Source organism: Pseudochaenichthys georgianus, chromosome 4 (genome assembly GCF_902827115.2).
Source record: "Pseudochaenichthys georgianus chromosome 4, fPseGeo1.2, whole genome shotgun sequence".
NCBI classification, from domain to species: domain Eukaryota; kingdom Metazoa; phylum Chordata; class Actinopteri; order Perciformes; family Channichthyidae; genus Pseudochaenichthys; species Pseudochaenichthys georgianus.
Window position 1 is genome coordinate 8,395,827 of NC_047506.1, and position 115,297 is coordinate 8,511,123.

Consider the following 115,297-nt stretch of genomic DNA (forward strand, 5'->3'; position numbering starts at 1 on the left):
CCACTAACTCAAGATTCAATTTCTTCCTATTGTTTTGCCTGTTGATGTGTTAGACTTCAGTGATATGACAATTCATGTTTGGCTCCAATACAAATAATAATTAAGCATCACTACCCATGCACTGAATAGATTGACAAACAAGCAAAAACAACTCTTAATTTAATTGTATAATGTAGAGAATATTAAATGAAATCAGCCCATTACACATTTTCAATCTTATTTTTATTGGAAAATTATTGAAAACAATGTAAGCATTAAAAACATATGCATTGGATAGAATATGGCTAGTAATCAAGCTAAACTGTGTTCTTACAGAGTACCTCAAATACCAAGCATCCAGATTTCTACATAGGATAGCTAAAAATACATATCACACTTTACTAAATTGACTTTATAAAATGTCACTGTACAATAAAGGTTCAACGAGTGGCAAATCTATACAAACATACTGTAAAGAAACCATTTAGTAGAACTATCAAGACAAATTAAAATATAACAAAATAAAATAAATTTGCTTTTTTGAATATCTGAAGAATACCGCAAGCTCCAAAAGGCTAAACCTGATTTGTAAAAATGAATACAACAGGGAAATCGTATAATATGGAAGTTCAAAAAAAAATCTGGTAAATGTGTTGCTTTAAAGGGTTTGTGGCAACCCCAAGCCACCAAATGATATAAAACTAGAAATATTTAAACATTGGAGGCATATTCTGGTCCAAAAAGGAACTGCACACAGTGAATTGTGCACCATCCTAATACAATGTACACTGCCAATTTATATCGTGATACCTTTCAATTGAGTATTGTGTGAAAATATATTACAAGAGGTCACTATTCTTCCTACTATGGATTTTGTGCAACAAAAAAAAATCAACCAAAACAAAATGTATTGTTAGCAACCCAGGTCAAAAACTATTGTACAGGGAGTCCAAATCAGTTACTTCCATGCATGAAAAAAAACAAAAAGGATCCATACAAAAAAGGCAAGGTGTAAAATATTTACCAACAGGTACAAAAATATCAACATGAATAAATTAATTTCTTCTACATTTCTTTACTGCCCTCTATCTACCCTCTTCTCTTTCCAACAAATGGAAAAAGAAACCTGGCAAACGTAGCGAAGGCTTCTCTTTATCTGAGGCGAAGAAGCTCTTCCTCCATCGCTGTGTGTCCTCCACCACTCTGATCAAGAGCCCACACCTGCCCTGCATCCATGCCGTCAAGAAGTGTGAAATACATGTACAACAGAAGTTGTAACTGCTTTACAACAAATAAAGAAGGGATAGCAGACAATCAGGAAGCAATCGTGAGAAGCTAATAAAGTATAGGCCTGAACTCTGTGACCTGCTATAACCTGTCCTCTCAGATCTCAGCTGCAGTGGTCTGATGGCAGGTTGTTAGGCATCAATCTGCTGCTCGTGATAATGTACCAGCTACAGACACATGTGAGACAGAAGGTTTCTCATAGCAGGCTTGCAAGGCTGGTGGTCGGTCCGTTCTGAGCTTGGATCTGGACAGGAGGAGGGCCATCAGTCCACTGAAACACACAGAAAAATACTTTTAATATCAGCACTACAAATCCTAATGAATCATATGGCATGTTATCTTTAGGAGGCTCGTGAATCTGTTTCACATACACTGATGAGGTTGTGCTCGGGGAGGCTGCAGGCAGCGATGTGGTCCTGCAGCAGCTGCTGGGAGAAGTTCTGGTGCATCTGCGCTGCTTCATGGGCATCCATGTTGTTCCCGAGGGCCTTGTTCAAGTCTGCAAGCACAACACATGGTGAATTTCTCCCTTCAAACACAGCTTGTTACAAGAGACCTTCAAATGTGAAATATTCTCACAGTAAAAACCTGCAAAAATCTTTTTTAACAGATACCAATCCTACGAAGGTAAAGGGATTAGGGAAAGGACTGCATGTACCTTTCAACAGCGCTGAGGACCAGAGCTGAACAGACATGTCAGGGATCTTGCTGGCCAGCTGCATGGCAGGCACAACCATGTTGTTGCTTTCCTAAAGACAAAAGAGAAACCTTTTAGAAAACATAATGGGTGGGAATCACAAAAATCCTCACTTTTTCATACTCTGAGCTTACACCATAAAACATTAGTTTGTCCTCCGCAATTAATCATTTGCTCCGAAAATGATAAATAATCTGCACAAAAGTAACTCTGAACCATGAAATAAGCTTTTGTAGAAACAGCAATTACTTAAGTCAACGGCTCATTCAGCCTAAACTCGAATAATAAGTTGATTACTGGGCATGTCTGTATTTACCAACAGACGCCTCATTAACCATTGTTTAAGGTTAATTTAGTGAGCTCACAAGGGGGGATATAAGGCATGGATTCAGAAGGATTCATTAGTCCTTTGTTATTACATTTTAATGAGATAGGACTAATGTTTCCAGTTTGATGACTTGAGTTGATTATAGCCAAATTAGAGCTGGATAAAAAATCAGTTTGTGTGCAATCATAACGCAAACTGCTTTTGTTGTTATGAGCCTTACTCTGTGGTTGCCCAGGACGTAGAAGATGTGGCCCAGCAGAACCAGGGAGCAGGCGGTCAGTCTGTTCAGATCCTCAGCATTAGACATCTTCAGGGTTTCCCTTAGGAAGCGCCTGCAACACAATCATATGTACATGTTTAAATGTGTAAAAAAGGGACAGGGGTGATTGGAAGCTGTTTTTGCATGAAAACATTTCAGATTTGACATACTTGGCCTCGTTGTAGCGTCCCTGAAAGAAGGACAGCAGTCCCCTGATGTAGAAAGCTGCAGCACGGAGGCAGTGGGAGCTGAATCCAAAACAAACACAATGTTGGAATATATAATTACCAGAGAAAATATTGAACAAATGCATTGCTTTAATGTATTGTGCAGTGTTATATGTACACATCAACTAGAAAGCATCTTCCGTCTCTTACCTTACTGGGAAGTTATGGTCTGGGTTTATTCTCTCTAGGAGGCTGTACAGCTGAAAAATATACAAAAGAGGGAATACGTTTTAAACGGCAAATAATAATTAGGATGTAATGGTTTGTCTCCACTGGGATCGAAGGAGAAGACAAGGATCATACATTCATTTGCATTTTATACATTTCAAAGGACGGTCCTGACATTTTAGCTGAAGAATGACCTCACCAGCACCATCTAGTGGACAAACTATGAAGTGGCAAACCTTTCTACATTACAACATCAAACATAGTATATTTGGCTTTACTTGCAGCAATTTTCTGTGGCGATCATAATACAACAACAACAACAACAACAACAACAACAACAACAACAACATAAGTATCTGTTATAAGCCAGCCTACTTAAAGATGCAAATCACAAACATGGTTAGGGGTGGGGATCGAGTTTCAGATCAATCAGATCACTGAATCAGTCGTGCTGCATGCCCCAGTCAAGGTAGGCATGCAACAGTTTCATACTTTAACACCTTTTTACAGTATACACGAAAATCGTATAAATTCCCATTCCTAAAGAAATTATATAATTTACAAGTGATTCTTTGCATTACATTGTTGTAATCAGAGGTGACCGTTATTACTTCACTGACCTCTTGGTGTCGGTTCCCTTCCCGTATGTAGACACTGGCCAAGTTGGTGACAATGTATGTCCACAGCTCCTGGTGTGTGGTGAGCTGAAACACAATCAAATCTTTGAGATAAGAGGAGAGGGCAGCAGCGGATGAAAAGAAAGAAAGAAGATACTGGTGACATTATCTGAGGAGAGGCAGCTAATTCAAAGTGTACTTACCCGCAAAGCTGTGGTGAACTGTGCCTCTGCATTATCCATACAGTTCACTGAGATACAGTACAGACCCTGGGGTACGACAAGAGGAATAGATCGACCATTACACATGTTCGTTTGCAACAAAAACAGGGATAAAGTGACAGTTGGACAACATTTCTTTGCTTTTTTAGAATATAAGGTCCCCAAAGTTATCATACTTTCACTTATGTTTTCAATTGAAATGTAAACAACTGTATACATTTTTTTTTTTCTTGCTATCGCTAACATCAGCTACCTGTCTATTTTCCTCATATATCCCTCTATTAAGAAACGTTTGAACTCCTTAAAAATGTGGTATTTGTAACAGTAAATCCCGAAAGAAGACCCAATCAATCCAAAACAATGTATTAACACTAGGGCTGCAACAAACGACTAATTCGATAATCGATTAATCTATCGATTAATGAAACGATTAATCGACTATTCGGACTATTACTGTATGCCTTGCACAATTTCTCAAACACTCTTATTTAGCCATCAACTTTTAGATTTAGCTTGAGGTTGTTTTAGGCATGTGGAAACTAGCAATGAAGACAATAAAGATGAATACTTGATTCAAAAATACATATATTATTAAATTAACTAAACACATTTTGAACAAAACTAACATAGCTTTTAATTTAAATTAAATAAATAATATTTCACATCAAAAGAAACAACAGTGTTTTAACAAATCATATTAAATAATCTGATGACAGAACTGTAAACAGAATAGCTGAAACTTTAACAAAATAAATACCTCAGTTACCTCTAATCATTAACCCATGTTTGTATAATGTAGTTAACTCCGTGTGTTGCTGCTAGCATACATAACACCTGACGTGGAAACGTTACTCGTGGACGCGGCTACAGAGCTGCTAGAAAGACAGTCCAACCTGGTGCATTCCTCCGTCTGGATGTGGAGCACTTTTGCTAAATGTTGAGACAAATTGCTCGTGTTACCGCCCTGACATGCTAAACTCTTATTGCACTTTTGGCATCGAGCATTGTCCACATCGAGACGGGTAAAGTTTAACCACCCCGGAGCGCGTTCTCTCCGCAGTGTGTTGCTGCATGTAGCAGCTGCGTGTGTGTAAACTGCCGCGCCCCCTCGCACACAGACGGGGGAGAGAGATCTCGTCTGATCGAAAATACATCATAGACGCATTTGTTTTCCTTTTGCATATTAGAAACGAGTTGGCGACACTAAGACTGCGATATAATGTTTTTGTAGCAATAATACATGACATATATTTTTTAAATGTCTCCAGTACCGATAAAAAGACCAATAACGTTGGAGCTTAACGGGGCGTAAAATACATGTGATGACGTCACCAACGAATCGACGACTGAATTAGTTGGCAACTAATTTGGTAATCGATTTTAATCGATTAAGTCGATTAGTTGTTGCACCCCTATGTAACACAGAATGTCTAACACTAAGAATGGCTGGATTTGTTTTCAGTGGGTATTAAAAGGGAACACACTCGTTTCCGTTTAAATGTGACTTTTGTTACTTCGATTTGTGAGCATGACCTGAAACTTTCTAATTCGTCTTTGGATGGCAAGAGTAACCCAGAGGCCCACACAAATGTTTGCGAGGGTTGAAGGCGGAAATACTCACTAGTAGCGTGTGAAGCTGCGCAGCGTGGTTGGTGAATAACCTCGGGGACTGTTGGCACAGCTGACACACCTGCGAGATCTGGAGGAACACAACAGAGAGTCACCTTCACAACCCCATTCAGGTTTGCAAACAGAGCTGTTGGGCCGGATCTTTTTCACACTGCCGCATATTTAATGCAAATAAAAACACAAGCATGACTACATTGACAGTTTACCTCTTGCAATGCAGTTGCCTTGTGGCCCGTGACAAGTCTACACATGATGATGTGCTCCAGTAGAATAACTTGAAAGGTAGAGAGGATGGGGCTGCAGTCCAACACTGAAATATGGAGGTAAACATTCAACGGCTTAGAAAAAAGAAGTGGTGCAAGATCACAGTTCCACATTATAGTAATCAATCTTGATGAAATCCGTTTTAGAGAAGCACAGGAACACATTGGGAAACTCACTTTTTAGTTTCTCTAGTTGCATAAGAGCCTTGTCTGTGTACTTCTGAGCTTTCTCCAGATAGCCTGCTTGCATGGAGTGCATGACTGTCACCTGAAAAATGAGAGGAGGGGTTCATTTTAGACACAAATGAATCAAATAAAACATACAGTAATGCACTTCTTCCTCACATTAAAGCAGTTATTCTGCTTTGAACAATCAAAGTTATGTTTAATGAGTGCCTTCTACAGAAGTATGAACAGTGAACAAAACAGTGTGCATCCTTTATCAATAACAAATAGTAATAGAACATGAAAAAAGTTTTTAAAAAATGCTTCCCGCAGAAACTGTGATCCCGACTGTGGTCCTCCAATTGAGGAGAACACAATCAAAAGCAGGGTAGGTTTGGTGTGTTAAGCTGAAGAATGTTTCTGCTGCATTCGACACAGTGAATCATCAGATCCTCCTTTGCACTCTCCAAGAACATGGAATTTCAGGCCCTGCACTTTCCCTCATCACCCCATACCTCAAAGACCGCACCTACAGGGTTACTTGGAGGGGGTCGGAGTCCGACCCTTGTCAATTAACTACAGGGGTCCCTCAGGGCTCTGTTCTTGGTCCCCTCCTCTTCTCCCTGTACACAAACTCGCTCGGATCTGTCATTAGCCCGCATGGTTTTTCATACCACTGCTACGCTGACGACACCCAATTAATTCTGTCCTTTCCCCGCTCAGAGACCCAGGTCGTCGCACGCATCTCTGCTTGTCTAGCGGACATCTCTCAGTGGATGTCTGCTCATCACCTCAAGCTCAACCTTGACAAGACTGAACTGCTTTACCTTCCGGGAAAAGATTGTCCCACTCTTGACCTAACAATCAACATCGGCACCTCTATTGTTTCCCCGACTCAGACTGCAAGGAATCTGGGTGTGATCCTAGATAACAAACTGTCCTTCACTGCAAACATAGCTGCTACAACCCGCTGCTGCAGATACACGCTTTACAACATCAGGAAGATACGCCCCCAGCTGACCCAGAAAGCGACGCAGGTTCTGGTCCAGGCTCTCGTCATCTCACGCCTAGACTACTGCAACTCCCTCCTGGCTGGTCTACCTGCATGTGCCATCCGACCTCTGCAGCTCATCCAGAATGCAGCGGCTCGTCTGATCTTCAACCTTCCTAAATGTTCCCACACCACTCCGCTCCTCCGCTCCCTCCACTGGCTTCCGGTAACTGCTAGAATCCACTTCAAGACACTGGTACTTGCGTATCATGCTGCGAATGGATCTGGCCCTTCCTACATCAAGGACATGGTTAAACCATACACCCCAGCACGTGCACTCCGCTCTGCATCAACCAAACGACTCGCTGCACCCTCGCTGTGAGGGGGACCCAAGTTCCCATCAGCAAAAACACGTGGGTTTGCTATCCTGGCTCCAAAATGGTGGAATGAGCTCCCCATTGACATCAGGACAGCAGATAGCTTACACACCTTCCGGCGCAGACTGAAAACTCATCTCTTTCGACTCCACTTCGAGCGATAGAACTATTAACAAAGCACTTATATACTAATAAAGTTGAGTAGCACTTGAAATGTTTTTGCTCTATGAAACCTGATGTACTTATATGATTCTGTTTTCTTCAAGTTTGTATTTTGTTGGTCGAACGCACTTATTGTAAGTCACTTTGGATAAAAGCGCCAGCTAAATGCAATATAATGTAATGTAATGAATGTTGTAGTTTTTTTCAAAGATTTTTGCTACTTTGACAGCAGGTAAATGAATGACATCCCTGGTGTTGTTTACGGAGATCGCAACTTTTATGTGGCAAAGAAAGAGAAGTGGCATTACCAAATAGACGAGGACACACATGTGCTCCTTCGGCAGCCAGTGGAACAGGTCGGCTGGGTTGCTGGGCAGAATCTCATCATCGTGGAGTGTAGAAATGGTCTGGATGCACTGCTGCAGCTGCTTCAGACACGGCTTCACACTCTTCACCTGAGGGGACAGAGACATGACAATATATAACATTGCAGCTTCGAGTGGTTTTAGACGACTTGACGTTATAATGGGCTTATCATCCTTTATCTTGTATGCAATCAATGTGTGCATGCATGCTGATCAACAAGTTTAGTGAGTGTTAGTCAACAGTTTTTTAAACCCCTATGAAAACATGCTCCACTTTAATTTAAACGTTCAAGCTAGTTTCCTTACCTGACCAGCATCCAGGTAGTGTGTGACCTGTAGGACCAGGAAGAAGACCCTGAGGGACTCCTTCTGGATGGGGTTTCCCTGCCAGTTTTCTACAATGGTTCCACACAGTGTGAGCAGAGGATGCACCTCTCCAAGCTTCCTCTCCATTAGGAGCAACTAGAAGATAAAGAAAATATATAAGTGGTTCTTTGTTGTTTTGTTTTCAAGACACATAATAAAAACAACAGCCAGTATTACTGCTGGTTTGATAATACATGTACAGAAAAATATACATGTAAGAAATATTTGGGTAGCGTTGGAAAGAATCCTTGTTTATACTACCAGTACAAAAACCAATCAAAAAGTAAAGTAGAGTGGACTGGACAACTTACCATTCCTTTACTGAGGAGAAACAATGCTCTGAAAAAGAAAAAAGAACAACTTAGTAAGACTTTTACAATCAACCAATATTGATAAACACTTTTTGTCATAGTTGTTTTGGAAGCAAGGGTCAAGGCTGTACCAATTTAAACTACTTGAAACTGGTGAAATATGTCTACTGTGAGAGAGGGTTGTACTTATTTCAAAAGAGCAACACTTTCACTGAAGAAATAATGCATTGCAAATGTAGAGATGTTTTGTCTCAATGCATATTAGGGGTTTGAAATATAAAAATATTGAAATGTAGGATGTACAATTTGATATAAATTATGTTTCCGTTATTTAGTGTCAATTTCTGTATGGTTTTCTGTTTTCCATTTCTTGGTTTGGAATTGATTAGATTACACTTAATCTCCCTTGTTCTTTAATAATTGAGTTTTTAAGCTGCCTATATTAATAGTAAACTTTATCAAATGTGAGGCACCATATTCTAACCACTTATCGCATTAAATATGGAGCTCACATAGTATGGACATTTACCTGGTGTATTCAGACCCAACCACCCGGGCATACTCAGCTCCAACACCCAGCAGGTCACATGCTGACACCAAGTCTTTCTCCAGTGTATGAAGTTGCTGAAAGAGGCAACAAATAGGAGCATTCCTGTTATTACTGGACTCTTGCAATAGTTAACTAAAACATAAATAGTACAAGTGTGCTCAAGCAGCACACAGAAAAACCACTATTCTATTATTTTGCATGTATACATACCGCCAACTGGAACAACAATCTGCAGTGCCAGTATGGTGTTTGTTGTGAAATCTGGATGGCTTTGCGCAGGAGGGGTTTTGCAGAGTCCACCAAATTCTGAAAATGCATTGAAAGGATCAATAATCAATAATAGATAACAATACGCAGCCTACGCAGAATGCACCACCAGGAAATCCCATATATATGACGTATATCAATTTGACTTAGTGTAAGGAAGTGATGAATGTATGCAGCCATGCTAATGTTACTTTTACCTCACATGAAATGAAATGAGCAAAAATGATCTTACCTGTTGGCAGAAGAGTTCCGACAAAATGCTGGCAGCTTCGAATTTGACATCTTCAAACTGAGGGACTTGTTGAGATATAAACCACTGCAATAGAATAAATGCAAAATGTTAGCTGGTTAATTTTGTTGGCGTTTGCTCTCTTTATAAACCAATAATAATTCCATAGAGCGGCTTATTTTTCTAAGATCAGGAAAAGAGCGAAAGCGGTCGACCCAAGGCCGTAGATTGAATAAAATGCTGCTAAAAAGTCGTAAAGGTCTATCTCCACACATATATAACCTCCCCTGGATTAACAGCTATTTAAAATGTTCCGCGGATCGCTGTTTTCTCTGACTGCGGCCTACACCCGTCCCCCCGTCTGTGCTGCATCCCCGCTCTTTCCTGAATCAAACCCCCCTCACCGCTTTCTCCAGGTGGCTCCGGGCCAGCTCGCTGTTCTTGGTGTGGTGGTAGAGAACCGAGCCCAGCTGAAGGTGTGTTCGGGCCTCGATTCTCTGTGGAGGCTTAAACTGGAACACAGCCTGTAGACAGTGCACACAGAGCCGGATTTTGGGCGGACTGGAGGTTCGGAAATGCTCAGCAAAGCCGAGCAGGGCGAGGTACCAGCGCTCCGGGGCCTCTACGTTTGACGCCATTTTCCCCGACAACAACAAGTTTTTCAGCGCTATGGCCACACTCGCGGGTTGCCAGGTTTGGTCATGTAGAACCCACGCGCAAAGCGACTAAAGCGACTAAACCCTAATATATTGCTTTTGTTTACTTTTATTATTTTCAGTAATTATTGGTATTGTTCTCTGCATTTTTACAAGAGAATGATAGACACTTCTTGTTAATCTATTTTTTTATTTAGAGTGATGACATTTGCATTTTTGGCAAGTTTTAAGCATTATGTTATTCCTGGTGTTAATTTGACTTTTACGTTTTAAGTAATTTCCAATATTGCTAGTATTTATATATTGTTCTCTATTTTTGTTTTAATTGCATGTTGTTTCAACCTTGCTATGTAAAGCCTTGTAGGGCAGCCTGTCTCGATGAAAGGTGCTATATTAAAAAAGGTTGATTAGTGGTTGAATATAATACTCTGTACCTTTACATTATCATACAATAAATGTTCAAAAATACATTGGGGGCTTTAATATATTGATACTATCTAAAGTATTTATTTAAAGTAAATGTCATTATTTAACCCTCTGAAATTGATAATTAAGTTAATGTTGTCGGTTTACAAAGCATGTGTTGTATTTATTTAAGTTACATTTGACTGTGGTTTATGTTTGTGTGGAAACTGCTCTAAAAATAAAATGTTCTCACTGCATGAACAGCAGTATTTAATCAATGCAACAACCTTTGAACACCGTTAAATGTTATATATTAGCGAAACTGGCAACTCAATGTTGAAGATAAACTCGCGAGATTTCCTCCGAATAACGTGACTTGCTGATGGGTAATGCAGTCCACAACACTGGCGTACGTGGTCCCAGTTTCTTTCTTTAAAGACCTTGAAAAGCCCACATTTATCTAGTGCGCAGACAGCTGCAGCATTTCTTCGCGGGCGTCGTCTAAAAATAGACTCACACTCTGCTGCAGCTTGACACCTGTCGTTTAAAATCATCTTCCGAAACGTTAACAACAACAACAACAATAACGAGAAAAGAGCTGCAGAGTTGCAAGTTGTGAGAGCGACAGACCAGCCTCCTGCGAACAGAAATGTGCGCAAGGATCTACAGGGCACAGTGGCGACAGATCACATCGTAGAATTGTAAACAAGGGGTCCTTTTAAACACGAAGGTAACAAAATAGAGCATATTATCATCAATCAACATCTAGATTTAACTGCATTACTGCGTATGCATGTTTATTCATTATTACAACTATCATTCGCAAATTATCTATTTGAGGTTGTTTTTTTTCTGCGCTTATTTGTTTGAGGAAACTGACATGTGGACCAAATCTTGGTTGAGAAATATAAATTGGTGTGTTATGTGACGGAAAGTAAATGATTAACCAGCAGAGGTTTTGTAAGGCTGTTTGTGTGAGGCGTGTAATCACGTCCTCACTTCATGAGAGAGGGAGTGCTCCACGGCGGGGCTGTTGTGTTGTTAAATAAAAAGTGTTTTCTCTTTGCTCCTATTTATTTGTTCATGTACATTCGTCTGCAGTGGGGTTTCCTGAATGAGTGACCGAGTGTCCGACAGCCTTGGTGATCTGTGAAGGGCACCCATGGCCCACAGTGTGACCGACCATCAGAGCCCTCTGCCCGTGTCCGAGGCCACCGTGCTGGCTCTGCCCCCCTCCGGCCAAGCACTGGTGAGCATTGTTTCTCCATGACTCTCACGAGAATATACTTGTTGTGACACGTTTAAACAGCTTGAATGTGTAGATATGCACTACATTTATGCCTATTAATGACTTTGTTTACAAAAGCTTTACCACCTGGTCAAATTCGGTCAGGGTGTCTGTGTTAGCTATTATAGCTAAATGTTACACGTTTAACCTCGAATTTTGAAAGAATATTTCATTTCATTTAAAAAGGCAATGTTTTCTAGAAGTTACTATGAATTGTTGTGGTGTAATTCCTTTATGGTGGATATTTAAACATGTATTCTGTGTGACTCTGAGACTCCTCTCTGTGTAATGGAGCTGTTGTTGGGACATACAGTAGTAGAGCCTACACAGACTTCCGAAGGACATTCCTCTGTGCATTGCTCGAAATAGCCCGAAGGTGCCAGATAATCTGAAGCTGGCCTTGCTTTACAAAGCAGCACTGTGCATAGTGTTGAATAAGAGGTATCATGACAGCTGTTTCATTTATTTGGAGCACAAGGTTAGGGTAGGTCAGGGGCTATGCAGGACACATTTATCAACATTTTGCTATTAATACAACTTAAGCTCTTACAATTTTAAGACTTTATCAGGGGCTCAAATACACCTTCATTTCAAAACGTCATGGAAAGTGAACTGCCGTTTACCTCAAAAGGTATTTGCAACTAGGCAGGGAATTGATTATATATCCTAATCTGTAATAGTTAAAGCATAATTATACATGTAAACAAATTAGATGCAAACTGTACTCAGGTCATGAGCTGTGTTTTGTTTGTTATTTGTGCAAACTGCTCTTTTACATTACATTATATTGCATTTAGCTGACGCTTTTATCCAAAGCGACTTACAATAAGTACATTCGACCAGGAAGACACAACCTTGAAGAAAACAGAATCATAAGTACATCAGGTTTCATAGAGCCAAGCATTTCAAGTGCTACTCAACTGGCTATAGATAAGCCAGTCCTTTATTAGTATATAAGTGCTCTGTTAGCAGTTCTTTGTTAGTAATTCTATCGCTCGAGGTGGAGTCGAAAGAGATACGTTTTCAGTCTGCGCCGGAAGGTGTGTAAGCTTTCTGCCGTCCTGATGTCAATGGGGAGCTCATTCCACCATTTTGGAGCCAGGATAGCAAACCCACGTGTTTTTGCTGATGGGAACTTGGGTCCCCCTCGCAGCGAGGGTGCAGGCTGAAGCAGAGCGTAGTGCACGCGCTGGGGTGTACGGTTTAACCATGTCCTGGATGTAGGAAGGGCCAGATCCATTCGCAGCATGGTACGCAAGTACCAGTGTCTTGAAGTGAATTCTAGCAGTTACTGGAAGCCAGCGGAGGGAGCGGAGGAGCGGAGTGGTGTGGGAAGATTTAGGAAGGTTGAAGACCAGACGAGCCGCTGCATTCTGGATGAGCTGCAGTGTATTCTCTTCTTATCAGTTAGTGGGATTTTTTTATTGGGTTCAATTGTCCCTTCCAGCAAAATAAATGGTCACGGACACAAATACACACCCACACACACACACACAGATTCAGTAGTGCAGTGGTTGGTTTTATCTTGTGCGATTATGTCATAAGGGTTGTGTCACTAACTTTTAATCCACATGATATTGTGGCAGTAACTTCGCTGAGGGATACACACAGGAATGTGTGTGCTGATAAGAAATGTATGATACATTTTTGTGAGGGTCAAACAACCACATAATGACAGATACATGATTAAACATACTTTCCTTATCCCCACTAACAGAGTAACCAGTGTAAGGTTGCATAGAGTTATCTGAAGGGTCAGTGTTAATATAAGTATAATGTCAATGTGATGCAAACTTGTCTGTGTGTCCAAACAGGACCTGAGTTCCAGATGGACGGCTGTGGACTCCCTGCTGTGCGGGGCGTTCGCTGGAGCTGTTGCCAAAACAGTCATCGCACCTCTGGATCGGACCAAGATCATTTTCCAAGGTCAGAACAACATTCCTCACTAATGCTCCCTTCCAAATACAGAATCTAGTGCAGAATATGGGCTACTGTGTATGCAAGTGACTTACATTCTGAGGATAATGAAACTACTGTTTTACTGTTCACACCAGAGTTTTCACTGACTGTTGTAACTCTTCTTAACTCATTGTTAATCCTCTTAGTAGATGTTAGCCTGCTTGGGAGAGTGTGTTATAACCTGAGGTTCACTGTGTTCCTTGTTTTGTTTCACAGTGTCCTCCAACAGATTCTCAGCTAAGGTGAGTTCAGCTTTGAATCTTTTAATATGTAGTTTCACTGGCCGAGTTATAATGCAGGATTTTTTAATAACAGTACTTAATAAAAATACATTTGGTGTGTACAGCTTCTCATATTAATATTCCTTACATGTATACGATTTTTAAATTAAATATTTGTGTATTTTTTTTGACTGAAAAACCAAGAAAACAAAAACAAACAAGTAGGAATTTTAGGAATCAATATGTTTTTTATAATAAACAATTATTAAATGATTTGTTTATTCTTAAAGATCAATAGAAAAAACATCCCTTCATCCGTCTAAGCTCTCATATTATTTGTTATGCCACGTTACAACCACGCTCACCCTCGCATGCGCATTAATTATTAAAGACAACACTTGATTTCGCACCTTAAACATATTAAGATGATCATGATTGTTAGATGTGGAAAACATGAAGGGAATGTATCTCAGCTCCTGACACGACATATCCACTCCCTGCAGGAGGCGTTCAGGTTCATCTGCTGCTCCTACATGAAGGGCGGGCTGCTCAGCCTGTGGAGGGGGAACTCTGCCACCATGATCAGGGTCATGCCCTACGCTGCCATCCAGTTCACCTCCCACGACCAGTACAAAAGACTACTGGGGGGCTACTACGGCTACCAGGGCCAGTGAGTAGAGACATTGTCAGAATGAAAATCAGAAATCCTGTTTTATTTTGTTCTACAGCACAGAAATGTACATTGTTACAACAGCAAAAGCATTGTGAGGTGAAATGCAACAATACAATATAAATAAAGAGGCAATCACCATGTTATACAATTTAAATAAGTACATGACCAATGTAAAAATAATGCCTTTCAATAGAAATGGTTTATTTATTTAGAGATAAAATAGAAATGTTTTAAGTAATGTTAGCAGCGTGGTTGTAGGGATGAAACAGTGGGTTGCTGTTTGTTTTTGTATATTTGTTATTATTATTATTATTTACTACAGATTGTTGTGTTTGTTTCAGAGCTCTGCCTCCTTTCACACGCTTCCTGGCTGGCTCTCTGGCCGGCACCACTGCTGTGATGTTCACCTATCCCTTAGACATGGTGCGAGCCAGGATGGCCGTCACAGCCCGAGAAATGTAAGCACCCATCCGCTGTCTGTTACAATCCAACATCTGCTCAGATTCACCCTTGTGTGTATTAGTCCCATTGTTGTCTTGCCTTTTACAATTAAATGGACTTTTGCTGTTCATTGCATTTATTCAGAGATGGCAAAAGTACACACATCCTTTACTCAAGTAGAAGTACAGATACTCGTGTTTAAAAATACTCTGGTAAAAGTAGAAGTACTGAATGAACTTCTTTACTCAAGTAAAAGTAAAGAAGTATGGGCTTTGAAATGTACTTAAGTAAAAAGTACCCATAACTACCAACTGTTTTAAAGAGTAACTGACCTCCCTTTATATCAATAGAACAATAATGTTATTGTTGGCTAATGAATGTTTCGATGCTGAACAACGGAAACATGACACAGTTCTCATTGGTCCCTCTTCTTTAGAGAAGACCAGGAAATGATGGTTTGATCGTGTTCAAATCAATAGGCACGCAATGACTCTAAATAATAATGATCACGCCACTAAACACACATTCAAACTAAAGTAATAAACCTGTGTTGAAAATGTAAGAAGTAGAAAGTACAGATATTTGTGTTAAAAATGTAAGAAGTAAAAGTAAAAAGTCGTCAGAGAAATAAGTAGTGGAGTAAAGTACTGATACCAGAAAAATGTACTTAAGTACAGCAGCAAAGTATTTGTACTTCGCTACTTCCCACCTCTGTATTTATTACAATACAATGTGTTATGTTAAATGGTAGAGTCTGGTATATAAGCTCTTTGCTGACCCTTTTTCTTTGGACAGGTACAGCAACATCATGCATGTCTTCATGCGGATCTCCCAAGAGGAGGGTATCAGGACCCTTTACAGAGGCTTCACTCCCACTATCATGGGTGTCATTCCATATGCAGGGATCACATTCTACACCTTCGAAACCCTCAAGAAGATACACGCAGGTACTGATACGTTTGTTATTTTATAATGTCTACATTCATGTCATTAAAGTGCCATTTTACATATTGAGTTGAATACAATAAGGTGTCATTCATATCTTATCTCTTATTGTTTTGTGTTTTCTCTCACTTTAGAAAAGACCAAGCGACCGCAGCCACACCCCCATGAGCGCCTGGCTTTCGGTGCCTGCGCAGGCCTCATTGGTCAATCTGCCTCGTACCCACTGGATGTGGTGCGTCGCCGCATGCAGACGGCCGGCGTCACCGGGTCAGCGTACGCCACAGTCCTGGGGACTATGCGTGCGATCGTAACACAGGAGGGAGTCATACGTGGGCTATATAAAGGCCTGAGCATGAACTGGCTTAAAGGGCCCATTGCCGTGGGGATTAGCCTCTCCACATTTGACATCACAAACGACCTCCTGCTCAAAATGCACCAGATAGGCTTCTCTGCTCACTGAATCATTTCAAACAAGGACGAGGAACAAGCGAAGACGGATGTCAGGGAGCCGTTCAACTCTCTCACATGGTATTAATATGTTTGTGCACAGTCAGAGCTAGGCCTGCTGCACACTCCTTTTCCCTTCACAGTGTCAGAGGAGGGGAAGAGTGGACAGGAGATGCACGGAGGAACACAGTTTCTCACACTCTGGTAAACAGGATTCACTGACAGAGAGGGTGAGGAGGCAAAATGAATTGTCTTTAAATCGTTATTGATCCCACGTTGCCATCATTGTGGCTAAAGTAAATAACAAGTGAACAGTAGACAAATAAACATTTTGTTCTTGGAGGTTATGGAGCACTTGTTTGTGTTGTGTTTAAAAGATAATGCTTGCACTTTATTCAACCTAAAATGTTCTTTCAAATTAATCCGGCAGAATCAACAGAGAGAACGTGTTTGGAATGAATTGCATTGCTTTTAATTAATTTAAGGGGACATTTTATTTTTATTTTAATGAAGTTGCTTTGTTTTTCTTTGATTATTTTTAAATAGTCTAATCGTGCAGGGGTTGATTTTTTTTTTTAATGAAAGGAGATAATGCAATATCTTTTTCTTAAGATTTCAATTTTATGATGGCGCATCTGTGTGTTGAATTGAGATTGAGAAAGTTGGTGATCATGTCAGCAGGACTGCACGGTTTCACTGTCCGTCCATCCACCACGGAGGAGGAGGTGTAGTATTACAATCAGTGGTGGCTAATCATATGATACATAAATATATAACAGATTTCTATGTGATTACTATTAGGATGTCAGTTGTGTACTGTGTCCCCGTTGTTGTGCTTTGTTGTGCTTTGACTGTAAAGCGTTGCTTGCCTGAAAAATCTGCCAAAGCACTGAACAAAGGCATGCATTTAATGTGAATAAGGAGTTCATTTGCTTCCACTGCTATGTACATTTTAAAGAGACAGTATTTCCAAAGATGTACGTTTACAGGCTCATGTCAAACTGACCCTTCAATAAAGTATCCATCCACAACTCTGAGCAATGCTTTCTTCTGTCCACTTGAGGGTGCCATGTGCAAAGCTCACACCACCAGCAACACCACAGAAAGACGTGTCTTAGATTGGAATCAGGAAAAAACTCTGGTTTTCACCTTTATATATACAGTCTATGGTTTTTACTGACAGCCCAACAATCTTACGTGTTTCGGTACTTGTGGGTTACCTGTTTTTTTTCAGACTCTAAATACGCACTTTTTTCCGACTCTGTAAATGACCCATCACTGCAGAATAGGATTAAGGTTTGTTATTTTGAGAAATTAAGAAGTTCATGGGTGGAGGAGCCAGCTACCCGCTATTAAAAAATGGCGACAGATAACCCACAAGTACCTATTTGTCGTTTCTTTTTTATGTAAAAATGTGGTCTAAACACATTACCAATAAATGAACGATGTTTTGTTAGTGTATTGCGCAATGTTCCCCTCTAAGAATGTGAAATTGTAGTTGGATTTAAATGAGAAAATTATTATATTAAATATCTTATATATAATCTTTAACATATATATTGGATCGGAGAGAGAAAGAGAGTGTGTGTGTGTGTGTGTGTGTGTGTGTGTGTGTGTGTGTGTGTGTGTGTGTGTGTGTGCGTGCGTGCGTGCGTCCACTCTCTGTCAGTAGATGGCAGCATTGAGTCTCTGCTCTCTGTGCACGAGGACCATCATGGAGGTTAGTTAGGCTCCGATCTCCTCATGGCCTGAACTTGACCTGCCCTCTGCTCTCTGAGACACTCTTACTGTTATTGAACTTTTCTTTGTTTTATTTAATTTGAACAATTCTGAGAAACAAATCTCTTAATCAAGCTTCACAATCTATCATGTTATTTACACTACATATGAAATGTATACTGCAAACCATGCACACACTAATTACACACAATACATTGCTTACATCATTTATTTATTTATTTATTGGGTTGAATTCACATTTTAGTTTTTTACACAGATGCTTGATGTCAAAATTATGTTTTAATATAAGTTTTAACTAAAGAACTGAATCTTTAAAATTTAATTAAAGCTCTTGAACCATCATTAGAAAATATTTGATTTGTATTTTTTATATATCTGTTAAAAAGCAATTGATAAAAAATAAATAAATAAATAAAAACTAGTAACAAATTCAACAAAATACCCAGAAATAACTACCAATTATGAAACCTTTTTCAGCAACACATTTATTAACATTTGTAATCACATCATGTAAATAAATAGCATTTTTACACTTCCATTAAATAAAACAAGACCGAGGTCACCACACACGTAAAAAAATCCTGATATCAAAATGATCTTATTTTCTATGAAACATTACTCAAAACCACACAGGTCAAACATTTGTATTTATTAGTGGCATTTCTGAATAATGTTTAAAATGAATACAAATACATTTGTAAAACGGTATGCTGCATTCAAAAGTAATCATATTTTCCGTGCTCGTCCTATTTTGCTGCACCGGTCAGTGCGCATGAGCTGTGACAACATCTGAATATCAGGTGAGTGTGTGCCCGCTCTGTCGCATTGGTGATCATTAACCACCTGAAACCGCTTCCTGTCTTCAGCAGCTGCTCAGAGCCGTCTCCCCAACTTCTCACGTCCGAGGATGGAGAGACTCTGCCCTCCTTCCATCTGTCCATCCTCCATCCCTCCTCCTTTCCTGTCTCTATGACCTTGACTGTGAATTATGGGATATCCTGCCACCCCACAGTGTACAGCCACCCAGCCTGGTATTGCAACTGTCGAAACAATACTGGGTGGATAACATGGTCGGAGGGCGTGTGCCTGAGAGAAGCAGGAGGAGGAGGAGGAGGAGGAGGAGGAAAGATGCTTCTTGAAGGCGCCGTTGCCATAGGTAACCTGGATCTGTGCCAGGAGAGGGGAGTGAACCATTTGCATGTATTCAAATCTCGCATGAATAATTCACTTTGAAGCCCCTGCTGGAGCACTGGCAGACAATAGCTGCTCACACACAAAAATGCACATATACAGGACGAAAATGCTCACAAATACAGCCGTACCGCAAACACACACACACACACACACACACACACACACACACACACACACACACACACACACACACACACACACACACACACACACACACACACACACACACACACACACACACACACACACACACACACACACACACACACACACACACACACACACACACACAGCCTGCATGAGAAAGGTGACAAGGTTACACTGGGAGGCACACAGGAATAAAGGCTTTCTCACAACTAAATCAGATTGGGATGTGTTGAGACAGAGGCTGCGGCTGTCACATTATGTCCTTGTATTTCATGGCTTTAAAATGTTCTGCTATGTTCAGAGGAGGCCCTCTTTACCTCAACACAATAGATTCATAACCAGGCGTAGATGCTGTTTGACTTTGAGCTTATACTGTGCATGCCCCACCACAGGAAGCTGAGGAGGGAATGCATAGTAAACATATGCAGATGCACACGTTCACACCCCTGTGGTGCCCATGCAGCGAAGGCCACACTGGCTGGGATCCAGTTCACTTTGAAGGCCGGCTACGTGTTAGCTTCTCCACCACCTGGTTCCATGGCATAAATTCACCGGCATTTAAAAAGCCTTGAGAGACATTTTATCAAACATAAACGTGTCCCGTAAAGTCGCCTTGGAAAAGCCAAGAAATGTGTGAAAAAAGACCAAATCACACTGCTGCGACTATAAAACTCACTCAAGAGCAGCTATAATGCCTCCGTGCATGCATGCTGATATTTACAAGTGCTTTATGAACGTCATCCTCTCCCACTATACAACCTCGGAGCTCCATCTCCCCATAGCTCAGTCTTGTTAATTTTATAAGATCCAGCATATTGCCACTTATCGGCTGGCAGCAGTGTAAAAGCTCTGGGGTCAGTGCATTACTGAGCTGCTGGGCTCCACTCTTCCATTAGAGGGAGTGTTCAGGCTGCGTTGGCCTTCACTCAATCAAATACGGGCTCCGAAAGCTGCTCCAAGTGCAGATGAGGGGGCACAAACACACACACTTTCACACACACACACGTTCACACACACACACACACACACACACACACACCCACCCACACACACACACACACACACACACACACACACACACACACACACACACACACACACACACACACACACACACACACACACACCCACACACACACACACACACACACACACACACACACACACACACACACACACACACACACACACACACACACACACACACACACACACACACACACACACACACACACACACACACACACACACACACACACACACACACACACACACACACACACACACACACACACACACACACACACACTCTGCGCTGGCCCTCACTCTTCCCAGCCTGGAGGGGGTGACACATTCATTTGCATGCAGTGTTTGCATTTAAAGAGAGTACATGTATAGGTGTGTGTGTGTGTGTGTGTGTGTGTGTGTGTGTGTGTGTGTGTGTGTGTGTGTGTGTGTGTGTGTGTGTGTGTGTGTGTGTGTGTGTGTGTGTGTGTGTGTGTGTGTGTGTGTGTGTGTGTGTGTGTGTGTGTGTGCTGCAGCTGACATTTTCACCACTTGGCATTTGAACAGATTCAACACTAAATGAAATGTAGCTTCCCCCGATCTCTGGATCAGGTGAAACAGATGAGAGGTGGAGACGAAGCAGCAAGCAGGAATAGTAACTAGGGAGATGGGATTTAATAGAGATGCAAAAATAGAAATGTTAATAGAATGTGTGTTTGTTGGAACATGCAGTACAAAATGACTGTTCATAATCAGTGTGGAAATGAGGTCAGTGCTATGCCAATGCCTGGCAAGGTAGTGTCAAGGTCATAGGAAGTTAAGATGGGTGTTAATGTGAGCTATGGTGCAGTGCGCTCTCATAACTAATTATGATTATATAGTGAGTACATGCAGCTGACTGCTCCACCATTCTATAGTATTTCTATTGTCTGACGCTGCTGAATAAAAATGTTATATTTACGTTCCAGGAAGGGATTTCAATTCATATTGTTTCAAATTGAAAATATGGTGTTTGTTTGTTTAAAATATGTAATGTTTTGTCTAAAATATAGCCCCTTGGACATGCATGCTTTAAACAGACAGCGTTATTGATGAATTGTAATCTCAGCAATCTTATTTTGTAAGTCATTGTCCTTTCGGGCTTCTACAAATGTTTGTATTTGTTAATATGTCTTTACAAAGCAAGGGCCGTGCATTAAAAATACACTCAACTACAAAAGAGAGATGATTAATGCTAAATTGATCTATTAGCTAACTACCATTTTCACATGTTTGCAGACACATAAAGAAAGGGGCACCCTCCCGAGGCCTCAGTGCATACATGTATGTATTTCTCCTGCAGGACTAAACGTGGGGGTGGGGGGGGGGGGGGGGGGGGGAAGAAGGCTCTGACAGACTTTGCATGAGAATGGCCGGGGTCCTGTGAACCTTCTGCTCCCTGTGTCCACATTCAAAAGCATCTCTGCAGTCAGCATGACAAACTAGGCTCCAAGTTCTCTGACTTTTTAAAGCAGCCCCCACCCTCCATGTCCTGACTCCAACATAACCCCCTGTTTGGCAACCGCCCCCCCCCCCAAAACCTTGCTCCTCTGGGTGCACCCTGGGCTGAGCCTACAGATTTTAGGAGGTCTCTGTGGGGTTACCAAGTTCAGGGAAACACACACACACACACACACACACACACACACACACACACACACACACACACACACACACACACTCACACACACACACACACACACACAGACACACACACACACACACACACACACACACACACACACACACACACACACACACACACACACACACACACACACACACACACACACACACACACACACACACACACCATGTATACATCACTTCAGGGGACATTGCATTGACTTAAATGCATTTCCTGGAGACTTATCCTAACCTTAACCATAACCAACACATGCCTAACCCTTACCCTTAACCTTAACCTTAACCAAGTCTTCACCCTAAAATTAATGATTCCCCTCATGGGGACCTCCATTTTGTCCCCATAAGGGAAGCCAGTCCCCACACGTGACTATGTAAACAGATGTAGGTCCCCACAAGTATAGTAATGCTAGACCACACACACACACACACACACACACACACACACACACACACACACACACACACACACACACACACACACACACACACACACACACACACACACACACACACACACACACACACACACACACACACACACACACACACACCACACACACACACACACACACACACACACACACACACACACACACACACACACACACACACACACACACACACACACACACACACACACACACACACACACACACACACACACACACACACACACACACACAAAGAGAGACAAACGCAGATACAGCGAGCTTTTGAGAATGAGAGAAAGTTCTGAATAAAATACAGCACTAATAGATTTGTATTAGCTTTACATTTCAAATACATCACAATGAAAACTCACAATCTGAAACTGTGGAGTGTCCACCGTCTGTTTTTCTTATATCGTTGCTTTGCTACGCTTGAACATCACACATCACATCAACGTGTCTCTAAAGTCAGCCTCTCATTACACGTGATTGTGAGAACAGTCATTGGGGTCTGAAATTAGAACGCTTACATAAGAATCAAATGTTGCATGCTGGGAAGGGCCACAGCTGAACTCTAACTTGAATTCCTTGGATACTGATGCATTAGAAGGAAAACATTATTTTACATGAAATACCTTGAGCGATGTAAAAACACAGATGTTTGCACTCCGCTTGATCATCATGCACCCTTTTATAAGTGTTCATTGGGGGCAGGCACTCATTGTTCTACTTTTTTATGAAAGTGCTCTGGCTACACTCGTTTTGCTCGAATATAATAGTGATTTAAGCTTATTGTGAGTATATAAATGAACAATTTATATATGTCTATATATAGATATATAATTATCACTGGACCATGTTGTGTCAATGGGTGCTTTATATCATAGTAGATTTAATGTACTCTTGTTAATCAGAATTGTATATTTGTTGTGTTAGTGCATAGATGATGCCATTATAAAAGTCATTTTAATCCTGAGGGCCGAATACACTCCTCATAGTCGGCTCTTTCTGTGTTATGATGGACAGTTAAGATGCTATTTAATTAACACACTCGGGAAATAGAAATGTACTCTATTTTGGAGTACATTACAGTCTAAATTGTAAAACATATAATTGCATCATTTCTAAAATATAGTCATAGTTATTTTTGACTAATATGACAAAAGGGCAATTTAAACACATTGGTTTTTATTCATCAAAACTAATGACCACATTTTGATTATCGTGGAATAATTCTGTGTGCTTGGTTGATTTGTTTCTTCTTCTAATGAATATAATCTCCCTCTGGTTCCTGTGCGGTTTGTGTGATATGCACATGTAACCAATAGGAATAGATGGGTGTGGATGCTCAAAAAAGACCGACATTAAAGGAAGATATTTTATTCTTTACATCACAGGAATAACACAATATAAATGATCTAACTTTGATATAATACAATTAAAAAAGATTACTCATTTTAAATGAGAGCCTGTGGTTTTATTCCAACACTTTAGCTCGTCATTGTAAAGCAAAAAAACAATTCAATATAAATAAAACTACATTATCTTCATCTCTCCTTAATTGCGGTTTCCATGCAGTAAAAAGACACACACCCTCCCTTTTAATGCTCTTAGTTGTTTCCACTGCAGGCGAGCTTTGTGCAGCATTGTCCTGCTGTGTAAGGCCTTTGTGTTGTTAACGGACCATGTTAGAGACTCCGTCCACAAACAAACATCTGAGTAATTAAAAGACAATTAGATGACCCCTGAGGGTTTGTTAAGGTCAGCTTTTACAAACCAGTGTAGTAATAAACCCTGAGAAGCTGTGTTGATTACGTATTTGTATGTTTGTTAACTCTCCTTAAGATTAATTGTACATTGTCCGTGACATAAACAAACATCTATCCTAATGTGTGGCCTTTTAATGGTTTATTTAAACATATACATTTTTGATGTAGTCTGTTTTAGTTTGTCTGAATGTTTCATTTAACTTTCAGTTTCTCCTTCCACTTAAATGTTGTTTTATTAAGCGGTGTTATTAAGTGTAAGACACTCTGGAAAACAAGATTACCCTTCTACAATAACATCTTAAATAATAATGTATTTTATTTACTCCTTTTCTATATCAAATTTGCACAAGTACAGTAAATAAATGGATTACATTTTTCCTAACAAAATAATGTTATACGGATATATCAAACATAACATAACTCAAGAATAAATATAGATGTGTAAAGTCTTTAAAAAGACTAACAAGTAATTATATCTTTTAACACAAATGTTTCACGCTGGTCTCCACATTTGACATCAGGAGGGAGCAGGCCTCGCTGTCAAACACTGTATCCAGAGTGTATGTGACATGATCCGTAACTCTATCTATAGGTGTGATGGTATCATTCCCACCATTAAAGAGGTTTTCCACCTTCCCAATGACCTCCGCCTCGCCTCACAGGACACAGAAAACGACCTGATGGCAATGCCTTTCACTGTACAGAGGCTACGCTCAGATGTGTGTGTGCTTGTGTGTGGAGGGTGGGTCACACCGTGCACAGACTCCAGTGTCTGTGGACAGCCTGTAGAGTTTGGCCTTCTCCCTGGTGTTAGTGGGGGAATCTAGCATGGCCAGTAAGCGTGTATATCAGGCCATCTCACGGCTGGCTGGACGCTCCCTGGGTGGCCCACCATGGTCAATACTGCACTGGTGACTGGACACACAGAATGGGATAATCTCCTACTTTCTTTCAGGGCCATGGCGCGCACGCACACACGTGCACACACACACACACACCTTTTATGCTGGCCTGGCCATGGAGGCTTGCCTGGCCCTAATTTCAGGTCAGGACAAGTCAGGGGGAGGCCGAGGGTTTGGGAACCCGGAGCGAGAGAGGGAACAGTGTTGTTGGGTGAGAGTGGAGGGTGAGGTTGGGGGGGGGGCAGCCCATTTCAGCCAGAGCAGTGGAGCACACTGGGGCCTCGCCTCTACTGGCTGTTGGGGGGAAAACAAAAGGAGGTGTGATCCCCACAAAACATAGGACCAGAATGTGTGTGTGTGTGTGTGTGGTTATGAATGTGTATCATTGTTCAGAGTTTCCTTCAGCTCCAGCAACTCGCTTCGACACCCCTGCTGCTCACACACAAAGGCACCTAATTGACACCACAGATTTAGGCCACTAGGTTTAACTGTTCCCCTTCCAGCCCTTCAGCCACTGCTGGAATAATCAGAGTAATCCAAGGGAACATATAGCTTCTCATGCCACATCTTAGAGGAGTGTTGGATATGAGGCAGCAGCGCCTGGTAATATTCTGCAGTCAATAAAACCAGTTTGTTGATGATCTAGTCGGCTCCTTCTTATTTGCACCTTAATCTCAGCCCGAGTTCATTTCCCTCAAGAGACGTCACAAATACAGTTTCATATTCTTTAAAAAGCTCAAACAAATATGAATCTTCTGAAGTTTTTACTGTAGCAAACGTCATTAAAACAGGAAAATAAAGGATATGTCTGGGACTATATCAGAAGCAAATAATACATATTTGAAAAGGAGTGTTTAAAGTATATACCAGAACAGTGCCTCATTGTTATACAGGAAAACGTCAAGGTTAAAAAGCACAGAGGGATAAGATGGATCAGGCTTTGGACACACACTTCATTCTTGTTTGTATTCGCTAATTCAGTTTTTGTATCTTTTTTTTATTTGATTGACAAGAAGAAAAAGATAGGATATCATAATCAGATCATATAACGTTTTCTTTCAGCTTATATATTCTCAGCAAGAAAATAAACATTACTGACATGCATAGAAACAATAATTGAATTGAAGAGAAAAAAACAACTTCGACAAACTTTCATTTCAAATTGTTCAACTTTATTGAAAATATATATCATGGCAACACTTTTGGGATTCTGCAATCATTATAAAATAAACGAGTTCATTATTGTATGAATACGATTGTGTAGTTATGTATGGGGACATCATGTCCCACAGAAAGGAGGAAAGTAATTCAACCGTGACAAACGATTTTCCAGTCAAATACTTGACTACGTTTGGAAAGAAGGACCCCTCGGGGTCTCATCCAATCTTCGCCCTAAAATTGCTCTCAAATATAGTAATTCATATCTAATGAAGCTAATTTTGAAAAATATTGCAGAGCAGCACAATGTAACACTTAAGACAGCTCTTACATCGATTCAATCTTTTAAACTTACCTTTTAGAAGTGGCTCCAACCTACCTGTCCACATCCACAAAGACTGACGACTAGAAAACTGAAGTCACTTTATTGATGTGTGTCTAACTGACTGTTCTTGCACGTTACCCATACGTGGCCAGGCTAAACATGCTCAGAGAAATGAGCTACAGACAGCATGTGTGCTTCGTCACTGTCGCTGCTTTCCCCTCCATGTTGGCACTCCTGACTGGCTGCATCTGTGGAGACATGAACAAAGGAAAGGACAGTGATTAGTGAAAAGAAGGCTCCTTACACGGCACAATTATCTCCGTAATATTCTTCTTATTCTCTGTGTTCTTAAAGCACATAAACTAAAATACAGGGAGTCGACATATGTAGCTGTACGTTTAACAGAAGCTTTGTGCTTAATCATGCTCTCTGCATACAGCCAGCTGGGATGACGCTGTCTGTGTCATCATCTTTCCAGACACACCAAACTGTTCATTTTTACTGCAAGGAGGGGGGGGGGGGGGCGTTGGGTTTGTGCAGATACGGTTGTGCGTTTGTTTGTGCGTCTATCAGCTGTCTGTATCAATGCTGTGCATAACCCCTGAGCTAGCAGACAGTCATGGGTCAAAGGTCTAGGTAGAGCCTGTCTGGGCTTCCTGGCTGACCCCAACGTTTGCAGCACAAACACACACACACACACACACACACACACACACACACACACACACACACACACACACACACACACACACACACACACACACACACACACACACACACACACACACACACACACACACACACACAGAGGGGGGATGGGTTGCCCCCCACCAGACTAATATCACCTTTGGGATTAGGATCCAGACAGAAACACACACACACACACACACACACACACACACACACACACACACACACACACACACACACACACACACACACACACACACACACACACACACACACACACACCACACACACACCACACACACACACACACACACACACACACACACACACACACACACACACACACACACACACACACACACACACACACACACACACACACACAGAGAGAGCGAGAGATCTGCTTGGTCATAAAACCGGACGGTCGCAGTGCATGACGCAGAGAGAAGCAGCAGAGATGCTGAGTCTCAGAAGGCCATCTAATTATCTTTCAGCGACGAGTTAAAAAGGGGAGACTGGGGAGACTCCAGCGTCGCCATGGAGAGCGGAGGAAGCAGCTAACACAGAGTTAGCTAGCTACATCGTGGTGTTGTTGCACCGGGTGAAAGAGCAGCTAACAAGAGCTTTGTTTGTTGCTAAATCTCCCTTTCATATGTCAAGCTGCTAATTGCATTTACCCTCAGCACGGATGCAGCGAGAGCAGGAAGAGAGACCAGAGCACCAAACCTGAGAAAGCAACATCAGCATGCCAGACGCTTGTATAAAAAAAAACGCAAATCAAAGAGAAGCGAGACTGCAGGAAGAAAAAAGGTCAAATTCAGAGAAGCTGACGGGCTTCACTGCCGGGCCATCGGGAAAACTCCCCAAATAAGCCCCAGTGTTAAGCCTGCTAATCCCCGGTATTATTGCAACATCTGTGAGGTCTAGAGAGGCTCTGCCAGTGATTAGAAAGACAGATGTAAACAATATCCTGGCTGTAAAGGAGAAGAGAGGAGAGAGCTTGGCTGATCTGAGTAACACTTTGCTGGAAGGATAAGGAAAGTAGAGATAGATCGAGATGAAAGGTGGAGAATATAAAGCAGGTAAAGTGGGAGAGAGTGAGTCTAGAGGGTCAAATTAAGAAGAGGAAGTGGAGGATTGATGAACAAGAGAAGGAAGATATTTTGGAGGAATGGGTGTGAGATGTAAAGAAAGGAGCTCCGTTAGCTTGAGGACGTCAGGTTGGAATAAGTGGAGGGTTGATAGAATACAGTAGATGGGGGAGGAGGAGGGAGACAGAAGGTGACAGCATGAGGGGAGAAGGAGCAGCAGATTGGGAGACGGCGGACCCGGGGCCGGGGGTGCCCCGACCGGCTGACGAGACACCAGGGAGACGTGCCTAATTTATGCAGAGTTAGGCTGAGGAGTGGAGGGTGTCTGGGACCCCCTCAATAGCCCTGAGAACCAAGGGGAGCAGCTATGGGTGCTAGCTGTGTGAGCGCATGGGGGAGGGGAGGGGAGGGGGGATGGGGGAAGTCTCCCTGTTTCTTTTTAGAGAGACAACACTGGGGGGGGGGGGGATGCTGCTCTCTCTGCTCAATTCAGGCAAGGCTGTCCGTCTGCGTCCCATTAAGGTTCGGGACAGGGCATGGGGAACGAGGCGGTGAAGGGGAGAGGGAGGACGGGAGGAGAAGAGAGGCCATGCTTAACTCCCCCCCCCCCCCCCCCCCCCCCGCTCTAGTCTTCTTCTCCAGTCTGGCCACCTATTAGATCCACAGAGCTGTCCGTCTGCTTCTCTGCATACTAATTCCCCATTACCACAGCCTGCCTGAACGTGAGCGAGGAGCAGAGTCGGACGACATCAGACGAGGACTCTGTGATGGGTTTGTTGTGTGAGAGGCCGTGAGAGTACTTCAGCATCAAGGCAGGACACAGGAGTGGACTGTGGTGTTTGCCTAATATCGGCCTTTGGTGACATTAGACATCATCTTTTCTATACCTTATTATCAAGATTTCGATTATTTAGTTTATTGTTGTTATTATATTTGTTTGCACATCACTAGGGATTGCTTATTAAAACCAAGTCCATCCTGCATTACGGTACCACCAGTCATTCTTAACCTGGTGTGTGTGTGTGTGTGTGTGTGTGTGTGTGTGTGTGTGTGTGTGTGTGTGTGTGTGTGTGTGTGTGTGTGTGTGTGTGTGTGTGTGTGTCCACTGAGAGGCGGAAAGGACAGCCAGGCAGGTTGATGGTTGAGTGTGTTGATGCAGGCAGACAGTTTAATGACAGTCCTCACCCCTGAACATACAAGCCAATGAGCGCCTGGCACGCTCGCAGATGTACACACACCGTATGACACCTGCACATATATGTGTGATGTATGGTGTGGCTTTCTCTGAAAAAGACACAGGCCGGTGAAAATGAAATGGAAAGAAATCTCTCTCTGTGTATGACCCTGTAAAAAATAACTAAGCCGGCTAGAAACAGGCGCGTCTTCTGACCCTCGCTTTATTGTGTTAATAATAAACAAGTTTTGAGTTTGTCCCTTTGCACATTCACACCTTTCACCACGAATCTTATAAACAAGATTTATATAGATGACAATGCACAAAACTATGGCAAACCTGTCATAAGCAATGATAAATGAAACTCTGGTATGTGCTCTGAATCGACATGCTTGCTAGCAGCACTGTTTTAGTAAGGAACCGTGCCGAGCAAAGCGCTTCTCAGGAGCTCCACAGAAGCCTCGCACTGTGCTTTCTTTGTAAGTTGTGCCTGGCCATGGCCTTGCATCTTATTCAGCAGGACCTGCTCGGGTCTGGACTTGAATTTGGAGCCCAAACAAAGACATAGAGCCACCTCATTAAAAAAACATGTCATTGGATCAGGCCCGGGCTGAATTGTGTGATTTTCCCTCCTACCATAAGTGGCCGTGACTGAGCGTCGGGCTGAATGAGAGGCCGTATAGAGGCCTACCAATGGAGCGCCACGCCACATCCCTATGGGAACCATCCCCTCACAGAGGGGGGCACATTTAAAGCTTTGTTGATCTGTTAACACAGCTTTCTAAAACGCCTCTTTATGGACTCAGCTAAGCAAACTGCAGCCCCTGATTTTCTTGCGCCAGACGGAAAAAGTAAAAAAAAAAAGGGAAACAAGAAAGGAGAAAGGAGACAGTGAAAGGAAACAGAATAAGTGGAGAAAAGAAGCTGTTTAAGCAAAATGAAAGAAAAAACGTGATACAAGCAAGCACCAGAAATCAAGTAAACAGATTAAAGAATTAACAGCCACATTTAGAAATTATATTTTACTAGTTCAAATTGACCCTTAATGCCTCGCCAAGACATGAACATATACTCCGATGCAGAGGACTCTGAACACCTGCTCCCACTGCACTGCATCACCTGAGAAGTGAACTTTGCAGCAGCGGATGCAGCAGAACCAGGTCATTGACAAACTGCACCGTCTCACCGTGTCCTCTGGTACTGTCAGAACACGTTTACCCAGAGGACTACAGCATCCTGCTGCTGGAACAATAGCTTTGTGTGGGACTGTGTATGCGTGACAAACACACTCCTGGCTGGGAAACCTGCGCTGGAGACTTAGTCGGTCTCACAGGGCGCTCAGGACGACAGAGAAATGAATAACAATGAACTTGTTCAGAGTCAAGTTCAGAACATAAGAGATGAACCAGAGCTGAGGAGCACAGCCATATCATCTGTGTGTGTAGGTCTATGTGTGTGTGTGTGTGTGTGTGTGTGTGTGTGTGTGTGTGTGCATAATTGTGTCATCGCGCTCAGGAAATATCTTAATATGTGCCGAGCACTGGGCTCCATAGAAGAACACACACACACACACACACACACACACACACACACACACACACACACACACACACACACACACACACACACACACACACACACACACACACACACACACACACACACACACACACACACACACACACACACACACACACACACACACACACACACACACACCTTCTTGCTCTCTCACTCCCCTCCCCATCTTGCCGTGCACATGCAGCAAGGACCCCATCCTCGCATTTCTATTGCCGTCTGCTGCGCGCCTGATGAAAAAGCAGAGAGGGGTGCACATGTCTAAAGGCAAGAAAACGCACATTTGTAAATCACAGCCCCAATATAAACATTGGGTATAATAGGGGTTTCTCATGCACATTGGCAGGGCTCCACCTCGCCATGAGCTCCATCAGGCGTGTTGCACGTTTCTCAGCCTGCTACAGGAGAACATGTGACTGAACAGCCTCCACCCGGCAGAGATGATGATCCGCGCAGCTGAGAAAGCATCTGAATACATTTATATAAAGATTGTGCCACGTTGACAGAGGCAACTGCTGAGAATGCACCGTGCTCATCATTGTCCCCAAAAATCAGAGTAATGATTGAAATGTGGAGCGGAGGGAGGGGAGGGGGGAGTAAAGCGGGAAATGGTCACTTTATTCTGGGAAGAAACTGGGGAGATGCTGGCAGCCCCTGTCCCCCTTCATGGTAATGACATCAGCCGTGCAGGAACCAGAGATGTACGCAGAATAATACAGAGGATAGGAAGTAGCACTAAGAGCAAAATAAACACAAATAATTGTCACAGCCCATGAGATTAAGACTGGTTGGAGATTTGATCAAGATTAAGTTTGTGGCCTTTATGATGAACAAGGTAATCACATCGCCTTAACTGAGATGCTAAAATAAACACAATTGCGGACAAATGTGCCAACACTCACGAGACACAAAGACAAAGCTCTTCACCAGCGCTCTAAATATCTCATCACAATGTAATCACGCAAGATGTGGTATAACTGATGCACGTAGATGGTGCCAACATATGCAAGGATATCTGGGGATATCTACAATTTATCTTATAAAATGTAGTATAGGGAAACATTGAAGAATGTTTCTGGGTGAATTATTTCGCTTCCCTCTGGGAAAAATAAATCCTGCAAGGATGTTCTGTAGAGTAGCTTCAAAATACTGCAGATATGAGACCTGTTTCCGTAACACAGCAGAGATATTCCGGCTCCAGATTTTATTAGGAGATAAACTGACCAGATTGTACTGTAACACATTTAGAGGATAGGATTCCAGTAACCTTTTAATCAAATAGATGGGACATAAAGGTGAGCGTGGCCTCAGGTACTGAGCGGCTTTTGGAAGCAGCACTTTAATTTTGAAAATAAAAACAGGCAGGCAACAGTGGAGCGCGGTAGAGCCCTGTGATAAACCTCTTGCAGATATAGTCAGCTGGCCAAACCATCCTGTCAGATCAGTGCCTGAGGAGAGGCAGAGGGGGGAAGAGAGGCGGCGAGAAGGGGAAGAGAGCAAAACACGGGTGAAAAGGGTCAGCAGGGAGGAAGGCTAAACCCCAGAAGCAAGCAAAAGATTGTGTGTGCAGTGCATTTATATTTCAATGTGTGTGTGTGTGTGTGTGTGTGTGTGTGTGTGTGTGTGTGTGTGTGTGTGTGTGTGTGTGTGTGTGTGCGTGTGCGTGCGTGTGTGTGTGTGCGTGTGTGTGTCAACCCCAGCTGGGCAGACATTTACTTGACATGCTGATAGGGATTTAAGCAGTGGGTGGGTGGTGTGTCGGACCAAGGTGAGTGAATGAGCAGAGAAGGGGAGCTGGTGGGGATCGGAGGATGATGGGGGGTCGGGGGTGGGGGGGCAGACCAGAGGGGCTCACAAAACTGCCGTTACTAAGCTTGATTTCAGCGCCAGTTGAGACGATTAGAAGACGGAGGCAGAAATGAGAAGGAAAACAGGGAGGGAGGTGGGTTTTTATAGGAGAACCCTTCGGGCTATGGAAGAGAACGGGGACTGGTCTATTGAGGTGATGAGGGAAAGCAGGTCTTTCTTTCAGACAGTCTAATGAAGCATGAGTCCCCGATGAAGAATGGAGGCAGGCTACCGCAGGGTGGGTTACCTTGCGTCTCCTCTCCCCTTTCTCCGTCCTCTCTTTCCCACATCCCCCGTTTCTTCATCCCCTTCCTCATGCGCTGCATTCCGCGGTTCCTAAAGGGCTTCCACTGTTTATTTCAAAGAGGCGTAACGTGCCGCAAGCTCACGCACTAGCCTCTCAGATGATTTAATGAAATGGCAATGATACAGTGGCGAGCTGCATTTCACCAATAAAGAGGATTGCTATTGATGGGCAGCTTCATCAAGGAAATGGAACATACGGCAAGGCAATATATAATATAAGCAAATAGCCCGGGGTAAGATTCAGTAAAATATATTAGATCAGAAATCTATCTGAATTTTAAAATGTGATGAGTTAAAATGATTTCTTTATGGATCCAACAAAATCCTTTAAAACAGGTCAATTTAATGGCTGACATAGATATCTGATTGTGGTGTTCACATACGATGAACCCAGAGCAGACATGTTAAATTACAAGAGGCAGCAGACTGAGACAGACAGGGGGGCTGTCAAAGTGTCTGACTGGGTTTGACTGGGGGTTGTTTGACCAGGGGGTTGACGGGGGGGGGGCTGCAGGACTGATTTCTGGCTGGATTTGGCTCCGGGCCGGCTGGAGACTGGCCAGAGGCTGACAGAAGGGGGGTGGGTTCCCCTGCTTCTCTGCTCAAGTTGTCCCTGAAGCAAAGCAATAAGAAGCAGCTTATAAAATAAGCAAACACGGAGGCAGCTTACCGATAGTCAGCCAACCAGCCGGGGATGAACGGCAGATGAACCACACACACACACACTATACGCAGCACTGATACCCCCCACACCCCTGACCTTGACCCCTGAGGTCCCTCCTAACCCGTTTCTGAATGGAAGTCAGTGCAGCTGGGGCGTCTAGCCATGAACTAACCGCATCTCCTCCGCCGCACAGCCCCCTCATCCCCTAATCATTTAGCCCGTTCCCACGCTTGATGACTGGGATGCTGTCCCTGCATCTGAATGGTGCAATTTAATATTGATATGGCCGCCATGGTCCTTTTCTGTCTGTTTCTAAGGGCAACAACAATCCCAGGATTTTCTGTGGTTTGTCTGAATTATCTGCCAAACATTAATCCCAATGTTTTATTTTCAATTCGGGAGGCTTTTCTTTGATTCCGCACAATATTATTCCTCGCTGCTTTAAGCCTCAAATTGCATCTGCAGTCCCTCTAAATGGTTCACTCGTATAAACCATACAGCCTGAGCACATAAATACGCCGTATAATGTATGTGTAAGTGTGTGCGAGTGTGTGTGTGTGTGTGAGCTCATACACGTCAATTGAGGGAGTTCAAACCCCTCCACCTTCACATTTTCATTACGGCCAAATTTCAGGCCTGTGCTACAGCAGCGTGGCCTTTTGCAGGCGAGCAGGCAGTTTAATCAAATATACAGCACTACTCCATTTTCATTTCCTTTTCATACAGCCTCCATTCCACTACGGCTTCATAATTCTCCCCTCAGAGCTGTCTCGGCCGTCTGAGTGTTTGCAGCCTGTTGAAATGACATAATCAGTGACTTGGATAAATGTCTGACTGTTTTTCCCTGAGTCTATAATCAGACTTGGGGCTCAGTGTAGCAGTGTTGAGGAAACAGCAGCAACACTTGACTCAGGATTCACTTCGTATAGAGGAAAGTTTCACATAGGGAATTTGGCTTAGTTTCAATGAATTGTATTTATTTTGATGTGCCAAGTAAGTCTTGAAAAATAAAACGATTGTCATTACAAACAGAAGCTCGAAAATATGCTGTGTTTCAAATAAATATTGGTCAGAGGCAATCTTTTTAACAAATTGACTCTTTTGGACAGAGTGTACGTCTTAATACTTAATGTGTTATAAATAATGGGAAAATGTTACGACTTAAATTCAATGCAAAATAAGTAGCATTGTTAATTATATAGTGTATATTACAGATATTTAAATATACAGTATAAGCATTTAAAGAAAGACAAATGTGGATTAAAAATACTGTTCTGATTATTTGGAAGCTTCTACATAAAATGTTAATCGAGGCATTACATCCATATAACAAAAGGTTACTGCGATGATAACGTCCAATAAGGAAAATATGCAAATTAGAGAGTTTACCCTTTGTGCTATATTTAGAAAGATATAAACACAGCTATTCAAATGTCTTCTTTTCATTTAAGTGATCAAGTGCTTGGAGGAAGAAAGTGATCACTTATTTGTCTAAAGAAAGAAAGACTTGGATCTGGCCAAGATGAATTGAGTGATGGCTGTAAATGCTTTCAGCAACTATTACTTCAGTGGGTGGAACACATTTAATCAATACCTAAGCAAATAAAAAGCAACAGTGGGCAGTCTGAATGAGGAAAGCTGCAAATGAACAAATGAACAATCCACTTCCATGCTGCTCCACGGAGAGGACGTGAATACACGCTTAAAGGCCGGGTTTGGATCATTTGGTAAAACGGTCCAAGGGTTAAGGCCATTTCCAAATGTGTATCCTATGTTGGGAGATCGTATATATTTCACTCTAACCGAATGATGTATATAAAGTTACAATCATTTTATAATAACATTGTATCTCTAACAAAGGGTTGTTTCTGTTCTTTTAGTAATATTCATAATTTAGACAGAAAACTATGTGTAAGTAAAAAATGGTAAGCATAGGAGCAGTGTTTCCCCTATATACAAATAGCGGCGGCGCAGGTGCTAAATCTTGAGACATTGCCACTGTATGTACTGGCAGGGCCGATTTTTGACATAGACGCTGTAAGTGATGAAAGTGGGGGATGTTGGCTTATCAGGCGCCCGCAGCTCACAGCCAAAGTGCGAGCGTGGGAGCGAGGGAGAGAGAGAGAGAGGGCGCACCGGTACCGGCGATGTTGTTATTAGAATCTGGTGCTAGCTGCGCTAATGGATATAAGAAGTAGATGTTTTCTACAACCAGGGTGGAGGAGAGCTCTCCTGTCAGACTGAGAGGCTCAGTGAGGTAAAGGACTCTCTGAGTGTTTAGATAGTTAACAAATATGTGTTTACAAATGATGTAATATTTCCAAGGCACTCCTTTATAATTATTAGGATAAATAAAAATAGGTTTGAAATCATTCCAATGTATACTATAGGACAGTAAACCAAAAATAATATCATTTAAAGTTGGTGAGATACAAAAATATGCATACATTTATAAATGTTAACTGGTAAAATAAGATATAAATGAACAACAAAAATAAAATAAGTTACATTTATTTGTTATTGGCTATGGTAGGTTATTGGTTATGTTCACATACTTATTTGATTATTAAAATGTAAACTGATCTTTTTCATATGGGTGTTTTAGAGTTGTACCCCCTAGATCAGGTCTCTAGTAAGTGTGTGCTCAAAGTGCACCAGATTGAAGCATTTTACTTTAAAATGTTAAAAAAAAAAATGTTCATACAATACTGAATACATTTGAAGCCATTTTGACGTATATTACCTATGTCAATAAGTCTCTGTTTTTGTAGTGTTCTTTTGTAGAGATTTTTCATTTATTCTTTATATATAAAATCTCGCCTAAAATCTCGCCTAGGGCAGCAAATTGGCTAGAACCGGCCCTGGTACTAGGCCTCAAGAGCCTTTCTTGTGCTGGCAGACACATAGGAACAAATTGGCGGGGCGCACTTCGCACGCGCACACACTAAAACATTCCACGTGCCTTAGCACCGCTGCTATGACTCCATCCTAGGGGAAACAGGAGGCATGTGAAAGAATCCTATATGTGGTGTTTCTGTTGAAGGTCTTTGGATATTCATGCAGTGCGTCCACCTAAAGACTACTGTGCCATCCTGCCGGTTCTCTTTGTGTTGAAGTATGCATAATTGCAGCCGCGTAGTAACACACATGGCTATAGAGGTTATTAGCATAAAAGATTTCTGCAGGAGATGGTGTTGGGGTGCATGTCCTTTTCTTCCTGAGAGTAAGAGTGAATGGATACATTCATACACGTATGATATGGATTAGCATGCGTGTGTGTGTGCTTCTGTGTTCATACGGTATGTGTACATTAGTGGGGATGGAACAGTTAGGATGGCCGACTAGCATACGCTCTAAAAAACATATGGTCCACATTTCAATTCAAATAAAAATTATAAGGGCTCCAACTAGTTAATCCCCCATGAAGACAAACTACTCTTTATTCTTGGAAAGACTGTGTCCTCCCTACATCAAGAAAAAAAACTATCTAGTGACCATACCGACTTCCACATTCCAAATAATGCATGTTAAACACACTTGTTAAATTGTCAATTCTGCAGATTTTATTTATTTTTGTTCACCGTCTTTTTCTTGTTGATCTACAAATCTAACTCTTTCTTACTTATACTAACTACAGTAAGCGTGGGCACTCGACACTAACCTGCTCCCCACCTCAGCCTCATCAGTGTCACTACGGGCTGATTAGACAGAGAAGCTTGATTAAAACTGCCCGAGTCTGATAGAGAAGAAGATAACAGGGGTGAACCAGCCTTTTGTGGATTGCTAAATGACAGCAGCGGTTACCACACAACTTAAAAAGATAATTTATTTTCCAAATCCCCCCCAAGGCTTTCAAGGACAAAACGCCTGCATGTAAATTGATGTACCATAGGCAAATATTTAAAAATATTAGCTTTTTGTCATGGGCTCTTCTCTCGAGCGAGCATGTGTGTGTGTGCATCACACTCCCTGTGACGTTAGGCTACACTACAGACTAAAAACACAAGGCATACAGCAGGTTTTCAGAGTGGATGAGCCTATATCCAGGACACGGACAATTCACTCCCTCAAATAATTAGCACTGACAGGTGAAAACGACCACGAATGCCACGGGAGATCACAATGTAACGGACAATTTCACAAACTATAGACATCAGAAACACACACACACACACACCCAAACATAAACACACATGTCAAAGCACAACAGCAACAAAAGAGGATTCATCAGCACAGCTAACACCACATTGACCATAAAGAACCAATACATCTCCTGCTCCACGTACACAGCCCGTATCCTGCTGCTTCTGCACTGATACCCCTGATCCCCCTGCGCTTTGACAAGGCGTAATAAAGCCTGTATGAAGCGCTGCATTGTGTGGGGAGAACACAATGTTGCATGCTGAGTGCTGTGAGAAGGGCGTACACCGGTGGGTCCCACGGCGCAGCAGCGCACCAGGGCCTATATCGGGGAGTGCAGAGCATGCTAATGAGGTCATTATGTTATGCCTCTCCCTCGCCCCTGCTCTCCTTTACAGTGTGGGCTTCGCCTGTCACAGGAGGCAGGGTACCCTGGTAATGCAGCCAACCACAGATGTCACATGTGACACAATGAGAAGACACACGAGCGTCTCCGAATGAGTTGCAGAGAGAAAGACAGGGTGACGCTCCATTTTTCAGCTAGCATCAAAAGCACGGCATCAGTGATTTGCATAAGGTGAGCTTAGAGAACAGTAAAGAGGAGGGCAGCGACAGGCGACATTCATTTGCTAATTGTTCCTGCTGTGTATTCAATCAGCAGCCGCGCAGGATTGTGTATCCTTTTTTCCTTTTTACGATAGCGCTATTATTTACAATCGAGTGGGAGGGGTTAAGTACCAAGCACATGCAAATGCAATTACATGATATTTGCATAGCCGTTAACAATTAGAGGGCAGATGGCAAACAGCGGGCATAAAAAAGCGACCGAGCGCCATCTTGGCTGAGGAGACAGCTGGCAAACAAGAATCGGCCATTTTGTAAGCACGGGGCGCTGCCAGGCTGATGCGTGGAGAGGCGCCAGTCTCTCTCTGTGTGCCAGGAGATTGGCAGGCTCCCTGGTACAGGGAACAACAACACACTCCTCCAACAGTCAGTGACAGTATGATCACAGCCAAGGGCTCCTGCTGAGAACCGACTGAGGAGATCAACTGCAACATTATGTGTCTGTGTTCACTTTAAAAACACACTCCGAGAAGAGATGGTATGCTATCATAGTACTGTTACAAGGGGGAGGTTATTTATGATCTCCTTGATTAGTTCAATATGTAAAATCACATCTGTGGTGTTGTTAAACACACTACAAGCAATTAAATTAAGACATTGTACTCACCAACAAGTATGAATCCTGTTCCAACCTCTTCAAGTGTTCCTTCTGGCAAAGCTGCTCATCTGTCCCGTAATGTCCTTCCAGCTCCACGGATATGTACAGAACAGTATGTTTTGCTGCTTGACCTCTCCAAACTTTTTTTCAGCCGGATGTTTCTGCCAGTGCATGACAAACTTAATTTTTACTCAAAGCTTTCACCTCTACGCTGCAGCCAAGTATTTTCATTCCTGAAGATTTTGCCAATTTTCTTTAGTCACCACCAATTTTGCTAAAACGTCTGAGGGGCGAGTCTCTGTGAAGGGTAAAAAAGTCAGATGAAAAACCTGGTAGTAGGAGGGGGACACGGAGCAGTTACAACTACTGTCCTTTTCATCTCTCATTCAATTAGCAGCCATTCACTTGTGCTGCCATGGGATCCCTGCTGCACAGCAGTAAGTGGACTTCAGGTGCTATTTCCACAGAGAGACAGAGAGAGAGAGGCAGAGAGACAGAGAGGTATGAAAGCCTGGGCCCACCTTCCTCTCTTCCACCTTATAGATCAATACTGCATTGCCATATCCTCTGATGGGAGCTGCTGTAGTGAGGGTAAGAAAATCTAAGGTGAAAAGACAGGTTATGTCTGATACAGGGGATGAGAGAAAAAGTTCAAATTGTTCTTTTATCCTGGCTCATGAGATCTTAGGAATATTGTGCGCTACGTGCTTGGAAGTTGGACTGAGCAGAAACGTCGTGTGTACCGTCTCCAATGGATCCTTATCAAACAGTTCAGGTGGAATGGGTAATAAGAGGGAAGAAAAGCGACCTTCAACGTCCTGTCTTATTCTTCTTCTGTTTTCACTCCCTCCCTCGCTGTCTCAGTGTCTCTCTGACAAAGTTTTATCAAGTGGTGTTGGACGCAGCAAAAACCCCTCCGGCTGAACCACACACAAAGACTCTCTCTCTCTGCCTCTTCCCTCTGCCTTTTTCTCTCTATTTTACACACAAATGTGCACCTACTGACACGCACACTGCGTGTGGGGCGGTGAGGGCCCTGGCCCTGGCTTATGCTGGGACTGTTGGAGGAAGATAGAAAGAGAGATGGAGAGAGGAGCTGTGAGCGGTGGTGCTGGTTGGTCCCTGGGCTCCGGGGCCTGCAGGCGGTGCTGGGCAACCTCTGCTAGCCTCTCTCCTCTGTATTGATTTCTGCTGCTCCGCTCTGCCGTGGAGGCTCCTTGCCGGCGGGGATGAGAGCTCGACTCACCCGCCTCACCTGCCTCTCTCCTGGCTTGCCTGGCCTAGCCTGCCCACTCTGCCGCAGTGTTGGCTGGCCCCTGCCGGCTCCACAGGACCCTTGTATGCAGTGCCGGGGCCACAGGAAGAGGGCAGCCAGAGAGCCCATGGCGATCCACAGCTGTGTTCACCTGCTCTGGGTTCAGCCGCTTCCAACCACCTCCTCGAACTGCTTCTATCCTTCCATCCTTCCACCCACTCTGCTTCTCTTGTTCCTCCTCCACTGCCTCCTCCTCCTCTTCTTCTTCCTTCTGTACACAAACAACCAGAGACAGAGAAAAAAACAAGTTAGTGTTAACTTTCAGCATTTTACACACTCTGAATGTCAATCCTGGTCTTTGATCAGCGAGAAGTCGGGGGTGAGGATTCTGGCATCCTCTCTCAGCCGGTAATGTGAACCCGCTAACCTCACAGAGCAGAAACTGCGGGGATTGGAGGCCTGAGAGTTAAGTGTGTCAGGCAGAGAGATGCTGCCTGCCAAAGGTACTCTCAGCTATTAGATTCTGATGTGCTGCAGATAGCAAAATATAGCAAGAGTGGGCCCATTATAAAAATCACCACCGCATCAATCGAATACATTAGAAATATTTACAGGAAAAGTTTCTCTTCAACAACCTCCCTCATTTGCTCCTCCTTGGCCGCACAAGCCCACTGAGATGTACATTTATTTGCCCTTAGTTATAAAAAACAAAAAGCCACATTTAAACTGACAGGCTTGTTTTAAAGACTCCCCTCTCTTTGCGCCATAGTGAGTGTGAAGGAATGGAAATGTTTTGGCCATGACCGGTGGTGCTCTAACGAAACGTTGTCAAAGAAAACATCTCAGCTTTTGTATCATCTAGAATTATTCAAATGGGGTCAGCAACCCTCTTCTTATGATAATAGCAGTTGGGGGGACATTTCTTTGAGGAGTCATGGTCCCATTGTGTTCATCAACAGGGAAAGAGCCGTGGCCAAATTCAACCCCCAACACCCCACATTGCTCCGCGCCGCACCAACCACACAATCTCTGAAATATCCTGGCCACAGCCACCACAGAGCTGTGACAGCCCTTCTGTCCACCTCTCTCCACCTCCTCTGCAGGACAGAAAAACAGACTTAAACCCACGGGCCGACTGCCAGGGGAATAGAGAAGTAAAGGTTTAGAGCGGGTGGGCCAGCAAGGCTTTGGGAGTTAGCGCTGTCTGTTAAGGAAAAAGCAAAGGGGGTGCATGGGGGGGGGGGGGGTTACACTGCTTGGACAAGAGAACCAAGTTTGGGAGAGGGGGGGCAAGTTGAGTTAGGGGGACATGGATTGGGACCGGGGGTGCGGTGCATGTCTTAGACACAATAATACTATTCATTGGGCTCAGACATGGGTGTTAACTCCCCTCTGACAGAGCACAATGGGACTCGGCAGCATTCAGGCAGCCTTGGTGATATTGTTAGTTCAGGGCTGCATTCTCCCTGCCGCAGGATAGAGCGCCCGCATTGTACCCGTCCAGCAGGATGGATGGAGGGAGGTTCGAGAGGTGAAAGGCAAAGAAAGAGAGAACAGTACGTTTGTCTATTCGTCAGTGCTTGAGGAGTGAGGGGCAGAGGGAACTGAGGGCAGAGAGGGAGGGGAGGACGGAGTGGTGGCGTTAGGGGTGTTTAGCCCCATGGCACGAGGACAAATAAAAAGGACAAAACTAGAAGTAAAAGGGACTGCGCAATAAATATAACCCAAGCAGCCGAGTGCAGGGCTAAAGAGGCATTACAGGGGGTGGGGACACAGATGTAGCGAGGAAGGCATGGTGGCATTTTTATGGTAAAAAACACAGCAGGTTTGTATGCTGCCTCGGAGCCTGGACGCATTATGTTCAAAGAGGGAGAGTGGAGAGGAGTGGAGAAAATGAGAACTGTGGAGGTGGCTGTTTGTGCCTCGGATGAGATGACATGCAAACACCACGAGGCCTACTTTTCCAGAGGAGAGGAGAGGCCAGGAGTTGCATGAAACTGAGAGAGTTGAATCACCAGTCTAAGACATGAGGCAGACAAATATCAGCAATACAAATATAGTGGCAACATTGGTATCTGAATTAATGTGCATCCATTGAGATCTGCTAGTTTAACATTATAACAAATTCTATATGTTTTTGTCTGCAATTTGGTTGTATAAACCACATGTTGACGTCACCCTGGTCTTTATAAATATGTGAGGGCCATTTCTAGACATTTTTCTGATGTTACAGGAAAAAAATGTCCGTGATTAATCACAAAAATAATTGGGAATGAAACTTTGCATCAGTTGAAGAAGCACAAATGTATACAGAAAAGGAAAGTTTGATACGTGGGCTTATAGACCAGTGGCGAACTGTCAGGGCCTTCAAGGTATTCAGAGAATACCCTGGAACACTCGGATAAAACAAACAAAAAATCGATTTAATTATATAAATAAAATGTATGTAAAATGAATAAATGAGAATAGTATCTCTGTTGTTGATCTGTAATATTACAGTGTTACGTTGATTTGTTTGTCCTTCTCGGACCATGCACTACGCATTTCAGTGGTTTTGTGTTAGAAAAGAAAGCAACCAATCAGATCTTGTTCTGGGTCTCTGGGTAGAATATCCTTCAACCAAGGTATTCTACATCCTTGATAGAATGCCCTGGCCGTTGCACTGAATGAGAGCGTACATTTGGACTGACAGTTTGATCAACCAATCATATATTGATAATCATATATTGATACACGTATTCTTTCAGAGTTTCCCTCGGTACCAGGGTACTCTAGAAGGCCCGCTAGTTAACTGGCTCGAGACAGAGGATCTAGATGAATGCGACGAAGCAATTCATGCCGTTTTATTGTTTTTAACGTTGAAATGACAAGTGCAACAGGTGAAGATGAAGTTGTTACGGAATTGTTGCGAATACCCTTTTCAAGACGACAATTCAGTGAAAAGACGGACATTATAATTCCGCGGCGGCGGCGGCGGGGGGTGTGTGTGTCTACAGAAGGTCCAGTTGTGATAGACACGGTTCGCCACTGTTATAGACATATCATCAAATGGCTTTGGAAGCTGCAGTCACTGAGCCTCTACCTCCCACTGAATACTAGCAGATAGGCCTATATAGTAGCATATATATTAGTAGCAGTAAGGTATGGATATAAAGGGCAGAAATATATAAGGGTGAAGTATGCATGTATCTCATCACTCACTAGACACACACACACTCAAGAGTATCACTGCTCCTTCTGCACTGCACAACCTGCTTTCATGAACAGTACTTTGTTTGTTTCCCCTCTGGTAAACTCTGACCAACCGTTGCCATAGCAACCGTGCCTAGTGTTTTGCTGTTCATGTGTGTGTATAAAAAGAGAAAAAAGATTGTGGGGTTGTGAGGAGGATTAGAGCAGGAATTCCTGATCCTAATACGACAGATTTACTTCTGTGTGCCTTTTTATGAGTGATGATTACGGGGTGTTTGAAATACAAATCAAGGGACCCCAATAACGTATACAGGCCTACATCTTAATGTCTGATAAACTGGTGGTGAATCTGGCTTAGAGCAACATGCCAAACAAACCAAACATTAAAACGTGTTCCTTTTTTCCTAGTCATCTGCATTGACTCTCAGCAGTGTGGGTTTAACCTGCCTGGCCAGAGGAGGAAGAAGTCAGTGGGGAGATGCTGGGTGTCAGGCAGCAGGGGCACGGCTCTCGTCAGGGAGCTAATGCCCTTCAGGGGTGGCTGAGGTAGGTAGGGTACGGCCTTTTGTCCCTGGTGGGGGGATTACACTGGTCAACCAGCACAGACAATGTTCCCCCCTCCTGGGAAGGGAGGACCAACCTGCTCTCTACCAATGATAGGGGCAGTCAACTGATCACTAACTTAATTAAGGACAAGGGAAAGTAAGAGAGGAGGAGGAAGGGTGAAGCAGGAGACAGAGAGCAAGGTTGGGAAGAAATCAAGGTAAGGGAGATAATAGGGGGGTATAAAAAAGAAAGTGGAGGGTAAAAAAGCGATGCAAAGGAGCACAGGGATACGCTAAAATAAGAAGAGGCATGGAGTTGAAAAGAGAATAATGGTAGGAGGCGAAGGGGTGAACAGAAGGCTTCTCTAGCACAGGATTAGGGGAGGGAAGATGAAAGGATCCGGTCTAACAGAGGACAGGAAAAAGGACAGAGGAGGGAGACCAGCGACTTAAACTCAGAGCAAGGAAATCGAGTAAAGGAGCGAGAAACGGGGGGGGGGGGGGGAGAGACAGCTCAGGTATCCATGACCTCAAGGCACTGGTGGAAGAGGCCTTTTCTTATAACAAGCGCACCATGTGAAACCCCTCTCTCTGTTCCCTATTTATGCCACAGCACACACACCTATTCAAATCCAATGAGAAACGCAACAGATAATTCTATTACAGAGGACTGTAATAGAGGATATTTAGGGGACAGTTAGCGGACCCAGGTAGCATAGCTCAGCCCGCTGCAGACAGATATGGCTCTGCAATACTTAACAACAGGGATATGGCAGCAGTGTTGATTGAACATGCCAAATCCCATTTGTCGGAGGACTGTGCGCGGTTGTATCGACACTCTGTAACCTTGTGGCTCCGTAAAAGGATACCAGAGTATGAGTGTGTGTGTGTGTGTGTGTGTGTGTGTGTGTGTGTGTGTGTGTGTGTGTGTGTGTGTGTGTGTGTGTGTGTGTGTGTGTGTGTGTGTGTGTGTGTGTGTGTGTGTGTGTTTTCCTGGCAGGCAGGCAGGTGGGTGGCACGGCTCTAAACTCTCCTCCATCTATGCTCTCCTCTATCCCTTCATCCTTCCATCTTTACTATGCTGTCCGCCTCGATTCCCTCTCTTCACAAAAAAGGGTGACAAGAAGGAGATGGAGAGGCCTTCTCAACACTTGTTTGCTTGCTTTCCCTCCCTGCTATCCTCCCCTTTCCCTCCCTCCGCTACTTCCATCCCCTATGGTAGAGCTGCCAGACAGGAGTGCTCAGCAGCTCTCCGAACGTTATTGATCCTGAGAGCAAGCCGGCCAGGGAGTTGGTGTCTCTCCCTCTATCTTCCCTTCCTCCAACACAGCGCCACAACTTTTTCCTCCTTCTCTCACTCCCTCCCCGCCTTTACTTAATTTATCAAGGTTAAAGAACTCTTATAAAAAAGGGAAGAGGGGGTCGCCTGGATGTTATCCGACTTCATGAAAGAAATCCCATCAGGCCACTCCACTAGAGGAAGATGCTCTCTGCCAGATCCAACTCTACACACACACGCACACAACACGCTGTGGCACCAAGCAGCGGCCCACTCATCGCCAATCAAAAATAGAAAGTAGCATGTCCGGTTTGGTAAACAGAAATAGGACAATCAGAAATAGAAATGAAGAGAATGTATGAATAGACAAGGGAAGAGAAAATGAGTCACTGTGGGTTATCATAGTAGGCCAAACATGAGCGTTAAAGTGCTAATTTATTTGAAGGAACAATTTAAGAGTTTATATCATTTAAAAGCCACTAATAACAGTTTCGGTTGCCTCTCCTCAAGAAGGTAAGAGCTTGAAAAGTTCATTTGGCTTGAGGTCAGCAGCATCATCCTGGAGGAGGATTGTTGACATCCTGGCTAAACAAATGTTGCTTGCCTCTTTATTCAATATTTTTGCCAAATTATTTAATTTTTTCCTTTTACCTGCAGTCCCTTTCTGATTTACAGCTGAATCAGTTGATAATATGTTAATCAATTTAAGTTACTATTGTAAATCCAGTTTTAGTCTGGCCTGTCAGAAATGCAGGAAACGATAATAAACGTTGCAGATTCACCACTCCAAATCTTTGAGGTTTTTTTTAATTTTTTTAAACAATGTGTCATTAACATCAGATGGAGAAGGCCAAAACAAGTTCCTCCTTTCTAGCCGGTGACCGTAAATGTATCATCAACTAGTCAACTATCAATGTCACTGAACTATTAGCTGTAGCTAACCTTCCCAAGCGGAAGCGGCAGCTAACTAAGCTAACGCTAGCTCCGAGAGTTGTTTGAAATGCTGTCCGCGGCTGACTTTTTAATGTTTCAATTCCGCACATTCTTTAACAAAAACCTGGAAACACAATATTAAATTCATTAACTTACATTTCTGGTACACTCCACGCTGCATATTACCGAGTAATACAGCCCCAGGAATACCGCTTCAACAGGTGGAGAAATGCAAAGCTAGTTACGTTGCTAAGCAATGATTGAACAATCTTGGGGGAGAGGTTTGAGATCACGTGATTTACATATTTTCTCGATTTAAAGACTAAACTATGAATTACTAAAATAATAATAATCACCATAAGTGACCATAGTTACTTGGATTAATGAATATAACAGATGCACGCCTATCAAATATTAATTAGGTAAATAAAGCCATTTCTATAAAGGGTACCTTATTAAAAAGCTGTAACAAGTCCTATAGTAAAAATCCTCAGAAAAGTATAAGAAGTACGGCTGAGAGGCACAAAGCCACCAGACCTGTACATTTTAAGCTCCATTATCCATCTGCAGGGGAAATACAGTTTATGCATTTTCGTTATTTAGACTGTAGCAGCTATTGTCGCTGTTTGTAGCCTAAAAGGACTGGAAATGGCTCTCCGCGTGGAGTACATCCTGTCTTCCATTGTTGCTGCTTTCACTCTACCCTATAAAAGCCTGCCAGCACTCCAGGCTACAACAGCAAGGCAAATACACACAGCAGCACATTGCACAGCCATACCTTCCCCTCCCTTTGTGCTCAGTAATTGCCACAATGCATCTTCTCGTCCAGCTAATTAAGTGAGTCTTTCCCATTGTCTCCCAATACTATCACCTCTTTACACAGCCAGAGAGAGAGAGAGAGGGAGAGGGAAAGAGAAAGACACAGCAAGGGATGGAAAGAGCAATCGGGTGGAAGAAATACAAAGGCAGGGATCCAAATAGAAAGACGATGAATGACAAAGGCATGTGTCTGTGTCCTAGTAAATGTTTACCTGTTGAAAAAGGTACAGTCTGTGTTTGCCGGTGATCTGTAAACAACGCTTTTTTGCTGTCAGAGTCATTTCAGGAAATTCACGAAATGACAACATAAGTCCGGAAAAATCCCTGGCCATTAAAATTACCGAAATTGGAGTGCATGAGTTATTTGGATGAGTACCATGACAGGGAATGCACGTGTGCATGTATTTTGTTGTTACGTTTCTCAAATGTGTTAGCTTCACTGTAGGCTACAGAACGATATCATGTAGGCTATGTACAGACACTAAAGACAACCATGGTCCCATATTTACCAAAAGGTTATATAATGTGAAAATGGACTTTATCAGTAGAAGGAGAAATCTTTTGTCCACATTTTACATTAACAATATTTGCATTTTAAAATATGTCATTGTTCTCAATGACAGAGAAAATGTAGATGTAGGCCTAATTTAAATAAAATGTATGAGGTAATTCAACTTTTTGGGAAAACGGCATTTATATATTACATTACATTACATTGCATTTAGCTGACGCTCTTATCCAAAGCGACGTACAATAAGTGCGTTCGACCAACAAAATAAAAACTTGAAGAAAACAGAATCATATAAGTACATCAGGTTTCATAGAGCAAAAACAGTCCTTTATTAGTATATAAGTGCTTTGTTAATATTATTGTCTGACACCTACTCTCTTTATGCCCATTAAGTCTTCCGAATTCAAGAAAACAAGTCTTCATGTAGGATCACTGGTCTCTCTTATCCTACACACAATAAACATGAACTATTATATGTACAATAGAGCAAAATAAATGAATGTAAATACGATTTATATATGAACATTTCTGGAACAAGTCCAGGGGTGAGCCTCTGTGTTTGAACTAAAATGGCCCACACCTTCCACATTAAAAAAGTAAAGACAAAGGAAATATTAATAGCTTCACTTTGAAGCTTTACTCTAGCTTCACTAAGAATGCATTTGGTTAAATAGAGCACTGAATTCCACTTTTATGTGTAATAACAGCTCTTTCATGTGGCTAAACAAGGTTTTTTTTAACTCATATTGTCCCTGCCCACCGTGTGTAAAGAAAAATGTTCATCATCATTTTACAATTTACAATTTTGATGAAGGAGAGCACTGAATTCCACTCTTGTGAAATATTACATCCTGCATTATGCTGTTGCATCAGTAAGGCTTCATGAGCTTCAAGCAGTCATGACTTTACGTCTGTGCACAATGGAGGATAGTAAACACAGGTGCTTTTGATTCCCCTTCTTTATATCCTCAGACGTCTTGTGTGGCTTACCAAGGAGTTTGAACAACTGAATTATTGGAGGACACAGACCAAAAAACTCATCTAAATTCCACTTCTCTTTAGAGTTGCTAGGAGATTCCCCCCTACCACACACACACGCACGCACGCACGCACGCGCACACACACACACACACACACCACACCACCACACACACACACACACACACACACACACACACACACACACACACACACACACACACACACACACACACACACACACACACACACACACACACACACACACACACACACACACACACACAAGCTTCATGCTCAAGTCCACTTGCTGACCTCTCAGGCCAGACACTCTCTACCCCCCCCCCCCAAAAAAATCCCCTCCCAATCCTCAACCCCTCCTTGAACCTCTACAACCCCCACCTCCCCCCTCCCATACTGAAGACCTTTCCTTCCCACACTCAAGTTCCTGTCAAGGCCCTGACAGACAGACAGACAAGTAGGGTGACATCATGGTGCAGCGAGAGAGAGAGACAGAGGAAGGGGGCTGCCTGCCTGTCTGCCCTCAGCACCCACACAATACAGCAGGGCATCTGGCACTGGGGTGGTGGTGGGGGACTGGGTGGGGGTCTGGCAGGACAAAGCGTTTACATCCCCCTCCCTGGAATATGATTATAGTTTGTAAATGGTGGCTGAGATGTAAACGTGTGAGGAGAAGAAAGGGGTTGAGATGCGGTGGCGGGAGGGTGGGTGGACAACACAGTTATGGGTTTAACAGTGATGACACCAACAGATATATTAGTCCTAACATAGGAGGAGGACTTTGGGATGCTCTCATGTCTATATGGAAATTATGCTGCAGTATTTGCGACAAACTCACATTAAAAGAACTGCAAAATGTAAATGTAAAGACTTCTGGGTATGCAGTTTTTGTTAGATTTCTTCACAAAAAATCCCAAGAAATTAACTTTTTGAAACGAGCAGGTGCATTGGTCATTTCTATGTATGTGTGTGAGTGTGTGTTTGTGTGTGTGAGTGTTTTGTCACTCACATCTTATTAATTTGCAGGACGAAACAATAGTGCCAACGGTGTCATAATTCTCTCCCTGCAGCGACCCCCTCCTCTGTCTCTGTCTGAGAGGCTGTCTACTCGCTGTGTGCATACAAGTGTCTGTGTGCATACATAAAATAAATGAGCTGTGTGTATGCATTGTGCGAGTCCACAGGCCCAGTGTATATATTAGAAATGTGACTTGACCCTGGCAGGCTGAAGCAGGGTTTCTGCGTCGCACTGGGCGTGGGAAAAAGGGGAGACCTCTTTTCACAGCTGCTTTGGCCGTTGCATTAAACCAATGGAGGCCCCCACCACCCCCAACCTGCCTCCGCCGCTAATGCCCCCCTCCCTCCCTCCATTGGTCCCCATTTCCCATTCACTCCTGCTGCCTTTCAGTGGACCCCCGTCCCCCCCTCCTGCGCTCTGTTCGTCACCCGGCTGCACCCCACCATCACAGCCACCACCAACCCTTTTTTTGCAGCCACCTCGCCTTTCAGCCAGTGTGCATTGAGATGCCAGAGGCCTTTAAGGAGGAAAAGATAAATATTGCATCTAAGTGACTTATGAAATAATGTGAGTAGCCCCAATGCAGAATAAGTCAAAAATAAATGGGCTAATGAATGTTTGTACTGACAAAGCTCAACATCAAAATCAGATCCTGTTTGAATCTCACTCTTCTTCTAAGAGTGAGATTCAAACAGGATTTGACTTCTTCACATCACGAGATCATTAGTTTCTTCTTTAAACTCTTTTTGTGTTCTTCAAATCCTATTTTTGTCACTCTCACATTCTCTTTTCTATATCTTTCTCTAAGTCCTTCTGCGATAGACTTTAATTTATGTTAACATACGCCACCACTCTACTCTCAGTGCCTGCCCCCCACACATTCCCCATCCAGTGTATTCATTTGAAGAGATTTATTTCCTATCAAGCTGCATAATGCAGAGGGTATAATTCAAATCAACTTTTAAGAACAGCCAAGCAGCGCAGTTTATTTATACAACATCTTGAAAGCCTAGTAAGAAGAAATTATAATTCCCAGCAAACAGCAGGGTGTTAAAAGCAGATTGGCAACTTTAAGAAGCCATGGGTGGGCGGTGGGTGTTTGGTTTTGCCATTAAAGATAACCTATTACTGATAAACCTCACAATCAGCCTGTTTAAACACATAATGCAGGCTTCATTTGTTTCAGATACTCTTACTAAGCTGACAGTATAACCATGGAACGGCAGGCTCAGAGTGGAATCGTTAAACAAACACACCCACAAGCAATTTTAGAGAAACTTTAAAAGGTCACATAATGTGCAGAATAACTCCAGAAGATTCTCAGGAGCAGTCCTATCGTGCTGTCGAGCTACCCCGCTGATACGCCAGGCGTGTTGCGGAAATGTTGAGAAGCAGCGAGGGGGCAGCGACGGGGGAGGAGGGAGGGAGGTTGTAGCCGAGAACCTGAAAGGACTCCATCTCCCTTGGCCAACATGCCATGACGGTGTGGAGCAGCCGTCTGAATTGGTTTCTCTGGGGTGGCGGAGCTGGAGAGGTGATGGCAAGATGAGCCCGAAAGGGGATGGAAAGGGGTGGGGGGGGGGTTATGGGGGAGGAGATACGGTACACTGAGGTGTGTTTGTGTGTTAGAGAGAGAGACTGGAATCTGAGGTACTGTAAATGAGCGGGTTACTGCCTTCCTCTCTTCAAGTCTTTCCATATACATGAGAGTGCTCGGCTGTGGAAGCAACACTTCTATGTGGGAAATCACGCATCCTGCACTTCCTATATGAACTATTGTAAAAATAAAATCACATATCGTACATGGGTCCTGTAAGGGTAAAATGATGCGTGAATGCAGACCTGTGCGGGCTAGCTCTTAATTGCTGTTATGAATACAAAGAGGATGTGAGGAGTGTCACTTCTGGATTGATGTGTCTCTGCGTCGGATTTAGCCTGTAGCTACGCCTTCACTTCTGAAGCCCACGTCTAACCGAAGCTTGTTTGCATCGATTTATCTAGTTTGTGGATATGATATTGACTAAGTAGACCGGCAGCCCTTATCGAGTTGGAGCAAAGCGAAGGAGGTTTAAGAGGTGGTCGAACGCTATGGAGAAGGATAGCCACAGGCTGTGGAATCCTCTCTGATCTTCCCTTGTCTGATTCTCAAACGCAACTCTTTCTCTGGGGGGGCATGCTGATATAGAAATAGGCCAATGTCACAGAACGCTCATCTAACCCTGGAGGGAAATAAAATCACTTCTTCTGTTTCTCCCCAGTGACGGACCTCAATCTCTGCGGATGAGGCTTCATCTCCCTCTGCTTCCCTATTCAACGCTCCCTCCATCACACCGGGTACTTTGTTCTCCGCAGGAGGTTGAACATGCACGAGCTGAGCATCATTCTCGGCCTTGATGGCCTGCTACAGCAGCTGTTCGAATAGCAAAGGTAATATTTAGTCGTGTCACTCAACACTGAGAGGGAAGCGGAAAGCGAGTGAGTCACATAGTTCTGGTTTCAGCCGTTTATCATTAAACATTATGCGCTGTTATAAAACACACAGCTTAGATGTTTGGACAACTATAGAGCTATGGCAACTGGGGCCTTACTTCTATTTTCATACTTTACAATAACTTGTTTTTTTATGTAATAGTGCAAACAGTCAAAGATCTGCTGCATAAAATCTCTTTTAAAAACCACTTTCCCTCATAATAATCATGAATTATACCAACAACCAAAATGATATGGCTACTTCATATTTAAATTGACAAACTTAAACAAAGCAGTTTGAATGTGTTCCATGCTCACAGAGAACTGCAGCAAAATGTAAACAGATATGAAAGTGCATCTTGAAACTATTTAGCAAACTTAAAACAGAAAAAGAGAGTTTTTTTATCCCTGTAATTGTGGAAGAGAGTACAAGGCCTGGACACGGAGCAGAGGAGAGGAAAGTAAGTACTTGGGGGGGGAGTTCAGAGGCAGGGAGGGTGGGAATTAGAGAAGTAAGGGACTTAGCCACCCTGGCAGTCTTTCCACATGAGTACACCTTGAGCACACATCAGGCCAAGTCCCCACATTCCTACCCATGTATCCTTAAAGGGATTAAAAGCATGGACAAAGGAATTAAAATATAGATTACACAAGTGGCCACCCTGCGTCTTATCTGCCAAAACCGAAGAATCTAACAAATTGGATCAGACGTTATAAAGCAGGGGGCGAGAGGCCGGCCAGTGAGAGGGTGAGGAAAGCACACAAGAAAGTGAACATGTAAAGAATTAGAGGAACAATCTTTTGTGGGGAGATAATTAATGAAAACACAAGGACTTTGTAATGTATTGTGTGACTTTTTAAGATTGACTGTAATGATGTAAAAGTACTGTACTGAATAGTTCAAGTTCAAGTGTGTTTGTAGTGTGAGGTGCTTCACTGTCTCACCTGTAACTGAGAGATGAAGTCCTGTTGTGACCTGCGACCTCTGACCTCAGAGCAGGCGGGGCTGGTGTCTCTTCTGACCTTCAGGTTCAGGCGCAGGCTTTCAGATGGGGAGTGTGTATTTCTGTGTGACTGCACTCCTCTGAGTCCTGCAAAAAACATAAAGCATTAGGTTAAGAAAGGGTCTATTTCTAATACTCTGTTTTCTTGATACTTAATGAATATCACTCTAAAAATATTTTGGCCACAATTGAAATACTTTATACGCATAAATTGAGTTATGCTCAATTATAAAATCTACTTCTATCTTTAAATGGTAGTATTATTCATAATTAAGTAATACTCCATATTCTGCCGACGGTTAAATAAGAAAAGAAAAAGCCAGGAAAAAAATATTTATTACACAAATTCTAGTTTACTTACTCATATTATACAGAGTAATAGATTGTTAAAACTACAAAACATACGTAAAAAAAAAGTATACATGACACTGGAAAAAGAAAACAGGAAATGCCAAACAGCTAAGTCTAACGTAACCAATTAAGATAATTAAATTCCAACATAAAGACAGTGTAAATTGTAAAGAAAAGTGCAGCAGTGTTATGTTGTGTGGAAAGTTTATTATATTTCCTTCTTCGACTGTCAGCAGTAAATGCATGACAATAGCAATCTCCATGTGCGCGCACACACACACACACACACACACACACACACACACACACACACACACACACACACACACACACACACACACACACACACACACACACACACACACACACACACACACACACACACACACACACACACACACACACACACACACACACACACACACACACACACACACACACACACACACATACACACACACACTTCACAAGCGATTACAAAAAAATACTCAAAGATTACATCCGCTGAAACCTGATGTCCTATGCGGGTTTAAAGCCTCCACGTCAGCCTTTCAATTTTTTTCTCTTTGCCTTGCATGGGTCAGAGGCTGTTGCTAGGCTACCAAACCCAGAATTCATAAGTTCAGAGGAAAGGTTTTTATAGGCCATTTCAATTCAAGGTAAAATGATAATAGAAAACTGATAACGCTGTAATATATGGACTTTGGTGATATGGAATCAAATAGCCCTAAATAGTTTCAGATCTGAATCAAAGTGTAATGTTTGTGATAATAATAATAATAAAAATAACAATAACATTGCTAATAATAATAACAACAACAATCATTATTATTATTATTATTATTATTATTATTATTATTATTATTATTATTATTATTATTATTATTATTATTATTATACCAGTCAAGTGTATACAGTTTGAATAATACATGTAAAACACATTTTTTAAAGTAAAATATAACACTCAAATAAATAAAACCAAATGAAGATGCATTTAAGATGCATTGTTTTTCAAATTTAAATACGTAATTTAGAGAAGCAGATTTTACTAAAATACACACATACTCAATCACAGTCCTGCAGTCAGTTGAAAATCCAAAGGGATTTCACCTTATTTAAAAAGACAAATTCTATATTTGACAATATATCAAATCAGGTGCAGTAGGAGCCCGCTTGAACACATGCAAAGAAGCACATGTGCAACTGTACAAAAACATGTGCACAAACTCACACACACACACACACTCACACACACACACACACACACACACACACACACACACACACACACACACACACACACACACACACACACACACACACACACACACACACACACACACACACACACACACACACACACACACACACACACACACACACGCATAAACACAGCTCTGCAATAGTTGCCAGGTGTGACACACACAAGATAACATCTACAGGATGGGGGCTTGGAAATGCACCGAGCTGTAAACCTAAAACAATGGCTCAGCTGCGCATTGGACAGAGTACAGGCAGGCTGCTTTGTTCCCACATTTCTGTCACAAACAACACTCACCCCTATGCAGCAACCAAAACCAGGACATGAAAATATTCAACGTTATCAATACAGTGCAGAGAAGGAGAAGAGAAGGAAAAGAGAGAAGGGGGGGCATCCTGACATATCTACGCTTCAGCAGGAAAGGCTACAGACATGACAGGTTGGTTAGAAATGCACGGCATGCATGCATAAACATTCTCTGCTCTTCTCACCTCATTCTTCTACAACATTTTCAACGCTATTCTCTCCAGCCATGACCTTTTTTATTTTATCTATTTATTTTTTTAATTCCTCCTTTGTTAAAGCACACATAAATCCAGGCTGGTGAACTAATGAAATTACTGATAGACGTTTAAATCACTGTGCAAGACAATGGGGAGTGCAATGCAGCCTTATGGCAGGTGTTGGTGGGCTAGACGTAGACTAGACTGGGCTCCATCTGGTGTGGAGGGCCTCCTCCTGATGGTGGAGAGGGCCCAGACAGACACATATTAATGTGGGAAAACCAACGTCTAGCCTGCCTCTCAGACTGCATTTCAATCTCAAAGGGCCCTCCCCATCTCCTCCATTTATTACCCCTCAGCAATGCATTAATTTATACTGCAACTGGGCCAAAGCTGGGAGGGTGGAGCTGTTGGCGTGGCGGTTGGCGTAAGTTATAGCACACAACGCCATTGTCAAATCAAATGGAACCATGCCGTATTATTAATGCTTTTGCTGAATATTGCAATTAACCCTCAAAAGGACAAAGGGGAAACACATTTGCAAAATATATGGCAAATTCTGAACAAGGATATCCTTAAATCGGGACTCTGCTGCACCAGAATGACTGCCGTTCACAGACCATATACTGAAACTATACAACTGTTCATTTTGTGTATTAAAAAAACAGGGTCTCAATGGGACATGATAATTTACTGGTTCCTGTCACATTCAAATTGAGACACGGGTATCCTGACACTCCTGCAGTGTTTCCTTGATGAAAACATTCATTTGCAATGCCCCATTAATATCATAATTACAACAGGAAACAAATTAGGTTTGTAGCTTATTGTTACACATCACTCACAACATTGGGATATTTTCAGTGTGGATGAACACATACAGCAGTATAGCATGTTGCCACAAAAGCGAGAGAAAGCATTTCCTTGTTCGGTTCATGCTAGCTCCTTCTCCACCTGCGCTGCTCTGTGACGCAGTAAGCTGGGGCCTAACAGTAACACCATGCTCTGTGCTGCTACACACTCACACATTCTCCACCACGCAGATCAGCTCTTAGCTGTTAGCAGCTAACACAGGATTGGCTTGTTTAAAATTCAACAGGCTCCACTTCAAAGTGCAACCTATCACTCAGGCAGTGCTGGAACCAGACAGGAGCTCCTCTCTGACTCGGATGGAGTGAGGAAAGAAAAAAGATTATGTGCAGCCCAAACAGCATTTTAAAACAGAAAGACCTTGTCATCCTCTTCCTCCAAAATCCCTGCTTGGCATGCTACTGTACTTCAGCAATCAACATATATATATTGGTGATATGTGTTAGTGTGTGTGTTAACATATACAATTCCCTGATCAGGTACGGATATTGTCGATGAGAGAGAATACATATAATGTTATTTTCATCCTGTGGGAATAAACTATATCTACAAAAAACAGTTTATCAGCAATTACCAAATAGCAGCAATGCATTTCTTTTTAAAAGTGTACATTATGTTGCCCTGACATCCCGCAGGCCTCTTCCTTAGCAATGTGACACATTGTTCTCCGGTTTTGTGTCAATCAAGCTAAATCCTGGGATATAAGATGATCCCGTTGACAAACCTGAATCCCAATATTGTCCTCCTCTCCACCTCATAACCTGTGACACATTACTTGTGTGACCTACTCATTCTCCTGATCTTTGCTGTACCTGCTGTAAAGCACCACACATACTGCTCAGGGAATGCACCTGATAGAGGGATTATTTCTCCTGGCATCCATCAGTGGCACAGTAAATGCATCATAGCCACCTACAATCCTCTCTGGCATGTCGCAGTAAAGCTCCCCACATCAACTTTTTGGAGACAAATTAAACATGCATTTGCAGAGGCACAGCAGCTTGCCAACACAAACTAGTGCATTAGTGCTGATTGTTAAAACTATTTGTCCATGATACTACAAAGCTAGTCCAGCATGCAGCAATGAGATATGGGGGCTACTGGTGGAGCACGTGACTCCCAGGATTCGTCCAATCAGGTGCTTTCCCAGCTACAAACCGTGTTCATCTCCCCTCCTGGTTATCAGCATCCAACTAACTACAAAAACACATCTAAAACATGCTAACATGCTTAAACATGTTTAACTGCTATTTTGTGACTAAATGTGTGTTCCGGTAAGAGCAACAGCAAAAGCAGCAGCAGCAGCTCCTCCTCCTCCTCCTCCTCCTCCTCCTCCTCCTCCTCCTCCTCCTCCTCCTCCTCCTCCTCCTCCTCCTCCTCCTCCTCCTCCTCCTCCTCCTCCTCCTCCTCCTCCTCCTCCTCCTCACTATGAATGGAGCATGTCTCCGGTTGCTAATACTGTCACTCCATGCATCCCCCGTGAGAGAAATAAAAACTACATTAATCCGTTGTTGTATGGTTTCGTTCTCCTCCGCACCGCTTCACGTCCAGGGAAGCAGGAGGCGTTTCTCGGTGCAATGCACGGACGCTGCTGCGGGCTTCCAGTCTCTCCGTGAGGGCATGCATCCATCCATCCGCTCCGCCAGCAGCCCCCCCGCCATTGGTCCCGGTTCCGTCGTGATGAATGCAGAATTAGTTTGTACATTCGGTTCTCTAGCTTTATGATATTACATAACTCATACAGCTAGATAACCAAAGAGAAAAACTAACCCACGTCTCTTAAAGGAACCGCCGCCGCCGCCGGAGCTGCTTGTGTTGTGGTCACATGGAGCCATTGCAACCCGCCTGCATGCCTCTCTCTCCCCCTTCTCCCTCTTCTGCTGCTCTCCCGGTCGCCCTGTCTCTCTATCTCTAACACACACATTACTGCGCGCATGCACAAACAGGTTATAGGTAATACCCGGTTTTATTATTACGCGTAATGTTCTATTTTATTCAAAACGATGTCCCAGACTGCGTTGGGATAGCTGTGCACTGAAAGTCTATGACCATAACCTCCATCACCATCAGTTGTATAATTTTCAACTAACGTAAATCCTTCTCGTGGTTACACTACAATCTCAGATTAATACTAATTTCCATTATTTAAAACCATAGGTGATCTTCCTCCACTACAAGCCTGGAAAGCATCTGCAGGGTAAAGTCATCCAACTGCAGGAGGAGGGTGACACATTTTCCTGTCATCCATGAACATGCGTAACAGGAAAGGCTTCATGCCACTAATAACCTTAATATAGCGTACATTTCCCCACTAACTATACCATAGCATGTCCAGTTTGAGCTCCTGGGGATTATATACTCATACACCTCTTAGGAGACAGTGTTACTTCAACTGTCTCCCTAAAAGATCACAATATGGCCCTCACAAACAACCTTATTGTTTTTTCAAATGACAGCTCACATCGACCTATTACAGAGCACATCGTTTCCGCGTTGAGTGGATTAATCCACGAATTGTTAGAAAGCATGACAAACTATAAAGACATACAGTATAGTTTACAGTAGGGGTTCCAGCTAAATGTCAACATGAACAAGTCCAGGCTGACTGAATGTCACTGTACTATGGATTAGTTCATTACATGTTACATCTTGACAAACTTGCCTTTATTATTTTGTAATCACCAAATAATGCTCTATAAATATGCATCTTTAAAACAGCTATAGGCTACTGCTAAGCGTTTAAAATCAAAATTTAAATTCAAAAAAATGCACATCGTAGATAATAATGGTCAAACGAGAGGATAAAATACTTTTGCCACAAGTCTTACGTTTAAACTACTTTCCCTTCATTAAAACATGTTTTGAATGTTATGAAGCTGCAGTCTATCTGAAAAAGCATACCTTGCATTTAGAATAACCACAGCATACTCACATATTCAGTCTATTTGAAACGGCAGTTTCGTCAATCGGACAGTCATGATGCTTCGTTAATAAATCATTAAAAAAATTATTTGAAAAATTCACAAGCGGCCGCTATATTCTTCAACACTCGATCCGGGACGGGAGCATCTCTCCCCGGCTCTGTTCAGCCGTAATGCTCCCTGTTTGGCCATGTGGGATGCCGGCACATGCGAGAAAACAAAGCACATTTTACACACAGCACCACCATCGGTGTATGAATATGAATCCTCAGAGGAAGAATTGGGTAGTACAGTAAGTTACGTCCATTCTTAGCCGTCAAAAACACTGCAGCATGGCCCGAGGAAGGGGAAATGAGAGTGAGGAGAGAGCGCCTCGGCTATAGAAGTGTCAGAAGAGGGGCGCAGGAGGCGGAGGGCCGCCCGGGGGGCCCGGGGTCAGACTGCCAGGGGAGACGTGCGGTGTCCGCAGAATTAGGCATGCTCATTGGCACACACTTGGGTGAGCAACAGAGCTATGGGGTGGACGTAAAGGACAAGAGGAGGAAGCATAAGGTAGAAACTGGATAGAGTTTCACTAAAACGCGTTGACATCATGCTAGCTCCAGAATACTAATAAAGGTATTCACTATTGTCAGCAGAGATTATAATTGGATCTCGATATGGGGCCAGAAGCCCTCCAAAAATAAATTGAGTGGGTCTCAAGAGCCTCCCAAAAAAGTGAGGAATAATTTAAAATATGATCCAATACATCCACTTAGAGAATGCATGCATGGTGAATTCACAACCAAACGTGTGCAGTACACGCAGTAGCAATTTTCTAATTATCGAGACAACATTCATATATTGTCCTGAATAAAATATAGTTCAACAATTGCAAAGTCACCTGACAGGCTTTGGGCAATACATGGCAAAAGTGGCCATGTTTAAGGTGTGGGCAGGATATACCATCCGTTTCACTGCCTGTCTGTGTAAATAAGGACACAACGTTTGTTCCCATAAAGAAACACTGAGCCAGCAGTGAGTCATGAGTACTGAGCAACCTGCAGGTTACAGGACAGAGCACTACAATGCTAAAGAAAGACAGTTTGAAGTACAATTTAATTTAAAATTGAAATTATAATATAATTTTATGTATCAATGAGAAATTTCAGCTAGTCTGATGAACCAAATGCAAATACTAGCTGAAGCATTCCGCTCACTATCCATTTAGACCACATCCCAGACTTTGCTGCTATATTTTTAATGGGAGTCCATGTGTTAGCGTATAGCCTTTGCCCTTTACCATTCTCACTGTATTAAAAACATATATTCAAAATTATGAATTTATTTAGAAACGTCAAGGGCACACAGTTCACTTCTAAATGCTATATAATGATGATTGTATATATTGTCATGGTAATTGTAGTCTTTGATGTTTGTGTTTGACCTGTGTTTTAATTTGAATATTAATAAGACAGTTTTCTTTAGGCCTTTATTATCATGGATTCTTCAAGCTGCATGTTTTCTTCACTTATATGGTAAATGTGTTTCATATTTTCAAAAAAACAACAACATTCTCATTAATCATTATTTGGTAATTAATTTTGGTAAGTAATATTTAAGAAATACATTTTTTTTTTTAATTGACTTTTTAGGTATTAACCATTTTTGGTCTTGTACAAAACACGGGTTGGATTAAGTGGAAATAATAATTATTCGAAACAAAATTATGTTTAAATTAAGTGAATAATTAAAAATATTAGCACATTTTAAAGATCAAAAGTCAAAGAGTTTGTGTGTGTGTGTGTGTGTGTGTGTGTATTATTTTTGCTCTGCCTTGATTTTACTGTACATTAACCTGATTGACTCTCCGCTCCGCCTTTCATCAGACTCACGTGAATTAATGTGCACACGCCCCCTGACTGCGTCACTTCCGGCCACAGGCATACTGTAGGCCCACGGCACAGTGCAGTGACGACGAGCTCAACATTCCATTCTATTAAGTTATAATATATTCCGTTCTATGGTATCCCATTATATTCCATCTATTGCATCCCATTATTTCCCATTCTATTCTATTGCAGTCTATGCACATCTTGCTTGCCCAGATTTGTATTAGAAATTTAAAAAAATGTAACGTCGTTGTGTTTATGCTGTCTGCTAAACGCGCAGTAAGAGAACGGATATTTGTTTATATCGCTTTTGTTTCTGCCCTGAGCACAACCTCAAAACGAAATCTAAAAAAAAAAAAAAAGATGCAAAAGCAGTGTTTCAAATATGTTCGGTAAAAAAGGCTTGAATTAAAATGTTTTCGGGCGTTGACGTTGTATCAAAGAAAACTAGAGAGTGGAGTTCAGCACCTCTGAGTGAAAAGTACAGTCTCTGTCCTTGGTGCTGAAACGAATGCAATAAAATAACGGCGCTGTTTAAAAATGGAAGGGTGAAAAGAAAAACACTTAAACAATTTGGGTTTGTTCAGGCAAGGTTAAACCTATTTGGTGTTTAATGAAATGTAAGAAAATGTATTTAGAAATTACCTTATTAAAACGTATAATAATGGTCATATTCTGATGCGAGTCACACCTTAGCATTCAACTGAAGAGTTCATGTACATTGATACATTTCCGTTTAGCTCTTTTTAAATGAAATAATTATATAAATGAGACGAAGAAGTATCATCTAAATCTGATAATTATAAGAAATCAAATCTATTTTTTATTTTATTTTAGACCAGAAGAGTACACTCGATTTGACTTAAAATCTTATATCTAAATATTATAATTTCTTTGGCCAAATTTGATGTCTGATGATATAAGTTGGAATGTTAATATAAGATGCTTAAATATATTATTGATCTTCATAGGCAAACTGTGTGTACTGTCTTATCATTTCAATTAAATCTCGTTTATTAGAATGAATATAGCACGACTGTTACATTTTTTATTTGGCCAGTAAAATGATGTGTTCAAAATTATATATATTATAAAGGGGGCTAATAGCTTAGTTCTGTCAATTCAGTGCACAATAGGCCTACACCTGTTGCACTGCAAAGAAAGAAAGAAATACTTTTAATACTTTTAAAAATGTTATATTAATTTGATGGATTTATTTTGCCTATAGGTTTAAAGACAAGCATCTTAAGATAAAAAAAGAATACCATTAGTTACCTGATTGAAACCTGATATTAAGTAAATATCAGGTATTTTAACTTGAATTATTATGACTTAACCATTCATTTTGCTTTGCTAGTTTTGTGGGAAGAAATACCTCTTACCCTTGAAAATATCAACCCTGTAAAAAAATCCCAGTACGTTTTTTTGTACCTGAAACCGAATAAAAATGTGTGTTCCAAGAATATAATGCCTCTCTATTGTACTTAACTGCAAAAGCCTGATTAATAAATTTCACACTGTAGCTCCGGAGAAGATTTTCCCACAAACAAGTGACCCAAAAAAAAAAAAAAAAAGAAGAAGAAGAAAAAAAAACGCCCAAAAGAAAAAAAAAAAAGTCAACATCAAGTTCAACAACGTGCTGGTGCTCATTAGCATCACAATGCTGTCTGGGAGCACTCAGGTCTTCTTAACAAGAGGCTCTGGCGTCAAGTCCCTCCACCTCCCAGCCAAGGGGACATTTTCCCAGGCTCTGCTAACAATCACACAACTGTTTGCTTTATAAACGCCAGCTCAGGGGCCACTCAGCCCCCTCAATGGAGGCTCCCGCTAATATGGGATGGAGCAGCATGCTGCCACTCACCACTCCAGGCTGCTCTATTTATCAAAGTGCAGTTTACGGTTTTATCATAATGTCAATGAAATGTCATATTGTTAAACATTATTTTTGGCTTATTATTTACTTATTTCGATAATTAAAATTTAACATTGGTATAACATTTTGTCACTTGCCAATCATCCACATATCTCATAGCCTCAAGGTTAAACATCCACACATAACACATTCAGAAATCATACTCACAAGGCACGAACTTTGAATAAATCCCGCAACTCCGGTTCAAGTCCATTCTGTATTTTTGACGCAAGTTTCTTTCACCTCTCAGCTGTAACCAAACTATAAGAGCCAGGATTCCAGCGAAACTCAAACGCTGCATTCACTGTAAACCTTCAGAAATGATTTTGTTATTTAAACACTGGCATGACTTTTAATTCAGTGACTAGACACCAGCCGAGGCCGAGGCGATACTGCTGCCAGCATCCTCTCCGCATCCTAACATCTCCTGCAGCCTCGGATGACAGTGTGCGCGGAGCTGCTGCGTCGCAGGTCTCTCTCTCTCTCGCGCGCGCGCGCGCGCGCGCTCGCGCGCGCGCGCGCGCGCGCGCGCGCGCGCGCGCGCGCGCGCGCGCGCGCGACCACACACACACACACACACACACACACACACACACACACACACACACACACACACACACACACACACACACACACACACACACACACACACACACACACACACACACACACACACACACACACACACACACACACACACACACACACACACACACACACACACACACACACACACACACACACACACACACACACACACACACACACGGCTATGGACGACGTGCACAGAAACCCAAACGCATTTTGCACCGCTTATGCATTGACCATTGTGAACTGGTGTCCATTGTTCTGTTTGAATCACGCGTCTCCCTCTTTAGTGGCACCCGGCATGGTTTTTGGAAGCATTTGATAGACGTGCTGAGCGACGTGCAGCTCACGGTTGCTGCGTCTGTGGCAACACGTCGGTGCATGAATGGGTGGAGGGAGACACCACTGAGGACTTTTAGCAGACTGATACGACAGAACCTAATTTTGGATTGTATGGGTGTAGGCAGGAATGCATGGAAAAAGGTTTTACATCGATGCCACGTGATGTAAAACAGATCACATCAGCTCAGTAGAGGGTGTGATCCCAAATGTAGACCTACACTTTTTTATCATCAGCACACTCCATTCTCGCCCTGTCCCCCAGCTGCACATCCTGAAGGCACCGGGCAGAGTCCGTTTTTGGCAAGAGAAGCAGGCAATGATCTCCAAACCTGCACCTTGCTGGACTGAAACACCTGAGTCAACAGCTTACAGGAATACCGAGCCAATACGAGCCTTAACCCAGTAGAAACGACTCCAGGTTTAAACGGAGTGATGTCCTTACGTTTCTAGGCAGGCTGCAGGAAAAATGCGTTAAAGAGAAACGATTTGCTAGAGATGGGCACGATCAAAGCGCAGCAGCAGCGGAGTGTGTGGTGCTGTTGCCGCAGCAGCGCCAGGAGAAGCAGATGCTTTCCCGGACTCCTGCGGGTCACGTTGCTTTTACGTGGAGCGACGTAAGGGAGCGCACGGTGGACATTCATGTGCCACATGCTAATCATAAGCAGGGTAAAACTAGTGAATTAAGCCAGTTACACAATAACTTCAGACTAAATGTGCACACAGATAAGACTCAACGCTGCGTGCAACAAATCTAGCCCTAGAAATAAACGTAATGTTTACGTGATGACGTCAGTGTCATGGATAGGTTATTCCAAACGTTATCTAATGCGCCTGTGTGAGGGGTGCACGGTGGAGGATCGTTTGTGGGGTCTTAACAAGGCTGATTTGTGTTATAGGTCTACTTTACTGTCTATGGCACGGTGGCATTTAAAGGCATAGCCTATCTGTAATGCATTATATTTAAGGAGAAATAAATAAAAAAACGTATAGGGCAATACATTAAATGAAAAAATACTTGAGTATTTTTTGTAATCGCTTGTGAAATGTGTGTGTGTGTGTGTGTGTGTGTGTGTGTGTGTGTGTGTGTGTGTGTGTGTGTGTGTGTGTGTGTGTGTGTGTGTGTGAGTGTGTCTAGCATCTTTAGCAGAAGTCATAATTGTATGGAAAGAACATTACAAAACGTTAGGATGATTTCCATTACGTGTAACCCAAAAACCTTTTTTTGGTGCATACATTATTGTAAAATGTTAGCATATAGGTCACGTTTTTAGCTCAACGTTTTAAGCCACCATACGATGACAAAATGTTGGACCACATTCTCAAACAAGGGTTGTGGGTAGTGCACCAGCATGTTCATATTCACATAATTAATTACGACATTAAATTAAGCTTAAGGTATTTGATACATGTTTTTTTTTTTGGCTACCTACATTGGCTTTTTTCTGTTCTATCGTATTTTCTATAAGTTAAAAAGGTGTAGTTAGCTAGACAAATAAATGGCCAACCAGCTTTGAGCCCTTAAAATAAAGGCAAGTGTGTCCTATTTCATGCACTAATGTAAGGATTTATTTTTGTTCAACCTAACTGGAAGGTATGTCTCATAAGGCCTGCACAATTCAAACATTCAGCATTGAGTGAGCTGGGCTGACAAAACGTTCCTGAAGCACTGCACACATCTCATCATGGGAATTAACAACCAGATATTCAGAGTCCTCTAGAATCTTCACATCTCAGAAACTATAGACAATACTCATAATCCAACATGTCAGTGAATATCGACTCAATATGAGCTAAACAGGGACATCTATTGGCTGAAAGCAGTACTGCAGCTCGGGCCTGGTCAGGTCTGACGGCCTAAATCGACAACACGTTAAAACATTAAAAAAAAACAAGAAAAGATTTTAGCAACGATATAATTACAACACATCCTCTAAATTGATGCGGGGAAATATGTAAAAACATCTCTACATTGGCAGACAGAGTGATCGTTTATTTGATGCAGGAAGTGACAGGCCTTTTCGAAAATGTGTCCAAAAAAAATCTAAATAAATAAAAGATCCAAAACGAAATTGAGTGGAATGTTGGGCGTGTAAAGATAATTATTTATTCGTTATTAAGGCCCCAAAATACGTGAATATTAACGAATAATGACCCAATGGGTCCACGTGATGGTGCAGAATAGAACACACGATTGTACAAATGGAAACCTTAGCTCGAAAATGTGATTCACGTTTAACAAACGACCTGGAAACGTACATTTATACAACAGTGTGATCGAGTTAACATTTTGGTTAACACAACAGGCTATCACCTCTTGCAGAACTGTAAAGTCATATTTAAAATGAATATTAATTAAAGAGATAAGTTATGAAAACAAAGCTTCGGAGGTCTTGTTGTGTATTGATTTTTAGAGTCTTTTGTTTACATTGCTCTAGCAGGTGATATATTTATATTCATTTAAGTAATGGCACAAAATGAAGGACTTTATATTCCTAAAATGCTCTAAAACAATAAGGGTTTACACAGATTAAATTACATTTGAAAAAGGGAATTATGTCGTTGTGATTTTAGATCTTTAAATCATCAATATTATCATCAATACATCTTGTTATTTGAGTTACTGAAAAATAAATGCAAATTATTATCCTAATAGGCTGTTATCTGAGTTCCAGTCTTTTAATTCAGCCTATTATTGTTCTGGAAATGTATGGAATTAATTGGCTTAATACTAGGTATTGTTTTTAATATTGTATTTAGGCTGAAATGTAACCGAAAAAGCTCAAATCATTTGGCAGCAACGGACATAAATGTGCTTACATGACTTCAGAGGACTGTTATACAAAGAAGGCACGAATATAATGTTCTGTATAAATTACATTTTTTTTTTTTAAATGTCATTTTCAATGTTTAAGTATTATATTTGAGTCTTTAGAGTCAGTAAAACGAACAGGCAAATACACGGAGCCAAACGATCAAAGCAAATTCAGCGCAAATAGGCACTTAGTGAATGAAGCACATTGATGTTCATTAACTTCTGAATTACCTTTATATTTCTGCTCTTTGATTTTCGCTTTTTATTTGTATAAAGTTAGTGAAATAGTTTTCTCCCCATTTCACTCAATAAAGATGTATTTAATAAATGAATTTCCTGATGTATTTATTCAGTAAGCAGGTCTCTCTTATGTTTGGTGTATTTATTGGCATTTTCATTACAAAAATGTAATAAAATGAAAAAAGAAAGATATATATTCTTAAGTAATTAACTTCGTAAAATAATTATCATTTGCTGAGAACAGATACTTTCAAGATTTTATTTTCAAGCACATAATCCAGTATAGCCTGTCAGTATTGAAATAAATGAATTGATACTGTCACATTTCACACACACATTCAGAACACACATTCAGAACACCTCAGGCAGAAAAAATCAAATCCTAATTCTCCCAGTTCAAACATGTCCCCATCATAAATTCACTAATTTCTGTCAAACTTGTATGACTGTCATGTGACCATGCGTGACCACACCGAGCCCTTTTGGGTTCACTTGTTAATAACTGGCCAATTCAAGTGGCCACTTCTGGGAATTGTAATGGCCGCTCTTCAAAGAGGCTTGACCTGACACAGGGACATAAAGGAGTCAGAGGTCACGCATGAAGACCAACAGGGAGCAAGTGTTTGTCCTTCCCAATGTCATGCCCATCAATTAGCAACTAGCTGCTGATTGTTATACATTATTATTTTTGTTATGAGGCTGCTGTGGTGGTGGTATTACAAAGGATTTTAATCAAATCCAAGAAGTGAACACTACAAAGTGTGTGCTTTTTAAGTAAATTCAACATGTGTATTATTCTGCTATTGACTTTTAACGTGTATAAAGGAAATCCTTGTGACAACTAACATTAAAAGCGTATTTGTCAGTAATACCACTTTGAAATGCATATTGAGAGCAGCAACAGCGGGTGTCTCAAAGTTTCCGAGTTCTCTTAAATCTATTCTGAATTCCTCGGTGGTTTAATGGAGCAACATTATATAGATCTGTTTATATGTTTATAAGAATGTAAAGCCCTATTGGGTTTCTATTTAAAGAGTGCTGCCTCATCAGACAAAGCAGCATGATGGGAGCATTTTTCATTACAAACAAAAATGCATTCCTTATAGGCAGGGTACAAAATTGGCAACAAATGCATTGTTTGCAAATGATATAATACCTCAATAGTCACTGCAAATCCAATTCCCACAAAAGATAATAGGAGATTGTAAGATTTCACAAACAGGTGAGTAAGGTAGATCTAAGACTAAGAAGCACTTAGAGACTCGGCTGACATGACCACACAGCAGGTCTACTGTAGATTCACAGCAGCAGTGATCAATAGGCGTAATGCAAAGACTTTCAGGAGAACAGTTACCTATAAGAAATCAAGTAGACCTGGAATTAAACCTCCACACTCGTAAAAAGACATCAAAGGTGCAGCATGTGTTACACATTCAGGCAGACAGGCTGAAGCAAGAGACAAACTGTCACGTGCACACCATCATTCCCACAGCAACAAGCCTCACTTTCAAGAACAGAAAGCTGATGAAAATGATAACAAATACTATAAAAATATACTAAATGTAGAGTAATTCCAGCATCATTTTCAAACGCAGATTATAACTTTGACATTAATTAAAAAAAACATAAATAATGTACATTTAAAACAATTCCAAATGAATAAAGCAACTTACATTGCAGCTTCTTCTGATGCTCAGAGAGAGATAGATAGAGAGAGAGAGAGAGAGAGAGAGAGAGAGAGAGAGAGAGAGAGAGAGAGAGAGATATGCTGGTTCATTCTCCGCCATGTGCAAACAGACTGGTCCTCTTACTGCTTTCCTGGTTTAATTGGGAACAGGCTGAAGGTTATGCTAATGAGCGCTGACATCAGTCTTAACGCCCCCCCCCCCCCCCCCCCCCCCCGTAAAGGAGGGGAGCAAAGGGCCAAAGTCGCGCCTCTTTTCCCAGGCAATTCCGCCGGTCAAGTTCAAGCGCAGCGCACGATTGTCATTCAAAACACGGTAATGCACAGAGCTCATTCATATGGGGGGGGGGGGGGGCTGTTGGCCTGCAAACACATTTAGCTTACATCGTAATCAAAGCTTATAATTTAAAGCACAACAAATGTGTATATTAAGACACATTGTGCATTTCAACTGTGGACAGAAAAATGACAATGTAACAGATAACAAGCACTATAAATAAATAAATGAATATAAGCATTCATACTGGTTTTTACACCCTTTTAACTTTAATCAAAATGTTGTGAAAATGCTCGCTCCTGTGGGAATGAAGAACATGTCTTATTCATTTTTTTTTATATTGACACTTTCTGTTATATTTTCCTATGCATGCAGTGTTACTCTGGGTTGGGAAAACACAAGGAGCTTCTTTTTCTCATGAAGCATGAAGATGATGACGAGAGTCCAAGCCATTCTTACATTTATTTACATGAAATAAATACATTCAAATAATATTCATATGCATATCAAGAAGTAAGGGATATCATAAAAAAAGGAAGTGTTAGAGATTTTTAAGATCAAAGATAAATGAGTTTCTGCAAAGGGGTTGCAGGTCAGTAATAGAAAGATGTCTAATATTGCATTTATTAAGTATTAATAAGCATGTGTGCACATATTTTCACTGGCACAGATAAGAAGAAAATGGTATACAAATAAAGCCTAGTAATTCTTTAAGCACAAAACGACACTTGTGTTTGTCTTTGTGTGTGCATCGCCCATCTGTGCATGCTGGATCATCCATGGAATCCTCTGCAAACTCTCAGTGCGATAGAATTAGCAGCATGCATTAGGGTAATTACAGTACAAGTGTGCAACGATTCATGTCGTCCAAATCCAGAATCTGTATGAGGACGAGCCAAAGTACCGGCTTAACACACTCAGCAGAGTCAGGCCGAGCTGATTCTCTTCCGTCTGGCTCTGGACCTGGAAATCAGACGAGCCAGATGCAGCGAGTCAAAATTCAGATATGAAGCTTGTATGCATATCTTCATTTCATCTTATTAAATCCATAGCCCTGGTTTCATCTTGGGCCGTTACAGGAGGAGGAAGGTCTGTATCTGCACCTGTGACACAACAAAAGATGGCTTTTTAACTCTTAAACAGGTGAATAACTCCACGTTTAAATATTCTTGCTGTGGGATAAATAGCCCTTTCTCACTGGAAACAATGTGAAATGTCACAATTAACGAAATGAATGCTGGCTCAATCCATTTGGTTGGAGGAAGAGTCCTATTGTATATAATGAAATAAGTCATCGTTAGCGCCAGTAGTCTAAATATCTGCTTTTAAAATAAAGACGTATGTGAAACTAAGCTACATCTCATTTTGTCTTAACGTAATAGAACAACGTCTACACTGTGGTTCTTGCCCTTGTCTTAGAGTACAAAGTCAGACTCCAAATTAAAACCAATACGCCATATAAAAGGTTCTTATTTTTACTGTAATCAATAAGTCATGTGATGTATTTGCTTGCCTCATGACTGCATGTTTGATTGAAAGGCATGCATTAGTCTGGCAACATCTTTGCTTTGACTGTTCACAGCAAAGTCATTAAGGAGTTGAAGGATGGTGTATTCCCAGTACATTTGTTTTCTCTCTTCCTTGAGATATACAGTAAATGTGTGTCTTTGTAATTAACAGTCATGAGACTCACTACTAAATAAATCCCTGTGACAAAGCAGATCTGGCCCTCCATCGTTGGTTCCCACAGCATTCCCCGCTCAATGCAGCATTTAGGAAAAGAAACAAAAAGGAAAATAGCGGGGAAAATGAAGGGAGACGGTAAGTAAGAAAAAAAACATGGTGGTGGCTGTGGGAGTTTCCTTTGACGGGGCACCATTGCAACATTTGCATATATTCAAATCAGCAGATGAATACCGTGCATGGGGGCAAACAAAGACAAGCCAATGGGAGGGCTGCATCCCTACCGCGGGCTCCGAAACAGCCGCCGGTATCCCAGCAGCACCCTGGGAGAGACACAGGGAAGTGGTGTGGGAACCGAGAGGCCCCCCGAGCTGGGCAGAGAGGGGGGGAGCCACTTGTAGCCCGTGGTGAATTAGCATTTTATTTGTGTCCATTTTCCTCAGTAATGTCTGCCCCGCCACTTCAGCCACAGATGGCTAACATGGAAGGAGGATTAGCATTGTGTCAAAGATGATGGTTATGGAAGTCTTTTTCCACCCAGAGAGAGACATTTCCTCTCACAGTGTGACTGACAGTTTAATGCCAGAGATGTTGGAAGAATGTACAGAATATTTATCGTGTTGTCAAATGTTGATAAGAAAAAGGGTACATGTTAAATGATGGCAGTGAATGGAACAACATGCATCTTTATGTTACACTATCCATATGGAAAGACATCCAGATGGAGAAAGAAGACACATATGCAAAAATGTGTCAGACTAATTGCCTCAGGGTATAGGCTGGATTTGGATAAGCAGGACTCATACGGATCAAAACACAACACAGAGTTTGATATTGAGCTGAACAACTAATTTCATGTGATTTATGTTTACAGATGCGTGCCCGTTGGTGCATGCCTGCCCACCTGAGATGCGGCTGCTTCATCGCACAAAGCTCCATTTGATCAGATTCACAGCTCTCATTTGAAACGTCATGCTCTTTTGCGCAAATTCACGCGGCAAAGGATCAGACACATCTTCAGCAGAAGGGGTGGCACCAATTAGCAGAAAGTGGGATTTCAATCAACTTCTGCAGACCACCCAAATAACATGCTAAACACAGATTTGAATGTGGTGAATGGGTTTGGTAAAAGATCTTTTGGAGGGCGTGCGACTGGAAACCCTCCGCACTGTTGGAGGCACAGGGGCCTCCGCTTTACAGAGGATGAGCTGACATTATAATGCGTGTACAGGCCAGCGTGTGGACAATCATTCTCATCCAGAGTCACCAAGCATACCACAGAGGATGCATCAGTGCACCAAGAGCTGTTGTCCTTTTACCATAATATTCCCAAAACACCTCATGGTTATAATAATCTGTGGTTTAGAGGTCATACGACATAATAAAACAAACACATTGCAAAGATATAAATATGCCTGCAGGCTTGATAGTAACAATGTTAGTATTATGGGGTTTTTCCTTGATTGTATTCATCAAAATGGAAAATGTATACTTTAATTCTTTAGATTACATCAACTCCCTCCTGCTCTCGCCCCCTCCCTGGTGGCTGTGTGTTTAATGCCAAAGCAGAGAAGCATATCTGAGACTTTAAGCTTCACTATTTGCATACTGTTTGTTTTCATCCAATGAAATGTTAAAATGGATGATGGTGCAAGCATCACACATGGAGATTATCATTAGGAGGATCTCACAGAGGTGATCTATAGGCAGGAAAAACTCACTAGAGACTGAATTTGTATACGAAGGATATTTGAATTTGTCTTGCTCAAGGTGAATAATTGCATTAATACTAAATCTGAAAAGGCAGCATTTGAAATTATATTCATTAGTTTGGAATTCAATTTCAAAACCTAAATGTTTATAGTATGACATTGAATTCATTTGCTCTGAAAATGTATTTGATCCTTGCTGAAAACTCAACTCCCCATACATTTTATACCACATTCAGATCATGCAATTACATTTAAGCAAAGGACACTACCAGATGTGTTCTTGTTGTTGTCACTTTGCATGTAATCTGGTGTACAAACTCCAATGCAGTGCACTGCAAACTGAATTTGAATTGTAAGAACTTTAAGTATTGAGAGGGTTGCATTTTTCAGCGAGGATCAAACACACTTTCATTTAGAGGCCTTGGTGATTTTAGTATACAGTGATCCTAAATACATAAGTAATTTTGTTCTAGATGAAACAAGCTAATTAAATGTACAGAAAAGGACTATCACTCTTTATTGGACATTTTAACATTCATTCAGACCGGGGAGAAAACGTAGCATTCATTATTTAATATTCAATAAGATAACTTGTTTTAATTCTGTAAACTCTATTAGTATAACAGGTAATTTGAATTATTCATTGGTTAGAGGCCTACAACTCAGTTTTTCCCAAAAGCCCCATAGTGGGTAAATCCAGCCCTGAATGTATGCTAGACATCTAACAACATGACAAATACACAGAAGTGTGGAAAACCAAAGACTAACAAGTCGTAACTTACACTTGTGTACATGTCATTGTATTGTATCAAGGCCAGTATTAACTTCCCTGAGGCCTCTCCCTATTTGTGATTCTAGTTCAAGAAAAGTAACAGATTTGAGTCAATGTCCCATTTGTAGGGAGTTATAATCACGTTTGAAATAGCAATGTCCTGACATGAAGCAGAAATCTTTGTAGGGCATTGTAACACGAGAAACACTCACCTGTTTGACCTGCATCACCTTGAAATCACGTCAATGGAAAACAGGGCAAAATGATTTACTTCCGGGTCAAACCACCTTAAAAGGTGATTTTTCTTTTTTTGGAGGGCGAGGGCATGACCCGCCCTCCTCTGCTTCTGATTGGCTGGCTGAACAATTGGCACAGGTAAAATGGACCATGGAGGCTATTCTTTACATTTGATTATCACTCGTTACAATACTATGATAAATACGTAGATGTATAATGGGTTGTTCCTAAAAACATATATAGGCCTGCCTACGTACCCCGAGTGTTTCTGTGTTCAGAAACGTCCATTGAAATGGGGAGAAAAGTAAATGTGGAGCATTATCTGCAACCTGTTGTTATGGGTGAAACAAGCAGTATTGCACATTATTTTCAAGTCAACTGACTTTAGCAATAGCTTGGAAACGTAGCATGAAATCAATTGGAGGTCCTTCTAGGTAAATATTCAACCCAGTCTCACGGCATTTTGTGTTAAAATATTGTATCTTTCCATTGATTCTCTATGTGAATAAGGCATAACTAAATTTTAAAAAGTCCCTAATAACCGCAACAGTCAACTAAATGGTTTGCACACAGTCTCACAGTTGCACAAAAGTAATTCAAAAGTAGTTTAATTTCCATTTCTGAGAGGAAGCAGCATAGATTACTAACTTTTATTAAGCGTCAGTCGAAGCTACTGTTGTGCTGTTATAAGTCTTCCGATTTACGAAGCTATGGGGAAGTACCTGAAGGCACCGCGCGACTCCACTATTACATCCGGGACATTCAGCTTTTCACATGTCAGTTGGATCAGCTGTCAAGACTTTCCTGCATGTGAAGAAGCTTCGGCAGCTATTCTGATTTACAACACGTATTTCTTTCGACAGAAGAGATGGTAAGTTACCCCTATTCCAGTAAATCCACAAGGATCAAGTTAGTGTTAACAACCTGCTGTAAAATTGCCCAGCGAACTGTTTTTGTTTCTATTTCTTACAATGAGAGCTAGTATGCTAATGCTAGCTAGCTAACGTTTGCAGCAGCAATGACAGGTGGTGAAGTTTAGCTAAATTTAGCTCGATAGCCATTTGCTAAATATCATTCATTTTGCAGGAGCTTTCAGCACATTCTTTACGGTTGTTAAACGTGGTTAAATATGGTTATTGTTATCTTTTTAGCATAGTATATGACTAAGCTTCTTCTACAGGCTTTAACTGTTTCTATGTCCAAAGATGGGAGTTTGAAAGTTGGTTCTCCTACTTAAACATGTGTGTTTCCTCTGACAGGCGCTGATGGGAATTCAGCTGGTGGTCAGCTTGCTGGCTGCGTGCATTATGCAAAGGATGGCTCCACATTACTCCTTTGCACGCTGGCTACTCTGCAATGGCAGGTATAATTACCCTTACGATCAGATTATACAGTACATATCATTGAATGTGCACTATACAAACACATGCCTGTTGTTCCTTTCAGTCTGTACCGGTTCAAACACCCGTCAGAAGGAGAGCTGTGTGCCCTGGCCGGAAAGCAGATGCCCAAACCGACCAGGAAAGACAGGTGGGAGTTGGGGGAGGGTCTGGTAATGTAGGAAGGACTAAGAAACAAGTAAAGCTGCCTAGAAACAAACAACTAATAAGTAGATATCTGCCTTCTCTGACAAAAGCTACAGAGTTTTACCTTTTGTTGTAAATGGTGTGCTTTACTTTAAAAAACAAACACATGTTACTTTAAGACTAAAAAAAGACTGATATTTTTTGTTTTTATTTTTTTAACATAGTCATGTGTCTTTGTTTGATGACTAGGAGACAAAATGGGGAGAGCAAGCCTCTCACTGTGCCCAAAGACATCGACCTTCACCTGGAGAAAGCTCCAATCAACGCTCTTGACGCTCTTGGTAAACGAAACACTCCTTTATCTTTATCACCGTGACATTGAGCAAGTACAAACGCTGCCACAGCTCAGCTTTACTCGCTATGCATTTACATTTCAATGTTTTTCTCTCTGCATCATAAAATGTATGGATCATAGTTCAAACCGACTGGTATAGCACAAAATAATGACTCGATCTTTTTTTGCCTTGTTTCTACTTTCAGTGCTGCGGTTCTTCCTGGAGTACCAGTGGCTGGTAGACTTTGCGGTCTATACTGCAGGCGTCTTCATCTTCACTGAGTGTTACTACAGTTCTGTGGATGCCAGCGCAGAAGTCAACATCGGAGCCATCTGGTGTGTCCTGACTGTTCTCTTCAGTCTGTATCCTTCAACTGTAAAGTGACTCATCATGACAGATTAATATGTATGTGTCAATAAGGTTTGCTGTTACAACAAATTGGAGAGAACGCACCTTTTGCACAGCTGTAGAAGCCTGCCGTTGTCAGCTGATTTGCTGGAGCTTGCCGATCAGTCTCATATTTATTTCTTTGCTGTTCAAATTTTGGACGTGTCGCTTGGCGGTTTTTACGCCGCACACAGAACATGCACGTTTCACACACAGTACACACACACACACACACACACACACACACACACACACACACACACACACACACACACACACACACACACACACACACACACACACACACACACACACACACACACACACACACACACACACACACACACACACACACACACACACACACACACACACACACACACACACACACACACACACACACACACACACACACACACACACACACACACACACACACACACACACTTATTGTAGAAGTGTTTCAGCATGAGTAAAGAGGACATAACACTTGCAATTTGTAATGACAGCAAATTCCAAATGAGCATAGGAGTACAACCTCTAAAAATAAACAACAAGCCCTGATATAGTGTTGAAGTTTTGAAAAGATGTACGTTTTTTTATTTCATATGTTTTTATTATGAACATTCACCTGTATTTGTATTGTGCATACAAGAAAGTATATACATTTTTAAATATGCTTTCAGTTATTATTTTTAGAAAGAAATAACATCATCGTCAGGTCTTTTAAAAAGATGTTTGACCTGACCAAGAAAATCTTAACCCCAGCATCTCTGTAAAACAGAAATATCTCATTCTACAGCTGCAGCCTCTCGCTTTTTATATGAAAATGTAAAATGTGACTTAGTAAAGTGTCAAAACCCAATTCCAACTTCTCATCATGATTTATGCTAAGAAAAATACATTTGATTAAAAATGAATGTTGCTTTTCCCCTGGTTGTTTTAAACTTGACTCAAACCTTCAGAAAGACTCTTAAAACTCTGATGAGTCACTACTTCAGCTCTGAGGAGGGCGGTGAGCGCTCGGTGTGTCTGGCCTTCGGCTTCCTGTCTCTGCTGGTGGCCATGCTGGTGCTGGTGGTCAGGGAGGACTACCTGGAGTTCGGCCTGGAGTCGGCCTTCTCCAGCCTCTTCGACAACTTGGAAGTGTTCGCCAGACAGCAGGGTTACGCTGAGTGGTCGTAAGTATCTGTTCCAGGAATTTGTGTTGATTTATTATTGCTTGACATTGTAACGTGCATCAAGAGACACCACATTGGTTAGAGGTCCCCTAATATATGTTTTTCATCAATATATTATAGGTCTCAGATATATACAAAACATGTCTCTGAAGTGTTTGGCTCCAAATACCAAACAGATCATTGCAGCATTACCCATAATCCCCTCTGTTTCAGCCCCATTTCAAAAGTGCTGATTCTCTGACTGTTACTTTAGATGAAAATAAGGAGCCCCTCTGAGAGAGATTTGGTTAAAAATAACACAATGGTGCTCTAGTACCACATTCACACCAACGCAACTCCGGTTCAAGCTCCGTGCTAGAGCTTTCAGGTTCAGAACCGGTTCTTCGGTTTAGCTCCGGCTCTTTTCACACCGCCCAGAGTCCGACTGCTGCTGCGTCATTGCGTCATCGTTTGCGTCATGACGTAACCGTTTGCGTGCCTGCTTCATAAAGCCAAACCACGCGGAAACCCCTCACAGCTGACACCAACAACAACAACAACAATGGCCGATTGTGCTCCAGCTTCCTCTGTACCTCTTCGGAAGACCAGATTCCCAGTAGGTAGCTGGTCTCCTCAGTGGACCACTGCTGCTTGTTACGTTTCTCCATCGTTGTGTACAAGCTGGATAAAACGCCGGCTTGTTGTTGTTGTTGTTCAGGAGTTGATCCTGCCCCCGCCTCGACGTAAGCGTGACGTATGTGGTGCTTTTGCTCTGGCCGGACAATTTTTTGGTGCTCGAAATGAACCGGATTCCGGAGCTAAGAGGCTGCTCCGCTGCGGTGTGAACAGGAAAACCCGGTGCTTTTCAAGCTCCGGCTCCGAACCGGCCCCGAAACACCGTTGGTGTGAATGAGGTATAGGAGGTGATAAGGTGGGGGGGGGGGGTTACCTTGGTTGGTGATTGGCTAATGGTTACACAAGCTAAAAAATCGTTATGACATCATAAATTGGCCAAAATCTGATCAGCTCATTTTCAGACAGGTTTTTATATAAATGGATCAGGACAAAAAGAGAGGGCATCTTTTTTCCTGAAACTTTCAGGGGACACATGTTTATTTATAAAAGACATGAAAAAGTGGATTTTGCACAATAGGTGACCTTTCAGTATTATTATTATGCATGAGGCAATAACAGACTTTACGTGACAAATATCTGATGCCTAACGTTTGGTTGTTGTTTTCAGAATCCCAGTGACCAAGCTGTCAGTGAAGCTGGGTCTGGCCGCTCTCTGTGCGTACATCGGTGCTCTGCTCGCCTTCCCCGGCCTGCGCATGGCTCAGACTCATCTCGATGCTGTTCAGATGAACACAGGGCGGCCACACATCCAGTAAGAACTGAAGTATTAAGAATGGCAACAAGCAATGTGCTCCATGTCTTCGCAAATACATGAGCTGTGTTGTTGCTCTATAATGTTTCCTGCAGGATTCTGCTGCACATGAGTTTCCTGTCTCCAGTCATTGTGATGATTCTCTGGGTGAAGCCCATTGCAAGGGACTTCCTGGCCAATGCACCTCTGGGGAAGACCACTGTCACAATGTGAGGGCACATGCTTATCTGCTATATATCCACTAATCTCTCATAAAAACAAAGGACACTAATGTAAGTTGTCCTCCATATGGCTCATTTGACTTGTTCTGATCCTCTCCTAATCTCCCCCTTGCAGAGTTTCCAGTGAAACCTTCGACAGCCTGCGCCTGTGGATCATCGTGGTGCTGTGTCTGCTGCGGCTGGCCATGACTCGCTACCACATGCAGGCCTACCTCAATCTGGCTCAGAAGTGGGTGGAGCAGATGAAGAAGGAGGCGGGACGTATCGCTGCGATTGACATTCAGAGGAAGGTCAGATATTCAGACAATGAAGGGTTGAAACCTTTAAATTCAGAAGTTTTGACACGGAGAAAGAAAAGAGTAACTGAATGTGAGAGAGTAAACTGAGAATACATGTGTTGTTTTCCAGGTCACTCGTATCTTCTGCTACCTGACTGTGATCACTCTCCAGTATCTGGTTCCTGTTTTCCTCATCCTCTTCTCCACACTTGCTCTTAAATCACTAGGTAAGTAACTACCACTACATTGAAGAAGAAGAAGCCACACTTGATCTTATTGTTCTGCACTTTTCCCAGAGATTCAAGTGTAGATTTGTGGCAATGATTTGCTCTCTTCTGGAGAGTTGGATGAGACGATCGATACAATCTAAAACAAAAAAAAGAAGCAATTTACGGACAAAGTATCCCCCAGAACATAACCCCCCTGTATTTACACGCTAGTTTTAGAAAGATTTAGCAAGTTAATTAGTGAGTTTCTGAGATGCTTGTATATTTTGTAACCTACTCACTGAGCAAGAGCAGCTGTTAATAACCTGCATATCTAACTAGCTGCTGGCTGTGGTCATCTATTTGTAGAACAGATATGAGAGTGGTAAAGCATATTTCCCAACATGAAAGACTATTTATACAATAATATTGAGACATTTGCATCTGCAGTGGAGTTTAAATATTAAAAACATCCAGCGTCGGTATTGACTGATCTCTACCGGTCTTGTAGGGGACTTCTCGTGGAAGGCCGATGCAGATCAGACCCCCGGGGTGACGCCAGCGCTCATACTGCCCATAGCAGCGCCCGTGCTGCCCGGTGGTTTCGATGAAGATGAAGAGGGGATGGACGACATGGAGGAGGACGTCCAGGCCACAGTTGCCCACCTGACAGAGGCCTTCATGGCGCTGCGCTCCGTCCTCACTCCACTTTTCTTCCGAGGTTTCTTCGCCTTCCTGACGTGGTGGGTGGCGGCCTGCCAGGTCATCAGCTCTCTGTTCGGCATCTACTTCCACCAGTACCTGATGCAGAACTAACTGAGGGAGACGGAGTGCCATCGCTCTGCAGTCACAGCCCTGTCTGCAGGTATCCTGTGCAACGGCATACCAAAAGCTATGGGGACATTAGTTTAAAACACACAACCACAGATAGAAAGCACCTTGTTTGTGGCTGTAACCGAAGGTTGATTGAGGAGAAGGTTGATGAACACTGTCTGTTGCCAAAGCGGCTACCTTGTTGCCCTTATGGCTTTTTGTCACCAGCAGGGTACTGGTATTATAACACAAATGTACAGAGAGCACTGGGGTCTGCATCACAAAGCAAGTTGAGCTTAGTCTGGCTGTCCCTGGGTTACCTAGCTTCACTGAGTCGACCATCAACAATCATTAATAACCAGAATCATAAAGCTTGTTATCATCTGGCTCCGGTAGCTCTGTGTTTATTGATCGAGATGCGTTCATGTGAAAGAGAGTTTTTAATTACATTACAAGAACCATGAGAGAATTACTTGTAATGAAACAGACACCCACAGGGAAATTAGAAGTGTTAGTTTGTTTATTTCTATGGATACTCATTAGTTACTGCATTGCAACGGAAGCCATCTTAATCAAGATATTTTCAAAAAGGTTGAAAAGGGAAATATTCAGTAAAATCGCACAAGTAGAATAGGATAAAACATGGCTATGAATTAAGAATTAGGCTTTTTTAAATATTTCTGGCTTTTTCAACAGCTGTATAGAAAAGTGAAGTGTTGTTGCTTTTGTTCCTTATACTGCAAAACGCTAATCTTGCTTTATGATACAGACCCCTGCCCGATAGTCTTCTAACATATTCAAGCGAAACATTTTTCTGCACGTTTTCAGATGTGTCCATCCATGCCAGTGTTACCTGAATTGTTCTTCAAACAACACTAAATGCTGCATTTAATGTTTTAATTGGTACCAGGACAAGTAATAGTACTTAATCCCTGTGTAAATGAGACTTTATTTTTGTGAGGGACTATTTGTCCCCCAAAGAAACCGATTTAAGAGTGCTAAATGTTTTAAATCTCTTCTCTGCTGTAACGGTTTGATTGCAAATACCTAGTAAAGCTTCTGATCCATCCTATTAAATGAAACGCAGCTAAACGTAAATCCAAACTCTGGTTGTGGCTGTGAATCGGCCAAAAACTGAAGAGCTGTTGCTTTTATCTAAAAAATGTCTTCAGTATTCCTAAGTGCCTGGGAGTTTAGGGATTTTAAATCAATTTAAAAATCTCCTGTCTCCTTGATCTTAAGTATTTAGAATAAATTAACAGTCGCAACTCATTTCTGTTTTTCCCATTCATTTCAAACCACTACACAATGGCAACATTTTAGTTGCAGTGTCTTAATTAGATGCATCCATTTTAGGTTTATTGTTCTTTTTTATTGCCAATCCATGTAATGTAGCTTACTTTAAACCAGTTTGCATATTTATTTATTTATTTATAATACATTGCCTCACAAAACATTGTTTTTTTGGTTGTTTTTTTTAGAAATGATACAGATGATTTAAATCTGTTCACTCATGTATTCTGTTTGTGGCAATTTCTCATTTTGATTGTGTGTTTTTTCTAGTTAGTATATTTGAATGGAACGCTCTGAAATCAATATACTGTGAACTTCATATGGAAATGTTGCTTTTTTGAGATGTTCTGAATGCATGGTGTGCAAACTTTTGGATGTTTTGTTAGTATGGCTCAATAAAAATCATTTATTATTTTCAGTCACATGTCAGTTTGAAATTCCCACTTAATTCTGCCTTCCCTCGAGGAGCGTGGGAGATGCTGCGGATAAAACCTTTCCTTTTTAGAAGTCGGTGCGGCAATTGACAAAAGCCATCCTGCATGTCAATGGAGTGTCTCGCCGCTGAGAAGGGTCCTGACCTCTGACCCCCACCCTCCTGAGAAGATCATTCTTTAATCACTGATAATTACTATGAACCTGATGCCCCTCAACCGTCTGGGAAAAAACATTGCTCTTGGGTGCTCAACTTTGCCACAAGAAACGGTACTTTTCTGCCAATCTTCCTAATCCTCTCCATTCTCCATCCCAACATTCAAACTAGATTTATAAGCTTTATGACATTATCAAAACATTCAGATTTACATGGCAGTCGTGAAACATCAGTGGAGGAATGTGACCTTTCTTTGGAGCGAGGCTGGAGAGGCTCTTTGTCTGAAAGCTGACGTGATTTATTGGTGATATCATTTGACTTCCACGTCCAATCTGAAGCCACAAAGGTTCTGCACTTCAGAGAGGGACGGCCACTTCACTCTCTTCAGGACTGGCTGCTTAACTGGAGGATATATAACAAACACAAGACAAGTCAAGATATTTGGGAGGGTACGAGTATCCGGCACCCTTTATCTATTAGAATGGCTGTTTAAGTTTTAGCATTGATGTTGTGCATCAATTGTACTTGCATAAAAGAACATTTCCAGGGTAAAAATGTCCGTTACTGTTAGATATCATGATTAAGGAGCAGTGGCGGTAGAATAGAAGTACTTGGATTTGTTACTTGCATAAAAGTAGCAATACTCATTGTACAAATATTATGTGAAAGTGACAAGTGAAAGTCCTGCATACAAAGTGTTGCTTAAGTAAAAGAACAGAAGTCTTGGCATCAAAATATAACTAAAGTACTAAAAGTGAAAGTACTCGTTATGCACAATGGCCCTTTTCAGAATCATATATTTTAAATAACTGAATTTAGATTTTGTATTAACTGAGTATCACAGCTTGTAAAGGGAAGCTCATTTGAATTACTTTACTGCTGCTAGATATATTGACCTATACATAGGTTTCAGTTTTTATTTATTAGACGATATATTTTGTTTTAGCAAATAATCTGATGCTGAAAAGCAATTTATTGAAGGTGTCAGAAAAATGTAGTTGAGTGAAAAGTTCAATATTTGCTTCCAAAATGTACTAGAGTAAAAGTATAAGGTATATGCTCAATTAAGTACTACCAACAGATAGTACACTTGAGTACATTCTTTACTCATGTACTTCCTTACATTAAACCCCGTTGAGTGGTACAGTTTGAGGTTAGCATTGGGATCTTCTGCATCATTGGTATTTACTTTTCCTTAACATCCAAAAAATTAAAGGAAACATTTTTCTTATTTCTTTTTAAGGTTAACGACTAGTTTGAGTGAGTCATAAAGGATGCTTGCACAGCAGTGGTGTGTGTGTGTGTGTGTGTGTGTGTGTGTGTGTGTGTGTGTGTGTGTGTGTGTGTGTGTGTGTGTGTGTGTGTGTGTGTGTGTGTGTGTGTGTGTGTGTGTGTGTGTGTGTGTGTGTGTGTGTGTGTGAGCTTGTGCTGCCTGATGTACTGAGAGGTGACAAGATTGACATATCTATATAATCACATTAATTATGTGCATCTGTGCTGCAGGCCTCAGGCCGCCTCAGTCTGAGGACTGCAGCGCGCCAAGTCAGGCAGCCATAACTGTGGTTGCTATAGAAACCGGGATTTGTGTGTGAGGGACACAGACATGCCCTACAGACCGGGCCAGCCTGGTCTCAGGGGAGCAGACCAGACATGACCCCAGTGAGAGCCTCTATCATTTGGGAGACACGGAGGAGGCTCCTCTCTGCTGGTCGCTGAAATGCTCCGTAAGGAAACAGTCTGGCAGGGTGACTGTGAGACATCCAGCTGTGGAAACGAGCCTCTTTGTGCCCAATGTATTTCATTTGAAGACATAAAGGTCTACAGGCTTTTAAATTGTCCATTCTTGTTCCTCTCGTTCCAGGGCTGCGTGCTGAGCAGCCTGACATGATAATGAGGGAGTGTGTGTTCAGAAGATGGAACAGAGGTGAATGCCACTAAATAAATGGACACATGAAAGCTTGATAGCCACACAGTGGATGGTGTTTTATGTGTCCTCAGATTAAATGAAAACTGTGGCAACAGTCCCATCTTTTTCGGGGAGAGGAGAGATGATAAACATGAATTCCCTTTGAAGACAAAAAGCAGGTTAAACGTACAAATCAAACCCTTTTTATTTTAAAAAGAATCACTACAAATGTCAAATACACATATGTGTTGTATTTTTCCTGCATTGTATTGTTGTTTTTGTTCTAGGCATTCGGCAAACATCAGAATACTGATCATTTGGTTCTACATGCTGATATTTATCCACATAAATTGTTTAAAGGACTAATTCCACTGCAGCTCTCTCGAACTTGGAGACCTCCACCAATAAATCGTGCACAGTTTGTCATGATGTTTTTGTTAAATGTCTTTACGGTGAACCACTGAACCTGTGTCTTGTCAAAGAGATTCATTAGATAAGGAATTGCCTATACTTTAGGCTGGTAGTCTCGGTTTTGCACTTTCTCATTCAAATCTAAACCGTGGAAATAAGACGACCCCTTGTGGACAGTAACTGGAACTCCATTCAAACCAAAGTTCTGAGTATATATTTTCATTTGCAGAACAAAACTATAACACACATAAATCCAGTGCACAAAAATACAGTGCAAAGTAATTGTACAGATAAAATGAAAACAAACATACCTCAATAATACAAAAAAATGTCTATGACTCATTCATTATATATTTGTAAATATCACAGTAAAGCTCAATAATATTAACTATAGGCAGTAACTAAATATAGCCCTTCAGCGATCATTACTTACTTTAATTAAATTAGACTCAATATAGATAAACACATGATGTCTTTGGCTGCTGCAGCATTTGATTGTAATGCATTAGGGACACTATTTAAACACTTTGGTCTTTAGTTGAACTATTGCCATTATTCCATTGATGGGGTGAAGTTATAGTATAAAACTAGAATTATTTGGAGGAAAATACAACTAAAACTTAGCTTATTCACATTTACAGTCTCAAAAACTAACATTTTTTTTAACTCATAATTTAATTTAAGTCCCTGAGAGACACCCAGAGTAAGGATAGGTTTATATTTGAAGCAATACCTGCATGTGATCTCTGTCTTCAGATCTCTGCAGCCGCCAATTGGTCAAATTGTAGACTGCAGTTAAAATAGATTTTTGCTCTCGTTTCTTATATTAGAATATCAATAAAAGGGGAATTTTTAACATCCATACTGGAGGGACAATTTCATAAACAATTTTAATGTGCGAATGGGATTGTAAGAATTGTTTGAAACATACTTATTGTCATCATCCCTTAAAATGTCCCTGTGTATTTAAAAAAGAGGTCAAGGCTGAAGTAATGGGTGAACAGTTTTTCTGTCGGGTGACCATGTCAGTGATTTTGGGTTAAAAGCGCAAACATTAAAGCTTATACAAGAGGGGCATAAGGTGTAAAGATATATTTTACATAGACTAAGTTGTTTATTCTGGCTACTGTGATGAATCATTTCTCTAATGCGTTACATAATAATTACATGAAGGCAGTGCTGTGTAATTTTACAGCTAATTTCCAATTCTCACACCCAGCTTCAGTCAAACACAGTTTTGGAGTAAACTCAGCTGGTCCCGCTGAAGCTAACTTCAACAAAGTCACAGAAAACCAAAAAAAATAATATATTTTTGATTCACACTAGCTCCACACTAGCTCCACACAGAAAACTAAAACTAACCAAACCAAAATCAAAATGTCTGTATGCATCTGTCTCCTCGTGGCATCAATCAAGTGACGCAGAAAAAAAGATTCTCCATCGGCCCGGAGAGACCAGCTCTGAGTGAGGAGACAAAGAGAAGCGGTCCTCTCTGGGATGAAGGGGATACATCGACCCCACCTCGCTACCTTCTGGGTTATATCTCTGTGTGTGTGTGTGTGTGTGTGTGTGTGTGTGTGTGTGTGTGTGTGTGTGTGTGTGTGTGTGTGTGTGTGTGTGAGAGTGTGTGTGAGAGTGTGTGTGAGAGTGTGTGTGTGTGGACAGGATGTGATGGAAGATAGCTGATTGGATGGGAGATGGTGTTAGACAGCAGATAGTTATCTCTGCCACCCATCACTTATCTCTAATTGCCTGAGCGGCTGCCCTCCTTCCTCTCCATCTTGTGGGTATCCGGCTTTGGGAAACTCCTTCGTCTCATTGGCCGGTCGGGCTTCTTGAGGGGTTTGGCGAACTGAATCGGGGTTGCTGATTGGAGAGTGCTGTCTGAGGTGGTGCAGAGGAGGGGAGGTGGGTGACGACATGTGCTCCGGAGAGCTACGCTCCAACTTGATGCTGAGGTTGAGGGAGGGCTGATGTGGAGAGGTGGAGGGGCAAGACTGAGAGGGGAAGGAGCACCCCCCACTGGACATCCTGGAAACAACAAAACACAACAAATGTCAGAGTTGAAACATCGATTCTGCAATTGTATCAGATGACAATTGATTGCATTTTAATTATTATTTTTTTTAATTTTAATTTTTTTAATTTTCCTATTTACCTCCCTATATTTTTTTCATTAATCTTTTTTAATTATGTTGTTTTTTTCATATGTTTTTCACTTTTTTGTTTATTTTTTTTACTCTGTCTTACTGGTGGCCATATTGTTTACCATTGTGTAGTCACAGCAGAAAGCATTTTTTTATGATTACTTAGTTACTACATACAGTATGGTTGCCTTGGGCTGAGGACATCATATTGAGATGTGTATGTTTGTGTAATTTTGCACAAGAACGATGATCTGATTGATCAAAACATTGGACAGAAAACAAGTAAATAAAAAAATCTTTATCAGAGCAAAAAGGACAGTGTGCCGATTAAACCTCCTGCCATATTTTATCCTCAGAGTCAGAGAGGTACCATATCATGCATTAATATCCTCACCCTGGGTTTATATGGGGCTCCTGAGGCGACTGCCAGGGGTTCACTGATCCTCGCTGCAGACTGACGGAGTGATAAAAACCAGGTTGGCTGTACTCTGAAAAGAGAGGTAGGAATTAAAAGATGATGAAAAGGAGGACACAGACATGGATTATAATAAACCAAGATCAGTGAATGACAGGATAGTATATTTTCACTACAAGAAAATGTTTCAACGTTTAAGGAAATACAGGTTCGTAGAGAGTCAGAAGAGAAGATTGACACTTGGCAGGTTATCTTAGATTGGCATAAACACTGGAACATGGGGAATTCGGTAGTTTAGAATGTGCATAACCTGGTAGTTATATATTTCAATTGAATCAATTGTTTAATCAATTCGATCTGCGGTTATGCGCAGGAACATTTATTTTATTTGGACGAATGTAGTAACTTCTGGTTGGTGAAATCCAGTGGCGGCGCTAGGGGGTGGCTACTTGGGCTCAAGCCCCGGATATTTTCTGAAAAGCCCCGGATGTTTCACTTAAAACATTTTTGTTGTTGTTGTTGTTTTGAAAACGTCTCAGGAGTAATGTGCAGTACCAGAGTCCACCAGAGAGGCAGCCACTGTGGGACATTAGCCTGCGTACTGCGTAGCCTGCCCTGAAGAAGAAGTGATCCTTCCTAGTGTCTGACGAGTTTTAAGCTAATAGCCTATACAGTTATGGATATTAGAAAGTTATTGTCATCGAAGCAGGCGCCACAAGCTGCAGCAGCAGCAGTATCAGCAGCTGACAACAATGTCATCACCAGCAGTCAAGAAATGGATGATGTTTCAGGTTTGTTAATCTAATGGTGATATCTGCACTCTGGCTGACTGAGTAAGAAGTGAAAAAGAGTGATGTAACGTTAATGTTATAGCTAGTAAACATGGAGTAACCACACTAAGTATACCCTGATATGTTAGTATGTATACAGAACATGACTACAAATTATCCTAAGATGTAACATGAACCCTTCATACCTCAGTCTACTTTTAAGACACTAAAATAACGTATACCGGCTCTCGTTTCAGTACACATAACAACAGAACTGACATCCAACCCTCTGAATCAGACTCCGATTGGCTGTGACTGCATCCACTCAGTGTCCGATTCAGAAACGTGACTCTTACACTCTTTACGTCACAAACAAAGATGGTGGATGAGAATAGATCTATAAAACGATAAGCAATGCGCCAGAATCAAGGTGAGACTATCCGCATCCTTTAAAACTTTACACACATTCGTTTCACCTTAATAAGTAAACGACTATTTGAGTGAGTTAAGGCATTAGTTTGCTTCATTAAAGGGTGTTAATGAGTGTTCTCCAGTGCCTTTTGTCTGCTTTAAGGTGTTATTAAGGTAGGGTTAATGTTGCTCTCAAAGTGCACCAGATTGATGCTTTCAACTTCAATATTTAAAAAAAAAAAATCTTCCCGGGGGAGCATGCCCCCAGACCCCCCAAGAGGAGGTGACGACCCCCCTAAAGGATGTTCGGTCCACCCCCCACTTATAAAAAATAGCACTGTACCCCTGCACCCCCCCCCCAACCCAACAACTCCTGGGCTAAGCCCCGGATCTCCTACAATCCTAAATCCGCCACTGGTGAAATCACTGAAGTTTGGTGTCAACAAGCGGAGATTTGAAGAGCTCACAGCAGCCGATAAAGAATAGTCCTGCACAAAACTCCTGGTAAGACCACAACTTTTGGTAAAACCACAACTTTTATATTTTGTATATGTGCTGGTAGGCAGATTTTGTATCTTTTGGACAGATCCAGGCTAGCTGATTCCCCTGTTTACAGTGTTTATGCTAAGCTAAGCTACAGAGTTGCTGGCTGTAGCTTGACCTTTAACAGACACATAGGGTGCATCAATCCTCTCATCTAACTCTAACCAATTAAAGCAACCACCATAATAGATGATTCACAGAAGACGTACCAGAGACCCCCTGAGAAGGGAGGCCATACCCTCCCAAACTGTGACCCAGCAGGCCTGCCTTGCCCATGGCTACCATGGAGCTGCCGCTGTGCAGACCCTGGTACAAGACGCCCCTCTGACCAACAGGGAAAGAGAAGAGTCAAACCAAAAATCTCAAGTTTGTGGGGAGAGTGACAGCATGACACATTTACTGTAAGTGCAGGCTGGATAGTAACAGCTTCTTACAGCAGAGTTATGGTTAGCTCTCGTGGCCCCCAGCCCCACGTTAGCAGCATCCCCCCGCAGGTTGTCACTGCCCAGGTTCACAGGAGGAGGGCTCTTCATGTCCAGAGCTCGATTCAGGTTACCATGGGAGAACACGGAGTAGCCGATACCTACACGGTGAAAGAAAGGAGCAGGAAGTGAAAAGAGATGTGATCTTGTTTCACTCACAGAAGAATAATTTATTCTCTGTTATACATTTCCCCCCCCCCCCCCGCTCTGTTCCTGTCACCAAAAGTGTGATAACAATGAACTTCTTCTTTTAGTTTGAGCTTAAAATTGGTAGGCCTATCTGATGTTTTATAAGACTAAGGCTTATGTTAACATTTGAATATATTATTAGTGCATTGATGACTTGACAGAATCCATATCTAAGCAATCGCAGAAATCAGTGTCATATATTAAAATAAACAGATAATTTAAAACACAAAGGCTGTTCTAATGTGAACCACGGTGTTAGCTATGGGTGTTAGTATTAAAAGAGGCTGTAATGACTGTACAGAAACTACAGAACTGGTTGCAGCCGCTGGTGTAGGGCCAGTTTCATAAAATAGACCAACTGCACGTGTGGCATAGTGCACATACACACACTCAAACACACACACACTTCCTGTGTGATCTCAGCCAGCTGTGCAGTGTTTGACAGCTCACAATTGTACAGCATGTTTTGAACAAGACTTAAAGGAGCTTTAAATCAATGATCATGCTTTCTACTTTTTTGTTGAAAATGATAATATGTTAAACATTTTATTTTTAAGTTAGATATTGACAATTTGAAAATCAATAGCTGTGAACTGCAATTTTTTTATATAGAAAACATTTTTTCCTTTCATTTGAGAGTTTTATTTTAATAACATCGATCCTTTTTCCCCACATTTTTCACATAATTTACATTTAATTTTGTAATTAAACTCTTTAATCAGTCAGTCACAAAGAAGTAAGATTGTGGAATTGTAAATAAGTATAATTGCATTAATCATTTGGTCGTCCTTCAAATCTTCAACCTTGTTATTAAAATCATTCTGTAATGTTACATAGCACTCTGCTCACCTGAGTGTGGAGAAATGAATGCAGTGTGTGCGTGCGGCACAGCAGGACTGGCAGCGCCCGGTCTGCAGCCCAGAGATTTAAAGCCAGAGGGTCTGTGGGACGCCATGCCGGATCCAGAGGAGTTAGGAAAGCCGTTCTCACAGCCTGCAGACACCAGAAACTGGGCCTCCGGGGAGAGGAGCGACGGAGCCTGGAGAATAACGACCATGTATAAAAACAGCCAAAGAATTAAGATCAAAAACCTGTCCAAGAATTAGGAAAAGTGTCAATATCTTATTGTATCTTTGGACATTTTAACGTTTTACCTTTTTTATTTCATTAAAATTATAAGAATTAATTTCAACCACAGATCACCTCAGCATGTGTGTGTGTGTGTGTGTGTGTGTGTGTGTGTGTGTGTGTGTGTGTGTGTGTGTGTGTGTGTGTGTGTGTGTGTGTGTGTGTGTGTGTGTGTGTGTGGTGTGTGTGTGTGTGTGTGTGTGTGTGTGTGTGTGTGTGTGTGTGTGTGGCTGTACTGTGTGTTTGTGGTGAATGTGCAATAGCAGAAGTGTGTGTGGACTGACATAGAAGCGTTGGCGAGCCACAGAGAGATCCATGCCCTCGCTGAGAGGATATCTGTCTGCAGCCACCTGCATGCTCTCCTCACTCTCCAGCTCTGAGGCTTCCAAACCGAGGCCTTTCCTGCGCAGGGTCTGAAACAGAAGAGAAAGTGCATGTAGAAAATTACCCACAATGTTATCAGGAAGACTTAGAAAGGTAACATATAAAGGATTTTTGAAACCTGAATGCAATGTTAAAGCTCCCTGCTCTGAACCAATGTATTATTTTGTATTGAATAATGCTTCTCCGTCATCTCCTTTAATAGCAGCGTGCACAGTACCTCCAGTATGTCCGTGTTGGTGCGACTCTCGTGCGGCTCGCTGTACTCCGTGTACTTGAGAAGCACTTTGTCCATGTCTGTGCTGGCGTACTGGAACAGACGGTTGGTGCTGTTGAAGATGATCAGGGCGATCTCACAGTCACACAGCACACTCAGCTCGTACGCCTTCTTCATCAGACCAAACTTACGCTTGGTGAAAGTCACCTAAAAAAACACATCGTGGTTGGGGTCATGTTCCCTTTAACTTCAGCCAATTACTAAACATTAAGAGGAAGATGTCAAATGTAAGTTGTTAAATCAATCAAGTCAAATTGTCTAAATAATTTAGTAAGCACGTGCTTAAAATATGTCTGCAGGAATTAATAATAAATAGAGCCAGAGTGGGTTGTAGCAGAATGGACAAATTAAATCATAATAATAATATTTTTGTACAACTTGGATTCGCTCGTGTTGTAAGATTAATAAATGTGATCTTTAATAAAAATAATACTTCTTAATTATAGTTAAATATATAGTTTTTAAATGGAAAAGCCAAACACAAAAATCCAAACTGATTGCTTGCAAATACTGAAGGTGTTGACAAGTGGGTATATTTATAGTGCCTAAAATCACAAGTTTGTCCATGAAGGGTTTACAATCTGTACAGCATACAGCAACTGTCTATCATCAGAGCCTTAATGCAGATAAGAAAAAAGTCATCCCCAATAAACTATCCATATCACCAAAATACATTCAGTCCTGAAGATCAGATAAACATTATGTATTTGCCAGTACTCTGGGCAATATTTAATAAAATATTCTCCTTGTCTACACTGATTCATTGTGTGCGTTCGATATATACTAATGAAAATATGAACAGGCCACGTCTATGATTTGATATTTTCTGTCACGCGACATTACCTCAGTCTGTGTGGTGACTCATACACAGTCTGCAACTTCAGACCCTGACATCGACATTTCACACTGCATATATAATCTCCCTTATCAGATTCATCTTCCATTAAACCGATACAAAAAGAACTTTTTCTAATGTACAGTCGACTCTGTCTTTACACTTATTTAATAAGCTTTACACTTATTTTCAACTTCCATGTTACTCTGTTAAAGTGGTTGGTTTAGTTTGTTAAAGAGCATAAGGGACATTACTGACATTTTAGCATTGAACAAAATCTCGCTGTAAGACTTTTCAGATTTTTGGAAATGTACAGGAAATGTTCAATTCTAATTCTTCACTCAATGTTGCATCAATATGCAAGTTATGCATGCATGCTGCAAAAATTGTAAAATGCTACATCATCCCATCTGATTGTTCCAGCTCCTGCACCCTCTTTGCACCATTAGGAACTAATTCATTTAATCAAGGGTCATAGCTACATACAAAAAACAGGACATAATGCAACAGAACAAAAACAGAAGAAGTGCATTCCTGAATTGCTATTATTTTTAAATGTGCAAGAATGTATTTACAGCTGTCGGAACACGCCTTGAAATTACCCGCTAAAAATATTACTGTTGCAGGCAAACTTTGTACATACGTCGTACATTTAAAGAAAACTTATGAGAAATGAAATAATGCCCACCTGTCTATTTCTCTGGTCCAGAATACGAGAAATTTGTATTTTCTTTCTTCCCATTTTTTATGCCGTTCTGCTGCACACTTTGACACCTGTAAAATAAAACTTGACAATGTTAGAGCAGCAGAAAGAAATATGTTATTGTTCATCTGCATTTAACATTAACAAATACATCTGATTTCAAACACAACACAAACAAATCCTTATGTTAAAAGGATTTCTTGAGGTTAACATTTGAACGCAATGGCAATTGAACTAACTGTTTATTCTTTTACATGTATGCATCTACATTTTGAATATACAATAAGCCATAATACATGTCATAAAATTCTTGTGAGAAAGTGGCATTCATTTGTTTTAAGCGACTCAAGTCCCTTTCCCCGTGGTAAGGGCAGGGTGTTTATTTATACCACCATGAGGCGATGCGGTCTAAAGTTAGAGCGGCCCTTGCCGGGCCAGCAGTCCACACAGTCTGACACCCCAGCAGTCTGGGTTACCCCTGGGCCAGCAGCACGACTCCACTGCACCGCACAGCCCCAAGAGACAGGGTTAAAAATACAGTCCACAGCTCCTTTTAAAGGTTCAGCAGGCAATAGCTAAAACCAAACAGTAAAAGGAAAACGGTGTGTTTTTAAATGATGGCTGAAGCTAGAAACCACCCACTCCTCTCTCATGCATGGTCAGAAAAAAACAAGTAGAAGGCAAAGACATGGATGGATTGTGGTTGGCTTGAGAATGTCCAATGCACAACCGCTGTTTTTCCTTTTTTTTCTTGGTCTAAAAACCCCCGCTCCCGTCCCTGCCCCTGTAGGACCGTATAGAGCTGGACACTATAGAGAAATGTAAACTCAGCCTTTAGATTTCTCTGAAATTGTTTGCATTATGGGAGACAGCCATAAAACATTGATGCTAAATCATAAACACTAAACTTAAATGCATATTTGAATAAGCTGTCTGGATTACTTGTGCACGCTACTGTTAGTAATACGACTATGCTAAGCGTGGTCTGACTCCTCTGACCTGACAGTGCTTCTCCAAAGCCCAGAGCAGTTTTCACTGGTTTTCCCCCAAATACTGAACATGTATTGGACTTTTCTATATTTAGTCCCCTGTCCCTCCTGATGGTGCCTGAGCGGATATGGCTCCTGTGTTCCCACGACCCCTCAAGTGCCCGCTGTCCCTCAATGTAAGCTTGCCACACAGGCATCTGAGGCATTTTCGAGAGGAATCCACCTCTTTGCCCTAATTATTACCTTATAAAGTCCTGCATTATCCACTGTGCTGAATTTGCGGCAGAGACCAGACACACCTCAACACTGACAGCAGCAGATAAACCCATCATTGGCGCTGTCTGGACGGTAAAACAAGGCATGCTGAGGAGGACAAATGGCTCTCACTTATAATGAAAGGACCACAAAAACCAGTATTGGTTGGACTTACTAACAATTTCAGCCACACTAAAAAAAGATTAATGTCTCTCAGACATGAGACCATTTATCCTCATATCAAGGCCGGCTCATGGTGAGAAGAGAGGGAAGTGGGACATGTGTTCTAAACAGGGCAGAAAGATCTTTATCTCAGGGGTTTTACAGAATGCTCCTCTCCTACATCCAAACGACCACGATCCCAGCCCCGTTAAAACACATGACTAGCTGTATAAATATAGCTACACCTCCAGCCAAACGTTGTGGAGTTAGCTATATAACTGTATGTGGTTTAGTAGTTTTGTCGAAGGCCTAAAGGTGGAGACAGGCAGGAAAAGGACTGGCTGAGCCTCACACATCAGCTAATTCTGGATGATTTCCCGCAGCACAACTGTCGTTTGAGGTCTGTGAATGCACCAAACACACCTTCTGTCTGTGACCTTAATCTCTAAGGTCAACACCTGGTCGTGTCATCCCTGAAAACATTTGGAAAGTGAATGAAGTATCAGATCTTTCTTTTCTAAAACATGTCAGCTAGTGCTATGAAGACATGGATGTAAAACAGAATCGCTTTGCGTCCTGTAATTGTGCAATAATTGCACAAATGAACACTTGCCCCTGGGTCTCAGGCCTCTACAGGGATAGATAAGACCTTTGTCAGACGCCTTCCCAGAGGCGAGAGAGTGGAAAAAACTGAGCTCAGACAAACAGCAGCACACAGTCGCCCTGCAGCTTCACACCCAGGGAGCTTCTGGCTGATCACCGGGGAACTCACTGGGACAACAACGCACATGCAAAGTAAACTAAACGCTTGTGCATCAACAGACATGATCACTTTAATAGGTTTAATCAGATCATGTTAATGCATTGCACTGGTGGCTTTTCTTGCTGCAGTGAACTGTACGCATGAATGAGAAGGGAAATAAGTCGGGCATTTGTAGAGTATTGGGGGTTCTGCTTCAACGGTTTTCTTTCCATGAGTCATTTAGTGCATGATGGCTTGATAATGTTTCAAAAACATGCTAAACACGTGTACGCAGATGAACCAAAGAAGCTCATGGCTTATGATAGAAAAGCAGATTCCTATAAGTGCCAATCACATGTTGTCCATCACAGAGGAATATTTGGAGTTTAGTTGTTGTAAAAAAAGTTAAAAACAGCAACAATAAACAATGTAGTTAACACTCTAAGCGTGTTTGTGAACCGCTGTGTTCCTGCTGCTGCTGTGAAATATTTGTTTCATATGTGTATTGATCATACAATGAAAGCAATCAAAGCCGAAGCTGTTTGACTGCTGCGCTACAGCGATATAATGAACTCTGCAGCAGCAACATTTGTGTGTATGACACATAACCGAGCCTTGTTTCTTCTGCTTAAGTCATTTTAGTCATGCCTGTGCTAGTCACATCACAGTCCCGTGTTAAACTGGTCAAAACTGGAACCTAATTTCACATGAAACAATACAGAATTCCTGCCAAACTCATGTCAGAAAAGCCAATTACCAAAGGTTGTGACTAATACAAACTGACACATACTATAATACTAATAATAAGCCAATAGTGTAACTCTTCTTTTACTACTGAGTGTTTTGTTCAAAGCTAAGGAATATCATTTTGATTAAAGCATCAATACATAATGATAAGTAAATAACGGGTGTTTCTATGTGTGTCATCTTCAGGGTCAGACAGTTCATGCACTCATTGGGTCTTTGCTGAGTAATGGTGAGGAAATATTTGTCTAATTTTACCAGCAGATAATTGAATTGCCTTGATATTACCAGAATAGCAATAGTACCAAGCAGAACATTGGATCTTTCTATGAATAGAAAGAAAAAAATGTTTTCATGACTTTTAAAAGTTGTTCCACTGAAGATGAACCACACCTTAAAGGGAACTGACAGAAGGAAACGTAACGTCTGCTCATTTGAGTGAAACACAGGCAGACAATAAAGGAAATTCAAAAAGTGATATTTTGAATGATATCACACTCAAAACATAACAATAATCCATTTTGAAGTGATCAGTGAAGTGATTGGAAAGGCAACAGGTTGAAGGGATGAGAAGGATGGAAGAGCCATACAAAATGTCTCTATTAACAAATAATTCAGTATGCAAGGCAGGCTTTTTCACGCTCAAAATAAAAACTGTAAAAATACATAGCATAAAAAATGATACTGGATAATTAGGCCCGATAAATTGCTGACGTCATTCAAAATAGACCGTTTAAGAATAGCCTGTCTGTCTCCGAGTTGCCAAGCATCCCTGTCTAATATAGCCTCATCTATACGCTGCTTTCAAATGCACAGCAACAGGTAACTTTACTCATATATTGCATAAATATGTGCACACTGGGAGATTTAATAACAGAAATCCTAACAAACTAAACGCACAAGCTTTAATAAAGAAGCAGAAAAACATCTCTTCTCACCTGCTATCGATCTCCTCTTGTTCACCTCGGAGATGGCTCGAGACAAAACAAAAAGGAAAAGTCGAAATTAAAATAAAATGTCTTACTGAAGTGTTGTGGTCTTGCGCTGATGCAGAGATACAATCACCTGGTGCAGTAGTAGCGGATGGTTCAGCTGCTCTCCAACAGCTGGCTGCTGCAGCCCGCCTCTCGCTGTCATCTCTCCCCGCCTCCTCCGCCCGCCATTGGACACTCCTCCGCCCCCCTGCTCCTCCAGAAGCACCAGCACTCACTGCAGGCTGACAGCGAGTTCACAGCAGAAGTTACACCTACGGTACATACACACACTCCGGGTTTTATAATGCTGTGGATAAGATCCGCCTTGCAGAGCAGAGTAAACATTTGGTACGATTGTGTCCCGATTAGCCTCTTTAAACAAAAAGATAATAATAATAATTTAATAAGGTGAATATAAAAAAATATGTATGGATTATGTCAGCATCTTTGGTTACTTTTAGCATCAATTTATGAACACACGGATATATCCACATTTGTGCAGTTTTGCACATGTGAATATGTACAAATTGCATTGTATTGCATTTTATTGTCCTTGATGCATCCTTTACTTTGAACACTTTTTAAATGTATTTCTGTCTATTTTTATTATTTCATTGAGAGATGAAATAAATTATATTAATATCTTTATTGTCATCATACTATAAGTTTGTATGATGACAACAAATATATTCTGATTCTGATTCTGAAAGTGGGCCCCAGTGGAAAGTACTGTTGTATTGCGATAAGTGATTTGCTATTTCTTTGTTATACTGTTTAAAGGAAAGGTGTAAACATTTCTGCAAAACCACATAGGCCTACAGTAAAAAGAATTGTAAAGACATGCATGCAAATTGTAAATGTGCAATTAAAATACGACTGGCTGACAGGAACAGAAGCCCCCTCTTTGACTGTCAGAGGCTCCATGACCGCATTTTGGAAACCATAGTTGACATAGTTGATTTCCTTAAAGCTTCAAAACGTCTTAAATAAAATCAATCCTTAAACATTATTTAGGATTGGGGGGAAGCTCTTTTTCCTAATTCCCTAATTCAACAACGGTTTCTAAATTCAAGAGGACATTTTGTGTCTTTTAGGTGTTGGTGATTAAAGGAGCCTATAGAATGAGAGTGTTTAGTGTCTGCAGATGAAAGTGAATGGACCCAAGTTGAGGCTACGATCCTTGACATGCTTGCTGTATGTGAATGATGTGAAAAGACAGAACATTAATGTAATTGTTATGCAACAGAACCTTTTTTCTCGTTTACTTCCCTGATTTATGACCTCTTAATTTAACAATCTGAAAGTCCCAGTTAAGTTAGAGAATCAAAACAGTTGATTGGCAACAGATTGTTCCAAAACACTTTCTGAATAGGAAGATTTAAGTTGGTGCATATTAATCAGAATCAGAAACAGGTTTATTACCAGGTAGGTTTACACGTACGAGGAATTTAACACAGAGGACTAGACAAATATTACAAATAATTAAAAATATATAGTAAAATATAACAGTAAAATATAACAGTATTTACATTGCAATGGAATGAAATAGAGGAATAACATATGGAATAAAAGTCAGCTGTAATACAAAATAATGTTTATTGTGTGCATTAATGTAATGCATAGAATCTAGATCAATGGATCATAATGATATCTTTTTAAAATGCAGAAAAAACATGTGTCCGTCAAAGTAGCCTATATCAGAGTGGCCTTCTGGCATAATAGACCTTCTACGAGGGAGGAACGTTCACATAATTGTCAAACAGTCACTCCAATAAAATGTCCTCAGGCAATTCACCAAATCCCTACAGATGATGTAGGTGACGTGTGTTTAGTATCTCAGTTTCATCAGGTAAATAAACTGAACACAAATAAAGCTGTAAATTGAAACTAATTATGTGATTTAGCCACCTCTGAACATACACTACTGGATGAGACTATAATTCATTACAACACCACCCCAAGCTACAGCCCCAATACAACCAAAAGTGAATTCAACGACTCTGATGTCTCGGCATACACTTAACATGAGCTTCAAAGGGGGGCAGCATAAGAGGCAAGGCTGCAATATTACAATGCTATATCGTACAGGTTTGACTATTGTGTCTACCTACTAAACACAGGGCCTAACCATGAACACAACTGTTGTACAGGCTACCACATTTCTGTTTGAGTGGTTTGTGCCCGAACTGATGCACAGTCCACCTTGCTTTTATTATGTGTTTATTAGCTTTTCCTGTGTATGAATAAAGACATGCAGTGGGGTGACAGTGTAAAGTAAAAAAAGGAGGAATAAAAAGCCCACCAAAGCTGAGACACTTACACGCCACAACATTATTGGAAAACAGACACATGTCAGCTTAATAGATATATTAATAACTGCATCACTGCATGAGCTGCATTATTGACTATTTTTGGGATGCGACACAATGTGCTCCTAAAAATAATATAGCAACTAATGTGCTAATACAGATCATCTGTTTAAGTGTGGATACCAGCTCTCTCACACGCACAGTGAAAAAACACAGAGACACATGTAGAGCTAACGTACGCGCAAACACACACACTTTCCCAAGAGGCTACCTAAACTGAGCATCATGATGCAATACTTAGCAACATCCCTGCAGACTGCTGCAGCCTTTACCTCCAGGATTCACCTGCCTGGGCCCCATCAATCCAACAGGGAATAGTGCCAACCCACAGCTGTAAATACAGCAATAATTACCCGCAGCTTAGGGGAAATTATACCTTTCCTCAGTGTGATGTTTACGCATGTATCTTCGTACATTTACTCTAAACAAGTGAGGGCTCCGTCAAGCTGAAGGAAGGAATAACAACCAGTTACTTCAAATTAATAATACATACAGCAGAGATGTGGAAAGGTGCCTTTGAGAACTTTCCGTGTTAAGTCCATTTTTTTTTTCATTTTCCTGAAACTTCTCACTTCTGCTTTCGACAAGATCAGCCACGGTCCTTTTAGAGCATGTGGTGAGGCTGTCGAATTCAGAAATAGCCTCCATGGTCAGTGTACATGTGTGAGAGCAATTGTTCACATTGTGTACCTTTATAGCTACAGTCTTATCTACATCTCAACAGAATAATGGCTACACCTTTACTACCCCCCCCCCCCTCCACCAAACCCCAAACGTTAACAGAACAATAAGGCCTCTGTAACACAGGTCACAGACTTTAAGGTGTTTGCGGTCCAGCAGTGGTATGTGAAATGAAAATGGAGTTAATTTTAAATATCAATTCTATGAATTCAGGCTGGACAAGTAACTTTCACAAGGTTGCAATGTGCAAATAAAAGCAAAGGTGACAGCTGTTTTTTTGTAAAATAAGTGGATGCAAGGGGGAAAAAGTGCATCCCCATGATAAATTGTGCTTGTTTCCGTGGCAACTGTTGAAAAGATCATTAGATTCAGAGAGTCAGAGGAGCTGCAGGAGGAATACAAGGGGTATTCTGCAATGATGAGGGTCTGCTAAGGTGGCCCCTGCTGCTTCAAATTCCTCAAGAGTTAGCTGAAATGCACACCTGCCGCGGAATCATCTTGCAGAGGAAAAACGTAAGGACTATCGGGACTTGGAGTCACATTTGATTTAGCTTTTCATGAAGTTAAGGTCAATTATTTGAGTGTTTGTATGAGCAGGCAATTAATTGGCCCTGTTGAAATGAGCTAATACATATTTGTAATCACTTGGAGGTGACATCACATCATAAGAAGTAGGCTAATCTATTAGCCCAGGAAATAAATGTACTATTGATATTTTATACATCTGTATTATGATCTGTTTTAATTGTTAGTGTGAAAGGCACTAGGAAATGTTTGAATGTTGTTATGTGTACCTGCAGGGATTGATGGAAATTAACTTTTGGCTATAATCTGGCATCTCTTCTTTTTGAGATCATTGTATTTTATGCACAGCCCTTGTTTAATAAAGATATAATAATAAAAATGTAGTCTAAGTTTTCCGGTCTGTTTTTCTTTTGGAGTATGCCCTAAAAGTTAAAGCTTTAAGTATGCATTTCTCCACTTCTCACATTATAAAAAGGCACTTTAATTTGGTAAAAGTGTGTAGGGCGGACTGCACTGTTTAAATGCCCTTTGTTCTGTCACGGTGTTTTTACTTTGGTCAGTGAGCTCTCCCTTTCCCAGTAGCGCGTCGACACATTGTTTCCGAGGATCCAAGAGGAAAAAGTCCATTGTTGTTGCGAAGTTTATAATCTGGGGATTTAAAGCACATCACATGCTCAGACTGAGCAGCGGGGCGCTCTACCACAACAGCAAACTACTGCAAAAATCCATGCTGCAGAGGGAACCATTCATCCCGAAAGGACCGAGAAATACTTTTTATTCGCACTGAAATGCCTGCGCACTTTTGGGGAGTTTAGGATCGCCGGAGAAGTGTATTTAAAGTAGTCCGAACATTTATTCTCTGGAGAAAGTGCCTGCATTTGAGGATAAAAGATGACGCTCCAGTACAGCCAGCGGTCACTCATAGTTCTGTCTCTACTGGGGATTTTATCGGCCATCATGTCTGTTTTATCGGTCATTTTGATTTTCCAGCTTCAGTCTCAACAGGCGGCAGTGAAGGAGTCTCCCCCGTCCACCTCTTGGTTGATCCCCGCTCCTATCTGGGCCGTCCTGCTGCCGGTGTCCACGGTGCTCTCCGCCCTGTCCCTCACCCTCCATCTGAGCTCAGTGGTGGTGTGTCTCCTCCACAGCTACTTTTCAACAGAGGTCTGCAGAGGAGAGCAGGACACCGAGAGGTATTTTAGCCTGTATATAACGCACCTCCTCTACCACAAAAAACCTGCTGAAGGCCCTGTCAGCCGCTTCACTCACTTGTTGTCCTGGTGATTATCCAAATGGTTCAGAAACAGATAGTTCCGGTCAGTTCTGAAAAGCACCTGTGTTCGCTTTTCAGCTAATTGCAATATTAATACACACCGAGAAAGTGACATTTATAGAATATCTGTGCACGTTTTTAAAGAAGAAATAACACAACTTGTATTTCTGTAACAAATACAAGTTGAATTTATAAGCAACTAACTCACCATTGCTCAATTCAGTTGGCTTGGTATTATGATTAGCTTTAGTGGGTAGTGGAAACGCGCCATTAGATTTCTAACTGTCATTGCCACTATGCTAAAGAGATATTAATTCAACTGTACTCATTTTTTAAGGTTTTTGTTCATGGTGTATATGGTTGACCATACACATTTAAATGCAAGGCTACGTTTGGTAAAACGTTTAAACATAAGGTATAGCAAATCAAAGGTAAACAGAGTCCAGCATTAAATAAGAAAATAGATGCATTAATCAAAAACATAACGCTTTAAGAAAGGTAATGATTAAAATGATAAAAGCTTTTATTTCATCATACGTAGGCTACTATTTGCTGTTATCTTATGTAGTGTTTACAACACTACTTAAACAAACATTTAATCTGTTTTGTATGAGTTTCTTTCTCTGCCCACACACTTTTCTTTAATTAATCTCCGTAAAACCCAGCAAGTTCTAGTTGACTACATTAAGTTTCATTAAAAGAAACACAGTTTCAGAAGTATAAAGGGCCTTCCTTATGTGTCAGAGTGAAGAGGCCTGTGCTACAATGTTGTTGGCCGACCCCCACCTCTCAAACCCTCTGAATCCCGTCTAAACAATGGCCTTCCTCTCATTATGCACCCAGCACACGGCTTCTGGCTGGCCCTTTCCCACGTCGCTTTATAAACCCAACATAACCCAGGACCTCCCTAACGACAGAGGGGACATTCCCAGAAAATGTGAATAATAATGAGCTTGTATAGCAACCAACCTAGATAATCAATAATCAAATATTATAGGACTTTTATATACATATATTTTAGGGGAGAAATAAAAAAGGACGGAGAGAAGTTGGATGGTTTTGCACAAAATGCATTGAATTGTATTAAAATAAAAGAGTTTAAAAGGAAAATGTTGCTATAAATGGTCTTCATTTACGAGCTGGTGATAAACATTGAACTTTTTTGTTTCAACAGAGCAGACTGGTTCCTTTTGGATAGCAGAGGTGTGCGACACGTGGCTATCGGACTCTTCTGCCTGGGGGTTTCTGTCTACTTGGCAGGTAACAATAAAAAGAGTGAAAAACAAGATGTTATTGTAGTTGTTTATTTTAAGGTTCCTTTTAAAAACATGGCAGTTTATATATTTAATCCTTAAATAAAGTTTACCTTGTAGCAGATTTTTGAGTTTAGCTTTTATAAATTTGCATGCATGGGATATCCTAGTTTTTGACAACAAATTCACAAAGACAAAAAAAGTAGTGACCAAAACATTGGCTGTGCTATGGGTTTTCAACAGCAGGGGCAGAACCAGCACGGATGCTTTCTCTCTGGTTTGTCCAGCGAGTCCACGAGAACAATGCATTCTTTGAGCAGCGTCCATGAATTAAGTGTTTTTAATGCTGAATCTGGCAGCGCTGTGGTGCCCTGTTCCACTGAGCGGCTTGTACTGGGGGGTCACTGGAGGCAGCCACTCCATTGTAATGAGGAGGTGTCGGCCTTCTGACCCCACTTTCAGCCTCAATCAAAAGGTAGTGGAGCAAGAGACTGTAGATGCAACACACCCAACTCAGGAAGTCACGTCACATCCCAGAGTTGTGCTTCTCTCCCCCTTCCTTTAGCATGCCTGAGTCCATAGTCCTTTTCCTGGAGATAAACATAGAACAACTCTAAGAATAGCTAACCTTTATATGACATTTCAACAACATTCAATACATTTTTCTTAAGCATCAAATTGCTGTGAAGTGGAGAAAGTAATGTGAAAATGAAGCCAAATTAAAGAAACTAGCAGCAGACCCAGATGCAGCTTAAAAGTTATTTTGTTTAAAATGATTTCACTCACAGATCAACATTGTTTGTGGTTATTAAATGTATCTGCTTTAAATAAATTCTCTATTTGTCTTCCATTTCAGCTATGTCCATCTTTATGCTCCTCATATTTGAAGTGGAGACAGGCATAGCGAGCGCTTGCGTTCTCTCATCGGGGATCCTAATCCTGCTGGTCGTTGTGATCCACTCTCTGGTGAAAGCTTCTCAGAGTGCCAAACACTACCACAGCGACCACCTCGGCACCCTCTACCAGAACGACCACAGAAGCAACATTGCACCTGTCTCCCGACCCTGCGAGCTTAAAATTGGTGTGGATAAACCGAGGATGCAACGCAGTCAGTCTCACATCCAGCATCAGATCGCCTACCCTCAATGTGGCAACCCAAGGCAGCAACAGTACCAGCAGGAGCATCAGTACTCCCCTGCTGGGGGCTTCCAGGGCCACGCTAGTGATAAAGACGGCTACAGCAGCAGTAGCAATTGTCCCCGAATGCACAGGACCCTGTCTACTGAGTCAGGTCTACTTCAGGCCCAGGCTAAACCCTGGAATGGGGTCAACAATGAGATGAGGAGTGTCCTTGCACGCAAGTCAGGGATTACTGCAAAAGACTCTACTCTTGTTTGAAACAAAGGAAGCTAAGCTTGTGGTTAAAGACACTGATGACCTTTAAGCATCAAAAGGGGACTGCTAGCAAGAGTGTGACTAACCCCTCGATTCCACCGGGTCCGTCTGCGTCGCGTAACGGCTGCGCCACGGTTTTGGTCCGGCCTCCTCCGGCGTCATACCCTACCGGTCGCGTTTCAGAAGCATTTCAGAAGCGGAGCGTCTTGCCTGCCGGCTTGCAGTTTTTGTTGATTTGGGCATATTTCCTGGACAGGCTACTTTGTACAGACAAAGTTAATAATAATTGTAATATCCCAGTTATAAACGACATGAATCAAAGATGTGTTGCTGTATTTTAGTGGTAAAAAAAAAATGCATTCATCATAATTATTCTATATATATAATTTACACAGTGCCTGTAAACCGGAGGAGAACGCTGGCATTTCTCCTCCTATTTGAAACACTACGGAGGGATAGGGTCTGCAAATTAGTTTATTTGGGGGATGGGCCGGATGCTGTCACCGGTCCACTTCCTGCCCGCCGCCTCTGCAACGCCTCGCGTCGAAAAATAGACTTGAATCCTATTTTGAGCGGAGCCCAGCGGCGAGACGCTTCTGGGCCGTAACACGGCGCGTCTGGTGGAATAGCACCCATTGACTAGAGTGGCCGCGATCCTTGCGGACGCCGCCGTAATGCGACGCAGACGGACCCGGTGGAATCTAGGGGTTAGAACTGTCAGTTTGTACCATTTGACACTCAGAATGCTGATCCTGAACATATCGGACTCAGTTGGAAAAAACATATAACATGTTCATTTGTATCAACTGATTTCTCCTGTTCTGATTTTTAACTTCACAAAAACTTTTTGAGCACACATTTTGTACAATGTGTAGTGCTTTATGTGAATGAGCTTGATTTAAATCTCATCATTGTTGCCCAAATATCAATCTGGCAAATGTATATCTTTCATTGTAATAATGTGAATACTTTATTCCACTGTATATGGTAGCCTTTGCCAAATATTTGTGCAGAGATGTTTCGTAATGCTTTGTTCAAAAATCAAAAATGGTTTCATATCAACTTTAAATTAAATGAATTTAGAGAAAAAGTGAGTGCTTGACACCCAAAATGAGATTAAAATATTGTGCACGAAAAAAACTTGTTGACTTTAAATGTCATTTAAAATGCACATTTTAATTATTTCTAAAAAAGAAAAGAAAATATGTAATATCATCCTGAATGTGATTACATCAAGTCTGGGGAAAACACTGACCTTGGACACCTCAGTCCAGAGGTCATGAGGAAGTGGGCGGGGCATGTGGAGGGACATCATGTAAGCTGCATGCAGGTGTCAATGGAACAAAAAAACAAATAAAACAGAAAACAAAAATGAAAAAATGATGTTCCCATTAACTACAAAATAGTTCAGAAGAGACCAGATAATTATTTTTGCAGTTATTGGGAAAATAAAATGGCAAGAACTGAACCAAAGTTGTATTAGCTGATGTTCCAAAAATACTAACGGTCATTATTATAGGATTATACAAAACAAAGGCAAACAAGGATTTGCATGAACAAAAAAAAAGTGTGATGTGGAACAAAGACTGAATCAAAAGGGGATACAACTCAAGAGTCACTAGTCATTTTACTCTCAAATTAGTCAATTGTGTTAAAGATATAGGGAAATATGAAAGTACAGTGACTGACAAGAGTATCTTTGACACTTTTAAAAGGTGTACAGCCAAAAAAGTTCTAAAATAATTATTATCTGAAAATAACTATGTCAATGCCTATTTTTAGTTTGGAAAGATTAACATGTTTACCTGTTCCTTGTCCAAATGATTGAAGAAGTAACCCTTGATTTGTACCCCTACACTTCAGACATTAATGTATCTCAGTCGGCATGTTCACTGCTGCCTCCTACCTGCGTCCTTGAGAGTTGCTAATCTGTTCCTTCATGTTAATGGCCTGACGAAGGAGGCCGTCAATGTTTTTGAAATACAAGCTGCTGTTCGTCATGCTCTTCACAGCACTGCAAAAACATAGAGATCAATAAAAGTGTTAACAGTCAAGACAAGAAGTCTGCGAATATGTAGGTCTATGCTTCTCCTCACCTGCATGCATACTCTACACTGTAAATAGCTCCTTGACTCTGCTCCTCCCAGCTCTGCATGTCAGTCTGTGTGAAACATGATAACAAAATACCAGCATCAAATATACAGGAAAAATATATAAGACGAGTTGGTACTGTCTAGAATTTGAAAGCAAATAACTTGTTTTAACACAAAACACAAAATCCATGATAGTACAAATCCAGGACTGGAGAGCTGAGTTCCCTACATCCAACTGATGCATTGTTTCGGCAGGTAAACAATGAATTATAGTAATACAGGTGGGAGGAAGTGAAGGTGTGGATAAGTTGTTTTACAATTTTTGGGGAGATCTTTGGTTTGACTTGGCAATATTTGTGTATCATACAAAAACTACTCCCAACCAACAGTCATAATTCAATGTTACCACAGTGTTAAATGTCTGATTTAAATAACAATGGTCTTTAATTAAATAGCAGACATACAGATAATGTCATCATAAAGAGAACAGGCGGAACACATTAGGGGACTGTGCTGTTTGCTGTGTTTCATAAGTCCATATGAAATAATAATAATGACATTTACATTTTTTGTTTCTTGATATAACAATATTTCTTCTTGCTAAATATACTTGAACACGAGAATTCTTTTAAAATATATTTGTGTTGACTTTAACTTTAATGTGGTAGCTGTTTAACATGTATTTTGCTTTCTGCAACAGTATAACAAAGCAGGTTGTTTACCTTGTGTTGCACCAGTTCGGGCAGGGACCTTCTGACGTGCTCCTGCAGTCTGTACAGAGCCACTGACGGCTCGTTAGCTAGCACGTACATGCTCTCCGTGAATTTATCACTAACTGCAGAATCAACAAAGTACAGACAAAAGCAGAGAATTCGGGACATAGGTTAGAAAAAGAGGAAAAAATTCAGCAGCACGGGAAATGGACAAATACGCGATGTACAACACTTGCATAGCATTAGCTTAACAGCTAATTTGAGCCAACAAGCGTTTACAAGGTAACAATGATGTAGGTTTATTTAATTGAAATTTACCTCGTCTCACTTTCAGTTGCATCTCCTGGTCCTCCATAATGCACGTAGTTAGACACAACAAAATGCAGATGTATGTCAGCTGATTCTCGCTTCTTCCGTATTTTTGTTGTCATGTGTCACACGACAATCTTCCGGACAGAAACATCGATCATCAACAGTCAGTTCTTCCTTCAAATAGCACAAACGGCAGGGATACGGAACACGATTAGATTCAAACCTTGATTCATTGTAAACTACGATTGTATAACTAGTTAATCAACTGAGCGAAAATATATATATCTCGGTACACTTCAATGGTCAGAAAGACCCATCGTGCGAGTGGAGATTATTCACTTTCAGTGTTCACAAAAGGAAGTTAGCGCGCATTAGACTGAGCCTCGATGTGGTGAGTGGACGGGGAAATTTGCTTTACAAAGTGATTTTTGCTACTTTTTCTTGTCTTGAGACCAGTGCAAAAATGTTTGGGTAGTTCATGATTTGTTTTTATTGCAGTGATCATGGAGGACAAAGGTGATGAAGAGGTTGCAGATGGCCAACATATTCGGTCATCAAACGCTTATGTCTCTCCTCCCGAGTCAACAGATGAGAGGTCCAATGGTATGTGTGTGTATTTGTATCTTTTAGCTTAGGTTTCCTATCTGTGGTGACTTTATTGATACATGTCTGTATAGCATCTGTCCCCTGACGTTTGTAGTCTTAAAATAATAAATAGCAGTGACACAGACATGACTGTAGTTGATCTGCTTGGGCCAGTGTCTCCAGAAATCATGGATGTGGATGAAGAGTCCATACATCCCACCACTCTGACTAACAAGCAGCGTGGGAATGAGGTTACAGTCCGCCCTGCAACATTGGACTGTAAGTAGGATGCTTGTTGGGCAAAGTGCTTATACAATTTGTTGGAATCATGGTATTTTTATTGTCTTTAGCAGATTAAGTTATTCATATTTTATTCCCCTCAGCTCTGTCTATACATCAGTTGGCAGCTCAAGGCGATGTTTCACAGGTGGCTGCACACCTGAGTAAAGGTGAGAATTCTGGCTGTCACTAAGCAGTTATACATCATGTTTATTTTGCCTGCCAGTAAGTTGTACAAAGATTCCCACTGATCGGCAGTGACTGGTTTTTATTTTGCAGACAGTTCACTGCTAAGTCAACAGGATGAACGGGGCTTCACGCCTCTCATGTGGGCAGTAGCGTTTGGAGAGAAAGCTGTGGTGGATTTCCTATTGGAAAAGGTTAGAAGTAAGCGACTGCAGTCCATAAAGACGTGCACATATTATCAAGACTAAATGCACCATCTTACCCTGTGTTTTGGGGATTTTTTGTTCTAGGGTGCAGACCCCAAAACCATTGCGAAGGAGCGAGAGAGCGCCCTGACCCTGGCCAGCTCCGGGGGTTACGTGGACATTGTGGACTCTCTTCTCAGACATGGAGTAGACATTAACACATTTGACTGGGTACATCATCACTTTCTTTATGTCTGGCATTTCATCACAAGTTCACAAGATGTATGTCTTATGGCAAGCAACACACATGTATTAAGATGGATACAACATATTTAAAGGAAAATATAACTAGAATGGGATAGTTTCTCTTTTTAATGAATTCTTGTTTTTTTTAACAGAATGGGGGAACTCCTCTACTTTATGCTGTGCGAGGGAACCACATCAAATGTGTAGAGTCACTCCTAGGTACATTGCATGTTTATTATGTAGAGCCATGATTGTGGAAACATCTGTTTGAATGTTGTTGGTCGAACGCACGTAAGTCGCTTTGGATAAAAGCGTCAGCTAAATGCAATGTAATGTAATGAATGCTTAATAATTACCCTTACTCTCTTTTTAAGCCAAAGGCGCAGACATGACCATCGAGTCTGACTCTGGGTACAGTCCAATGGCCTTAGCTGTTGCCCTTGGACACACAAAGAGTATGTATTGTGTTTTTAAATCTAACAAATATATATTTTTTAAAGGTTACCGTCAAACATTTTTTATTTTGTTTTCTAGTTCAGAAAGTGTTGGAGGACCATATTCTGAAGCTGTACACACCACCTACATGACAAGAATAAAAAAACGGTCGGACGCTGTTTATCTCAGATCTACTAACAGCTCTTCAGAGACATTACCATCATTTGCTATTTTATACCTATTGTTTATTCCATTTGTATGCATTACATTGTTCATCTACTATGTACAAACAAGGACTAAATGCTTTGTTTTGCAGCAGATTTTATTTTTGTTTGGCTGAAGCACAGCAATGAACAAGTTTTAATAAAAACATATTTTTATACTGTGTTCCACTGGTCTGAGGCTTCAATTCAAAGGCACGATATAAGTAGAAAAAAAGCACCATTACAATATATTAGGAGAACAAAATACCCATTCAATCTGCAATTAAAGCTCAGAGTCAGAGTCAGTGCCAAGCCTTTTGTGTTTCAGTAATGAAGAGCGAAATGGCTCGACAGGTCCCAGAAATAGTCCATACCAAAAAAGGCCACTTTCACATCAGTTCATGAGGTGGCAGAACAGATGACATGTCTCCCAAGTGCCTCCACACCATGCAGCACTTTACTCAGGAGCCCCCTCCTCTCTCACGAGAGGCCTTCAAAAAATGGTCATGAGGTTTTCCCCCCCAGGATGTCTAAGGAATAAACAATAATCCTCCCAAAAAAGTCGGCACTATTCTCAAACATTATTTTTACTTTGTCCACAGCAGGGGCCTCCTGTATGGGAAAGATGTGGGTGTGGAGTTAAGAAAAAGATAAGCATAGTGAAAGGCATAGCCAGGAAAATATTGTCTGATGCTTATTATGAACCATGTAGAACAGTAAAAGGAAACACTGTGTAAGAGTGACAGATACAGCCAAGCTGCTGTAACTGAATGAATGTTTGAATGAATTAAATTCCAATTCCATATATTTCTGATACAGTGGCTTTTTCATGTTATATTTGTGGGAAACATCCTCATTTGTCATTATTATAATTAATGCAATGAATGATGTTTTGTAGAAAATGTAGGTTAACTATATCTAAAACATTTAGCATGGAATATTTCAAGAAACTACAGGGCTACCATCTAATGCTGCACAGTAATACTGAAGGATATCTGGAGAGAGTTGTCGTCCTCTGGATACAAATCGCAGATCTGGGTAAAGGCTCCATCTTTCGGGCAACCTGTTGTAAGAAAAAGTGGAAAATAATGTACCTTATCTTGTTACACCTTAGATCAGGGGTCGGCAACCCCTCTGCTCTGGCTCCCTTGAGCTTAGACAAAAATAAGAAGGAAATAAAATAAAATATTTGTAGGACTATTTATATTTTGTTACACGGTTGAAAATGTTTTGTATCTTGTATTTTGACACATAAATAAAAAACAAAACGGTTTTAATTAGGTCAACTCAAATATGCGTCATATCCTGCTACGGTCCCGCGCAAGCGCCTTTTCTTGCAGGCGAATAACCTGACTTTATAAGCAATCAAGCTATCAAATATGTTTTGCGGCTCCAGACAAAAAAAAAATTGATGGAAAAGGGGGCAAAATGGCTCTTTCGGTCAAAAAGGTTGCAGACCCCTGCCTTAGATCTTGTCTGTAAAATGAAACACATGAGAACACTTAAGCAAGTATGGATAAGTAAACAATTTGTGACCAGGCTTAAAGTTAGAATATTTTATCTCTGAGTTTTACCGTGTAGTCTGCATGTCTTGGCAGAGAAGCCTCCCTGGAACTGGACCTTTAACTCTGACACTTTGACAGATTGAGGGAACTCCAGAGACACCCACTGACAGTCACCCTGTCAAAGAGAAGATGTGAATGACTCTCTCAGACATACGTACAGTAGAACAATCACTTTCTGTGAGAAGTCTTAAAGAATATTTGTTTATTGTTATTTGATATGAATTGTTAGTAGTTTGGAATACCTAGTGTTATTGCTTACATTGGAAAACCCACTAAACAGATGTGACTTTGTTCGTTTTTTGTATAGCCTAAACCAGTTTGCCCCACACAAATTATGAGAGGCCAGGGGGATATTTAGGGCTTAGCAAGGACCACTTTTTATACTACTACTACTACTACTACTACTGTAGTATCCCACAATGAATGCAATGCAGGAAAAGGAGGTAAAGTAAAAAAAACTAAAGAAAACATTATTTTTTTCTTAAAGTGTTTACAGCTATAATATAAGAATATAAAGTACATATACAGTATATGCAATACGTTTTTTTTCATGCTACTGGGACACATATGCAAATGTACCTGGTCTGAGTTCCAGCACGTCTCTTCGTTGCAGTCAAACATGTACTTCTTTCCATACTGCTTCACATCTCTGTTTAAAACTGTACTCACCCTGAAATGACAACAACACTAGCCAACAGGAGGGTGACATACAGCAGAACATGTGGCATTATCTAGGATGGTTGAATTAGCGTGGTATTTATTTAAGTTAATGAGAGACAGCCTTACATATAAGTCCATTGGTTATCTTTAAAGTAATAAACACGATTCATTTACAGTTGTAATTTACCTGCTTTGAGTTTCGCTGCAAATCAATGAAGATGCCATGTCGAATTTTAAAATCACAAACTACCGTAAAGCGATGTTTGTTTGTTTTTGCGACAGTGACGTCAATGGGTAGCTTTTCCTTTTCCCGCCACAAGATGGCAGTCACGTTTCGTCCACGAATGCACAAACTTTGAATGGAATTTCTGCTTCTCTGCTGCTGACCTAAATGAAGGTAAGACATTAGAGGCTTCTCAATACTCAAATTTCCCCTCCTCGACTCCTCGACTCCTCGGTCCTCCGGTAGTGACCCGGAAATGAATTTCAGCGCGCCATTTTGAAGGACGTCTCATTTCTCTAAATGCACACCGAGGACCGAGGATCGAGCATCGAGGAGGCTCTCTGGAGGAGCTATAACCGAGGAGACACTGATGGTTCCTCCACGGCTCCTCCGCGGATGCATTTCCGGGAACGGTGGAGGCGTGACGCACGGCCGGACTTATCTCAGCCAATGACAGCTCTGCATGCATCCCCTGGATATTATTTGAGAACCTGCTCTCATCGCAACGCGATGTTTACAGTGAGAACAGCTGTGAGGTCCTGCAGAAAGCAGAGCAGTGTGTAAAATATATATCACTCAGTATAACAGGCCTACTCTCTTTATTTGCTTTAGTTTAGTAGATATCTACAAAGAGTCCATATTTTTCTAAAACCATTTAGTGCTTCACATAATAAAATACACAACGGCTGTAGCCTGATTATGCTTTAGCAGCTGTAGGTGTGTGTGGTACAGTATGTAGGTGTGTGTTGTACAGTGTGTAGGTGTGTGTTGTACAGTGTGTAGGTGTGTGTTGTACAGTGTGTAGGTGTGTGTTGTACAGTGTGTAGGTGCGTGTGTTGTACAGTGTGTTGTACAGTGTGTAGGTGCGTGTGTTGTACAGTGTGTAGGTGCGTGTGTTGTACAGTGTGTAGGTGTGTGTGTGTTGTACAGTGTGTAGGTGTGTGTTGTACAGTGCGCAGATGCCGCGGACAGACGGGTCTCAGTTGGTTTGATGTCCTTACTTTTAATACTTGCAAATACAACTTTTGGCCCGTAATTTCAATTCCCCATTTCAGCGACCAGAGAGAGGGGGGGGGGATATATCCAGTCTCTGACTGTGTTACGTTATTATGAGAGTGCTCTCATACTTTAAATTGTATATATTTATATAAATATATTTGTGTGTGTGTGTCCGCATCTGTAGCCTGGTATTGTCTCATTATACCGCACTCTCAATGAATTCAAATAAAATATGTGGGGGAACAATGTTCAGCTGATCTAACAGAGATTATAAAATATGACAAAACACTCGACAGCTGATGCAGCTGTTGCCACGTCATAATGAACGGACGTCGCTTTAATATGACCGCTCAGAGGAGAGGAGTTCTCATTTCTTTAAACGTCTGCTGCTTCCCCTCCTCTCTCCTCGGTTCCCCTCCTCGGTCCTCCGCTCGCATCTCCTGTGGGCGGGTCTAAGTCTCGAGGAGGGGAGTCGAGGAGGGGAGTCGAGGAGGGGACATTTGAGTATTGAGAAGCCTCTATTTTCTTGATTTATAACCTTTTCACCGTTTACGAAAGACAGAGCTTGGATTGTGGGGGGAACACCACATGTGATAAATAAACTCCAGCGTATCCAGAGTGACGCAGACACAGTACTTAGCAAAAACAAAATGTTTGGACACATGGGTCCTATTTTAACTTCTCTTCACTGGCTCCCATCAAAACCACATCTATAAATGGCTTATCTCTACTTTGTTAAAATGCTCAGTGAACTCATGAAATCTTCCACAAACTGACTACAACACTGTCCTCTTTTCAAAAACAGACTAAAACATAGTTCCCTTTGCAAGCTTTCAGTTAGCTTTTAACAGTAGTTGAAGATTCAGGTATGTTTCTTACTTAGTAAAAGTAGTAGCCCTTATACCACCTTTTATAATTATTCTGTTACAAGTAAAAGTCCTTCATTCATGATGTACTTAAGTTAAAGTTGAAACGCATTAGCATCAACATAGATTTAATGTGGTCATTGTGCAGAATTGTCCATTATGAATGACATTGGTGTATTTGTCATCATCACAATGTTGCAGGATTTATTTTTTACTAGATTAGTCTACTGTTGGCTAGCTTGTGAAAAAAGGGATCTATAAAAGGCTTATCTTTAGACATAATTTGTTGATTGTAAATTGTATTGCTAATCTCAATCTTAGATAGATAGCATTTTTTTTTAGATAGGAACTTTGATGTCAATTAACTAAAGCTAAGCATAGCATGCTATACAAAGTACAATATCACCCTCTGAAATGTAGAGGAGTAGATAGGACCTGGGAATACTTAAATCAAGTTAAATTACTCGAGTAAATACAGTCAGCCACATTCTACCATCGGTTTGTGTGTTGTCTAAAAGGTTAAACTATTATACTATTATTCCCGTTTTAATGATAGCACTAACAACATCATACCTCTTTATTTGTTTCCCTTTTCTGTAATAATGTATATTAAATTATTTTACATGTTTATATAGACTATCTTATGCATCATTTATGTTATCATGTTATGTTTTTGATTTGTCATGTATGATTTTTGCCTATTTTCTGGTATTCTGAAGCACAAAAATAAACTTGACTTAACTTAACTAAGGTCCTGCCAGCTCAAAATGAATAATTAAGAGCATAATACATTCAACATTGGCCCTTGCACATCTGTTTGCCCAATAGTCTGGCCATAAGAGGCTACGTGCTGTTCCCCTTCATATTTGTACCTGCATGTCTCACTGTGTCTAGGAGACTCAAAGGTCAAAGAATCGATTAGGAAGAGAGGACTAGCTTACAGATACTGCTTGGCCTCAAAAGAAGGGGATCGATCAGCTAACCAATAACAACCGTTAGATCTAAACATAAAGAATATAGGAAAGATATCTTTAAATACTACATCTGTGTTAAGCTAGAGCTGTGAGGTGAACGATTTTATTGATTCACAGCAAATTGGATAATCCCATTAAAGCGCCAATACCAGTGTGAGCTTTAATGTTTTGTTGTCTCTCTCATAACCACGGGAGCAAGTGTGTGTGTGTGTGTGTGTGTGTGTGTGTGTGTGTGTGTGTGTGTGTGTGTGTGTGTGTGTGTGTGTGTGTGTGTGTGTGTGTGTGTGTGTGTGTGTGTGTGTGTGTGTGTGTGTGTGTGTGTGTGTGTGTGTGTGTGTGGCTTATTAGAGATGGAGGACTCCTGCTGGGGTTTTGTCACAGTGCGCCCCTCACTGCAGATAATCAATAGGTCTGAAATACAAAACCTGATGAAACCCAGCCTCCGTGAAAATTGCACAAGGGATGACTGGATTTTAAGGTTTGGACACACATATACCCCCTTACCCATTCTACATCAGCACCGCACTCACACACACTTTGACTTTGTGAGCCTTGCACTTATATTACGATGATGGTTTATACTACAGGGTTGGTTTTACAGTCACCTGTCAAGTGAGATTGAGTATAAACTGTGATTTAAAGCAGCTGTAATATTTCCATAACTATGAATGAACCTGATGTAAATCATTGGGATTTTTGTAGTGTCGTTAACCCTGGCACAACAATTAATTTTCCAAGTGCTAAGAATCTGGCATGTGCCCAGCATACTCATGTTGTGGTTATGGGTATAAAATGCCAGCGCCATTTTGGTCCCATACGTTTTACCCATGTGGGCTGCTAATCAGCTCAAGGTGGGCTGCCATGGATTCATACAAAAAACCCTCATGGGCTCTTTTTGTGTCAAATATCGAAACAGTTTGCCAGGTAACTAGTGGAGACTCCAGGAAGTAACTGCATCCACCTGAGATACATTCTGGCCAAGTAACAAAATCACAACT

At 41.5% G+C, this 115,297-nt stretch overlaps 8 protein-coding genes and 1 long non-coding RNA gene across 12 annotated transcripts; 4 read left to right on the forward strand and 5 right to left on the reverse strand.

Annotated features, from left to right (window-relative positions):
- Window positions 1–200: 200 nt before the first annotated feature.
- On the reverse strand, window positions 201–10,128 carry mau2 (MAU2 sister chromatid cohesion factor). Its single transcript, XM_034081589.2, has 18 exons — window positions 9,863–10,128; window positions 9,462–9,545; window positions 9,173–9,268; window positions 8,942–9,036; window positions 8,413–8,440; window positions 8,042–8,197; window positions 7,679–7,825; window positions 5,853–5,943; window positions 5,619–5,722; window positions 5,405–5,482; window positions 3,766–3,831; window positions 3,566–3,649; window positions 2,928–2,977; window positions 2,721–2,798; window positions 2,512–2,623; window positions 1,925–2,015; window positions 1,638–1,765; window positions 201–1,537 (listed from the first exon to the last, which is right to left on the reverse strand). Exons 1-18 carry the CDS (start codon window positions 10,094–10,096, stop codon window positions 1,463–1,465), a joined length of 1,797 nt encoding a protein of 598 aa, XP_033937480.1. The 5' UTR covers window positions 10,097–10,128; the 3' UTR covers window positions 201–1,462.
- A 777-nt stretch (window positions 10,129–10,905) lies between these two features.
- On the forward strand, window positions 10,906–17,524 carry LOC117445794 (mitochondrial coenzyme A transporter SLC25A42-like). Its single transcript, XM_034081665.2, has 8 exons — window positions 10,906–11,249; window positions 11,621–11,768; window positions 13,622–13,733; window positions 13,983–14,008; window positions 14,491–14,657; window positions 15,002–15,118; window positions 15,897–16,048; window positions 16,181–17,524. The coding sequence occupies exons 2-8, from the start codon at window positions 11,682–11,684 to the stop codon at window positions 16,504–16,506; spliced, it is 987 nt and encodes a 328-aa protein (XP_033937556.1). The 5' UTR covers window positions 10,906–11,249; window positions 11,621–11,681; the 3' UTR covers window positions 16,507–17,524.
- Window positions 17,525–26,558: 9,034 nt separating this feature from the next.
- On the reverse strand, window positions 26,559–63,680 carry LOC117445117 (uncharacterized). The gene is made up of 4 exons (XR_004551934.2): window positions 63,442–63,680; window positions 53,526–53,671; window positions 39,570–41,086; window positions 26,559–27,095 (listed from the first exon to the last, which is right to left on the reverse strand). It is a non-coding gene; the product is annotated as an uncharacterized lncRNA (long non-coding RNA).
- Window positions 63,681–74,370: 10,690 nt separating this feature from the next.
- Window positions 74,371–81,644, forward strand: tmem161a (transmembrane protein 161A). Its single transcript, XM_034081417.2, has 11 exons — window positions 74,371–74,491; window positions 74,880–74,983; window positions 75,067–75,150; window positions 75,396–75,487; window positions 75,687–75,843; window positions 76,834–77,049; window positions 78,272–78,415; window positions 78,511–78,624; window positions 78,752–78,926; window positions 79,045–79,141; window positions 79,632–81,644. Exons 1-11 carry the CDS (start codon window positions 74,489–74,491, stop codon window positions 79,934–79,936), a joined length of 1,491 nt encoding a protein of 496 aa, XP_033937308.1. The 5' UTR covers window positions 74,371–74,488; the 3' UTR covers window positions 79,937–81,644.
- Window positions 81,645–83,908: 2,264 nt separating this feature from the next.
- On the reverse strand, window positions 83,909–96,451 carry mef2b (myocyte enhancer factor 2b). 2 transcript variants are annotated; one of them, XM_034080327.1, is made up of 10 exons: window positions 96,371–96,451; window positions 96,244–96,279; window positions 92,399–92,484; window positions 90,819–91,022; window positions 90,502–90,630; window positions 89,939–90,128; window positions 88,853–89,001; window positions 88,628–88,742; window positions 86,674–86,767; window positions 83,909–86,163 (listed from the first exon to the last, which is right to left on the reverse strand). In XM_034080327.1, exons 3-10 carry the CDS (start codon window positions 92,450–92,452, stop codon window positions 85,851–85,853), a joined length of 1,248 nt encoding a protein of 415 aa, XP_033936218.1. In that variant the 5' UTR covers window positions 92,453–92,484; window positions 96,244–96,279; window positions 96,371–96,451; the 3' UTR covers window positions 83,909–85,850. The 2 variants fall into 2 exon arrangements, with proteins under 2 accessions (XP_033936218.1, XP_033936217.1); XM_034080326.1 differs by lacking the exon at window positions 96,371–96,451 and having other exon boundaries at window positions 96,244–96,364.
- Window positions 96,452–99,794: 3,343 nt separating this feature from the next.
- tmem221 (transmembrane protein 221) lies at window positions 99,795–105,018 on the forward strand. 2 transcript variants are annotated; one of them, XM_034081188.2, is made up of 4 exons: window positions 99,795–99,842; window positions 100,851–101,047; window positions 102,302–102,387; window positions 103,237–105,018. In XM_034081188.2, the coding sequence occupies exons 1-4, from the start codon at window positions 99,804–99,806 to the stop codon at window positions 103,776–103,778; spliced, it is 864 nt and encodes a 287-aa protein (XP_033937079.1). In that variant the 5' UTR covers window positions 99,795–99,803; the 3' UTR covers window positions 103,779–105,018. The 2 variants fall into 2 exon arrangements, with proteins under 2 accessions (XP_033937079.1, XP_033937078.1); XM_034081187.2 differs by lacking the exon at window positions 99,795–99,842 and having other exon boundaries at window positions 100,425–101,047.
- Window positions 102,416–107,023, reverse strand: borcs8 (BLOC-1 related complex subunit 8). 2 transcript variants are annotated; one of them, XM_034081192.2, is made up of 6 exons: window positions 106,900–107,023; window positions 106,591–106,703; window positions 105,872–105,936; window positions 105,682–105,789; window positions 105,031–105,095; window positions 102,881–102,970 (listed from the first exon to the last, which is right to left on the reverse strand). In XM_034081192.2, the coding sequence occupies exons 1-5, from the start codon at window positions 106,934–106,936 to the stop codon at window positions 105,053–105,055; spliced, it is 366 nt and encodes a 121-aa protein (XP_033937083.1). In that variant the 5' UTR covers window positions 106,937–107,023; the 3' UTR covers window positions 102,881–102,970; window positions 105,031–105,052. The 2 variants fall into 2 exon arrangements, with proteins under 2 accessions (XP_033937082.1, XP_033937083.1); XM_034081191.2 differs by lacking the exon at window positions 105,031–105,095 and having other exon boundaries at window positions 102,416–102,970.
- A 24-nt stretch (window positions 107,024–107,047) lies between these two features.
- Window positions 107,048–109,196, forward strand: rfxank (regulatory factor X-associated ankyrin-containing protein). Its single transcript, XM_034081189.2, has 9 exons — window positions 107,048–107,284; window positions 107,392–107,496; window positions 107,653–107,757; window positions 107,862–107,927; window positions 108,037–108,137; window positions 108,234–108,359; window positions 108,527–108,593; window positions 108,749–108,829; window positions 108,909–109,196. The coding sequence occupies exons 2-9, from the start codon at window positions 107,397–107,399 to the stop codon at window positions 108,959–108,961; spliced, it is 699 nt and encodes a 232-aa protein (XP_033937080.1). The 5' UTR covers window positions 107,048–107,284; window positions 107,392–107,396; the 3' UTR covers window positions 108,962–109,196.
- A 319-nt stretch (window positions 109,197–109,515) lies between these two features.
- nr2c2ap (nuclear receptor 2C2-associated protein) lies at window positions 109,516–111,866 on the reverse strand. Its single transcript, XM_071202844.1, has 4 exons — window positions 111,425–111,866; window positions 111,157–111,247; window positions 110,587–110,692; window positions 109,516–110,075 (listed from the first exon to the last, which is right to left on the reverse strand). Exons 1-4 carry the CDS (start codon window positions 111,460–111,462, stop codon window positions 109,978–109,980), a joined length of 333 nt encoding a protein of 110 aa, XP_071058945.1. The 5' UTR covers window positions 111,463–111,866; the 3' UTR covers window positions 109,516–109,977.
- Between the last annotated feature and the right edge of the window lie 3,431 nt (window positions 111,867–115,297).

What these genes read in the sequence shown, in the direction of transcription:
- mau2 (XM_034081589.2), bottom strand. Translation starts at nt 10,096, where the DNA reads ATGGCGTCAAACGTAGAGGCCCCGGAGCGCTGGTACCTCGCCCTGCTC. An exon ending in CGGAACTCTTCTGCCAACAG is followed by an intron (nt 9,269 to 9,461) that starts GTAAGATCATTT and finishes ATGCATTTTCAG; the next exon opens with AATTTGGTGGACTCTGCAAA. An exon ending in GCAACTAGAGAAACTAAAAA is followed by an intron (nt 5,723 to 5,852) that starts GTGAGTTTCCCA and finishes TCCATATTTCAG; the next exon opens with TGTTGGACTGCAGCCCCATC.
- LOC117445794 (XM_034081665.2), top strand. Translation starts at nt 11,682, where the DNA reads ATGGCCCACAGTGTGACCGACCATCAGAGCCCTCTGCCCGTGTCCGAG. An exon ending in GACCAAGATCATTTTCCAAG is followed by an intron (nt 13,734 to 13,982) that starts GTCAGAACAACA and finishes TTTGTTTCACAG; the next exon opens with TGTCCTCCAACAGATTCTCA. An exon ending in TACTACGGCTACCAGGGCCA is followed by an intron (nt 14,658 to 15,001) that starts GTGAGTAGAGAC and finishes TGTTTGTTTCAG; the next exon opens with AGCTCTGCCTCCTTTCACAC.
- tmem161a (XM_034081417.2), top strand. An exon ending in TGGCTACTCTGCAATGGCAG is followed by an intron (nt 74,984 to 75,066) that starts GTATAATTACCC and finishes TGTTCCTTTCAG; the next exon opens with TCTGTACCGGTTCAAACACC. An exon ending in AAACCGACCAGGAAAGACAG is followed by an intron (nt 75,151 to 75,395) that starts GTGGGAGTTGGG and finishes TTTGATGACTAG; the next exon opens with GAGACAAAATGGGGAGAGCA.
- mef2b (XM_034080327.1), bottom strand. Translation starts at nt 92,452, where the DNA reads ATGGGAAGAAAGAAAATACAAATTTCTCGTATTCTGGACCAGAGAAAT. An exon ending in TGGCTCGCCAACGCTTCTAT is followed by an intron (nt 90,129 to 90,501) that starts GTCAGTCCACAC and finishes GTTATTCTCCAG; the next exon opens with GCTCCGTCGCTCCTCTCCCC. An exon ending in CCCTTCTCAGGGGGTCTCTG is followed by an intron (nt 86,768 to 88,627) that starts GTACGTCTTCTG and finishes CTCTCTTTTCAG; the next exon opens with AGTACAGCCAACCTGGTTTT.
- tmem221 (XM_034081187.2), top strand. Translation starts at nt 100,746, where the DNA reads ATGACGCTCCAGTACAGCCAGCGGTCACTCATAGTTCTGTCTCTACTG. An exon ending in GGAGAGCAGGACACCGAGAG is followed by an intron (nt 101,048 to 102,301) that starts GTATTTTAGCCT and finishes TTGTTTCAACAG; the next exon opens with AGCAGACTGGTTCCTTTTGG. An exon ending in GGTTTCTGTCTACTTGGCAG is followed by an intron (nt 102,388 to 103,236) that starts GTAACAATAAAA and finishes CTTCCATTTCAG; the next exon opens with CTATGTCCATCTTTATGCTC.
- borcs8 (XM_034081191.2), bottom strand. Translation starts at nt 106,936, where the DNA reads ATGGAGGACCAGGAGATGCAACTGAAAGTGAGACGAG. An exon ending in GCAACTGAAAGTGAGACGAG is followed by an intron (nt 106,704 to 106,899) that starts GTAAATTTCAAT and finishes TTGATTCTGCAG; the next exon opens with TTAGTGATAAATTCACGGAG. An exon ending in AGCAACTCTCAAGGACGCAG is followed by an intron (nt 102,971 to 105,681) that starts GTAGGAGGCAGC and finishes GTTTATCTCCAG; the next exon opens with GAAAAGGACTATGGACTCAG.
- rfxank (XM_034081189.2), top strand. Translation starts at nt 107,397, where the DNA reads ATGGAGGACAAAGGTGATGAAGAGGTTGCAGATGGCCAACATATTCGG. An exon ending in TGGATTTCCTATTGGAAAAG is followed by an intron (nt 108,138 to 108,233) that starts GTTAGAAGTAAG and finishes TTTTTGTTCTAG; the next exon opens with GGTGCAGACCCCAAAACCAT. An exon ending in TGCCCTTGGACACACAAAGA is followed by an intron (nt 108,830 to 108,908) that starts GTATGTATTGTG and finishes TTTGTTTTCTAG; the next exon opens with TTCAGAAAGTGTTGGAGGAC.
- nr2c2ap (XM_071202844.1), bottom strand. Translation starts at nt 111,462, where the DNA reads ATGGCATCTTCATTGATTTGCAGCGAAACTCAAAGCAG. An exon ending in TGCAGCGAAACTCAAAGCAG is followed by an intron (nt 111,248 to 111,424) that starts GTAAATTACAAC and finishes TTGTCATTTCAG; the next exon opens with GGTGAGTACAGTTTTAAACA. An exon ending in CGTGCTGGAACTCAGACCAG is followed by an intron (nt 110,693 to 111,156) that starts GTACATTTGCAT and finishes TCTCTTTGACAG; the next exon opens with GGTGACTGTCAGTGGGTGTC.